This window comes from Gorilla gorilla, chromosome 11 (genome assembly GCF_029281585.2).
Source record: "Gorilla gorilla gorilla isolate KB3781 chromosome 11, NHGRI_mGorGor1-v2.1_pri, whole genome shotgun sequence".
In the NCBI taxonomy this organism is placed as follows: Eukaryota; Metazoa; Chordata; class Mammalia; order Primates; family Hominidae; genus Gorilla; species Gorilla gorilla.
The window spans coordinates 15,059,884-15,177,283 of NC_073235.2; the positions used below are offsets into that span (position 1 = coordinate 15,059,884).

The window sequence follows — 117,400 nt, forward strand, 5'->3', positions numbered from 1 at the left end:
TAACCCATCAATACCAGAGAGAAGAGGTATTGCTGGACATAGTCTTATCATCTCGGGGATAAGTACTGGAGGAGATGTGAAAGAGAGGGTGATGGGGCTTCTGAGGTAAGACATGGAAAATTTTGAAGATATTTGTGTCCCTTACGGACACTCACCAAATGGTGACCTAGGCAGAGGAGGATTTTAATAATAGGATGACCAGTTCTGTGGATGTCAATGAGTGGCTTTCCCCCAGCCATTCCTGTCATTATCCAATGGGCTCATGAGCCAAGTGGCTGTTATGGTTTAGATGTTTGTCTCCTCCAAATCTCATATTGAAATGTAATCCTCAGTGTTAGCGGTGGGGCCCAGTGAGAGGTGTTTGGATCATGGGGGCGAGTCCCTCATGAATGGTTTAGCACCATGCCCTTGATGATAAGTGTGTTCTCGCTCTGAGTTTACATGAGATCTGCTTGTTTAAAAGTATGTGGCACCTTCTCTTTTGTTCTCTTGCTCCCACTCTTGCTGTGTGATATGCCTGCTCCCACTTTGTCATCCGCCATGTGTAAAAGCTCCTGAGGCCTCACCAGAAGCAAGGAGATGCCGGCACCAGGCTTGTACAGCCTTCAGAACCATGAGCTAAGGAAACTTCTTTTCTTTGTAAATTACCCAGCCTCAGGTATTTCTTTATAGCAATGCAAGAATGCTGTAATACCATGGCCGTGATGGCAGGGATGAAGGCTATGCATGGGCTCAACAACATGGACATTCACTCACCAAGGCTGACCTGGCTATGGCCACTGCAGAGTGCCTACTCTACCAGCAGCAGGGACCAACACTGAGTCTCCTTATGGTACCATTCCCCAAATGATCAGCCAGCTACCTGGTGGTAGATTGGTTAATTTGGGCCACTTCCATCACGGAAGATGCAGCACTTTGTACTTACCAGAATAGACACAAAGAAGAGGAGATATGAAGACAGATGCAAAGATTGGAGTGATGCAGCCACACCCGGGAAGCCAAGGAATGTATTCTGCTGCCAGAAGCTGGAAGAAGCAGGGAACAGATTCTCCCTAGAGCATCTGCAGAGTGTGGCCATGCTGATACCTTGATTTTGACTTTTGGCCTCCAGAACTGTGAGAGAATAAATTTCTGTGATTTTAAACCACCAAATATGTGGTAATTTGTTATGGGAGTCCTAGGAAATGAATACAAAGTTTGTATTAGCTTCACAAGGCTGCTATAACAAATTGCCATAAACTTGGTGGCTAAAAGCAATTAAAATTTATTCCCTTATAGTTCTGGAGGCCAGAAGTTCAAAATCAAGGTGTCAGTGGGGGTCTGCCTCATCGAAAGGCTCTAGGGGAGGATCCTCCCTTGCCTCTTCCAGTTTCTGTTGCCTCCACATATTTCCGAGCTTGTGTTCACATCACTCCAGTCTCTGCCTCTGTTTTCACGTCTTCTTCTCTGCGTGTCTGTGTCTTCTCTTCTGTTCACCCTCTCTCTACCAATTAGCTCAGGATAAATGCCATCAGAAAAGGTATGGCTTTCAAGATCTAGTCACTGATAAAAAGAAATATAACTTTTGGAAGCCCTTTTGTATAAAGAAAAAGCACTCAACTTGAAGTTAAAAGGCATAGGTATGAGTCTTGACTCTATCCCCTGACATAGGATCAATCATTTAACTTCTCTGAGGCTTTGCCTCTTTATCTGAAAAGCCAAGAAAGAAGAGGGTTGTTAAAATCCACCGAAGATCAGATTCTATAAACAAAAACTCTTTGTTAAATTAACCATGACACAAATTATTCTATTGTCTTCCCCGAATCCCACAACCCCCTCCAACATTTACAATTCATCTTTAGATAGCAGATTATCCCTTAAAGTACCATTTTACTCTCTGAAAAAGTCCTAGAAATACTACCCTCTGTCAATGCAGCAGACCGCTACCTTGCAAGGAAAAGATGGTCTACTTACATAATTATCCTTAGTTATGTTTACAGCATTGAAGCAGGCAATATCTGACTTCCATTCCTGAGTGAAATCCAGACCACAGCCCAGGGAGGACCAAGCCATGGCATTCTGTTGCTCCCCACTGAACGTCCCACACCATAGGGTCTGGCTTTGGCTGGAAGAAGGGCAACCTCACCCAGTCCTCCAGAAAGTGCACACACCCAAGTGGATGCTACTGCCATTAAGGGGCATTTCCTTCAACTCCCACGTGGAAAAGGGGGCAAAGTGGACCCTAGTCCACTGTCACTCACACACATGTACAGATCCCAGGGTCCACACAGATACAGATCCCAGGGTCCACATCTATCACATATATGAACATTATCACACAGACCCCTGCAGACACATCTGTGAGGCATATGCATTCCCAAACACGCAGACAGACTCATGATAAATTTGTTCCTACCCAGCCGTGACTTCTAAATGCTTGGGGAAACCAAGACATAGTAGAAAGGAGTGTGCAATTATCATTTCCCATGATGCCGTTACTTAAGAACTCTTTGTGTCCGTCCTTCTAATGGCACCAATGCCTCCCATCAAGCCTTAAACCTCACCTAAATTATGTCATTGGGCTTTTTCATCCATAAATGAGCATACCAGGTGCCAAGGGAATCAATATGCCCTTTCACATGCCTTAGACCAGTGTCCAAAGAAAGATAAAATGTTATTCTATAAAAGCTTTCTCCCAGCATTTCTATTCCTTTACATTTTGTGCCATATACAACTATGGTTTTTTAATAATCTTATTTCTGACAGCTGTTTTTCTTCAGAACATCAACAGCTTCTTTCCTAAATTAGTTTTAGTATGAGTTCCATTTCTAATTAGCTCAAATTAAAGTCCTAGAGAGCAGCGAGGTAATATTTAAACCCTCAGGCTAAAATTTCGGAGTAGGTGCAGAATGTTGACTCTAAATGAGTTTTTCCTGTGACATAACACGCATGAAAGCAGGATTTCTTTCATGTGTGAAATGTCTTAAATCAGACTTACCCTTTGTGATTCTCTTTTAGCTTTAAATGTCATTTAAGAAAAAAAAAGAAAAGAAAATTAAGCATGACATTCCCCAATATCCTCTGCTCACTGTGTTATAATCCCTATCACTCCCCAAGTGAATTGGAGAGAGTGAAGACACAATGAACAGAAACTTCCCTGATGCTTCACAGAGGAAGTGTTCTCCAGGACCACACAGCCTCCACCATGTCCATCTATGAAGGGCTGTGGCAAGCCATATACACAAAGATGCCTGTTTCCTGTCTTCTCGGTTAAAAACAAAAACAAAACACTGGAAGGAACCCCAAAGCCAAGCTGCCATGGGTTGCAGAGTGCCAGCCCTTAAGTAGTGTTGTCCATGGGTAAACAGGCGACGGATAAGGGCAATTTCAAGAAATAACAAACTCAAGGCATGAATGTGGTTATCCAAACATCAAGGGACTCCTTCATTTGCATTTGGATAATTGTGCAGTTATATGATTTGTTACATGGAGACCAGATGGAAGTAAGAGAGCTCATCCTCAACTTCCTGTACCTCTGGAAGTCTTTACACACATGCTGGAGAGATAGATGAGAGTTCATTAGCATCAAACCACCATGGATTTCATAATCAATTCCTAATATCTGAATAAGTGCAGAAAAGTCACAGGCATCTAGAAGTGTGGCCCAAGTCCTGTTCTTCAATCGGCCCACCCATTTCTCAAGATTTCATTGAGAAGATCAAGAAATCTAATCTTCCTTGGATGCAAAATGGAGGTGGTGAAAATTGGAAGTACGTCCTTCCTGGTAATGAGGCAATTTCAGTACATAGGAAGTGCTCTGAAATCTTTAAGATATACAGTCTGACTCACTAGAACAAGAAAGGGCCCCACTTGTTGCCATTTTATGAGGTGACCACCCCAGCTGGATAAGAGCTACAAGTGTCCATTGGGTCTACCTGGGTGTGGGTCAAGAAAGCAGAGTTAAGTGCCCTCAGGTAAACTGAGATTTTGGTGCTCAATAGGAAAGAATGTAAGAATTGACTTTGCCACCTACTGCCTGGGTGACTTTGCGCAAGATCCCAAATCCCTATGTATCTCGATTTTGTTATCTAAAAGATCACGTGATGGAGGATGTAAGCAAGTAACACAGCCAAGACCCAGTTTACAGTGTCTAGTACCTAACAGACTCTTGACACGTTTCACTTGCCCTTGAGTCAATCTTTCCATGTCACTGAATATTCTTCCACAACACGATTTTAATGGATATAGTCATCCATTGTTTAAATGTACCATTATTGACCAATGTAAAAATGTTCTTTTACCTCAAATTTTTATATGTAAAACAAAAACATGTTTGAGGACTAAACCCACACTGTAGTATAAATTAAACTGGATGTAGGCCAGGCATGGTGAGTCACACCTGTAGTCCCAGCACTTTGGGAAACCAAGACAGGAGGATGGCTTGAAGCCAGGAGCTCAAGAGCAGCCTGGGCAACACAGCAAGACCTCATCTCTACAAAAAAAAATAAGAAAAATTAGCTGGCCATGGCGGCATGCGCCTGTAGTCCCAGCTTCTTGGGAAGCTGAGGTGGGAGGATCCACTGAGCCCAGGAGTTTAAGGCTGCAGTGAGCTTGCATAACGACTGCACTCCAGCCTGGATGACAGAATAAGAACGTGTTTCAAAAAAGAAAAAAGAAAAAAAAAACCTAAAAACTAAAAACTGGATGTAGTTTGCTAATAACTAAACAGCAAATTAATTGTAACATGCTTACATATCAACGATGTCTTTCTTCTTTAATCATAAACCTGCTCACTAAGAAGCTGCTGAAGTCCATGGTAGTGACAGGTACATGTCTGCATCCTTGTCCTGACCTGCATCTTCTTTGATTGTCCCCATCTGTGTCTCCGACTGGCACTGCCGAACCGGCTTGCTACCTGATCAATGTTGTACTGAACCGGACTGCTAACTGATCAATGTTGTTGAGCTCACTGCACAAAGCTGTTCTTACAAGGTAGATTTCTGCCTGGAATAGTCATACTTACACTGTTTATATTCCTTACTCCTGACCCATCCAACGCAGCACAAGTTCTATTTATTGCCATAGAAACACAGGTCATTTGGAAACACCTCCTTCATTTCTATGGAATGTTCAAACATTTCTGACATTTTGGACTCTGTTCTAGCCTCTTGTTAAATATATCCAGAAAAGAGACAAAGCTTTATAGGGGGGCTATATGCACACATATGCTATAGAATAAACTATCTAAATGCTTAAAAATACTTTCCATCTGGCACCGCACCTTAATAGGTAGACAGAAATTAAGTATGTGTATATTTATCTGTATAGATACGTATAAATATATATCCCCAAAACAAAAACTCATTCTCTTACTTATACATAGGTAGAATATAGGTGAATATACATATACATTTATAGGTAGAACAAAAAAACCCCTCAGCCTCTTTAGGGCCATGTGTTTTCTCTGAGTAATTGTCACAATTAATTAAAATACATGTGTATGCCTTTTTAGATAAATTCCATCAGACCAGTTTCTGTCTGGTTGGAAAATAATAACTGCCTATTTGCTAAGTGCCCCTGCCCCCATACTATGTTCCAGTGAACTAAAGACCTCTGGCAATCATAGATTTACAGCTCAGCAAGATTAAACAATTTATTGTTATTTATGACATCCAAGCTGGATCTTCTGTATTATATTCCACATTAGCATCTATCACTTTACATTTGGGAGATCCTGTCCAAAAAAAGATTATGCCTCCTAACCAAACATTCAGCAGGGCTGCAGGAACAGGCCCCCTGAACAAACATCCTGCCAAAGTACTTTAAAGCACCGTGAGCTCCCACAGCTGTGCATTTTCAGATGACTCAGCAGATTAGCGTGGAGTCTCTTAGCCTCTGCTTGGTCTGTTCCTTTCAGTAATCTCTCACATGGCCCAGTCCATTCGGTTTGAAAATCCTCATGAAATGAGCAGATTAAGATCTGGCTTCAGTAGAGGGCCATGGGGTGGGCATGGAGGGGAGAGGGTTTGCTCTTAACACAGCCTGAGCCTCAGAAAGGTTTCAGAACTGACTCAGCTCATGCTTAACAGGAAATAATGCACAGACCACACCAAAAAAGCCCTTTATGTTGTGTGAAAGTCTATGCCGGAGCAGCTGCTGCCACCTCATGTACTGTGATAGAGTGTGCATGTGTGTGTTTGTGTGTGCATGAGTGTGAGTACGCACACAAATGTGTGCTGGGAGGGGGAGGAGCTCACACCTTCAACAGTCGCCACCTCAGCCTTAGCTAGCAGCATGGAGAAATGCCAAAAGTCAAGAGGAAGCTGCACCAAAGCAACTGTGATCACCACATCAGCAGGCGCTTTCTGGTTAGTAAAGCTACTGGGACAAAAACACACACGATCTCGTCCTTCTTTTATTTTAATCAGAGCAAAATATTTTTATAATAATTGTGTTACATGAATAAATAATTCATAATGCTGTAACCCATGATCACATTCAATCCTCCCAACAACCCTAGAAGATATGTAGACAAGTATTATTACTTTCCCTATTTTTATAAATGAGGAAATAAACCCCAGGAGGCTACGCGACTTCCCCACGGTCATAGAAGTTGCAAACAGTAGTATCATGATTCAAATCCAAAGCTTCTCCTTTTGTCTTTATCATTTTAATTTTGAAGGTAATGCATATGCATGTATGATCTTTTAAATCCAGAGATGTATATGGAATAGATAGGAAAAGGGACTCTCCTTCCCCATTATACAGCCCCTCCACCCAAGCTATATCCACTGTTGACTAGAGTATGTCCTTTCAATCCTATTTTCTATGCCTACATTATATACAGAAAAGCAGGATTACGTTACACACAATATTCCAGTCATTGCTGTTTTTCACCAACAAGCTATCATTCACATCTTTTTCATACTATATATAAATTTATATCCTTTATTTTAGTGGTGTATATTGTGCAGTTGTGTCATAAATTATGTACCTGTTCTCTGTTGAACATATAGATTTTTTCTGAGCTTTTCCTTAGCAAAATGCTGCAGTGAGTACCCTTGTACGTAGATGTTTGTACATTTGTTCTAGAAAAATCTACAGTAAAGATTCTTAGATTAAGAGATTCCCAGGTTACTAGAAAACTACTCTATTAATTTAGATATATACTTCCAAATTGCCTGACCAAAAAGTTATGTCAATTTAACTTCTAAGAACAGTATACAAACATGACAATTTTCCATCACCTACACCAACTCTGGGTAATTTCATCTTTTTTACAAGTTGATGGATTGTTTTAATTTGTATTTCTCTGGTTATTAAGGTTGGCCACCTGTTCATGTGTTATTATTGATGATATTTGTATTGAATTGTTTGAATTTTCTTGATTTGGAAAACCTTTTTACATGTCATAGACATTAAATATTTGTTGTAAAACTCTCCTTCCAGTATTTTGTATGTGTTTGGTCAAGTAGAATAAACTCTTGTCCTCTGATTTCAGATTCCTTTCTCTTTCCATTAGAAATCCCTAAATGTAAAACTACATATTGATAGCTAAAAACCAGGATGTTTACTAGAGAAAAAGAATACAAAGGCAATAATTAAATATTATATTTATACAAAATACCTACTAGTACAAACTTAAAAAGAGAAAGTAAAAGTCAAATGCTTCTACGACTTCAGACTAAGAAAAAGAACTTTTGAGGTTGAATGTTCCTGAAATTTTTCTTTTCATACAACTACGGACATGACTTCAAAAGTTGATGTTACTAAAAATGTAAGATATGAAAGATATTTGAAGACTCAGAGAAGGTGGATTTTCATTTTAACAAGTCACATATATATTCTAGATATCCTCTTATTTGTAACTAAGAGAGTCAAATCAGATGAAAGAATCTAAAAATTTCCCTTTGACTGTGTTAAGTAGAAGTAGTAGAGGCATATTGACCAAATCTTGAGTGTTTGTAAATTGACTCTTAAGGCTATAGGCTGGCACAGGTCATTGAAGCCCTAGCTTTTTATCTTTAATTTTAAAATCCCCAAACAATTTATACTAATTTTTCTTGTCCATTATTTCCAAATAATCTTGTTTAAATGTTATTACAGTGCTTGCTCTTGTTACTGTTGTCTAACAGAAGGGTATCCGGGGCCTTAAAACTGAGAGGGTTAGGATTAATGATTCCAATACCTATGCTTGGACATCTCCAAAAGTGGGTTCCAACTTCTTGTCCTCAAGTCTGTATAGAAACTAGCAAACTTCCAGAGTTCACAAAAGGCTCAAAGAGAACAGATGTTTTATAGAAAATTCTTAGAGCAAGTTTCACGCATAATGTTGCTGACGTGTGTCTGCCTTTTCAATAAACATCACTATGCTTTATCACAAGATTTAATAAAGCAGCTTAGTTAAAAATGCCATCTGGGTCTCTGGACACATTAAACAAAGCTTAAAATAACCACCCCAGCAACTGGGAGGACCCAGCTGTTCTCATAATCTGTCCCACTCCTTTTACTTCCCCATAAAAAGAGTGAATGAAGACCACAGACTAAAAGCATCCAGAATGAACTGACACAAACAGGGAGATAGATGGAGCCAAGGGCTCCTGTAAGTTTGCTATTGCTCACATAATAGATTTGCTAATTCCACAACCTGGGGATGGTGATTCAGAAAGGGAAGCAGAAAGAGGGAAGAGAGAATCATAGAAGGGCTCATTCAAGTTTTCTAATGTATCACAAACCTGTCCTCCCTAATGTCTGGATCATAGCAGCCCATTCCATTCACCTATTCTGTAGTGAACTCCAGTAGAAAATACAAAGCCATCACCACCCAGTTCTTTCTCCCTTCTAGAGATGAGATATTAGCCACCCAATCCCAGATTCTCAGATCCATTCCAGGAAAGAAGCCCTAGGTATTGAAGCACAGCTTTCCCTCCCTCCCTTCTTTCTTCCACCCCAAGATTTGTTCCCCAGATAGTTCTAGTAAATGCAAAACCAAGTATATTCTCATTCTTTAGAGCAACCAGCTTTTCATGGCCAACTGGAATCAAATACAACCTGCACAAACATCTATCTGGAGGACACTCCCAAGGCTCCTACTGAGCCAGCCTTCTGCATACCACTGCATTTCAGCTTCCTAGTTCACAAGACACTGAGACATTCTTGAATTCTGCAAGGTGCACTGTGTGTTAATATCATTGCTGCTCATCATGTGGCCAATAAAGGGCATGACTAGTCAACAAATAAATTTTCTCTTGGCTAAAACTTGCAACAAAACTGTAAGCTGTTTACCAAGGGGCCCACTACAGGTTATATTCAATACATACAGTCAAATCATAATTATCTGAGATATATTCAGTTGACCATACACCTTTATATTTCAGTAAAAGGTCTTTACATTTCCCAGTGCTATCGATGTTACAAAGTGCTTTCATATGCAGTGCTTCATCTGATTTCCAGGATAATTAAATGATCCTGTCATACCTGATTTTTAGATGAGGAAACAAGTGGTTTCTGGGTATTTCAAGAGGCTAACGCATCTGCCCTCCAACTTGTATGTGAAAACCAAAAACAAAATTCCAAGGCCCCTCAACCATCTGAATGGACTTTGACTCTTTTGGTCAACATATGGCAGAGCTAGGAAAAGAAGGTGAGTCTTCCAGCTGCTGATACAGGGTTTTTTCTGCCATACTCCATTACCTCCAAGGCTAAAGTCAAAACAGGGTGTGGTTATCACATGAAAAAATCTGGTTTGGATTTCCCAAATGTGTATGTAGTATTTGGTGATTTACCTTAATTTAACCTACAGTTCTTTTGGGTTGTAACAGTCTGACTCCATTTTTGAAAACAAAACAAAATCGATTTTAAATGCTGAATTATAGATCTTTGCTGTCCAGTATGGTAGCTACTAACCACTTATGGTTATTTGCATTTCTATTTTAATTAAGTAAAATGCAAAATTCAGTTCTTCAGTTGCTCTAGCCACATTTCAAGTGTTACAGTAGTCACATATGGCTAGTGGCTGGGACAATGCAGATTATAGAACAGTTCCATCATCAAAGAAACTTCTATTGAACAGTGCTATTACATAATGTCATCTCCAGAGAAAGAAGACTTTAGAAAAAGTCAGAAACGGCCGGGCGCAGTGGCTCACACGTGTAATCTCAGCACTTTGGGAGGCCAAGGCAGGCAGATCCCTTGAGGTCAGGAGTTCAAGACCAGCCTGGCTGACATGGTGAAACCCCGTCTCTAGTAAAAATACAAAAAATTAGCTAGGCGTGGTGGTGCATGCCTGTAACCCCAGCTACTCAGGAGGCTGAGTTGGGAGAATCATTGGAACCCAGGAGGCAGAAGTTGTAGTGAGCCAAGATTGTGCCACTGCACTCTAGCCTGGGTGACAGAGCAAGACTCCATCTCAAAAAAAAAAAAAAAAAAAAAGAAAAAGAAAAAGTCAGAAATATCTTGAGGCAGGCATAGTGCTGTCATCTGTCCAATATTGAAGATGATTTAAGAATAAGAAAGAAGAAAAGAACAAAGAAGAGAAAAAGAAGTTGCCTTAGGTGTACCCACCCAGAAAAGGACAAAGGCATTCTTGTAGTCATTGTGTTGTATTTTAGCTCTTAAACTTTTTAAGAGATTAGAATAATTTGACACATAGAAGATCTAAACCACTGAAGAGGCTCTGAAGCAGATAAAAGTAGAAAGAAAATAAAAAACTAATTAGTTACAAACTAAGCTTAACCACAATTCATTTAAACGATACTATTTACTCTTTACATGATTGGTTTTTCTTTTGCTTTATAGTATGACATAGTTTATATCTTTAAAGGGGAATTAAAATATTTCTGGGAATTTTTAAATGTAAGTTCACATAGCCACATAAAAACTACAGAAACAGATAAAACCTATCTTCTCATTTATTCCCTAATCCATTCAAATTAAATATAAAAATTCAAGCAGCCACAGTGATATTCAAAAAAGCAAAAGTGAGACAAAACAAAATTCATTTGTCACCTGTGGAGGTAGTTAACTCACCTAATCTTCACTCCAAACACCAGTAATTTTTAAAAGACAGAAATAAACATATGTTCTGCCTTCCCAGAAGGAACTATGTTTCAGGGTAGCCAAATAACCCAGTTGTGAAGAAAATGGTCTGCTTATAGAAAAATGCCAGCTAAAACATGTCGATAGAATTAGAGAATTAGAAATTCACCATTTTGAAACCCCTAATGAAATAATCAACTCAAGCAAGGATCATTAATAAATGCTAAAACAATCAAGTAAATATTGATACAGAATATAACTGAATATACACATGGTACAAAGTTCACATCCCCACTTGGCTTGACCCAAGGGGGAATATAGCAGAGGAGATAGGCAGTGATCGCCCTAACCTTGCGGTCATCTCACCATCACTAATGATGGCATGTGAATACACATTATTGCCTATGAAATAGTCTTTAAAAAAAGAAGTTGAACCTGAATCTAACTAAACCTTGCAATGGGCTGAACGTGTATGCCTTCCCAAAATTAATATGTTGACATCCTAACCCCAAAGGTGCTGGTATTAAAAGGTGGGGCCTTTAGGGGGTCATTAGATCATAAGGACAGAGCCCTCATGACTGGAATTAGTGCCCTTATAAAAGAGGCCCCAGAGAGCTAGCTAGTCTCTCCCACTATGTGAGAGCCCAGCAAGAAGGCCAATCTATGAACCAGAAAGTTGGTCCTAACCAGATATCAAAACCGCATGCTCCTTGATCTTAAACTTGCTAGTCTCTAGAACTGTGAGAAATAAATTTCTGTTCTTTATAAGTCATCCAGTTTTTGGTATTTTGTTATACCAGGCCTAAAAGCCTTTAGAACTAACTTCCAGTTAACCAGGAAAAAACAGAGTGAAAAGTTAAATGACACCATAAAAAGCAACCAGAAAATTCCAGAAGGGGAAATATTCTACAGGACCACTGACTAGTTTTTCAACAAGTCAATTTCATTAAATAAATACATAAACAAAGAGTGAGGGTATTTTCCAGGTTAAAAAAGTCTTGAGCTAAATAATCAAATGCAATGTGTGTCCCTTGATTAGAAGAAACTAATTTGAACAAACCAGCCACAAAAGATATTTCAGGGAGACCAAGCTGGAAGGATCACTTGAGGCCGGGAGTTTGAGACCAGCCTGGGCAACGTAGTAAGACCTCCATCTCTACAAAAGCAATAAATTAGCTGGGCATGGTGGTGTGCACCTATAGTCCTAGCTACTCAGGAAGCTGAGGCAGGAAGATCACTTGAGCCCAGGAGTTTGAGGCTGCAATGAGCTATGATTGTTTCACTGCACTTCAGGCTGTGTGAAAGAGCAAGACTTTGTCTCAAAAAATAAAAGGACATTTCATAATAATTGAGGAAATCTGAATGTGGACTGGGTAATAAAAGATAAAAAAACTATTTTTTATTTTGTTTGAAAAGACGATTTTGTAACTATACAGGAAAATGTTCTTATTTTTTAGAAATCTGCACTAAAGAATTTAGGGGTAAAATATCATTTTCTTTAATATACTTTCAAACACAAGCAAAAAATAATCATGACACAAATATAGCAAAATGTTTACAATCTATATTCTATGTTTGCTTATGAGTGCCATTAATCTCATCTCTCTGCTTTTCTGAAAGTTTGAAAATTTCAAAGTTTTATAATAAATTTTTTTACATCCCATAATTTTATAATAAGTTTTTTAAAGTTTGAAGCAAATCAACAACTATAGCTTCAAAAATATCCAGACCCACAATAAACATTGAACAGGGTATATTTCTCCCATTTCCTAAAAAAGTTGGCCCAGGAAGGAGTATGAGAGCTGCCATAGCTCTCCCAAGGCTCATTATTCTCCATCACTCCATGGGAAATCCCAAAATAAATTTTTAAAAAAGTTGTTTAAATTTATAATGTTTTTGATTCTATAATAATTTTATAATAAAATAATTTTATAATGTTTTTGATTTTATATTTTTAATTTATAAAAATTTTTATACATGTTTATGTTTGAAATGTCTATTTCAAACTTTATGAGATATTAAAATATAAGTAATATAGTTCATCATTTTAGAAATGCCATGCTTTTCTTCTCCAGCAATTACGTAATCAAAGAGTAACTGTAGTTTTTCCTAGAACATTGCTTTGTAGGCTGGGCATGGTGGTTCATGACACTTTAGGAGGCCAAGGCAGGCAGATCTCTTGAGATCAGGAGTTTGAGACTAGACTGGGCAACACAGAGAAACCCTATGAGTAGTAAAAACACAAAAATCAGCTGTGCGTAGTGGCGTGCACCTATAGCCCCAGCTACTCAGGAGGCTGAGGTGGGAAGATCACCTGAATCTGGGGAGGTCAAGGCTACAGTTACAGTGAGCCAAGACTGTGCCATTGCACTCCAGCCTGGGCAACAAAGTGAGACCCCGTCTCAAAAAAAAAAATGAAATTTAATTTAAAAAAAGAAAATTGCTTTGTAAAATTAACTTTTTCCATCAAAACCAAGATTTTTCAGATATAGAGAATGCAGCCCACTGGTCAGATTTGTCAGTTCAAAGAGAATAAATTCTAGTTTCCTATTTTTCTAGCCTGCTTATGATTATCCAATAGGATATAAAAAAAGACCAAAGGCTTTGGGATCCAAGTTCAGTATTCCTGAGTCTAACTCAGGATGCCAAATCAGGAGACAAGCACATTCTCATCAATTTTCAATCATTCAAGACCAATTTTGCTTATAATTATCCAGTTCTTTTAGACCGTCTTTCTCCTGAAGCCAGCCTTATGGCTGTTCACTTCACTTTAGCATAAGCCCCCAAGAAGGTGAACAAAATGAGGAAAAGATTGGTTAAAGTTGGCTGTTTGAAATTCTGAAACATGTCCACCATTCCCTTCACCCATGCCCACCCCTCTTAGAAGTAGTACTTTCAGATTATTTAAGAGTCGATGCTTCTATGTGGATTTTGTCATCTGTCCTTTATAACAGCTAGTAGGTTTAATTTGACTCTATTTTAAGCATATATTGACCTATGCTAATTATCTGTTAAAATAAATTCCACTCTTAGAGTTAATAAAGTGTGTTTGTCATGGAAGACCCATTGAAGTAAGAAGCTGAGGAGCCCTTATGGTAAAGTGGGACAAGAAATAATAAGACATAATCATTTTCCCATGCAAATCAACAACCGTAGCTTCAAAAATATCCTGACCCACAACAAGTATTGGACAGGCCATGTTTCTCTCACTCCCTAAAAAATTGGCTCGGGAAGGAGTATGAGAGCTCCCATAGCTCTCCCAAGGCTCATTATTCTCCATCACTCCACAGGAACAGCCTGTCAGAGAAGAGTGAAAGACCATTTGTCAACCTCTCTTCAACTCCCTGATTCTAGCCAAACTTCATCAATCCCAAGTGAGGAGACAGAGAGAAACCAAACCCCATATATCCAGCATCATTGTCTACTGGAGTCAAAAATCACAATTCCACTACCCACCCCAACACCACTGGCCCTGTTTCTCCCAATTGCTTTTTATTGTGTTTTTTAAAAAATCCTCTTTCCCCATCCCTGCAACACCGAGAAGGAGGAATTATAGTAGATAAATATGAAGCATGGAGATCCTTTAAAAATGTTTTTAATAATAAATGAGAAAATGAAAAGGAGAGGGTTGGGAAGTAAGGAGGGAATTCAAATGCCAGGGAATTGTTCAGTTTCGCTTTTAAAGATGTTAACACTCATTTATACATCTGCAAGACACTCCCCTTAAAGAAAAGTTCTATGAGTGTGGGTCTGGTTGCATGAATAAGGATAAAATTACTTTTTTAGACGATGTTTCCCACATATAATTCGGAGACCCCTGAAATTAGGTATCCCTCTTGCAGATGTCCTTGAGATGCTGCTGGACCTGGGAAAGAGGAAACTGGGATATGGGTCTATGCCCAAAGGTGCTTCTAGTTATAGGACAGAGAGGAAAGGGGCAGAGGGAAAAAAACCCGAAGTCTGAGAATCTGGATTGCAGAAGACTACCGAGGTCGTGGGAGAAGGGAGAGAAAACAAGGATGAAAACCGAAAGGGGAAGAGGCATGAAATGTTGTCAAATGTCAAAAGGCATTTGGAGAGAAGTTGGGAATTGCATTAAGAAAACCACTGCAAATCTCATTTCAGACCATTTAGAGATATGCCCCCTGGGAACTGCGAGCTCAGGCTGTTTAGCATCAAACAAATGGATCCACTCCATCCCTACCCTAATTAAATAAATCATTCAGTAATTCCACTGGGTTAAAGAACCAAAATATTAAAAACCTTCAGGGCCTACTCTTGCCAAATATGTCAGGGATCGTGTGTGTGTGTGTGTGTGTGTGTGTGTGTGTGTGTGTGTGTGTGTGTGTGTGTGTGTTTGTGTGTGTGTGTTCTGAGACACCACTACTGTTAAATAGGCAGAGCTAAGACTTAGGGGACTGGCAGATTATTGCAAAAAGGGCACGGGGCAGAGGGACTATGTTGTGAGCCTGCGAAAGAAGTTTGTGTGGGGACTGTGGGCAGTGAACGCGTTGGGAACAATATGGAAAACTGGGAGCTGCCTTGGAATCCACAGGGCCGGGTAAGAGAATGTCCGAAAGAAAAATGAGCAGGTGCGGGATGTGCGCAGAGTCGGAGAAGAGTCCGGGGCGCCCGGAGTGGCTCCAGGAACGACGGAAACCCCTCAAGGCTTTTGGGGGCGGTAGGTACTAATAGAACCCAGTGTCCGGGGTGCGCCGGGGAGGCTGCGAGCGCGGCGGGAGTGGGGCGCTGGAGGGTGAGGACGCGGGAGCGAGGTAGCACAGCCGGCGCCGGGCAGGGGCCTCCCAGCTGGGCCCGGAGGCAGCAGGGGGACAAGGGCTAGGAGAGGGCATGGCGACAGCGCGGCGGGAAGCGAGGGGCATCCGGACACTCACCCCGTTGGCCGCGGCCATCTGCACCACGATCTCGATGGCCGTCCTGCTAAAGCACCTGCCGTCGCTGCCCACCACCATGGTGCAGCCCCGACGGTCGCGCAGGTCGATGGACGACAGCACGCTCTGGATAAAGTCGGGCAGGTAGCTGCGCTGGCCCTCGAAGAGGCCGGTGGGTCGCCGCAGACCCCCGCCGCCGGCCGGCCGCTGGTCCTCGTAGGGCGCGGTGGGCACTGTCAGCACCGGGATGGGGCTCCCCTCCGTGGCGCCTCCTGGCCGGTCCTGCTGCGGCTCCCGGGGCCGGAGGGAATCTGCAGCCTGCCGGGGGCCTCCACCAGCCTGGCTGCGCGCCGGGACTCCGCCTCGCGCCCGGGCCCCCTCTCCGGCAGGTCGGCGCCCTGCGCCCTGCGCCCGCCCGCCTGGGGACCGCCCGCCCCTCCTCTCCGCGCGGCCGCTCGCTGACTCCCTCGGCAGAGATTGCTTCTGCCTTCCTGTAAAGTTTTCTCCCGCCCACCTTCTCCGCGGCCAGACCGCCCGAGGTGCCCTCAGTTTCTCCCCAAGTTGGACTCACTTTCGGGGTGTCCCAAAAGCCTGATTCCAGGGCCTGCTAGCCCGACCCCGGTGATGCCTCCACCCGCGCCTGGCCCCAGCCTTCACCCGCGATCGCCGCCCTCCGGGGCTCACCCTCCGCCAGAAAACAGCCGGCGGGCGGCGAGACTTTGGGCAGAATCCGGGTTCCTCTCCGGCGCCCGGCCCGTCTCCCTGTCTCCCTGGGAGTGCGCAGCCTACACGCACCAGTTTCTCTTTAGAACAAGGACGGGGAGGGATTTGGGAGGGGGCTGAAACCTTTTGCCATCAGCCAACAGCCTCAGCCAAAAACAACCCTGGAAAGGCGAGCTAAGAATGGTTATCTCCTGCCAGCGCTGAAATCGGAGGCTGGGCGCTGCGTGTGGGGTGTGTGTGTGTGTGTGTAGCCTCCCACCCCGACCATTTGTTGAAGGGAATCACCACTGTCAGACTTCAATCCAACAGGACCCACTCGAGCCATCCACACTTTCCCCAGCCTCCTCCAAAACAGCACACTTTCCGGTATGGACAATTCTTTTTTTTTTTTTTTTCACTTGTTTGTTTGTTGTGGTGGTTGCAACAGCAGCAACACAGACGACACATATTTCCCTATTCTTCTCGCCCTTCTCACCCTCCCTACCCAGCTCCTGCCTTAGAAACAGGCTTGTCCTACACTGTATCTGTCCACACTGTCTGAACTCTTCCCTGAATTAATCGTTTTCAATAGGAGGGGGCTAAATCCCTTATTAATGCCCTACCAGGAGTGAATGAATAAAGCCAAGTGAAAGGAGAACTGGGTACCAGATACTGTGCTAGGTTCCTTTGTATGTATCCTTTCATTCTGCTGGAGCTAAAGATGTTCTGCCTCCTCTCCATAAAACGCACCCAAACTCCAAAACCAGGAAATTCTCCATAGAAAATAGGAGTGAAGAGAGAAAAGACTAACAGGATAAAACCCAAAGCAGGAAGAAAGTTCTGTCTCCCATTTCTCTCAAGGAATTTTTGGACCCACCAAGGCTACTGTCCTGAAATATCCTGCTGCTTCTCCTTCCCCAAATATTGTCCACTTCCTGAGAGTAAGGCTGACTTGCCGCAGGCTTATAAAGTGTTTGGTCACAGTAAGACAACTGTGAGTAATAACACACATTGTATACTGTTTTGCAATTGATAAAAGGCTTTGCATCTGTTTTTTCTTTGGTGGCTGAAGAAAAGAAGAATGGTATTCACGCAGTTCCCATTTTACAGATGAAAACAAGAGGACTTTTCCTGTGAAGTCAAGAAAGTGGTTACAATGGTACTTTCAGCCTGTCCGAATTATGTATTGCCCCTCCCCTTTTTATTAATAACGTTGAGGTGTGATCGGAAAACCACTGAAGCCATCAGTTGAAACCTGCTGGGACTTTTTAGCCATTCTCTTCAACATAAAGAATGGGAGTTTTTGGAGGGGGTGAGAGGAATGGGGAAATGTTGTCAAAGAGTGCAATGTTTTAGTTGAGACAGGAAGAATATATTTTGTTGAGATCTACAGCACAGCATGGTGACTGTAGTTAACAATGAAGTATTGTGTATTTCAAAATTGCTAAGACAATAAATTTCAAATGTTCTCACCACAAAAAAGATAGGTTTTGAGGTGATGAATCTATTAATTCTCTGGATTTAATTATTCCACAATGTATACATATATCATAACATCACATTATACCTCCGTAAATACATACAATTTTAATTTGTCAATTAACATTTTTTTAAAAGAATAGTGTGGCCAGTCAGGGAGGTAGTTTTTTTTTTTTCCTCTAGTCTCTACTCAGTCTCCAAGATCCCATTCCCCATAAAGTTCCTGTCACCCAGGTAGAGTGCAGTGGCACAATCATGGCTCACTGCACCCTCTCCCTCTTGGGCTCAAGCAATCCTCCCGCCTACAGGTACATGCCACCACGCCCAGCTAATTTTTGTAGTTTTTGTAGACATGGGGTTTCACCATGTTGCCTAGGCTGGTCTCGAACTCCTCAGCTCAATCAATCTGCCCACTTTGGCCTCCCACAGTGCTGGGATTACAGGTGGGAGCCACCAAGCCCAACCCATAAAGTTCCTAACTTTTTACCTCCCTGGGAGTGCACAGCCTACACACACCAGTTTCTCTTTAGAACATACTTAAGAGTCTTGGCTTAGCATCCAACAGACAGAACTTTAACACTTCTAGGGATCTGTGCACCTGTCTATGGTGTGGGGTTTTTAAGATCTCTTTCTAATGACACTTTATTTTGCAAAGCAGGACGGTTTCATTCCCAGAAGAGCAGGTATGGTAAATCCTTTGTTCCAGTAACGAAGACAATGATCCAAACCCTAAGCCTCAGAGAAGCCCAGAAACCCTCCAGGCCTCCATCTCTCTGCTCCTAGCAACTGCCTCTCTCTTGACATCAACATCATTCTCCCCTCTCACAGCCCAGCTCCTTCCACAGACCCAGGGATTAGGCACAAGCACCTCAGACTAGATTTTAGAGAATTACCATTCAAGAGGCAATCCTCTTCCCTTGGTTCCAATTTCAAGGTTCTCAAAGACTGGAACAGGGCTAGTTTGAGGCAATGTGCCCCACCGCATAGCCAGAAAGAACCTTACAGTGAAAAGGAAAACAATTCTTCCAAAGTAAGGGAGTGCTGATCCCCAGAGGGAGGACAGATGGGCAACCAAACAGTAACCGGGCCACCACGTGCTTCACACTCACTGATCAAGGATTTCTAAAACCACTTTTCTTTTCTCTGAATTTATATAGGACTTTGTATCACTCATAAAGGAATGTCTTATAGGCTGATAACACCTTTCTATTCATGCTTATACTTAACATTTAGGCTAGGATAATTTCCTAACCTCAGTGTCCTCACTATAAGATGGGAATTATTATAATCCCTACCTCATAAATTGTTGGGAGGATTAAAATACTTAGTAAAGTGCCTGACTAATAGAAAGGCATTCAATAAATGTCAGCTATTCATGGTGTCATCATCATTATATTTACCATTATTACTAATCTCCTGTATTGCAAGAATTACAGTTTATATTTTTGTAGACCATCACTGTAGCTAAAGGGTCTTTGGGCCATAGGTGATATTCCATAAAGGTTGGTTAAATTGATCTGTGGTTTTTGACTATGGAAACTCAGAACTCCCTCAAAATGTACAAAACAGATTCACCTGCTAAATAAATCTCTTCAAAGCTGACCCCAGGTTTAATTGAATTAATTCCAATGAATTTGTCACAATGATGGAGAAAGGAAACTTAGAGGGCTCCACAGTTGTTTGCTGGTAAAATGAGAAGTTTGGATTAGATCAATGTTTCCCAAAATATTTTCCTCAGAATGTTAGTGCCCCTTGAATCCTGCACAAAGCAAGAGTTTCATGACCAAGCAGCTTTTAAAACTCCTGTACACTCTACTCCCATTCTTCACAACGCACACTTTCATATTAAAAGTTCTGAGAGGTCCTCAACAGAAGACATCACTTAACTTTTTTTTTTTTTTAAGACAGATTCTCACTCTGTCACCCAGGCTGGAGTACAGTGGCCACCACTCCTGGCCTAAAAATTTTTTAACCTGGTGCTTCCCAATCTAAACTCACAGGGACCAGTTTTCTTAATGAAAGAGAATCAGACTAGCTTGTAACCATAGCTGGTGACACACCCCTGCCCCATTCCTTGTATGTCCTCAGTGGACTAGGTCAGGAATAAATAAATTTTCCTGATTCTCAAGGGCTGGTCACTCCTTTGCACTGAGCTCTAAGCTTCTCTGTAGCATGGGTCACAATGAATGGTAGCCCTGATAGCCTAGAGTAGCCTTTCAGCCTTCTCTGAGCCTCTAAAGACTGAGGATCCTTGGCATGAAATAGGAGCAACTGATATACCCTTGCTTCCCCTGGGGACTCTCTTGCTCTCAAAAAGGCATCAGCCATCATCTCCATCTAGAGAATATACTAGCTGACTCAGCTTGACCAGCCTGTCCCAAAATGAGAATCTGGGTAAAATAAGTATTGAAACACTTCATTCCTTGTAGATTCACAAAACACATTAGCATATTAAAGACTATGAAGTTCTGCAGGAAAAAAAACCTGTTTAACTTTAATCCAACATTGCCAAGTTTTATTTGACCATGGAAGATTTTTCCAAAACACTTACAAACAGATCAAGGACATTAATCTTCCATGAAACACTTTAGATCCCCAGGGTCCTCTCCAGCTACATCATTCTGTGATTTTCTTTTTTATTTATGACGCATTAAAAGATTAATCTCTAACAGACTTCCATTTAGAAATTCACCAGAATGTGCAAAGGCAGCAGGTAAAATTGCGGAAGGGTATTATAAAAATACCCTCCAGTGATTTTTAAAACTTAAACTGAAATATTTATATAACTATATATTTCAGTTTGTATATTATATATATGTATATACACACATATATATGTGTGTATATGTATTTGTGTATGTCTATCTATATCTATGTATATATGGCATTATATCCATTTTACAGATGCAGAAACTGAGCTTTAGAGGGGGTGAGCAATTGGTCCAAAGCCACACAGCACACAGGTAGTCATTGATAAAAGTAAAAACAAGAGTTGAAGCCTGAGGTGTAAGGACACAGTGACAAGTACACAAATGTTTACAAGTTACACATATGACACGTGCCTTTAACATGAATTTCTTGGACATTCATTTAGAGGCCTTACAATGAAGACATCAGAGTGGCAGCAAGTTCTGTTGGAATCAGGGGAGCATGTTCTTCTATAATCCCCTGGCTGACAGGAAAGCACACTGATTTGGCCCATGGTAGTTATACACTCCCATTGAGTCAGGGGCCACTTCTATGCACACAAGAGGTGCTAAAAATATGCTGTTGACTCATTGCCTCTAAGAGCAGAAGAAATGCCAAAAGTATAGGACAAGAGGCAGAAAAGCACACGGAAAAATGTCGTAGGGCAGTCCTCTAAGGAAGTGTTAGATCCCTTTGAAATCTGTCCAAACACTTTCTTGTGCTGGGGAAAGTCAATTACATATTTCAAGCAACCCCACATGTCATACGAGTATCTTGTACATGTTTGTGTACTCGTGTCTGTGAACTTATATCTCAGACTTCAACTTCTCGCTTCCCACCCTTATCAGTGACTGCCTGCATGGCCTTGGGCAAGTTGCTTTCCCTCTTCAAAGCTCAGTTTCTGCATCTATAAAGTGGACATAATGCTACCTACCTCATGGGGTTAGTGATCACATTTAAGGAGCTAATATGTGGAGATTGCTTACACAGTACCTGTCACATAATAAGGGTTTAATAAGTGTTTGATGTAGTTGTTTTGATTATTACTACTATTACTAAAATAATAATTACTACAGTAATAATGATTCTTATTCTCTATATTAGTATTATCTTTGAAAATGGGCATGGATTATATCTATGTAACACTTTTGGCACAATATCTAGCATTATATCACACACAAATTAGAGAATTCATGTTATTAAGGATGAAAAAATATTTTTACTGACCCTTAAATTCTTCGTAAGTAACTGCAAAAGAAGCCATTAACCCAACACATGAAATAAAAAAAAAATTCAGTTCCTCTGGAGTTTCTTTTTGGAGGTAGCCACAGGATACCTAAATTTTTTTTTCTTTTCAGAGAGACCGACGGGCTCACTAGGTTGACCAGGCTGGTCTTGAACTCCTGGCCTCAAGCCATCCTCCCACCTCAGCCTCCCAAAGTGCTGGGATTACATGTATGAGCCACCACATCCAGCCTACCTAAAATATTGAATGCTGTTAATAAATCTCCTGAGGCCAGCATAAGAAGGTGATGGGCAAAACTAATGCAGGTATGCTTTTCTGGCTTTTTCATGTATTGGGCCCAACTTTGAAAAGCACTTACTATTAATGGCTAACTTGCAAAATTTGTGATTTATTAAAAGCAGATTTTAATTGTTTTACCTAAAAATAATAGGCCTCTGATCTGCCAAAGATGGAGATTTAATTTCTAGGTGTTCCCCACAATACCTAGAAACATCAGTGTAATCGATTATTAAACACTTTAGAACTATTCTCATCAAAGTTCTTTATTATATAATACAGCAAAAGAAAAGTTTCTTTTCTAAAGGCTTCTCTATACTTTTTTTAATAGTTGAATTTCATTTCTGAAGGCTCCTAAAAAGAATAGAATTTAGATCTTTATTAAAGAGGAAATATATTTTCCATGTTTAATTTAAATTACATTCCATCAGTCATTTGCAATCTTAGCCTACACGGATTTTTTTTTTTTTTGGTAGTTTTTATGTTTGGGCTTTAGGAGGGGATTCCCAATAATCTCTATATAAATATTTTAACATTTCAATGTAAATTAGTTTTTTAAAGCTATTTTATCCATAAAAATAATGAATTTGCATGGCTGAGGGTGAAATAATCTGTTATCAGGACCCCTCAGTTTTGGGGATTGTGAGTAGATCCCATCTTCATGTTCCTCCAGCCCAGCCCAAGCCTGGCTCAGGTCCTCCTCCCCCATTTGTCAGAAACCACCATCCCCAGGGATTCTATGTGCCCTGCCTGACCAGTGTTCTCCATCAGAGTTTACCAATCTTTTGTTCATTCCCTCAGAGCACAGCTAAGCAAGAGTACACTAATTTGAAAATTAACTCAAGCAAATAGAGGAACAATATCCCCAACACATTGCATTTTAACATAGGGTTTCCTGGACACACTGTTTCAACCCAAGAGTTGGGCTAATAGTAGGAGTTCCATCTGCTAAAATACGGCTGTCAGCTTCAGAGGGAAATTCATGAACGTCTTCGTAGTTTGTTTTTACGTTTCACTTGGCACTGTTTCGAAAATTTCCTCTGAAGCCAAAAAATAAGTTATTTCCCAGCACACTGGTCACTTTTCATTTATCACTGGATTGATTTTTCTAACTTGCAGTAGGAGCTGAAATCGACCAGGGGGTTCTTATCCAACAGACAGCAGCAAAACTCTTTGTGTATCTGCATTCCTTTCAACAAGTGTGACTTCCTCAATGGCATCATTCGTGAGCGTAACACAGAGCTCAGCAATAACGTTTCTTCACTAACCCTACCAGGTATCCAACATAGGATGTTACTTCCTTTCACTGTTTTCCGACTCCTGGCAGATATTAATCATTGGGATTTGGGAACAAGGAAATAGAATTTCTGAGAATGCTTGGGAATTCCCAAATTCATATGATTTTCACAACACTTCACTTACAAGTTTTTGAAAAATAATAAATGACTATAATAACAAGCAAATAGTCTTTCTTTCTGTAACAGGATTACATGAAAAGTTTTAGTAGTCTTCTGTTTTAAAAAGATATGATAACAAATGATGATTTATTATTATTATGAGCCAACATATTGTAACAAGATTATAAAATCCAATAGCATTAATAGAGAAAACATTAAAAAGAAATGAATATTATCACAAAATAAATGCTAAAGAAAAGTCCTTTAAAGATTGAAAGGTAACACCACAAATACTTAATGCTTTAATCATTGTTTACATGACATTGTTAAACAAGGCATCAATCATCCCCTCCAATACCATTTAAATAACATAACATTCTGATCTCCTGGCAAGATGAACAGCACTAGAAAGAAGCAACTGTCAAAATTGCTGATTTAAGGGCATATTTTGTTTCTAAAACTTGGCATTTCTTAGAAAACCTCTCATAGGATTTGTAAAACATATACTATGCCTATGAACACATTAATATTTATTTGCAGAAATGGTTCACTGTTAGCAGTGGACAAGGCCATGAACACACACTTGTAACACAGCAACAGATACAAGAAAGTCTGACTGAGGCTCCTTTACTGCTCCTGTCCTGTTCACCTTAACTTTCATCTCCACATGTCAGGGCTTCCTCATCTTGCTTGACTTTAAGTCAGTGCATTTCTTCAAGCCAGTAAGTTCTCTATACTGACTATTAAGCTGTAATTCTCACAGGAAAATTAGAATGTTCCTTCCCATTTTCCTAATTTCTCAACTGATTTTTCTCAGAATTCAGAATCCATAAATATTGAAATGCCAGGAGAGAATTTCCAAATGGAAATGCTGTTCCATTCATCCATTTTCAGAAGAAACCGTAGGATAGTGTTATCCTTCTCTTCTCCAATTTTTTTTTTCCTGCAAACTTATGGTTATCACCTCTTTAAGTGCGTAGCTCACAATTTTGCCTCCCCTGCAAATGGTCCCAAAACAGTGAAGTGGGTCCTCTTTAGCTGTGTCTTTAGTACATAATCCTGCATTTCTGACCGTAGGCAGGGAGGGTGACCCAGGGAAGGATCCCTGACTCAATGGGATTTCTCTTGCTGTCTCTAGAATTTGAACACCGGAACCCAGACGTACAGAGGCTGGGAGCCATTGTGGTGTGCTATATTGATGACGGCAGCAGTGGGTGGTGTGGGGGCAGTTAATTGACAGCTACCTGTTGCTGACATCCCAGGAACTGCCTGAACCTCCTCTTTCCCAGTCATAAGATATCTAAGATTCTGCAGTATTCTTCATTAAATCCTAGCATGGTTTAAGCTAGCCAGAATTAGGTTCTGTTGCTTTCAATCAACAGAACCTTAGCTGATACATTGTTATTTCCTGGTCTTTGTTCCTTTAATTTTCCAGGAAAATAAGGGAAAATGGCTTACTGGTTTTAAAAAGAGACAAGGGATAACATACCATTTATGCAAAATTTAGAAGCACTCAAAGCAAACTCTGGAAAGTTCCTGAGACATATACAGGTAGGATTAGCATAAAACTTGAACAGTGTATCTAGATCATGGTTGCCATGGTTGACTTGACACAATGAACATCTGTATCAAGATCATATTTTCTTGGTGGGACAGAGAGAAGCACAAGGCGGGACTCACATTTACAGTAATCCTTGTTTTCCAGGGACCATACAACCCAGTTTGTCCAGAGTTGTTCATCTTAAGTTTGTTATCCCACCATAATTATAAATAGAACCTCCTTTTTCTCTCAAGAATATCCCACTTTGGATGATAATTTCTGTGACTACCCATTAAGAATATTTAATAACTATAGAAAACTGCTTCTCTATATTTTTTGTATGTTTGAAACATTTCATAACAAAAATATCTTTAAAGTTATCACCTACACAGAATATAGCTGCCAAATGCTCCTACTCTGCTATTCTAACCATGAATCCCTCTGGGGCCCCTTCCTCCTATGGCACTTGTGAGGATGAAATGAAATAAGCTCTATGAAGTGCCCAACAGTGACCAACACTGAATAAAATACAGCCACCATAGGTGGCCTTCCCTTATGTTCACCAAATTCCTGATAAGTTATTTGGTGATGTTTTAATCTTAATATTTTGTGTAGATATACATTCATCTGATTCAAAATGCAAAAGGTACAAAAGCGTATACAGTTAAAAGTTTCCCAACCCACTACCATTTATCTCCCTGGAGGCAACTGTTTCCAGATTTTTGAATATCCTTAAAGAATATCATATGTATGGAAAAGAAAGATTATATATTTATATGCATCTGTGTATGCATTTTCCTATGAGAGGCTCACAAAGTCTCCTTGAAGAGATATCATTATTACAAATACCCCTCAATTTACAATGGGGTTATATTCCAATAAACTTATGAAAATATTGTAAGCTGAAAATGCGTTTAATACACTTAACCTACTAAACATCATAGCTTAGCTCGGCCTACCTTAAACACTCACATTAACCTACAGTTAGGCAAAATCATCTAACAGAAAGCCCATTTTATAATAAAGTGGGCTTTGAATATCTCATGTAATATAATGAATACTGTACTGAAAGTGGAAAACAGAATGGTTGTATGGGTACTCAAAGTACAGCTTCTGCTGAATGTGTATTGCTTTCAAACTATCTTAAAGTTGAAAAATCATAAGTCAAAATATTGTAAGTCAGGGATTGTTTGTACTTCCACTTTACACGATGAAATTGAGCCTTGAAAAGATTAAGTGACTCGCCCAAGGTCACACTGGCAGTTAAATAGTGAAACTTGGATCCAAATTGTTCAGTCACTACATGTATTGTCTTGAAATTTGAAAAAGAGGAAGAGGAATTAAACTACTAAATTGAAGGAATATTTTAGGCATAGAAGAAGCAGATGCCTTCATGTCCAAGTGATTGTGAAAAGCCCACTTGCCCCAAAATATGTCTCCTGGTCATATGAAATTCCACCATTTCAGATTTTTACCTGGGGATTTAGAGTAATCTGCTGTTTTCCTAGAGCTCCCCTAAAATAGAAATAGAAAATTTTGGAAGGCTAAATATATGCTAACATTGGAAAACTCATTTTCTCCCCTTCGTAAGGCAAGGTACTGAACGAGGGGGCCCTACGGGCTGTGCAGGGACATCCTGGAGGCATGGGGAGAAGAAACTGAAAGGCAAGGTTGTATGGAACAAAGAATACCGATCTCAGGATTCTCTCTTGAACCTGCCCTAACTTTGTTCAAATAGGCTTAGCCACTGACCTGCTGTCAGAAGACCGCAGCCAATCTGACTTGTTTTCAACATAATGATGAATATTGATTTGGTCCCTTCATCCAATATTCTCAGCTGGATCTTTTTTTGACCAAGGATATACATTACTAGGCGAGTACAGGCAGTTAATTCTTCCACACGGGACTTTGGAGTTTCTGAGTTAACCAGAATCACCCACCTTAACATCTGCCAGTTTATACCCCAAGTCCTGACAAGTGCCCCCTACCTGCTATGCCTCATGTTTTCAATATAGCATAAAATCAGAAATGAAAGATGAAACATCATAGCCAATATCACAGAAATACAAAGGATCCTAAGAAACTGCTAGGTATAATTACACACTAACTAATTGGATCATCTAGAAGAAATGGATAAATTCCCAGACACATAAAACCTACCAAGATTGACTCATGAAGAAATTAAAAAATCTGAACAGACTAATAGCAAGCAAGGAGGTTGAATCAGTAAGAAAATGTCTCCTATCAATGAAAAACCCAAAACCAGATGGCTTCCCAGATTAATTCTACCAAATATTTTAAGAACTAATACCAGTCCTTCTCAAACTCTTCCAAAAAGCTGAAGTGGAGGGAATACTTCCAAACTCATCTTACAGGGCCAGCATTACCCTGATTCCAAAGCCAGACAAGAACACTACAAGAAAGGAAAATGACAGGCCAATATCCTTGATCTACATAGATGCAAAAATCCTCAACAAAATCCTAGCAAACCAAATTCAATAGCACATTGAAAGAATCATTCACCATGATCATGTCATGGTTCAACATAAGCAAATCAATACATATAATATACCATATTAGAAAAATAAAGGATAGAAACTATATGGCCATCTCAATAGATATAGAAAAAGCTTTTGACAAAATTCGAAACCATTTCATGGTGAAAAAAAAAAAACACCCAACAGATCACGTATTGAGGGACTGTATCCCAACAAAATAAAGGCCATATATGACAAACCCATAGCTAACACCATAATCAATGGTAAAAAGTTGAAACTTTTCCTCTACCATCAGGAACAAGACAAGGATGCCCACAGACACCACTTCTCAGGGTAATTAGGCAATAGAAAGAAATAAAAGGCATCCTAATAGGAAAGGAAGAAGTGAAATTGTCTCTACTGACAACATGATCTTGTTATATATAGAAAACCCTACAAACTTCACTAAAAAAAGGTTAGAACTCAACACAAAGAAGGGAACAATAGACACTGGGGGACTCCAAAGGTGGGAAGGAAGGATGGTGGGAGCAATGGTTGAAAAACTACCTATCGATTACTATGCTCACTGCTTGGGTGGTGGGATCATTAGAAGCCCAAACCTCAGCACCACGCAATATACCTGTGTAAGAAACCTGTACATCTACCCTCCTGACTCTAAAATGAAACATACAATATTTAAAAAACAAAAACAGATAAATAAAATTTGAAAACTGTTAGAACTGAACTGATAGGTGAAATCAGTAAAGTTGTAGGATACAAAATCAACATATAGAGCCTTGAACACAGCAACATCCAGCTGTCTGACATGAAAGTCTCAGGGGCAAGAAAACCTCTATATGAACTCAGAAACAATGAGCTAAGTTGTGTTTATGTCTGAAAGGATGTTAAGAACTTCATTCATGTTACATCAGAGCCAACAGAAAGAACCAACAGGAAACCTGTACCCAACAAACAGAAATGACAAGATGAAGGGAAAGCAGAGGTAAGGGCTTAACTTAGAAAGGGCAAGTGATTAGCTCAATATGCAATACAATGTTTGCTCCTGAGCCAAAAATTTGTACAATAATTTGGATATTACTTGCACAACCAGAAAAATCAGCCACTCATTAGGAAAATGTGTTTCTGTATAAGTCTTAGGACTCAGCTATCTATAATAACATGAAAAGACAATATTTTCATCCAAAATGAGTATTTTTGTTTGTCTTGGCTTGTTATTCTAATGTCAACACCCTCTAAATAAACTGTTGAAGTACATGATATAACCACCTCTTTCTCCGTCTTTCCCATTGCTCCCATAGGGTTTCAGTTGTGCAATTTCACCATTAGCAAAGCTTTTTGCTGAAATCTGGCTTTTCAAAGGGAGAGTATCCAGAAACAGAAGATGCTGATCTGGGAGGCTCTTCCTAATAGAACTGCTGCTTCAGTTTAGCTTGAAAAAGCCCACACCCATTTCCTAATGACAAACATCTGAACACCGGGTCTTCCCACGAGCAAGACCATGCTATGCCTCCTGCTTGCTCTGTTCTATAAGCAACCCACAGATTGCTCCCTGTGAAGAGGAGCCTGCCAGGGGAGCAGCATTCCACCACACCCTGATTTAGCAAGATATTTCCGTATCATTCCCCCAACCAGCTGGAAGTCCTCCACTGCTCTTGTGTAAAAATCTAACTCATCTCGCTGAATTTCCAAAAGTCTAATTCATTTCACCAAAAGTGTGACAGAAGGAAACCAAGTACACCATCTCTGTCTTACCAAACCAAAGCCATTGCATGTGCATTCTGGGGGAAAAAATGGTCCAAATATGTTATGGAGGGGGTGCCGGCCCAGTGTCATCCTCTTACTATTGCCATAGGATCTTGGCTGATGGCATCAGAGGAAAAACAAGTTTATCGATTACTTTCAACCATTAAGCTCACTCCTCCATGAAAAATAAGTCACAAGTCCAATGTCTCTTATTAAAATAAGCACTGCAAAATATAAAGGAGTCACAGTTTTAAAATGGGACACACGTTCTCTAAGCGGTGAACCACGTTAGAGGTGCACTGTTGACATTGTATAAAGTCCCCTGGAGCCAGGGTGAGGAAGCGCATCTGTTCTTTGGTGTTCTGGGATGAAGGAGAAAGGAAAATGTGCTGCCAGAAGTGAGTGGGAAGGAGCCCATGAGATAAAGGAAGTAAATCCATTTGCTGATTGCAATAATAATGGTAATACACGAAGCTATACATACATACATACATACATACATGCAAACTTTCACATTTTTTACAAAAAAGAACTTAAGGCTTCCACACATGTAATCAGCCCTTATGAACTCTCCTGATTAGCTGCAAGGAAAATCTTCCTTCCTCCTTTTTCCTGCACCATCCTGGGCCCCCTTTTGACTTTTTTTTTTTTTAACTTATAAACGATCAGCTCATATTCTGAAGTTTGTAGTCCCCTCCCGCCCCCTCTCTCTCTATACCGCCCATTTACATTGGCAGCTGTCGTGCTGCTGGGCATCCTCAAACCCACCAGTTTCCCTTTTATGTTTGAGCAGACAAACATGATCATGCACTAGGCATCACTGTGCCACTCAAAATGCTTTTTTGTTTTTTTTATTGCATCTGAGAGAAATCTCAAGGTTGCAAACCTGGAGTCAGAATTGTCTCCATGTGTCCCAGTGGGAAGAGTATCGTGTGAAGAAATAAGTTGATTCTACTAATCAAAAGGAATTTTTTTTGATATCAGGTCATCCTCCGAATGAATTTATATTACCGAGCGGAGGGTCACATGAAGAAAATGGTCAAACAGCACCACCTACAGCAAGAGCTGAGAAGTGCAGCGGAGCCGGGCTGAGTCAGGAAAGAAAAGCAAGCTGGGGCCTGGCTCAGCGCTCTCCCCTCTGCTCCTGTCTGCACGGAAAGATTAGGATGACCGTGGCAGGAAGCCTGTGCACCTAGTATGCATCACTTGAAGGGAACACACAGATTCCAGTAAACAGTTGGAAGGAAATGTTAATACCAGGCTCTGCTATACAATATGAAATGACTCCTAGATGAGACAAGCGACTTTCATCAAAGTTTCCTGATACCTGAAAAGACAGCCCAGGGGCTCCTGCACTACATCTGGTGTATGTAAATTAAGCGGGTTTTTTTCCCCTTTGTAATCAAGGCTCATACACAAACAAAATCACACTTTAGAAACGGCCTATTTCAACTTGTAACTAGCTTGCTTTCAGGGGCTCCAGGTCAAAAACAAATAGAGCACAAAGACGCTTTCTCCTTAGGGATCCTACACAAATTCACTCTGTCCGTTTCTTTCCCACATGGAGCAACAAAGCCATCCGACCTCTCCATCCACCCATCGGGTCCTTCCTGATTAAAGTGAGATAAATCACAGCCCTCTCTCTCCAGATGGCAGGCGACAAGAGGGGGATGCTTGCCTCAAGAAGTCCTCCCCATCCCTCTGCATTCATGCAAGCCCGAGCGGAGAGATGCAAGAAATTATGGATGCATTTTAATTCCCCAGACCCTGCAATTAAAAATGGAAACTTTTTGGCCACACGTATTGGCTCACGCCTGTAATCCAAGCACCTTCAGAGGCCGAGGTCGGCGGATCACCTGGGGTCAGGAGTTCGAGACCAGCCTGGCCAATATGGTGAAACCCTGTCTCTACTAAAAATACAAAAATTAGCTAGGAATGGTGGTGGGCGCCTGTAGTCCCAGCTACTCAGGAGGATGAGGCAGGAGAATCACTTGAACCCGGGAGGCAAAGTTTGCAGTGAGCCAAGATCGCACCACTGCACTCCACTCTGGGTGACAAAGCAAGACTTCATCTCAAAAAATGTTTTTAAAAAATGGAAGTGTTGTTCTTTCATTTGTAAATGTGTTTTGGTAAAAGAGGGGCAGTTTAAGCAACCCTTTTTATTGTCTACATTGTTAAAATTCATCAGACATGGACTCTTGACTCCGTTTTGCCTGGGCAGACCCAATTCAAGCATTTACAACAGCTATAACCTCCTCAAATCAAAAAGAGGAATCAGCATTATTGCTAAGTTCAAATAAGGTCTTGTTTTATTTCATTTTTATTTTTGAATGCAGCCATTCCTCCATGTGCTATCATCAGGTAAGATTGTCAGTCCTGATTAGGTAAAGGTATTATTACGAAATGCAATTCTTAAAAATTCAGTGTCTAACTACACTTTTAATAAGCCTTTCCCCCTCCCCTATGTATTCTCCCTTAGACACCCCTTCTCAAATTTAAAATCACAGAAACTAAAATATGATGCCTAAAGAGAGCCTAGCGACTGCCCAGTCCTCTAATTTGATGAGTGGGAGTACTGAAGCCCAGAGGAGGTCAAGTAATTTGTTCCCAATGTCTTAGATAAGAAGAAAATGACCAGCTGGGAAATCCCACTCACGTCAAGGCAGAGGCACAGGGCCACAGACTGTGGTTGAATTGTGCCACACTCCTACATCCTTCTTTAGGAATCACAGAACATTCCTGTGTTGAGTCGGAGTCACTGACTTCCTTTTCAGGCTGATTGAGTTCTGTCCTTACGGGCTGCGACAAGAAGTTTTGGTATTATGCTACACCAAGACCATTTATCTAGTTCAAGAAATGAGCACAGTCCTTAGAGTCCAGCAACTTTCCCCATGTCCAGTAAATGTAGCTTCTCCATTAGAAGCTGTCAGAATGGAGCCTTCTGGCTCATCTTGATTTTGATTTGTGCAAGAATGAATGGTTGTGCTAAGACAGCTTTCCTAGCTGATAGTGAGCAAAACTTTTTTCTCATAATCTACAAAAAAATTAAATTAGAACTTTTTTCTCATAATCTGTAAAAAAATATTAAATTAAATCTGGCTCATCTTGATTTTGATTTGTGCAAGAATGAATGGTTGTGCTAAGACAGCTTTCCTAGCTGATAGTGAGCAAAACTTTTTTCTCATAATCTATAAAAAAATATTAAATTAGAAGCACAGAGTTTATTTCATGACTTTTATCTTCCTGCAATTTTCTTGTGGGCATAAATGATTTGTTTTTATCCTGCCTGCCCCCCCCCAATCCCTTTTCCAAGAGACTAAAAGAGTATCTAGTGCAAAGTAGAGACTCAAATATTTTTTAATAAACAGTGATCCCAGCCACCCAGTGCATGTTGCCAAATGCCAACCCCATAAATGATCAAACACATCATCACATTCAGCCAATCAAAATCAAGTGCTACCTATTTTTTTAAGTTTTCATAGCCCTTGGGCATCTGCTTTCTCAGCATTTCCCAAACTTGAGTCATTCTCATCCTGCCTTCATAATTTTGCTCTGTCAATTACCTCTACTATTATTTATTTCATTTATTTTTAAATAGCCCCACTTTTGAAACTTAAATACATGCCTTTTAAAAGGAAGCTTTCTTACTACTATACATCAAAAGCCATTATTACTTGTTCTAAGTACTCATAACAACATGTTCACAACTATTAAAATTTAGTAATGTGCGTCCACATACTCTCTAAATTCATGGAGCATCTGCACACACTTTAAGAAACAATTCTGCATTACTCACTCAATTTTCTTGACATCCTTCTGAGGCAGGACAAACCTTGGGCCCAAAGAATTGAGGTAGGAGTCCAAGCAAGTTGCCAGCCACATAAAGGCAAACGTTGGCTCGGAAGTCAGGACTACCAGCCCCTAGGTTATGGTTCATGCTCTTTCCTCTGCTCTCCAGAACCTCCTATCTCCAAGTGTACTTAGCAGCCCAGATGCAGCAGCATCCCCTAGAGACTTGTTAAAAATGCGGAAGCTCAGGCTCCACCCCAGGCCTATGGAGACTGAATCTGCATTTTAACAAGGTCCAGGTAATTCACGTGCACATTAAGTTTGAAAAGGCCTGGTCTAGATCAGCGGTTCTCTAACTTAGCAGCACATTAGAACCATCTGTAGAGACTTTAAAAATACCAGTGCCTGGGCTTCACCTCCCAGAGAATCTGATTTAAGTGTCTGGGGTTTGCCCTGAGTCTAGGTATTTTTAAAAACTCCTCAGCTTATACAAAGCTGGCAGGGCCGGGCACAGTGGCTCATGCCTATAATCCCAGCACTTCGTGAGGCCAAAGTGGGCAGATTGCTTGAGTCCAGGAGTTTGAGACTAGCCTGGGCTAAAACCCCATCCCTACAAAAAAAAAAAAATACAAAAGGTAGTTGGGCATGGTGGTGGCACATACCTGTAGTCCCAGCTACTCAGGAGGCTGAGTCCTCGCTTGAACCCAGGAGGTCACGGTCTGGTCAACAGAGCAAGACCCTGTATCAAAACAAACAAACAAACAAAAAATGCTAGCAGCTTACCAGCTAGGGAGGCCTGTACAGCCAAGTTTTCCAAATGGGGCTACATTAGTTGTTCCAGAACTTTAGCTGCATCAAAACCACCTGGATGGCTTGTTCAGCTACAGAGGGTCTGGCCATGCCCCTAGAGTTTCCAGCTGAGGGTCTGGAATGAGGCCCGATGATTTGCATTTCTAACAATCTCCAGGCGATGCTGATGCTGTGGGTCCAGGGACCACATTTTGAGAATCTATGTTAAATGAACCGGACAAGATCAAAGCTCGAACTTATTCCAAGAACTTTTCAAGGCCCACCTGCAAGTTGTAGTGGAAGTAAGCATCTAAGGGTGCAAAAAAGTTTCACTGTAGACTAAGGCCTTTTACCTGAGCTCTCAAATGTTCACATTTCTCTTATCAACCTAAATAACAAACAGAGAGAGGCTCTCCACAAGAAAAAGATATTCGTTTGGAAACAGAGCCTTGCAATAGAAATAGGCAAGCCAGAGTAAACTATATGCATATTCACGGAGGTAAAGGAAGACAAAAGAAAAAATGAGGAAGATTATATGATCATTTGGAAATGATTATCCTTGGCTACAAAGATCAATAACAAAGGTGATGCCAGGCCCAGGTTGGACAGGCAGTTGTTGGGCAAATATCCTTCAGAAGCATTGTTGTGTGCGAAGTTGCAATGGGCTTTGTGCAAGATTGTGTTTTTTGCAGTCTTCTGTGATAAGTTTTTGTTATCAGGCATACAAGCCCAAGAATCCTTTTTTGCATGGCCTTCCCTGGCTCTATTTGTCAGGGTTTTGGTTAGGGTAGGGGTATTTTTAACACTCTCAATGTAAAAAATGCCATAAGGTAGGTACCCCAATTGCTTGTTTCGTCTTCATAAGATAACTTTTCCACCCGAACAAAGTCTACACATAAATTGTAAAAATACCCTGGCATGCAGTCCCTGGAAAAGTCTGGAGTCATTCTCGGGGTTCCCACCCAGGTGGGCAAGCGTAGCCACCACAGATAAACACAAAGTAGGGGCGCCCGCTGGGGTTTGGCTGCAGGCAGTGGCCCTGGTTCTGATATTTGGCTGAAAACACAGCTCCTCTTTGTCACCCTCAGGAAGCCATCCCAAACCGCTCGAGGAGTCCTTGAAGCCAATGTTACCACTAGGACAGCAAGTGTGCCTGAAAGCTATTTGCCTTTGCAGCAGATTCATTAAGCCAGAACAAAGAGAAGACTGATGACTAAAAGATTTCTCTCCTTTTAAAAATCATGCTCTTTAACTCATAGCACATTTTCATTGTCCATCTGGGCAAAGCCGCTGTCTCATTTTGCTTTTTCCCTCGTCTGTGATGCTCACACTCATCCTCCCTATTCCATCAGCAACCTCTCTAGTACGTTTGATATGTGTCCTTAAACTTTCTATCTTGGCCGGGGGCACGGTGGCTGTCATCTCAGCACTTTGGGAGATGGAGGTGGGTCTATCACTTGAGCCCAGGAGTTTGAGATCGGCCTGGGCAACATAGTAAGATTTCATCTTTACTAAAAATAAAAAACAAAAAAATTTAGCCAGGTATGGTGGCCTGTGCCTGTAATCCTAGCTACTCGGGAGGCTGAGGCGGGAGGATCACTTGGGCCTGGGAGGTCAACACTGCAGTAAGCTGAGATGGCACCACTGCACTTCAGGCTGGGCAACAGAGTGAGACCCTGTCACAAGAAAAAAAAGAAAAGAAAAAACAACTATCTCTGTAGAAATAGGCAAGGTTGTTTGATATGCAAATGTGGCTTTAAATTACATAATAACATTATATCAGTAAGCCCATTTTTTTCTTATAGTTGCACTCAACATCATGATTTTAAGACCTAGGCATGTTGCTTTATATTTTACCTCATGAGAAGTCACCTTTACACATCTGTTTCTCACACTGAAATCAACATGCTTTTGAGTCAGTATTTAGGACTGAGTGAGGCTGTTCGCTGGAGTTAATCTGACACCAGATGCATTTATCCCTCTTTAGGACTGTAACGAATTCCTTTCCACTCTGTTCCCCCATGCTCACTAGTTGGCATCACTGGTGTCATCTTTGAAAAAGAAAAACATCTCATCCCTTGGTTTCCTGACAACCACCCCCACCCCCTGCCTTGGCTCTTTTTCATGGAATTTGCACCAAACAGCACAGAGACAAACGTCTCTCTAACGTCTATGATTTATCCTTGCTTACACAAGATCACTCCAGCCTATTAAAAAGTATTTTTAAAAAATATGAAAAGTTACCCCAGTCTTGGATTACAGAGTTTCAGATAAAAATGAAAACATAGTAAAATTGCTTATCAGAGAGTTTCCTGTTCTTATTCGCCCTTACTCCTTTCACAGATGTGAGTCATAAATCCACAACCAAATCCTCCCTCCTTCGAGGTCAACTCCTACTAACACCCATGAGGAGGGAATTTGGCTCATATAATAACACTTAATTAAAACGTATAATGTCCACATGTACATGAGAGATAAAAAGAATGCTTCTTCGGGTATGTTTCCAGCCCAATCTTTCAAAATACGTGAAGTATTTCTTAACCTACTATACCCTATAAATGATAAATATAAGATACTAAGATTTAAAATACTTTCAATAACACTTTCCTAGGCCTCCAGATGAGCACTACATAAGTTTATAATAAAATATTTTAAATAGCTACCATGTATTATGTGTTTATAATGTGCCAGGCACTGGAGTAATGTGTTTTCACATTTTAATCCTCATAAGCCAAAGACATAGATTTTTTATCTTCGTTTTAAAGTTGAAAGACCTAAGGCTCAGAGATAAATTTTTTTAAAAATCTTTAATCCCTTTATACAAGATTAGTTCATTCTCACAAGCCAAAAATAAAAACCAAAACTCCCATATCTCCCCATATAAAAAAATACTCTTTAACTTCTTTCTCCCTCCAGAACCCCTCCTCCCTCTCCTTTCTATCTTCAGCCAACATCTGGAAGGTTCTGTCTACATTCACTCCTCCATGTTAACGCCTCCCTCTTCCTCTCCTTTCCTTGCAACCTGGTTGCCTCTCACAGCAGTGAAACAGAAAGCTGTTTCCTCAGCCCATAACCAACTGTAACTTTGAATCACTGTGCACCCTTGGCCGCGGCCGCCTCCTCCTTCAATTTAACTCCCTGCCTTGATCCGCCATCTCTGGCATGCTCTACTTACATTCACTCCTCCTCTTCATGTGTTTCTGGGCTGCTTTGCCAACTCTTCTTCCTCTGCTGCCCTCATACATCCAGGCAGAGGAGCACAGCTTCTGCCTTGGCCTCCTGCCTTAGTTCTAACTGGTGTCCCCCTGAGCATCTCAAGCCCCCAGACTGGAGCCTGTGTTCTGGGGTTAATTCCCTTCCCCACCTATGGAGGCTTAGCTCCTGCCCACCAGTGGGGTTATCACAAGTGCCCGCCTTTTCCTCACACTCTGCCTCTTACAGGGTTTCCGTAGGCTGGCCATTTGTGAGTTGTGTGACCCTGGACTTCAGTGTCCTCCCATAGAAAACAAGGAGCATGAACTAGATTTATCTCTAGTGTCCTTTCTAGGTGTTTCTTTCTTTCTTTATTTTTAAACAAGGTCTCACTCTGTCACCCAGGCTGGAGTGCAATGGCACTAACATGGCTCACTGCAGCCTCAACCTCCTGGGCTCAAATGATTCTCCTGCCTCAGCCTCCCAAGTAGCTGGGACCACCACTCCCAGCTAATTTTTTTATTCTTTGTAGAGATGGGGTTGCAATGTTTCCCAGGCTAGTCTCGAACTCCTGGGCTCCTAAGAATTTTAACATTTGAGTTTTCTTCCAACAAAGAGGTGGAGGAAAATATAACTTTATATAAACATGTATAAACCCTGCTTCCCACTTTAATTAAGCCATAAATTCCTGCGGCAGCTAGGGATGTGAAGAGGCAAGTGAGAAGAGGAAATGTGCATAAGAGTCTCAGCAGCTTGGAAGTAAACAGGGAGGACTGAAGTGACACTGTTGCTCCGAAGGTGGCTGTTCATTAGCCTCCTTCTGTCCTTAGACCCAGCTGGAGCATTGCATGCACTGGCTCCCAGGTTGCAGGGGATGTCAGCAGCTCCAGCTCATCCGATTGAAGGAGGCCATGTGGCTTTCCCTGGACTTTCTGCTTGAACAGTGAATCCCTGTAGGGCCTGGATCCATTGCCCTCTTCTCCTCCCACCCCACCCAAGCACTCTTCTTCATGAGTTTGCTTTCTCCTATCTTTTTTTCCTCCACTTTTCCTTCAAAAATTGTTGATTAAGCACCTGCTATGGGCCAGACATTTTTCTAGAGTAACACCTCAATGAGCAGACAGGTTCTTGTTCTCATAGATCTTCCATTTTAGAGAGAAAGCTGAATGATAAACAAATAATACAGCAGGTGGTGAGGGGTGCTATAAAGAAGGATGAGCAGGGTAAGTGGGTGAGAAAATGTGCTACTTTGTCCTCTAGAGGCCAGGGAAAGCCTCTCTGTTTAGGTGATATTTGACAGAGACTTGAAGACACTGAAGGAGTGAGCCATTTGGATCTCTAGGGAAAGAGCATTCTTCCCCAGACAGAGAACAGCAAGTGCAAAGGCCATGATGAAGAAGGGAGCTTGGCCAGAGTGAGGGACACAAACGGCAGCCTACGGTGCATGCACGCCTTAAGAGATGAGGTTCCTGGTGCCCTTTGACTGCCTAAGAGATCCCGTGCTCACAACACACAGCCCCAATCATCCTAAAATACATCTATGCTATAGAAACTTGTCCCAAAATATCCTTGCATAATGATTTACCTTCTGGTATCCCACCCATGAAAGCAGAAATTTCCTGCTTTCTCCTAATAATTACTAATAATTCTCCTAATAATTACTAATCTGTCTCCTCCCCCAAAATGTAAGGCCAAGAAGAGCAGGGACTTGGCCTATTCATTCACTGCTCTATGTTCGGCTCCTATTTCAGTGCTAAAAACCAAGTGGGCCCTCAATAAATATTTTTGTGAATTTATTTATTTATTTATTTTATTTTTTGAGATGGAATCTCTCTCTTCCACCCAGGCTGGAGTGCAGTGGTGCGATCTTGGCTCTCTACAACCTCCGTCTCCTGGGTTCAAGGAATTTCTGGCTAATTTTTGTATTTTTAGTAGAAACAGGGTTTCACCATGTTGGCCAGGCTGGTCTCGAAGTCCTGACCTCAAATGATCCATCCACCTTGGCCTCCCAAAATGCGGGGATTACAGGCGTGAGCCACCGCACTTGGCCAGCCCTCAATAAATATTTATTTTCTAGGTGAAATGGGGAATCTAACTATGCTACATGGTAATGAGGCAGCTGACTTTTTTGGAAGCAGAAGACCTAATTCTAGATGTGGTGACACAAAAGCAATAAAGGAAGGACCTCTATAAATCACTCGTGGAGCTGAGCCTCAGCTCTCAAAGTGTTGGATTACAACTAGGGATGGCAAAATCCTATTAAAGGCACAACAACTCACTCCCTCCCTTCCATGCCCACTAGACTCTCTAATGAAGCGTGGCTGTCTCTCTCTGGAAAAAACTACGGAATTCTTCCCACCCAGTGCTCCTAGCAGCCACAACCAAAGGGTCAGAGGTGACCCTTACAATGAACCCAATTTGCCATCCCTCAATTAGATGTTTAAGATTCCTTTCCACTTTAATATCCTGTGGTGCAAATCTAAGCAAGCCTGCTTGTTTGGCCACATGGAGGTACATGTTCCTGCAAAATCAACCCCAAAAAATCCTATTGCTCACAGGTAAGCAGGTAACCCCTGCTTCCATAGCAGAGGCAGTCACTAGTAGTACTTGCTTCAATTGGGACAAATATTTTTCACCCGGAAACTAATTCAAGGCTACCTTTTTCAGACTCCTTCGAAGGCTGCTAGAATTGGTCCCTTGAGTAAGCTGAGTGTTGTGGTGCCCCTCAGTTCCCATGCCATAGAAGCTCGAACCTCATTCATTAATACACTAGCCCTAAGGCTTGAAACCAGTCTGGCCTGGCTTGGAGCCTTTAGATCACTCTCTAGCTTCTGGCCAATAAGAATGAGCTTCTAGGCCAGGCATGGCGGCTCACGCCTGTAATCCCAGCACTTTGGGAGGCCGAGGCAAGTGGATCACTTGCATCCAGGAGTTCAAGACCAGTCTAGGCAACATAGTGAAACCCCATCTCTACAAAAAAATACAAAAAATTAACCAGGCGTGGTGGCACGGGCCTGTAGTCTCAACTATTCAGGAGGCTGAAGTGGGAGGATCGCTTGTGTGGGGAGGTCAAGGCTGCAATAAGCTGTGATGACACCACTGTACTCCAGCCTGCATGACAGACTAAGGCTGGAGTGCAGTCTCCAAAAACAAAACAAAACAAAACAAAACAAAACCAAAAACCTGCAGCCTGCGCCACTCCTACTGGTAGGCTTGCTCTAATAGCAGCACTTCAAGCAGGTGATAACACTATGAGGTTTATTTTTAATTGCTAGGTGTGGTGGTTGTATTTCCTCAGAGTAAAAATGCACTTCCTTCCTCCCTTTGAAGTGAGATGTGGACCTGTGATTTGATCTGGCCAAGAAAGTGTGACCGAAAATGACCTGGACACTTCCAATGGGAGCTTTAAAAGCCAGTGCACAATTTATCACTGATCCTTTTTCTGCTTCAGTCATCGTAGAAGCCCAGGTCAGGATGGAACTCCCACCAGCCTGGATTGCTGATTAAGGATGCTCCATGTTAGAGCAAAAATATAAGTTGTTTTAAACCACAGACATTTGGAGGTGGTTTCTTATTGCAACATAACTAGTCTCTATTGACTGATACTCCATGGTGTAAGATTACTCATGGGATTTTTCTAGCTCAGAGTTTCTCAATTTTGGTAGGATTGACGTTTGGGGTTAGTTATGGCTTTCTTGCGGGGACCATCCTGTGCATTGCAGGATGTTAAGTGGCCTCCCTAGCCTTTACCCACTAGACACCAGCAGCACACCATCCCAAGTTGTGACCATCAAAATTCCCTCAACAGTATGATTCCACTTATTTGAGGTACCTAGAGTAGTCAAAATCATGGAGACAGAAAGTCAAATGATGGTTGTCAGGGGCTGGGAGAAGAGGGAATTGGTGAGTTAGTGTTTAATGGGTACAGAGTTACAGTTTTGCAAAATGAAAAGAGTTCTATGGATGGATGGTGGTGATGGTTGCACATCAGTGTGAAGGTGCTTAGTGCCACTGAACTATACACATGAAAATGGTTCAAATGGCTAATTTTATGTTATGTGCTTTGCCACAATTTTTGAAAATGGAAAAAAAAATGTCTCCAGACATTGCCAATGTCCCCTGGAAAGCAAAATCGCCCCTGGTTGAGAACTAGTGTTCTAGCGGTAGTGCAACACATTCAATTGTAAAATATGTGTAAAAACGTGGGCTTAGGGCTCAGGCCTGCTTTTTGCCATTGAGGGTTAGAATCTCATCTCTCCTAAAATATTTTTTATCCACTCAGATTTTAGGCCAGGATCAACAGGACAATTGAACGGTTTGATCTAGAAAAAGCCCCTGTCTATGGACCCCAAACTGGTGTGATATGAATACACTCTGTAAAAACTCTTACACTGTTTTAAGCTTTACATCTGATAAACAGAGCACAGTAGAGACTCCACTTGGGATAATTTTTCCTGAAACCTACTTGTTTTTCAAGCTGTTTCTGCAGCTAAGGTGCCTGGTCTTAAAATGTGTTGAAGCAAAAGAATGGGAAGAGCCAAGGGACACATCAGGGAGTTTCCAAATGACAGAACTGCAAACCTGCAGGGCAGTCCTCTGCTGAGGAAGAGGTAGCTTACACTCTGAATGCATCTTGAGGAGTATTCTCCATACCTGAGGAATAAATTAAGGCCTAAATGGTGATTGGCTCTGCTCTTGACCAATTGAATTCCATGCTCGGAGTGAGGCAGCAGAGGGCTTCTTACACCCACCTCCACCACCATCACCCTGCCTAAGTCGTCTCAGAGAATCCTCTTTCTATCTCAGTATTGGGCCTACATTCTTATGCTTCAGCCCTTTTCCATAATGACCCCTCCAGATTGCCACACCCTAGAACCACTACAGAGGGTGGTGTTACTGCTGTATGGACACTTCATCTCAAAGTGAGGGGCCAGCTCACATGATTTGCAGGGTTCCTTTCCCTGGCCTTCTAAAACATTCTCCAGGTTGAGGCTGAAACTGCTCCCCCAAAGCCCCATAATAGGCATGAACAGATTATCCTCCTCTTCTTGGTTCTCATGGCTAGAATCCTTAACTAATCCTCTCCCCACAAAGTAGGGTTGATTTCACAAGCTGTTGTTTCAGCTGCTTGTTCTGCCATCTGCTCTTGATTTGCTTGGTGAACACCTCCAGCGTGCTTGGAGCCGCACTGTCACGCTTCGCCCCAATCAGCTTCTGGCCCCCCACACTCAAACACATCTGCATCGGCACACCCCTCCCACGCCCCAGTTCTGCCCACAGTGGATCCATCCATCTGTGCTCCAGGCCCCAGCCCCTTGGGAGCTTGCGCTATCAGTTACTTGCACTTAGTTCAGAATCTTTAGCCACTCCATGTCCATGGTTATTTCATTTATTCAATGTAGTAACATGTTTAAACCTCTCCCGTCCTGGAAAAAAAAAGTCCTACATATAACCCTATCTCCCTCTTTAGCTTAAAGTCATCTGTAATCTTCCTTGCCATTTATTTACTCCATGTCCCAGGTTGAACAGTATCCACACACCCCCAAAAATTCATGTTCTCCCTAGGAATCTTAGAATGTGACTTTATTTGGAAATAGGGTTGTTGCAGATGTAATTAGTTAGGAGTGGACCCTTAATCTACTATGACTGGTGTCGGTGTCCTTAGAAGAAGAATAGAGGGAATGCAGAGGCACACGCAGAGAGGAGGCCATGTGATGATGGGGGCGGAAACTGGGGTGATGCATCTACAAGCCAAGGAATGTCAGGGCTTGCAGGAAACCCCAGAAGCGAATGGAAAGGCATGGAGCAGATTCTTCCTAGCATCTTCAGAGAGAGCATGGTGCTGCCAACACCTCGTTTTGAACTTCTAGCTTCCAAAACTGTGAGAGAAAAAATTTCTGTTGTTTTAACAAGACACCCAGTTTCTGGTATTTTGTGACAGCAGACCTAGAAACTGAATATACCCTTTAAACCACCACCGTTTTCCTTTTGGTTCCAAGATTCTTTTGTGTATGACCTGCGAGAGCCAAATCCAGTCTTTATTTGGCCTCTCTGGAGCAAGTGCAACTCATTTATTCCTTATTGATGCTTCTCCCCCACATCCTTCTTGGCCTCCTTCATTGCTTCCTAATCTCACAGCCAGCTACCGCATACTGGAGTCCCTGGGTTCATCACCACCTTTTCCCACTCTGTTCATGCTCCACTGCAATCTCATCCAAATACCAGCTCTCCTCCCACCCCCATGCTGATGATTCCCCAAGCCCTCTGGCCTAAGCCTCTCTCCTGAGATCTACTTTGAGTTCCCCACTGCCTCCTGGACATTTCCACCTAGAACTTGTACAAGCACTTCAAAAACTACATGGCTAAAATGGAAGTCATGGTCTAGAAGCCTCCTTCCCAAATAAACCTGCTTTTCCTCCTGTAACCTGCATGTCAATGAGAGGCTTCACGTTCACACAGGGGCATAAGCCAGACACCTGGCATCTTCTTGGACTTCTCCTCTGCACCCTTGGCCGTGGTCACTGAAGCCAAAGGACTCTGCCCATAAGGGTTTGGGGAATGTATCCTCTGCATCCCTGCTGCAGCTGCCTCAGCTCAGCCTCTTACCACCTCTTGTGGCTAGCGGAGACCTCCACTACACTAGAATTTCACGCTGCTCTGGGAGCACTTTCTTATACCACCTTGTTTTAAGCCATTCCCCTGCTTCGAATGCTTCAGGGTTTCCTGGTCACCTGCAGGATGATGTCCTTAGCATTTCTCCACTTGGAATAACAATGCCTTGTAGCATCTGGCTTTCAGGAGTTTAGAGTGGAGGGGCTCTGCATTCAACTCCAGGACCTACCACATACTTGGTGCGTGGCCCTGGGCAACATACTTACTCTCTCTGTGCCTCAGATTCCTCACCTGAAAATGGGGATAATAATAGTACCTACCTCATAGGGTTGTTGTAAAGATTAAATGAGCGAATATGTTCAGAGTACCCGGAACTGTGTCCAGCCTGTCGTAAGTGGGCACTAAATATTAACTGCTGTTGCTGTTAAGTATTACCTTTCCCCACTCATTTCTGTACAGCTTCCCATGTGTGTTGTTTTCCAGCCGATCAGAACACTCTTCCATCTTAGAAGAAAAAAAAAAAGCCCCACCTGTGTTCCCCTGGCTCTTGGCCTTGACACACACTGTCTGGAATACCTTTCCCACCACCTCTCCTCCCATGCTCCCTATGAACATACTTCGACTCATCTTTTGTAACCTAAGTGCCCTCCCCTGCAGTCAAGCATGCTCTTCACTGAGCCTTCGTAAGGCCCTTGTGCTCACCTCTATTGCAGCACAGATCACACTGCATTATAAAGGACCATCTCCTGTCTCTCAGTCCATCTTTCAGAGTTTGCTGTATTGATCTTGGTGATGTCAGCACGTGGCACTCAGCTAGACAAAGAAAGCAGGCTCAATAAAGGCTGGTAGAATTAAGTAAAGAATTGTATAAAGGCATTAAATAGAGATGGGGTACAAATATGTCCCAGGCTGCCTGGGATAGTCCTGGTTTAGGCCATGGTCCTGATATAATTACTAACAACACCCTCTTTCACTGTCAAAAATATCTCCTTTGGACAATACATTATAAGGTCACTCTAGGTATTAGAGCTGTGATTCTCACCCTATCAGGCCCAATTTTCTCTTTGCTTAACAGCTATTTCAGAATACCCTATGCACTATCTTTAAATGGGATTGATAGGCAATAGAAACTGCCAATAACAGAATTTCAAAAAAACCAATGTAATACCCTAAATAGAATGCTAAATGGAAAATGAAGGAGATTTTTTAAAAAGTGGCTTAAACTAAAATTATGTGTGCAGTATTTTGATGTGTAAATGCTTAGGTCTTACACTTCTGGCCAAGATGGAGTAACAGAGACCAAAATTACTTTCTGACCTAAAACAACAAAAATACTGGACAAAATATATGAAACTATGGCCCTCAAGCAACAAAGGGAATCAATCACTGGAATCAAGCATCAAAAGGCAGTGATCGTCAACAAATGAGAAACAAATGAGGCTAGCCCCACAATTGACCTCCCAAACACTTTAGAAAACTTTCCAGGCCACAGCACAGGAAGAAAGAATGCAGATGGAGCTCAGAGATCTTCCTGAGTTGAGAGGACAGAACTGTGAGTCTGGGAAGGCCAATGTGGCTAGAATTCATAGGGCAGAATATTGAGGAGGAGAGGGCTGTACAGAGACAGAGCTCTGGAAATCTGAAGATAATACTTACCCTCCTTGACTGTTTAACAGAATAGTGATCAGAGTATGCAGGTATGAAAATCGCCTGAGAGGCTGGACCCGGTGGCTCGCACCTGCAATCCCAGCACTTTGGGAGGCTGAGGTGGGTGGATCACAAGGTCAGGAGATAGAGACCATCCTGGCAAACATGGTGAAACCCCATCTCTACTAAAAATACAAAAATTAGCTGGGTGTGGTGACACACGCCTCTAGTCCCAGCTACTCAGGAGGCTGAGGCAGGAGAATCTCTTGAACCTGGGAGGCAGTGGTTGCAGTCACCCGAGATCCAGCAAAGCATGGGCAACAGAGCAAGACTCAGTCTCAAAAAAAAAAAAGAAAGAAAAAAGAAAAGTGCATGAGAATGGAAAAAGAATCATCCACAAAGAGAGCCAGCCCCTCTTCCCCCCTGGCTCTTAGGACCCCGATCACAAGGTGGGGAGGCACCTCGCGAGGCGGAGACTGAGAGCCAGCTCCTCTTCCCCCGCTGGCTCTTAGGACCCCCATCGCAGGAAAGGGAGGCACCCCCCGCGAGGCGGGGACTCAGAGCCAGCCCCTCTTCCCCCACTGGCTCTTAGGACCCCCATCGCAGTGGGGGTAGTCACCCCCCTGAGGTGGGGACTGAGAGCCAGCCCCTCTTCCCCCACTGGCTCTGAGGATCCTCCGTGGACTCACAGCCTCTTTACCATATTGTGAGTAATATCATCTCCCCCTCTGGAGATTACGAACTCTTTCACAGACGGGTGTACACCCGTCTGTATTGGGAGTAATATCATCCTCTTCATCCCTGAATATGAAGAACAGTATCACAGGGGTGTTTCTACTCCCTGCGATATCGCCTGTCATATCCTCCTCTCCCACGTTGCAATTAGAAGAAATATCAGTGGGGGCGTGTCCACCTGTAGGGAAAAGAAAGAGAGATCAGACTGTCACTGTGTCCATGTCGAAAGGAAAGACATAAGAGACTCCATTTTGAAAAAGACCTGTCCTTTAAACAATTGCTTTGCTGAGATGTTCTTAATTTGTAGCTTTGCCCTAGCCGCTTGGCCCCAGCCACTTTGACTCAACCTGGAGCTCACAAAAACATGTGTTGTATAAAATCAAAGTTTAAGGGATGTAGGGCTGTGCAGGACGTGCCTTGTTAACAAAATGGTTACCAGCAGTATACTTGGTAAAAGTCATCGCCATTCTCTAGTCTCAATAAACCGGGGACACAATGCACTGTGGAAAGCCGCAGGGACCTCTGCCCTTGAAAGCAGGGTATTGTCCAAGCTTTCTCCCCATGTGGTAGTCTGAAATATAGCCTCATGGGATGAGAAAGACCTGACTGTCCCCCAGCCTGACACCCATGATGGGTCTGTGCTGAGGTGGATTAGTAAAAGAGGAAAGCCTCTTGCAGCTGAGATGGAGGAAGGCCACTATCTCCTGCTTGCCCCTGGGAACTGAATGTCTCGGTGTAAAACCCGATTGTACATTCGTTCAACTCTGAGATAGGAGAAAAGCTGCCCTGTGGGCAGGAGGCGAGACATGTTTGCAGTAACACTGCCTTGTTCTTCTTTACTCCACTGAGATGTTTGGGTGGAGAGAAACAAATCTGGCTTATGTGCACGTCCAGTCATAGTACCTTCCCTTGAACCTAATTATGACATAGATTCTTTTGCTCACATGTCTTCTGCTGACTCTCTCCTTATCATCACCCTGCTCTCCTACTACATTCCTTTCTGCTAAAATAATGAAAATCATAATCAATAAAAACTGAGGGAACTCAGAGGCTGGTGTCGGTGCAGGTCCTTGGTGTGCTGAGCGCCGGTCCCCTGGACCCACTGTTGTATCTTTACACTTTGTCTCTGTGTCTTATTTCTTTCCTCAGTCTCTCATCCCACCCAACTAGAAATACTCACAGGTGTGGAGGGGCAGTCCACCACTTCATCCACCTTCTGTCATATTGAAAGTAACATCATCTTCTTCCCTCCAGGATCGTGGGAATAATATCCCTGGGGGGTTTCCACTTTCTGCCATGTATGTAGTCATATCACCCCCTCCGCCGTGGAATATTATTAAGGACCATCTCACACGGGGGTGCATACTTCCTCCGATATTGGGAGTGACATCAACCTCACGGTCTCTGAATATGAGGAAGAAAATCACAGGGCGGTTGTACACCTCGTGCTCTACGATGCGGAGTCATATCTGTCTGTTATGGGGAGTAATATCATCCTCTCCCTTTCAGGATACTAATAACAATTTAACAGGCTGGGTGAACACAGCCTGCAATGCTGAAATTATTATCATCCTCTCCCCCTCTTCCTCCCCTGGCTCTTAGGATGCCCATCTCAGGGGAGCGAGCCACCCCCCACGAGGCGGGGACTGAGCCAGCCCCTGTTCCCCCCCTGGCTCTTAGGATCCGTATCGCGAGGGGGGGAGGCACCCCCCGCGCGGCGGGGACTGAGAGCCAACCCCTCTTCCCCCCATGGCTCTTAGAACCCCCATCGCTGTGGGGGGGAGGCACCCCCTGCGCGGCGGGGACTGGGAGCCAACCCCTCTTCCCTGCCTGGCTCTTAGGACCCCCACCGCAGGGTAGCAAGGCACCCCTCGCGAGGCAGAGACTGAGAGTCAGCCCTTCTTCCCCCCCTGGCTCTTGGGACCCCCATCGCAGGGGGGGAGGCACCCCCCGCGAGGCGGGGACTGAGAGCCAACCCCTCTTCCCCCCATGGCTCTTAGGACCCCCATCGCTGTGGAGGGGAGGCACCCCCCGCGCAGCGGGGACTGGGAGCCAACCCCTCTTCCCTGCCTGGCTCTTAGGACCCCCATCGCAGGGTAGCAAGGCACCCCTCGCGAGGCAGGGACTGAGAGTCAGCCCTTCTTCCCCCCCAGCTCTTAGGATCCCCATCACAGGGGGGGAGGCACCCCCCTCGTGGCGGGGACTGAGAGCCAGCCCCTCTTCCCTCCATTTCTCTTAGGACCCCCATCGCATGGGGGGAGGCACCCCCCGCGAGGCGGGGACTGAGAGCCAGCCCTTCTTCCCCGCCCAACTCTGAGGATCCCCATCACACGGGGGAGGCACACCCCGCGAGGCGGAGACTGAGAGCCAGTCCCTCTTCCCCCCCGGCTTATGACTCCCATCGAGGATTCTAAGATCCTTAGGACCGACCTGGAGGGCTGTGGGTATTAGGTGTCCAAGAAGAAAACTCAGATCTGCTGACGACCGCAGGTACCTTACTTGGGATTTACTATTCGACAGGTGTCCGAAAGCAGCCCGGGATCCCAAAGAAAGCAGGTCATTTGCAATCTACCGGAGCCTAAGGGCAGAAGGCTGGTGAGAGAATTCCTAGGAGCTGTGGGGTTTTGTAGACTGCGGAGCCCAAACTTTGCAGTATTAGCCACGCCTTTCTATGACGTCACAAAGGGGGGCGGGGACCGGGAACATTTGGAATGGGGATTCCAACAACAGCAAGTCTTTCATGACTTAAAGGAAAAACTTCTGAAAGCCCCAGCCCAGGGGCTACCCGATCTCACAAAGACTTTTCCATTGTATGCGTCAGAGAAAAGATGGCAGCTGGACTTTAAACCCAAACTGTGGGGCCTTGGCTGAGGCCGGTGGCCTACCTCTCTAAACAGCTAGACAGAGATTCGAAAGGATGGCCCCCATGTTTGAGGGCCTTGGCAGCAACTGCCCTGCTAGAACCAGATGCAAATAAGCTTACTCTTGGGCAAAACCAGAACAGAAAGGCCCCCCCATGCTGTGGTGACTGAGAGCCAGCCCCTCTTCCCCCCCTGGCTCTTAGGACCCCCATCTCAAGGGTGCGAGGCACCCCTGGTGAGGCGAGGACAGAGAGCCAGCCCCACTTCCCCCCCTTGCTCTTAGGACCCCCATCGCAGCGGGGGGAAGGACCACCCATGAGGCAGGGACAGAGAGCCAGCCCCTCTTCCTCCCCTGGCTATTAGGAACCCCATCGCAGCAGGGAGAGGCACCCCCCACGAGGCGGTGACTGAGACCCAGCCCCTCTTCCCTCCCTGGCTCTTGGGACCCCCATCCCGGGGGGGGAGACACCCCCCGCGAGACAGGGACTGAGAGCCAGCTCCTTTCCCCGCCTGGCTCTTAGGACCCCCATCGCAGGGGGAGGAGGCACCCCCCACGAGGCGGGGACTGAGAGGCAGCCCCTCTTCCCCCGTGGCTCTTGGGACCCCCATCGCAGAGGGGGGAGGCATCCCTCGCGAGTCAGGGAATAAGAGCCAGGCCCTCCTCCCCCACTAGCTCTTAGGACCCCCATCGCCGGGACCCCCCTTGATGCGGGGTGTAAGAGCCAGCCCCTCTTCCCCCCCTGGCTCTTAGGACCCCCATCGCAAGGGGGTGAGACACCCCCCACGATGCGGGGAGTGCGTGCCAGCCCCTCTTCCCTCACTGGTTTTTAGGATCCAAGGTGGACTCACAGCCTGTTTACGGTATTCGGAGTGATATCATCTCCCCCTCTGGAAATTATAAACTATTTCACAGATGGGGGTACACCCTCGGTGTGCAGAGGGTGTACAGCCGTCTGTTTTGGGAGTAATATCATCGTCTTCCTCCCTGAATATTAAGAACAGTATCATAGCTGTGTTTCTACTGCAGGTGTGATTGGGCGTCACATCCTCCTCTCCCACGTGGAAATTAGAACCGATATGAGTGGGGGTGTGCACACCTTCTGTGATATTTAAAGTGACATCATCCTCTTCCCTCCAGGATCATGAGAACAATATCCCTGGGGAGGTACACTTTCTGCGATATTGGGAGTAATATCTCCCCCTCCGCCTTGGAATATTATTAAGGACCATCTCACACGGGGGTGTACACTTCCTGCCATATTGGGAGTAATATCGACCTCTCGGCCTCTGAATATTAGGAACAATATCACAGGGTGGGTGTACACCTCCTGCTCTGTTATGGGGAGTAATATCTATCTATTACGGGGAGTAATATCATCCTCTCCCTTTCAGGATGTTAATAACAATATCACAGGTTGGGTGATCACAGCCTGCGATACTGGAATTATTATCATCCTCTCCCCCTCGGGATACCAGGAACAATATCACAGAAGAGGTGTACACTCCCTGCGATTTTGTAAGTAATATCCTACGCTTCTTCCATGAATATTAGGAGCAATATCACCGGGTGGCTGTACATTCATTGCTATGTTGGGAGTCATGTCATACTCTACTCCCTGGATATTAGGATCAGTGTCACAGGGTGAGTGTACACCTACTGAGATATTAAAACTAATATCATGCTCTCCATCCCTGGATATTAGGAACAATATCACGGGTAGGTGTACCCCCCTGCGGTATTAGGAGAAATAATACGATTAATTATTAAGCATCAATCTTAATAATATTATTAATTGTTAAACATCAGTCTTAATAATTATCAATGGTAATATTAATTAATAGTATAATGTTATTAATCATTGATTATTTTAAATGTATGATTATGCATGATTAAAATTATCTGTATTAATGTCATTTTTCAATAATATTAGTTATTAATCTTAATATTAATTATTGTTTTATTACCAACATCACTTATGACTGATTTATGTAACACTGATTAATAATATCATTATTTTATTATTAATAGTGATATTGTTATTATTAATAGTAATTGCTAATATTTTTAATCCGTATTAACTTTTACTATCTCTATTGCAATTATTAATATCGATGATTACTATTAATTATTAATATATTTATTAATATTAATAATTAATATAACTGTTCCCGATATCTGTGGGGGAGAGGATATTACTCCCGATGTCGCTGAAAGTGTACACCCCTCTATGATGTTTCTCCTAATTGCCAAGGCGTAGAGGATGACATTATTGAAAATATCGCTGTGGGTGTACCTCCGTTCAGTCATCTTGTTCCTAATGTCCTGGGTGGGAGCGGATGATATGACTCCCAATATCGCAGGGGGCGTAGACCTCCCCTGTGATACTGTCCCTAACGTCCAAAGGTGGAGAGGATGATATTTCTTCCAATTTCGCAGGGGGTGTACACCACCCCTATGATATTGATCCTAATATCCAGGGGGCGAGAGGATGATCTTAGTCTCACTATTGCAGGAGGTGTACACTCCCTAGGGATATTGTTCCTAATATTCAGGGACGGAGAGGAAGATCTCACTCCCAATATAGCAGGGAGTGGACACCCCTTCTGTGACATTGTTCCTAATAGCCAGCGGGGCAGAGGAAGAAATTACCCCCAATATCGCAGGGGGTGTGCGCCCCCTTGTGACATTGTTCCTTATATCCTGGGAGGGAGAGGATGATACTGGTGGCAATGTCGCAGCGGCTGTACGCACCCACTGTGATATTGTTTCTTATATTCAGGGGGAGAGGGTGATATGACTCCCAATATCGCAGGGCTTGTGCACACCTCCTGCGACATTGTTCCTAATAACCCAAAGGGGAGAGTCAAATATTACTGTCAATATCACAGGGGGTGTACACCTCTTTGGTAATATTGTTCTTAATATCCATGATGGGAGAGGATGATATTACTCCCAATACCGCAAGAAGTGTACAGCCGCCTGTGATATAGTTCCTAATATCTAGGTGGAGAGAGGATGATATTACTGCCCATATCGCATGAGCTGTAAAACCCCTTCCATATTTTGCCTACAATCCCGAGGGGAGAGGACGATACTACTCCCAATATCGAAGAAGGTGTACACCCCCCTGGGACATTATTGCCAATATCCACGTTGGGAGACGATGACATTACGCCCAATATCGCAGGGGATGTACACCCACCCCGGGATATGGTTCCTTATATAGAGAGGGGGAGGGGATGATATTACTCCCAATATCGCAGGGGCTGTACACCCCTCCTGTGATATTGTTCTTAATATCCTAGGAAAGAAAGGATGATACTACACGCAATATCTCAGGGGGTGTACACCCACCTCCTTCAGATATTGTTCTGAATGTACTCCACCTCACCCGACCAGGGATATTGTTCCTTATATCCAGGGGAAGAGAGGCTAACATTATGCCCAATATCGCAGGGGGTGTACACACCCTCTGTGATGTTGTTCCTAGTATCCAAAGGTAGAGACGATGATATTACTGGCCATATCGCAGGGGGTGTACACCCCTCTTGTGATACTGTTCTTAATATTTAGGGAGGGAGACAATGATAGTACTGTCCATATTGCTGGAGTCACAGCAGCCCCGTGACGTTGTTTTTAATATTCAGTTTGGGAGAGGATGATAATAATTTCAATATAACAGGGGACACCCCCCCCGTGATGTTGTCCCTAATGTCCAAGGGAAGAAAAATGATATGACTCACAATATGTCAAGGGGTGTACATCCCCTGTATAATATTCTTCCTAATATCCAGGGGGGATTAGAATGATATTACTCCCAATATCACAGGGGGTGTACGCGACCCCTTTTATATTGTTTCTAATATCTAGGGAGGGAGAGGATGATATTACTCCCAATATTGTAGGGGTGTACACCCCTCCCGTGACATTGTTTTTAATATTTAGGTAGGGAGTGGATGATATTACTCTCAATATCTCAGAGGGTTTACACTCTTCCTGGGATATGGTTTCTAATATTAAGTGGGAGAGAGGATGATATTATTCCCAGTATCGCAGGGGGTGTACATGTCCTGTTATTTTGTTCCTAATATCCAGGTTGGGAGAGGATGATATTACTGCCTATATTGTAGAAGTTGTACACCCCATCAGTGATATTATTCCTCATATTCAGGGGAAAAGAGAATGACATTACTCCCAATAGAGCAGGAGGTGTACACACCCCTTTGATATTGTTCCTAATACGCAGTGGAGGAGACGATGATATTACTGGCCATATCGCGAGGGGTGTACACCTCCTCTGTGATATTGTTTTTCATATCCAGGGGTTAGAGGATGACGTTACTCCCATGATCGTAGTGGCTGTACACCAATTCTGTGGTATTGTTCTTAATATCCAGGGAGGGAGAGGATGATATTACTGTCACTATCGCAAGGGGTAGACACTCCTTCTTTGATATGGTTCCTAATATCCAGGGGGGAGAGTATGATATTAATCCCAAAATCGCTATGGGTATACACCCCTTTTTGATATTGTTCCTAATACGCCGGGGGAGAGTCTATGATATTACTGCCCATATCACAGGGTGTGTACACCAGAACTGCTATATTGTTTCTTATTTCCAGCAATGAAGAAGTTGATATTACTCCCAAAATGGAATGGGCTGTAAACCCCCTATAAGATATTGTTCCTAATATCCAGGGGGAAAAGGATGATATTACTTTCAATGTTGCAGCAGGTGTATAATCTGCCTGTTATATTGTTCCTAATATCTGGGGTGGGGGCGGCGGGGTGAGAACGATATTACTCGCAATATCTCAGAGGGTGTACACTGCCCTTGTGATATTGTTCTAAATATCCACTGGGGTAGAAAATCATATTACTCCCAATATCGCAGGTGGTGTAAATGCCCCCCGATATTTTTTCTAATATCCAGGTGAGGTAGGATGATATTACTCCCAATATCACAAGCGGTGTACACACCTTCTTTGATATTTTTCCTACTATTTACTTGTGGAGAGGATGATATTACTCCCAGTATCAAAAGAAGTGTACAAGCCCCCTGTGATATTGTTCCTAATATCCAGGCCAAAAGCGGATGATATTACCCCCAATATCGCAGGGGGTTGGCTGTACACTCCGCCTGTGATATTATTTCTAATATCCAGCGGAAGAGAGAATAATATTACTCCCAATATCGCAGGGGCTGTACACACCTTGTGATATCGTTCCTAATATCAATGAGGGGAGGAGATGATATTACCACAAATATCAGAAAAGGTGTACACCTTTCCTGTGATATTGTTCCTAATCTCCATTTTGGGAGAGGATGATATTACTCACAATATCGCAGGGGTTTTACACTTCCCCTGTGATATTGTTCCTAATATCCAAGTTGGGAGAGGATGATCTTACTCCCAATATCGCTGGGGGTATACACACCTTCTGTGATATTGTTCCTAACATTCACAGGGGAAGAGATTAATATTACTCCCAATATCCCAGGGGGTACACGTCCCCACTGTTATATTGTACCTAATATCAAGGGGTGGAGAAAATGATATTACTCCCAATAGCGCCGTGTGTATACAGCCCTCCTGTGATATTGTTCCTAATATCCAGGGGCTGAAGATAGATATTACTCCCAATATCCAGGGGATAGAAGTTGATATTAAACCGAATATCACAGTGGGTGTACACAACTCCTGTCATATTGTTCCAAATATCCAGGCAGAGAGAGGATAATATTACTCAAAGCATTTCTGGGGGTGTACACAGCCCTCTGTGATATTGTTTCTAATATACAGAAAGGGAGAGGATGATATTACTCTCAATAAACAGAAGGGTACAATTCCCATGTGATGTTGTTCTGAATATCTAGGGTGAGAGAGGATGATATTACTCCCAACATTGCAGAAGTTGTAAACACCTTCTGTGATATTGTTCCTAATATCCGGGGAGAAAGAAGATGATATGACTTTCAATATCGCAGGGGGTGTGCACCCCCCTCCCTGTGATATTGTTCCTAATATCCGGGGGAAAGAGGATGATGTTACTCCCAGGATCGCAGGGGGGTGTACACCCCCCTGTGATATTGTTTCTAACATCCAGAGGGGGAGAAGTTGATATTACTTCAAACATCGCCGGGGGTGTACACCCCACCTGTGATATTGTACTTAATATTTAGCGGGAGAGAGGGGGGTGATATTACCAACAACGTAGGGGAAAGTCAACCCCTCTCCCCCGCTGGATATTACGAGCCATATGACAGGGAGGTGTCCACCCCCCACCATATGGAGAGTAATATCACCCTGCTCTCCCCCCACCTCCAGCTTCTTTCTGCTAAGGTCCCCTTGCCCCTCCAGGTGGCTTTCTTGGGCAGGGCATAAAAGAAATTACGTGGTTTTCTTGCTCAGATTTGTTCGCAAGTCCAAGAGAAATACTCAGGGACTCTTGCAAAAATCCAGTGTTACAGCAGCTAAGTCAGCCAGCTAGCCGTGCCCTACAGTTGAGATGGCATGTCATGATTCCCCTCTCTTTTACCTGCTGACTCCTCCTCAGCCTTCAGGACCCTGCTTAGGTGCCTCTTCCTCCAGGTTGTCCGCTCCCGTCCCCACCCTTCCTTACCTGCTCTCCTAATACCATGGGCTGATCCAGCGCAGCATTTGTCACACATCTTACAGCTGTCTGCCTCCAGTCTGTATCCGGACTCCACAACCTGAAGGTAACGGCTGCATCTGCCTTGATCATCATTGTATCCCTTGCTCCTACAACAGCACCTAACACAGAGTAATTCCTCAGTCAACATTTTCTGGATGGGTGAACAAAAAATAAATCTACACATCAAGTGAAAATTAGGCTGAGCAGAAATGAAGCAAGTGACAAAGTACAAGAGAAGGTTATATCTGTTATTCTAGGCATGCTAATTCTAATTTTAGAATTGCTGTGGTTATTTCATGTTACTCTGCCAGGCTTCAGTGTTAGGCAAGGGCAATTCTCTGTGTAAGCAGGGATAGCTTTCCTGAAAGGTCCTGTTGGTCCTGGGAAGTGATGGTACATGTGACTCATCCCTCAAACCAGAAGGCTAAGCTAAACTAGCAGGAGAGCTGCAGCAGGAAACTTCTGGCAGGAAAGAAACAGCATGCTCTGTGTACCACCCGTGTGTGACCGGAAATAAAGGATGCCCACCATGTGAAGACTGACCAGGACGCAGAGAGAAGGACGTCAGGCAAGATCCCGCCCGTGCTTCGGGACACATCATGTCTATTAGCATCATTAAGTACTAGCTGACACGCATAGAGCATTGAGTATGTGCCAGGCACTGTGCTAAGCACTTCACATTCACTACTTCATGGAATCCCCACCATGGCCCTATAAGGCGAAACTTATAAATATCACCATTAGATAGATGGGGAAATTGAGGCTTGGAGAGGTTAAGTTGTTTGCCTGAGGTCACAAAGCTGGTAAGCAGCAGAGCTGGAATCCAAACCAACAGAAATTCCATCTAGATACCCAACTCCTCACTGCCATCTATCCTTGGAAACTAGACTAGTCTCCAAGGAAACATGAATCTACATTTTCTTTCAACTAATAAGAGCTCTTTCCTTACGGTAATTATTTAAATAGTTTTAATAAAAATTTAAAATCTATTTCAAGATTAAAGTTTCAAAGCCATCAAACATCAAATATATATGAAAATACATTTGTATACATTATAAACAGATATATGACATGACATGAAGTGCTGGATCCAGTGCATCAGAAAATACACGCAAATATAAAATACCTGACAGCATTATGTAAAGCATCAGCTGCTTGCCAAATCGGCATTAAATACTTAAGCCCTGTGACCTGTTGCTTAAAGTATTACAAATCCAGCCTTATCTAAAAATCTCTATTTGTCCTAGGAAACTAACACTTTTTAAAAACAATAATTTGGTAATTTTAATAATATTTAGATCTATCTAAACTTAAAGCCTATATATTTACCACCCTTTTACATGCTTACCAGTATTACAGACACAATAAATTTTATCAGGTATTTTTGATAATGTGCTAGGAATTGTTTGAAATATAAAGAGGAATAAGATTTCGTTTTCACCATCTCAGAGATTCCAGATAGTGGTGGACACAGAAACCCGTGAAAATAACTGCAGGATGAAATAGACGAAATTATAGAAGCCCTATGTACCATGGAAAAATGGACATGGACATGGAAATTTTATTTCATATGCATACTCGTTAAAGAAAGAAGAAGCCTTAAAAAGTTAGCTACCTTTGGTTTTTATTACTTATGTCTTACACTCAAGTGAACTTTTTTCTGTCTAATCTAATATCATTCAAATCCTGAGTCCTTTTAAGTAAGTTATCCTAAAATGAATTTTCATGAACACAGAATTTGTGCTATTACTCTATCTGCACCTCATGGATATTACCACATTTTAGATTTTATGTTTTAAAACACAAAACAATATAAAACCTAAAGTTTTAACATAAAATGTCTTTGGATCTTCAACTAAAATACTAAAGATATAAAAAACTTTATTCTCCTCAAGATAAAACTAGATTTAAAATTGTCAATGAAATAGTTGATTGATCATTTATATTTCTATAAATATATGGAAAATAATCTATTTTTAATTGTAAGACATTACAATTTTAGATTGTATTTGCATTTAGGAAAATTTCACATAATCTTTACCAGATCCATGCTTACTCTGATAAAAATTTGTTTTTTCAATAGTTGATTCTTGAAAATATCTTGACTAATCCTTCTCCCTCTACAAACAATATTATTATTTGCCAATATTCAAAAGTCTGAATAAACGACCTTATCCCTGGGAATATCTTGCCAAAAAACTATTACCTGCAGCTACAAAGTCCAGAATGTCAACTTCTTCAGAACAAACAGTTCAGTTTCTCCCATAAAAAATGCAAGGGAAACAAAAAAAGAGGATTGAGGAAATCTAAAAGAGATATAATAGCCCATATCAACCAAACACAATACGTAACCCTTATTAGCATTCTAATTCAAACCAACCAACTAAACAAAAAGTTTTTAGACAATTGAAGATATTTAAATATTGCCTGGATAAACCGATGCTATTAATGGATTATTTAGGTGTGATAATGGTATTGTGGTTACATTGATGGGAATCTTCTTTTTTATAAATGGGGTCTTGCTATGTTGCTCAGGGTGGTCTTGAACTCCTGGCCTAAAGTGATCCTCCAACCTCTGCCTCCCAAAGAGCTGGGATTACAGGGAGGAGCCACTGCACCCAGTCTCATTGATGGAATTATTATCTTTTAGAGAAATATTCAAAAATACAATACAATGATAGACTATCTGGGATTTGATTCAAAATAATTCAGTGGGGAGGGGACTGTCAGCAGTTAAAGAAGACACAAGGTTGGCCCAGAGGAGAAGTACATACAGGTTAATTATACTAATCTCTTTATAAACATTGTTTGAAATATTACATAATGTATCCTATACATCTGATACCTTGAGTAACACAATAATAGTCCCCTTAATTTTAGGAACTACTGGTCATAAATATGCCCTTACATATAGACATCTCCTCTATACATAGCAAAATCACATTATTTGACAAAAAGGAAATCTCTTAGGCTACGTTTAATCTTATTGTTCTCTTTGCCTGGATTTGGGAATAGAAACTGCTTCACTGGCTAAGTAAATCATAACTGTCCCAAAATATTCTTAATTACTGATTTCAATAAACATATCCCTTCGTTCTAAGAACAATTAAGAAAATGAAGTTTATGTTCAGGTAAACCTGACAATGTTAAGGTAGTTGAGTAACAGGGAAGTAATGATTAACTGAATTTCATACTGGATTCTCAAATCCTTTTTCTTTTTCTACTCTAATGTTTCCTTTGGATGGGGCGAATTCTAGTATTGTTAGCGATCACCTATGTAACTTTTTTGCAGGTGGAGTATATGGAATCAATGAATGCTTAAAACCAATTAAAAATAATTTCAGTGATTACATGAAAACACAGCTAGAAAAACTAAAGTATTTTTGTAGAAATTACGAGAAGGTTACATTAACAATCAGAATAAGGTTACTATTTAGACTGTAATCAGGTGTCAATGTGGAAACAAATTTCTGAGCGTTTTTCCGGAAGGCTGGGGAGGAATGAGAATCATGACTCTCCACACTTCCAATAAAACGTGGTGAAGGACTGGTGCAAACTCTCAGAAGCCACCATTTGCTAAATCTCTCCGCCAGCCTTGTCAGTCCTTACCGCCGTTTGATTCCATTATTTTTCTCGTGGTTTCTGCTGTTTCTCTCAATTGTCTAACGACCGTTATTAAGTAAAAATGAATGAAACGGGGCCGTGTGATCTAGGCAGCCTGGAGATGAGATTTTGGAATCATAAGCTACATTCCAATGGATAAACAGATTTTATGCATTTTGGATACTCAATGTACACAGAATCGGCACTGTAGAATGTGACTGCCCTGCCAGAAGGCATCTGCTCGGGACTTGCTGGCAACCGACAGTCACCTCTGCTTGCAACCCTCGGCCAGCCGCCGGGGACCCCTAGTCCACCGGTTCCTGGACGTTCTCTCTACTCTCAGCGGCCACCGCCTCCACTCCCACCCCGATAGTCCCGAACCTGCCGGCCCGAGGGTTCGCAGAGGGCCAGTGGTTGCGACAGCCCCGCGTCCCGGCCCCCTCGTCTCTTGGACCTTCCCCCCGGGCCAGCGCAGCCCAGCTTCCTGGGCAAGTTTCACGCTACCAGGATCCAGTGCGGGGCGACGAAGTGGAGAGCTGTAGCCAGACTCCGAAGAGAAATTCCGGGTTCGCGGGGCGGCGCGGAGCCCGGAGCTGCCCACCTCCGCCGCCTTGGGAAGGCGGCTGGGATTAGAAGGTGGCTTCGGGCCGGCAGGGAGTCCGGGGGAGGGATTCCCGGTACCGCCGGCACCGACGTCGAGGGGTGCCTGGGTTCTTGGGAACCACGAGAGGAAAAAGAACGAAAATCACACCAGGGAGGAAGGACGCGCAGAACCCCCCCCTGTGAAGCAGGTGCTCTGGTCGGGCGTGAGCCGGAGCGCGGTCTGGGGGAGTCTGGCGGCGCCGTTGCCCGCACTCGGCAGAGGCTGGTAAGAAACGCACAGCCCAGGGCGTGGGGCGGGGAACTGACCGCGCGACAAGAACACGCACAGCCCAGGGCGTGGGGCGGGGAACTCACCGCGCGACAAGAACACGCACAGCCCAGGGCGTGGGGCGGGGAACTGACCTCGCGAGTCTTTCGGGGCGTCTGGGTCTCGGCGAGAGAAAAGCGCTTCCTGGCACCGGGGGCGGTGGCACAGAGGCCAGGAGGAAGAAATCCGGGCCCTGGCCCAGGTCAGGCTTCCACCCCTGCGACCCGCCAGAGGCCCAGGCAGGAAAGGTGGCGTGCGCGAGTGGAGTTAGTGGTTCAGAAAGCAAACCTGGCTGGGTGCTACTGCCTGAGGGTCGTCGGGCGAGTTTCTTCATTTCCCCGAGTTCCTTATTTCTAGTCTGGAAAACGGAGAATTCCATAGTGTCTTCTTCAGTGAGTGCTGGGAGTGCTGAAGGAGGATCCGGTGCCTGGCAGACCAGGAGCAGGGGGGAAACAGTTGGCCGATACTGTTACTATTATCAGCGTTATTAGCGGGCAGGACAGTGTGGAGGGGGGCGGGGGTAAGGGGCCTCCCCGCGCCTCCCAGCCCTTCGCGCTCGGCTCCAGCTCTTTGGCTTCCTTCCCTGGGCAGCTCTAGGCTTAGCTCTCAGCCATTTCTCAAGAAGACGATCCCGAGGGTCGAAGACCACCCTTGACCCTTGACCATGGACTCTTCATGTAACTTGGAAGAGCCGTGATTTTAAAACCCAGCCTCAGGGTTACGGAAGCCCGAGATCTGGGAGGCGTCCGGGACCTCCCTTCCAGAACCGCAGGGACCCGGCCTGGGATCCAGAGTGTGGCCTCTCGCTCTGTGCAGTCAGGAAGGCGGCCAGGTCTGGTCACCGCGCCAAGCACTATGCACCTCTGGGACGCGTCGTTGCGGGGGGGTGGGGGGGGTGGGGCGCCTCCACGACGCCTGGTCTGCCCGGCAAGTTCTTGGTGTCGTTGGTGGGTTCATAGCTGCGACACGTAAACGTCCGTTCCGCGAGCCGGGCAAGGCAACCCCTGCGGGTCGCACCCGAAGGCCGGACCTCTCCAAGCCGCCTGGGTGCTTCCAAACAGGTGGACCCGAAGCTCCTGTTTGATCGGAGAATAACGTTTAATTTACTCCGCCACTGAATTGATGGTTTAAATATTCATCTTTGGCTATGGTTTAACATTAGGCAAAAATTAGGAGCTTGGAGGCGGTTCCGGGAAGGGGTCTGACACTCAGTCACCCATGTTCGTAGCTGTGTTGGTCTGCCCTCGGGCAAGAGAAGGAAGATAATTGGGAGGGTGCCAAGAAAGCCTAGAGAAAGTCCCTTCTGGGTTCAGCGGCCGGCTGTAGCCGCTCTCCCAGGACGTTTGTTGACAGTAAATGAATGAAGGTCGGCCTGGAGACGTTTTCGCACAACGGACAGAGGGGAGTTGGAACGTAAACCAGGGAGAACCTGGCATGAAATAGGACCCCTCTATTCTCAGTTTGTTTCCAAACTCTTAGACTGCCCCAGCCCTGCCGGATTTGCTAAAAGTGGTCTATTTTGGACGCTGGTGGTGCTATGGGGCTGACGGCTACCTGTGCAAAGAAGAGGGAAGAATTGGAAGCTGGGGTCTGGGCAGCTACCAAAGGTGGGGCTTGGGAACTTTTCAGAAGGTCCTCAGAACCGCAGGAGCCAAGAGGAAATCTCCCGTAGGGGATCTCAGGTAGGGCATGCCAAGAAATTCCAAGAGACGGGATGGAGAAGAGAAGCCGGAGAAAAATCGGCCAATTAGACTACTGTAAAAATGTGTGTCTCCATGTTTGTCCTCCCTCCTGAAATAAGAAATTCATAGCTGGGGGTGGGGAGTAGATGGGGGCTGGGGGAAAAACTTTCTCACATTCACAGAGCAGCTTCCCTCATAGCGGCACGGAATCAGGAACCCCACTCAGGACAGGGGAAAACGGCCAAGTTCCTAGAAATTTGTTTTCTTTGTGGGGAGCAATTCATGATGGGCGTTCTTGTCTGGTTTCCCCCCACTCCGTCCCCTGACGCCGAGTAACACTTAAACCTTTCTAGTTGCAAAGTCTTTTCAGAGTTTTTTTTTTTTAAGAAATAAGTTTTGAAAATTCTAGTGCTTAAAATATATATATATATATATATATATATATATATATATATATATTTATAGCCTTTTATTTTCCCTGAGTACATGTTGGCCACTACATTCCAAATTGATCTCAAATGGTTTTCCAGCTTGTTGGGGGGTGATGAAAAATAAATGGAGAATATATTTACATGCCCTCCTATTCTTTTCTTTTAGAAGTCTCATAAATAGTAAATTTCCTATTTTAAAAGCCAGGACATTTTCAACCTCAAATATTTGGAATTTTTAAAGGCCATATTAAAATGGATTACTTCTGCTATCTATAATAAATATGAATTGTGAAAATAAATTGTTTGAGGGAAAATAATGTAGGTTTTAAAAAGTTCCATTTAGAAAGGGAAGAATGAGACGTAATAGAAAATAAACGATGTAGTGTAGTGACTTAGCATTTTATTTCGTCTATATAACTAGGCTTAATTTTAACACCTTAATTTTAACATTAAAGATGGCACGTCAGACACACAGATAAGAAATCAATGTTCTGAAATTAATATCCTACTTACATTAAACATCCCTATCAGGAAGACACAGAGAGTAGAAGCATTTTGCACTAGACTTAGGAATAACACTTCCAGTTCCAAGGAAGTGAAGAAGGGGGAACATGTTTGGCATCGGAGGCTGTGTTTTTGTTTGCTTGCTTGTTTTTCTTTTAATGCCAGAACAAAATACCCCACTCACGTTCATAGTACCCCAGGAAATGTGCAAATCGGGAAAGCCATAGAAGCCACAACCGAAGGCAAGAAAAGATGACTTGACGCCCTGAGAAGGTTACGTTCAGGTGGTTTTTAGAGGAACGTAATCCAGCTGTTTCTTTCTAACCATTTTGCAGCGAACAGAAGTTCGTGTTTGCTCTCCAGCGGGATTCAGATGCACACGCCCAGTATGGGCCGCTCAAGGTGGAGTGAGCAGCTGCGGGTCGCTCCCCACTCCCACCTGGCTCTAGGAGGGCCCTGCGGAGTTGGCCAGGGAACTGGGCGTGGGCGATACTAAAAAAACTGGTGAGGTCCCCTCTCTGCCCAAAGGGGCAGCCAGCGATGTCAGCCTAGAGCCCTCTGCCACTGCCTGATACCTCAGCAGCGCCGACGCGGCCGACAAGTGCCCGCCCAGCACCGCGCCCTTGGTGGGAGCGCAGCCGTTGGCGCAGTCCTCTTCCTGATGCTGCCGCTATTGCTGCAAAATTGTCCGAGCAGCGGCGGCAGCGGACACTTGCAGCAAAGGGGCAGCGGTTTGGGGATGCAACAGGCTTGATGGTCGCTGGAGCAGGTGGCAGTAGCTCCACGCGGTCGGGGACAAACTGCGCAGCCCCTGTACCCGCTCCCCTGACCCCTTGCATAATACTCTCAATGCTGAAAGAGATGCATCCGCCTCCCGGTGGCGACGCCAGACCCTTGCCCTCCTCCCAAGGCTGAGGACCAAGTGAGGGCTGCAGCACGGGAAGGGTGCCGGGGTCGCCAGGTCCGCGCCTTCTGCTTTCTTCGGTGCCCCGGCATAGACGGGGACCGAGAGCAGTAGGTAGCGAAGAGGATGCGGGTGCAGCAAAGCGTAAGGACGTCTCCCAGGGGCGGTGTTGGGGTAGGCGCCCGGGACTGGCTGCGGCGGGGCAGGGGCCCCAAGCAGAGGGCCTGGGCGGGGGTTGTGCGGGGCGGCGTGTGCCGCAGGTAGAGGGAAGGGGTGGGGCAGGTGGGCTCCCGGGGTCAGTTGGTGGCGCTTGAAACGCTTCCTGCGCCGGAGAAAGCTGCCATTGTCGAACATGTCCTGGGAGGCGGGGTCCAGGCTCCAGTAGTTGCCCTTGCCTGGGTGGCCCGGCTCGCGGGGGATCTTAACGAAGCAGTCGTTCAGCGAGAGGTTGTGGCGGATGCTGTTCTGCCAGGCGGGGAACTTGCGGCGGTAGTAGGGGAAGCGGCCACTAATGAAGGCGCAGATGCCGCTGAGCGTGAGGCGCTTGTGCGGGTTTTGCAGGATGGCCATGGTAATGAGCGCGATGTACGAGTAGGGGGGCTTTGCCGGCTGCCGGGCATCTTCAGAGGCCGCCGCAGACCTTGGCAGTGCCCTGAACTTGGTGCCAAACTCTGAGGGGTCGCTCGGGCCGCCGCCGCCCTCGATGTGCTCTCGGGGAAGCGCAACCCCGCCCCACCGGGCCACCTGCAGCCCCGGCTGGAGCGACTGCTCTAGGAACTGCTGGCTCGCCTCCTCCTCCTCGTCTTCCACCTCGTCTTCATCTTCCTCCTCTCCCAGGACATCAATTTTATCGTCTTCCCCATCGGAGTCCCGGAGGCTGCGCTGCGGTGTGGAGCGAAGCCGCTCAGCTCTTGGCAAGTTCATGGAGGAGCAGGTGCTTTAGGCTCAGGGGATGTGGCGGCCGATCACCTGGCCTGGGGCGGGCTGAGCTGGAAGCCTGGGATGAATGTTGCAAGAAGCAGGAACGCTAGTGGTTACCCTTTGGGATGTTTTCGTCTGCTTGTTTCTACTCCTTTGCAACAACGTCCGGCAAAGATGCCTTTGCCTTTTATAAAAGCTTCTTCAAGACCATGTGTGGTGGACTCCCCCCTTTATAACCCTTCTTCCCGTACCTCGGAGCGGTGCCACTTCCTCCTAACGTCCAGGGATGATGGTCTTCTGGGCAAACACCCGTCCGGAGAAAAGCCCAGCCCCCTCCTCCTCGCACCCACCTGCCACCAAGGAAGATGCTCTACTCATCCGGTGCAGCCAGACAGTTGGCAAGCCTTTGCACGGGTTCTGTTAAGGCGCATTTAAACCCGCGCAAATAAAAGCGAGGTAGGAAAGTATGATACTCAACATTCTATGACCACCTCGACATGCAGCCTTCCCTCCTGGAGAAAAGAAATGGTGGGGCAGGAGGCTGAAATGTACACGGTTGTTTGTAAAGGAATGTATAACCGTAAAAGTATGTTTTTGTGTTTCACAGCTGGTAATCACCCATTTTCATTGGTAGAGTCTGTCCTTACCCAGAATGGTGAGCTGAATTATACTTAAGGTTCTGACAATATTCCCAGGCTTCAGGGGGGTGTTGCTTTGCTCCTTCTACCTTCCTTCCCACCTCCCCAAGATGCTCTCCCTGACCCAAATTTTCAGAAAAGGTTCAAATGTCCCAGCACTAAATTGTGTAAGTTTATTCAGGGAAGGCAGGAGAGCTCACACGGAGTCCTCTGTCCCCTTGTAGCAATGGTTCTCCAATTTCTTTGAATATTTAACCACAGAAATACATTTTATATCACAATCTTACACATACAGACATAATACATAACTAAGATGGCTTTCACGAAACAATATACTTACACTATAGTGATCACTGATATTTCCTTTTAAAAAAAAAAAGGCCATAACCAACTAAATTGATTTCACACATACCAGTATGGGCCCAGTTTGAAAAATCCTGTTCTTACAAAGTGGCCCCACATACAAGAAATGCACCCACTCTATAAGGGCTTCTCTCTCTCCCTTTCCTCCTTCCTTTCTTCATCCTTTATAACCAATTCATTTTTAGAGACAGGGTCTATGTTGCGCAGGCTGGCTTTGAATTCCTGGGCTCCAGTCATCCTCCTGCCTCAGCCTCCTGAGTAGGTGGGACTACAGGCGTGCCACTATGCCTGGCTCTGGCTCTTCATTTTTTTCCTTTTTTTTTTTTTTTTTTTTTTGAGACGGAGTCGCTCTGTCGCCCAGGCTGGAGTGCAGTGACACAATCTAGGACCACTGCAAGCTCCGCCTCCCGGGTTCACGTCATTCTCCTGCCTCAGCCCTCAGCCTCCTGAGTAGTTGGGACTACAGGCGCCCGCCACCACGCCCAGCTAATTTGGTTGATTATTTATTTATCTGGGACGGAGTCTCGCTCTGTCGCCCAGGCTGGAGTGCAGTGGGGCGATCTCAGCTCACTGCAAGCTCCGCCTCCTGGGTTCACGCCATTCTCCTGCCTCAGCCTCCCAAGTAGATGGGACTACAGGCGCTCGGCACCACGCCTGGCTAATTTTTTGTATTTTTAGTAGAGACGGGGTTTCACCGTGTTAGCCAGGATGGTCTCGATGTCCTGACCTCATGGTCCGCTTGCCTCAGTCTCCCAAAGTGCTGGGATTACCGGCGTGAGCCGCCGTGCCCGGCCTCTTCATTCTTTCAGAAATGTCAACATTAAGTGCTTTTACTGTAATAAAACTTGGGACTTCAATGAGGCAAGAAGGGGCTGCAGTGTTGCCTTTAAATCAGTGGGTCCTCATTCACTATCTGCACTGGGGAGGGGCAATATGACAGCACAACTGTTCATCTCACTCGCTCCACATCTTTAGAAGTAACATGATTTTTAGATTGGCTTCATGAAAATTAGCTCAGAGACTAAAGTAGCACTACAGAGGAATAAAAAAATATTTGTTATATAAATAAGGATCTTATTAAAATACTAAGTAAGATACTATGCCACAGTATATATTCATAATTTAAAACCCACCTACTTGGGAAAACTTTGAGGTGCCATCTAATAAAAATGCAGCATGAAAGAATATTATGCCCTTGATAGTCACATAGTGTCTATAATTATGACAATGAATGTTCAGTGAGAAATCAAACGCCAACTGCAAGGGCAAAATATAATTAAAAAAATAGCTTAAAGTAGCTAGTGCCTTCAGGATAAAATCTGGAAAAGAGCTTTCTTGCTGATCTTTTTTTGAAACTTTGCTGCTCCTGAAGTTTTTACCCTTTAAGGCTCCTCAGTTTATATGAAGCTTGGAGGACAAATAACAGACAGGTTTGAGCCTAACAGATTTGTTTGAATCCCAAATTTACCAATGACTGCTTGTGTGACCTACTAAACTAAGCTCCAGGAGGGCCAGGCCAGGTGCCTTATTCAACCACAAAATCCCAGACGCCTCCTCCCCAGCGCCCCCGGCATGTGAGGCACATTTCCTCCATCAGCATAGGAATCGGATGACCTGGGAAAGGGAGTATTGTTAGTTTTCCTAGCGCCAGCTTCAATAGGGATTGGGGTTATTTAAAAATACAGGAGAAAAATAAGGAGGCGCTCAAAAACAAAACACAAAACCGACATCGATGGGGGTATGTCAAAGGGGGGAACAGGAGATAACTGAAAGAGTTCCCAATGGTCAAAGCTGGGATCATTTGAGCAACAAAATAAAGTAGTATTAAATTGTAACCCAAAGTATAAAATATTCATGTGTCCACACTGATAAACATAAATGATCGAACTAATAAAGCGAAAGGGACAACTGTCCCTTGCAGAAGAATTTCAATTAATTATGTAGACCACTCCCAAGATAGTACACTACAACTCCCCATTCCTTTAGTGTGGGCTGTGCATAGTGATTTCCTTCCAAAGAGCACAGTATGAAATGGGGGAAAAGAGTAACTTTACAATGGAGAAACCTGACAAACACTCCTTCAGCCAGGTGATCAGGTCGTCAACATCAACATCAATAACAGTCATAACCTTTTATTTCATGTCATAAAATGGTGACACTTGTGTTAAAAAAATTTAATAACAATGTAATCATTATATCTCTGCAATCAGCTGAAGTTCTAAGAAAAAATGACAATGTTGAAAGTTGTATCATCATTATTATAAACTTTCATGTTCAGTACATGTAAACTCCAAAGCCAATATCAAAAGATATTTTTGTGAAATACCATTCTTTAAAAAAAAGGATATTATATATAATTGTATGAATGTTAAATGTTTTACAGTACTGATTTGCTACATTTTATGTATGCTGTAAAACAAATACCATTTTAAAGTATATTGGAATTCGTAACTAAAGTAATAAATAAATGCTTGAAATATACCCAGTAGAAACTTATTTTCATTATTCAATCCTTTTGATAAGAAATGCCTCTAGTGTTACGTACAAACTTGATTTTCTTTGAAATGTGTTGAAGACAAACATGTCTTAATAGCCTTTACATTATGTAATAATGTAATACAAATAATAATTTATTATTAGTAATAATGTGAAATTATTTACAGTACCCTAACCCTAACCCTAACCATAACCATAACCCCTAATCCTAAACCTAACCCTAACCCCAACCCCTAACCCCTAACCCTACCCCTAACCCCTGACCCTGACCCTAACCCTAACCCCTAACCATGACTCTGACCCTGACCCTAACCCTAACCCTAACCCTAACCCTCACCCCTCACCCTCACCCTCACCCTAACCCCTAACCCTGACCCGACCATGACCCTGACCCTAAAACCCTGACCCTGACCGTGACTGTAACCCTAACCCCTAACCCCAACCCCTAACCCTAACCCTGACCCTGACCCCTAACCCTAAACCGTAACCGTAACCCCAACCCTAACCCTAATGCTAAAACCCTATCCCTAGCCCTAACTCCTAACGCCAAACCCGAATCATAACCCTAAACACAACCACAACCCTAACCATAACCCTAAACACAACCTCAACCCCAGCCCCAAGCCTAACCCTAACCCTAACTCCTACCCTTAGCCTTTCTTACCTTTTACATGTGTCCAGATTCTCCAGTAGAAGCAGGGACCCTTGGCAGGTGTGCACCACTGCATCTGGCACAGGACTCTGTATCAGTCCCCAAACAGGCACCTGAATGCTCAGAGTGCCAGCCATGCAGTGGAAGCCCAGGGTGTTTTCTCACCTCCAGAACAAGGGCCCAGCACCTGCATCAGGCTAATCAAGACTACAACGAACTAGGGCACCAAAGGTCTTCATAAGACCAAGGCCATGTTGTGCCTCCTGTCACAGAGCGAGACGCAGCAGCCTTCCAAGTCAGGGGCCCTTCCCCGATGACACTCCAAGCTCAAAGCACTGGACTGTCACATAGTGAGGCTGCACACAGTATTCTGTTTACATCTCCACCTAGGCCACTGGGAGAAAGGGTGATAGAGGGACACTCGTGTTGCCCTGTGGTATACATGCTCTGGTTTATACGACTGTAAGCCATTTACAGGAAACTCAAGCCAAAACACTACTTGTTTCCAACTTTTTGTTTGCAGAGGATTTACAATTTACACTCCAAAACAAGATAGCCACAGAGCATACTACTTCTCCTCTGAAGTCGCTCTGAGGGCCTCCGCATCAGTCCTAGAATTGGAAGATTGGTGGACAAGAACTGGGATGTTGATGGCGCACTGAATATTTGCTGGACACCAACCTCCTGTTACCTAACCTTACAGAGGGCCCAGATCTCACCTGCCCAAATCAGACATTTTAACACACACAGCTCTCAACAGCAGGACTTACAGACACAAAACTCTGAGGTAAAGGATTGTCTCAACTTCTTGGTGTCTCAACGAACTAAAACACTGCCTAGCGCAGGTGCACCATCAACCTGATTCACTAAATACACCTCTGTATCTTTTATTCATCTTTGATTGTGGCAATGATATAATCAACATAAAAATGTTTTATAGATTGGACTAAAGACCTTTGAGGTCTCTTCACAGGATCCCATCTGGCGGACCCCCAAATCTGCCAACACAGAGGTCATCCGTAAACACGTGCAGGACAGAGGCCAGACAAAACCATCTCTCTCAGCCTCAAAGTGGCCTGGCAGTCACATGTGGGGTCTGGCCTGTATGAGGAAGTCAGGCTTTCGGCTCCAGGCACCCTACTGCACCGCAAAACCAAGTTCTGCCTAACAAACAAAAAACAGCCTGCTCCCTCTCCCTAATATCCCAGGTGGTAACCTAAGAGCATTATCTGCTAGACACCCCTCCTCCTCCACCCTCCATGTCCAAGCTATCACCAAGGTCCTAGCAATCTTACCTCCTAAATGTCTCCCAAATCCACTTCTCTCCCTTCACTGTCCAGGCCACCAGCATGACTTCTGCATGTGTGTAGCAGCCTCCGCGCAGGACGTGAAGATGCAAATCTAGTCGTAGGCTCTCTGAAAGGAAAATCTGGGGGCCCCAAAATTACTAAGCTAAAGGAAAAGTCAAGCTGGGAACTGCTCAGGACAAACCTGCCTCCCTTTCTATTCCAAGTCACCTATCTCCTCACTAAGATACGTGCATATCTGATTCCCTGCTTTGGAGAGGCTAATCAGAAACTCAAAACAATGCAACCTTTGTCTCTCACCTACCTGTGACCTTGGAAGCCCCCTCCCTGCTTCCAGTTGTCCCCAACTTTCTGGATGGAAGCAACGTACTTCTTACATATATTGATTGATGTCTCATGTCTCCCTAAAACCAAGCTGTGCCCTGACCACCTTAGGCACATGTCGTCAAGACCTCCTGAGGCTGTGTCACGGGTGCACGTCTTTCTAAATTACCTGAAACCATCTCAGATAGGGTTCACAGATCCCTTTCCCGAACCCTCCCAGGAGCCCCTCGTGGGCGCCCAGGTCCTGCGTGCTGTGGTGGCCCAGGCTCACCTGGAGCAACTCGACTCTTCGTTACAGCCTCGTGAACCTTTCAGTTCCTAAAGCTGTCTAGCCTGTGAAAGGAAAATGAATCTGGGGGCCCCAAAATCACTAAGCTAAAGGGAAAAAAGCTGGGAACTGCTTAGGGCAAACCTGCCTCCCCTTCTATTCAAAGTCACCCCTCTGCTCACTGAGATAGGTTAATATGTGATAGCCTCCTTTGCGGAGGCTATTCAGAAACCCAAAAGAATACAACAGTTTGTCTCTCACCTACCTGTGACCTGGAAGCCCCCTCCCTGCTTCGAGTTGTCCCGCCTTTCCCGAGGGAACCAACGTTCATCTTACATATATTGATGTCTCCTGTCTCCCTAACATGTATAAAAGCAAGCTGTGTCCCGACCACCTTTGGCACATGTCAAGACCTCCTGAGGCTGTGTCACGGGCGTGCGTCCTCAACCTTGGCAAAATAAACTTTCTAAATTGACTGAGACCGTCTCACATATTCGAGGTTCACAAGCCCATGCATGGGGACGTCCCCTGGGGTAGCGCCCCTCCTCCACTGAGCTCACTCGCTTCCTCCTTGTGTGTTTTCTTCAGAAGAAATTTCACAGCTACTTGGTCCACCCCTGTCTGCCCCACAGGAACCTCTTCTCCACAGGCACATGGGCGGCGCACCTGCTGGGCTGTGTGGAGAGGACCGGCTTCCTCTCCTAATTCCTGCTCAGTTAATAACGAATGTCGACAAGTCGAGAAAATTGCTCAAATTTACCCCAGCAAAGAATTAAAAACTGGTGAAAGCTTGACCTGCGCCCCCCACCCCTGACGTGCTCACCGCTCCACTCCCTCTAGGCGGGCGGCACCGGCTGAAGCCTCAGTACCACACCCACAGCCAGGAGCCCCAGTCCCGCACTCGGCCGCATGCGCACTCCCTGCGGCCCTCCCGCCAGGCGCCGCGCTGGGCAGCCAGCGCCCCGGCGGGGTCCTTCAGGCCATTGGCCGGGCAGCCTCCCTCGGGGTCCTTGCGCGGTTGCCTAGCAGCTGCGAGGACGCGGGCCGAGCCGGAAGTGGAGTGCGCTGCGGCGCGAGCTGGGCCGGCGGGCGTGGTTCGACAGCGCGCAGAGTCCAGACGGGCGGCAGGGCCCGAGGGGCCGACCCGCAGCGTCCCTGGTCTCTCCAGCCCTCACTCGGAACCGCACGTGAGGGCAAATCCGCCCCGGTGGCTGGCTTAGCACGCGGGGACAGCCCCTCCGAGGCCTCCCTGGCGGTGTGGGCGAGAGGGCGTCCGGGTCGGGGGAAGCACGGAAAGGTGGCTTCGCGAGGCTGTTGTGGGGGGCGGGACGGGCAGCCTGGCGATGCCTGGACATGGTTGGTGGCCAAAAACATTTATCGAAAGATAGCTTACCCACTTAGATGGCGAGGATACCGACAAGCAAGTCTTCGCCCGTAAGCAGTGGCTCACGCCTATAGTCCAGGGATGCCGAGGAGGGAGGATCGCTTGAGTCCAGGAGTTGGAGGCTGCAGTGAGCCGTGATCGCGCCACTGCACTCCAGCCTGGGCGACAGAGTGAGACCCTATCTCTAAACAAAAGAAAGAACGTCTTCAAGCATGGAGCCATGAAGCTGGATTTGGCTTTCTGTCGCTCTCTCTACAGGGTACAGGTGAAAGGGGGCAGACCCCTCATCATGCTTTCCAGGCATCTGCCACTTCCCAGGAATTGTCTCCCTGGATAAACAAGGCGAAGTCCCTGGCTGTGCAGAAGCAGTAGCTGTGTGGTGGCACAGTCAGGAAAACTCGGGGGCCCTGTTGGTATTTTCTACCCCTGACCCGTGTGCATACTTCTGTCGTAGCTCTCACCACAGTAGACTCTGCTATCATTGTGTCTTCCATCCTCTGAACCCTGTGCAAGGTCTGCTCATGGTGAATGCCCAGTAAGGCTCACCTATTGCTGCTATCTCGTCATCATATCATTTCTGTGTGCCCCCCTAGCTAAGAGTCTGGACTGTGGTTACATTCTCAGGAATGTTTACAAAGTCATATTTAGGTGTGAGGAGAGTAAAACAGAGCTAGACATAATGCTGCACACAGCCTTTGGCACTGGATGCCTGGCGAATGTCTTGTGCAAATGGGTAACGTGAGGAGCAGCATTTGGGGTGCGCAGGACTTAACTATTTGTGTATAACATATTATTGATGCCTGTGTGTCATACTCTGCTACTCCAAGGCTAGTAGTCAATTGCATACCATATCTCAGTCTGGCACTGAGGGAAGCAGTCTGGATGGAGGTACAGCTGGAGATTTGGTTGAGGGGACTTATCTCTGACAACAGCCTCTTGTTGATCTTCCCAGACAGTGACAATACCCTCCCCTCCCTTGGGCTGGACCCCTCTCTACAGCTAGGAGCCAATGGCAGAAGACAAAACCAAACCGAGTGAGTTGGACCAAGGGAAGTATGATGCTGATGACAACGTGAAGATCATCTGCCTGGGAGACAGCGCAGTGGGCAAATCCAAGTATGTTGGGAGATTAGGGAATAAATACCAGCCCCAGAGAGGGTCTGGGTCATTTAAAAAGTCCTCCAGAGGCAGAGGAGCATGGCTTCTTGGGACTGGTGAAGGAGCAGTCTTGGCTGGAGCCCAGATGTTCATGGGGGAACGAGGGGAATCACGTGAGCCGTTGTGTGTGTTGGGTGGAGGGGGCAGGTCATAAGGACTGAGGAATTTGAATGTTTCCTCTGAGCCCTGAGAGAATGTGTGGAGCAACTGAGGACATTGTATGTGGTTTGTGGGCTGAGGGATGGCAAGGGCGGGGAGTGGGAATGGAAAGACAAAAGTGACTATGCCACCGTGACAGATTGGGTAAAGGTGGTAAAGATGCTTTCTTGGAGGGACTCTCTGAAATAGAGAAAACTGGGTAGAACTGACGATTGACTATAATCATTGTGAAGACTGGCTTCTTCTTGTAATGAATTTCGGTGCCTACATGCCACCCGGAGAGGTGAAGGGAGGCTCTGCCGTGCTGCCAGCTTGTCTCCATGAGACTTCCTAGTTCTCACGCCTAGGACAGCTGAGGGCACTTGTCCATTTCTGCCTTCATAGCATGACGGTGTACTTGCCCCTGCCCAGAGAAGTGGTTACGTTTATCTCCCAAGTACTCCAGGCCCACCTTGGTTTCTACCTTCATTTTTATAATCAAGTCCTTTGACTCAGGTAGCTGTGAATAATTCTCTGGGGGCTTTGCTGGTTTTTAGGCCATCTCCATGACTTTGAATTCTCTCTCTCTCTCTCTTTCTCTCTCTCTCTTCCCCACCACACAATCACACACTGCAGCTCTGGTTTAGTTTTTTTTTTTTTTTTTTTTTGAGACGGAGTCTCGCTCTGTCACCCAGGCTGGAGTGCAGTGATGTGATCTCGGCTCACTGCAAGCTCCGCCTCCCGGGTTCACGCCATTCTCCTTCCACAGCCTTGCGAGTAGCTAGGACTACAGGCGCCTGCCACCACACCCAGCTAATTTTATTTTTGTATTTTTAGTAGAGACGGGGCTTCACCTTGTTAGCCAGGATGGTCTTGATCTCCTGACCTCGTGATCCGCCCACCTCAGCCTCCGAAAGTGCTGGGATTATAGGCATGAGCCACCGCGCCCGGCCTCTGGTTTAGTATTTTATAGTTACTTTGACCATCCTCAACAGCACGCCTGTACAGTAAAAGTGAGGGTAGGTGTTGTAGTTTGGGAAGGTTACCCAATAAATAACACCCCCTTTATCCCCACTCAAGTTTAAAACAACAAAGAATAGAAATGGCAGGCAGGTGTAGAGCAAATTGCCACTTTAATAACAAACAACTTTCGGAGAATGTATCTTGGTATACCCAGCTCCCAAGTTCAATGCTAGTCTCTTTATATGCCTCATTTCGAACAGTAACAAAAAATAAGAATCCAAGTAGTTAACTTGACGTCAAAGATTACCATAACATTGGCCTCCACAGACACAACAATTAGAAAACAAGCCAGTCTTCATCCACTAGCAGTATCTCAGGCAAAATGTTGTCCCAGATACAATGGAAACAGTGCATCTGAGGGAAGGTGAGTGCATGAGAACACTGTGGTTCAGTTTTGATTGGACTCAAGAATTACTGCCAATTTTCAGTGTCTCTAACCTATGAATCTAAACTCAGTTGGGCTAAAACACCCATTAAGAGGTTAACACATCCAGGCTGTGGTGAGCTATGATTGCGCCACTGCACTCTAGCCTAGTGACAGAGCAAGACCCTGTCTCAAAAAAAAAAAAAAAAAGTTAACACTTGTGTTCATCATATCTGAAGGGCGTCAGTTGTACACGGCCTCATTTCTAGATAGCAATGTTGTGGCAGTGCGGCCTTCTTGCAGAGTTCAGAAATTTACAACAGTAGCAGCCCCAGTCACCAGGCTTTCTTTAAGGTGCCTTTTTTTTTTTTCCTCATGCAGCATGTTCATGCTTCTTGATTCCACTCAGGGCTCTGTTGGTGGGCTCTGATGACAGCTCCCCTACCCCCTGTGAACAGGTGTCCTCAGACCTGGGCACTGCCTGCTGTGGAAGGCTTTTCCTTTGCTCCTGCACATGCCACCTTCCTGAGCTGCCATTACAGGCGTGAGCCACTGCACCAGACCAGATTTCTTTTGACCCCAGGTGATCATACTGCTTAATAACAAGACATGGTGTTTTTTTGTTTTTTTGTTTTTTTTTTTGAGACAGAGTCTTGCTCTGTCACCCAGGCTGGAGTATAGTGGGGCAATCTCTGCTCACTGCAACCTCCGCCTCCCAGGTTCAAGCAATTCTCATGCTCAGCCTCCTGAGTAGCTGGGATTACAGGCATGCGCCACCATGCCTAGCTAATTTTTTTGTATTTTTAGCAGAGGTTTTGCCATGTTGGCCAGGTTGGTCTGGAATTCCTAACCTCAAGTGATCTGTCTGCCTTGGCCTCCCAAAGTGCTGGGATTACAGGTGTGAGCCACCGCACCCGGCCAACAAGACGTGGCTTTCTGATTCCATCTTTAAGAGTAGTTAGGTCCAGATGTGTTGTCTTTTTTCTTTGATAGCTGTCTAACTTGGCCTTTAGGGTCTTCCATTCCCGTTAATGATTGCCTATCATCGTTGTACAAAGAGGGCAAAGGCACACCCCCCCCCCACCCAAAACTAAGGCCACATGGTGTGAGTACAGACTAGGGTGATGGGGGAAACTTACAAGCAGAAAAGTCACACCATGTGACTCCCTGGGTCCCAAGCTCTCATTATCCTGAGGGAGTTGTGCTTAGGCCACCAGTGACCAGTGCCTACTCTAAATATTTTTGGGAAAAGAAGACAGGGAACATCTGTGTATGTGACAGTGACAGAGGCAGCTCCCTAGAGCCTCCGGAGGTAGGCCTGCTCTGTTTTTGAGCTCAGGCCTGCCGAGCTGGTTCTCTGCTAAGCTGCAGAATGTTGGGAGGGAATGAGTCTCTGGGGCCTCTTTTTCTCTCCTTCATCCTGTCTTCCAGAGGCAACTTTTCCTTACGAAAATCCCTCTGTGCCTGTGTTTTTATTCTTTCACTGCTTCTGCTTGGATGAGGCAAGTTTATGGATCTCTCCTCTTCCTCCTGCACTTTCTGAGCATGTGCCCTCTCAAGACAGGGTTCTGAGCTTGAGTCTTTTTCATTTACCATCTTAACCTCTGGCCGCGGTAATTTCTTTGTGTAATTTTCTACGTGATCTAAGAAGATGATGTGTTTTCTTTATAGTAAGGGTGCTGTTTCTTTATAGTTATAAATAAAATCTATCCTCCTTTTACAATTCAAGCTGCAGTTTAAATATCAGAAGTATAAAATCATGGTTAGAGTGTATTACACTGACAGACAGGCAAGCAGTGACCCTTCAAAACGTGAGGGAAAAAAGGTTGCAATGTCAAGAGAGTGGTCAGGGAAGGCCTAGTTGTAAAGGTAACATTGGGTCAAAGACTTGAAAAAAGCAAGGAGTAAGCCTTGCAGATATCTGGCAGGAGCATTTCAACAACAAAAGGAGGAAATGGCCAGTGGCTGGAACAGAGGGAGAGAAAAGAAATGGGAGAGTTTGAACTGAAAGAAATGGGGAACCACTGGATGGTTTTGCAGAGAGGAGTGACCAAGTCTGCCTAATTTTTTCACAGGATAACTGACCACATTCAGAATTGATAGTCCTCTCAATAACCAATAGATCAAGCAGATTCTCCTGTCTCAGCCTCCTGAGTAGCTGGGATTACAGGCGTGTGTCACCACACCTGGCTAATTTTTTGTATCTTTAGTGGAGACAAGGGCTTCACCATGTTGGCCAGGCTGCTCTTGGCCTCCCAAAGTGCTGGGATTACAGGCGTGAGCCACCGCGCCCGACCGGGAAATGGCTTTTGAACGGAAGGCGCAGCTTTGGCCTGGCCTCTGTTTCCCTTTGCACAACATAAGGGTAATTGTATGTGCAGAACTGTGCTCTGGTGGAAATAACAGATTTGAGAGCTTCACATGGGCTGGTGTGTGTACTCATAGTGACATGAGCTGTTTTGTTATGACGGGTTAGTAATGCTGATACCCAGCTTCCAGACTTGACCCGGAAGCTGTGTGGCTGTGGAGTGAAAGGGGGAAGGGAAGCCACAGGTGGCTTCCAGGTTGTCAGCCTTAGGGTGCAAAAGTTTGGGACAAGGGAGAGATGGAGACGCCATCTGACCACCTTGCCTGTTCTGCTTACAGAGTCATGGAGAGATTTCTCATGGATGGCTTGTATCCTTCAAGGTTTGAAGTACCCCTTGTTCCTGTGGGTCTTCCCACGCTCATGTATCAGTGTCCCACTGCCCACCCCTTTATACCAGCAGCCCAGGAAGGAGGATTGGGTAAGTGAATGCACAGGTTTTGTTCCGCGCTTGTTTCTTGCCGATTGACCCACATGGCATTGCACAATCAGTGCTGTATATTTTGGACCTTACTCATATTTGGATTGTTTTATATTAAGAGGGCAGTAGAATGGCAAACAGCAAATGGTTTGGATCTAATGCCTGGATTCAAACCCCACCTCCTCCTCCTCAGTAGCTTCTGATACTGGCCAAGTCATTTAACCTCTCTAACCTCAAAGCTTGGGCCCCCTACTATTGAAAAAATCTCTGATATGAATGAACTTTGTAAAATAGGAGCTGCCAGCCCCACCTTTCTCCCATGAATTGTTATATTGCATAGGTTTGGAGTGAGTTCCTCCCCGCAACTGGGAGATTTTTAAACAGCTTCCCAAGTGGATCCACTGAGAACCACAGGTGAGAGGAGCCCCTGGAGCCTGCTGCTGCCTGTCCTAGGCTCGGCACCCCAAGGCTCAGTTGCCTTAAGATCTGAGTATGTGTTACTCCACCTTCTACCAAGTGCTCCTGCACACCCAGCCCACCTGCGTCATTTGGCTCTGCTTTTTACACTGTCCGGCTTCTTGCAGCCTCGGAAGGTGTTAATCCCCAGAGTTTAACCCTTTTTCTCAGGGTTTCAAACATAGGCAGACTCCAAATTGATTGACAGCTTGTCAACTGTATGGCTTGTGGGAGCTTTTGTCCCTGGAATGGTCATGTTGCTACCTAGGGTTAGGGTTTCCTTTCTAGCCTGTGAAAGCTCCATCCATGATTGAGTTGGGGTATCCACATTTGCATTTTCCAACTGCATGATGCCTTGTATGACACTTGTCTGTAAAATCCTGTTCTATGTTTTACCTCAGACTTCGATGGCCAGGACACACTCCCATCTCCTCCCACCCCTCACCCTTCCATGGAGCTTGTACCAGTGGTATGTGAAGCTGATCCTCTGTCTGCAACATTCATTTGATTTAAAATCTCAATAACTCCAAAGAGAAGAGGAGGGAGAGGATCCATTTCATCAAACCAAACACCCCTGCTCCCCACTCCTTCCTTACCTCCCCTTTTATTGATTTTGGTCCTTAACCTGAGTGCAGTCAGCCACAGCAGCTGTCCACGTACGCCCTGACCCTGTACAAGCACACAGCCACGGTAGATGGCAAGACCATCCTTGTGGGTAAGTGGCACAGGGCCAAGACATGCTGACCCTCAGGAAAGAGGAAATGGGAGACGAGGGGAGGTGAGGGAAGGTTCATAAGGAGAGAGTCCACAGGGAGAAAATGAGACCCCAGGCAGGGACAAGGGGTGCTAGAGAGAACCCAGAGAGCCAGGAGCCAGGAGGCCATGGAGGGTGGAAGGAGGCATGCAGGGGCCAAGTCCCAGCCCTCTGACCTGGCGTCCAGGCCAGCACCTGTGCAGGACAGGGTTCAGGAAAGGAGAAGTCAGGGGGCTGTACCCACCTCAGGGAAGAAGAACATAAGAGGCCTTCGATGAGGCAGTAGTTTTCCTAGCTTCAGGGGTTCTTACTCAGCCAGTTTGAAAAAATAAATGTGGTCAGAACATTATCTCCCACATCGGGCTGCGACCTTCCATCGGGTCGTAATCTTCTCCTTGGCCGGGCACACAGCCTGCCTGACTCTGTCTACCATCTGTGGTCAGCGCACGTGAGAAGTTGGAATAGTTTGGAACTTAGAGGACCCTGCGTGTCACGTGGGAAACGGGGAACTATCTTCTCCCTCCTTGGGCTTCCAGTGTGTTGTCCTTCCTCCTGGCCCCTGACCCACTGTCTTCCCATACACACAGGTGAACACACACCTCTCACATCACACTCAGGTACACTGTGTCTTGAAGACACACGTGTGGGGCAGTATGGTCTCTGTTTCTCCCTGTGCTCCCCATGTACACTCACACATATGCTGTGGTTTGTGCCGCATGTGTGTTGTATCTTAGTGACTTGCACAGAAATGCACCGGGCATGTCGGTCTGTCTGTGTTCACACTGCAGACTTTTGGGACACGGCAGGCCAGGAGCGGTTCCAGAGCATGCCTGCCTCCTACTACCACAAGGCCCACGCCTGCATCATGGTACGAGACGGTGGGGAGGTGGACAGAGGCACTGGGCAAGTCTGGCCTGAGGGGTGAGGGGCCTAGCAGCCCTGGGCCCTTGTAACCAAGTCTGGGTGTTGTGGGAGGGGGGCTTAGGGTCACCCGGGGATGTTTCAAACCACACCTGCTCCCCAGAGCTTCTTAGTGAGAAGGTGCCAGGTGAGCTCTCTGTAGGCGGGGATGGGTGGAGAAAAGGTGGAACAGCAAGCTCAGGGCTTCAACATCAGGTGTAGCATCCAAGAGGCAAACATATGCCTGAAACAGGGCCACAGTCCCTCTGATGGACCTAACCTGTCAGACAAGCTCCCAAGGCCTCCCTCCACTGTTGCCTGCTGCTTTTCCCCAGGGGGTACGTGCTGGGACTGAGTAGACGCTGCGGGTCCCAGAGAACCTTCTCTCTCAGGCCAGCCCCTTGCCTCCCCCCGAGCCTCCCATTTTGTTGCCTAGGACGCAATCCTCACGGTTCCACCCTGGTGACCGGGGTGTGGTGAAGCAGTCACTCCAAGAGAAAAATGCAGCCGAGGAAAGGGCTAAGAAAGGAAAAAGGAGCTCTGTAAACCTGTGTCCTATAGAAGTTCCTACCCGTGAATTCCCTGGCTTGGTTCTCAGGCCACCACTTTTAAATGCTGAAAAGGAGCATGTTTTTCTTTTGGGTCACTTAAAAAACATTTTCATGGCTGGGCACGGTGGCTCATGCCTGTAATCCCAGCACTTTGGGAGGCCAAGATGGGTGGATCACCTGAGGTCAGCAGTTTGAGACCAGCCTGGCCAACATGGTGAAATCCCGTCTCTACTAAAAATACAAAAAATTAGCTGGGCGTGGTGGCGGGTGCCTGTAATCCCAGCTACTTGGGAGGCTGAGGCAGGAGAATCACTTGAACCCGGGAGGCAGAGGTTGCAGTGAGCCGAGATCACACCACTGCACTCCAGCCTGGGCAACAAGAGCAAAACTCCATCTAAAAAAAACCCACATTTTCATGAATATCGGCCATCAACAATGCAGAAAGTAATAGACTAGTCTTCTGAATTATTAACCCTAGCAATTGTCACCAAGTGAAAACCTCGGTCACTAAAACTTCTTGGAATAGCATTCAAGGTCTTGCTTTAACACAAAACCCCAAAACTTGGCGGTACAAAACAACCATTTTCTGATGGATCGCGAATCCATGTCTGAAGTCTCAGCTAAGAAGACTCCAAGGCTGGGTTTCAGGCTGGAACTGCCTGGGGCATCTCCCCACACACACACTGGTACTTGGCTGGACCACCAGCAGGTTCTACTCCCCGTGTTTCTTCGCAGTTTGTCAGTTGGGCTGATTTGGGTTTGCTCACAGAGTATCAGCCAAGATCCCGAGATCAAGTATCCAGAGAGAGCCCGGTGGGACTTATATTTCCTTTTATGGCCTAGCCCTGGAATATGTGGCATCTCTCTGTCCATAGTCACAGAGGGAAGAAACAGATGGCATCTCTCAGTGGGGAACCAGAGTCACATGGTTAAAAGAACACATGGGATGGACAGGTTGCCACCATTGTTGGCATATATTAATAAAGTCTGCCATGGCACCCCATAGCATTTAGACACCCACCTTTCTAGCCCTACCTCCCACTTAGTGATTGTCTGTAAATATGCACGGCCTTACCTTGGCACTGAGAGAGATGCATGGCTGAGTAGGTGTCATCTCATCTGTAAGAAGCAATAGCAGAGGGGATGCAGAAGGAGCTGCTCTGTTCTGCTCATTGTCACCTGCTCCTCTGCACACCTTCCTTCATGCTCTTCCCTCGGCCTCTCCCCAGCTCACACCCCTTTATTTGAAACTCTGCTCATTTTTCAGGCCCTGCTTCAATGCCACCACCTCCATGCAGCCTCCTCTGATGTTTGTCATTAGCATAGCTCTTTCGTGTGTGCTCCTGCACCACTGATCCCTTCCACAACATGGACTGTCTGTGATGCACGTGTGCAGGATGCTGGGAGTGCCCGGGTGGAAAGACACACGTGCTGCCCCCAGGAGCTGACTGACTGGTAGGCACAGTACAGATACCAGTGGTGAGGACAGTGAGGATTCTTCCCTTCTGACCCTTTGCAGATGGTAAAGGAAGGAACTCATCACCTAATTCCCCTGACTGCCCCTTGAGAACAAAATCCCTTGAAAAATTCCAAAAGCTTTAACTCTGATAACTGTTAAGGTACTAAGCAAGAGGATGATGGGGCAAGGCAAATGGGGGCAGTGTAGTGCAGAAGTCTGACCCTCAAGAGCAGAAGAGCTTGCTCCTAGCCAGTTTGGTTTCAGGCCTACAGTGGCATTTGGTATTTTGAGCTCACCTCTCTTTTTCTCTTGGAGTGACTGCTTCCTGCATCTGATGCATCTCCGTGGGCTCCCCGCAGACCCTCTTCTGAAGGCCTGGGGTGTCTCTCCTGCCACCATGCCTGTGTCTGCAGGTGCCTGCCACCAGCCCCAGTCTGCTGCACGGGCCCTGGCGAGTAGAAAGCACTTGCCTTCTGACCACACGGGGAGCTGAGGGTCAGAGACGGAACCAGGGCTCGACCCTCCACCTTGAAACCTTGAGATGGGGATGCTCCTCATTCTAGCCAGCTCCTCCTCAGCTCTCAAAACAAGGAACGGATGCTCAGGAAACCAGACCTGGACAAAAGGCATCTGAGCCTGGTGTGAGGCAGATTCCAGAAGTTTAGTTACAGACATCCTTTATAAGGAGTCTTCATCGGGAATTCAAGACAACCTGGTGATTCATTGAAATTGGCCTGTGAAAGAGAATCCACATAGACTTCCTGCCACCTCTTGAGATGTGACAGTTGCTGATCCTCCCGCCACCACACAGGGCGAGCCCCTAGCCCTGAGCTTGAACCATGTTGCTTGCACAAATAGCTGGGTGATTTAGAAGTGAGGTGAGCTGTGCCAGCAGTTACAGGGTGGTGGTTGTCTGTAACTTTAATCCACTGACTGTTGTACTAGGGCAGTTTGGGCTAGACACTTTGGAGGAGCTCCTGTGAAGGGCATGAAGGCTCACTGTAGCAGCAGCTCAGTTGTCTTTCAGAGTTCTGCCCTTAGAGCTGGTTTGCAGTGCTCATCCTTCTTGCTGATATTTTAAAATAGGTAGAAACAGGCTGGGCATGGTGACTCATGCCTTTAATCCCAGTACTTTGGGAGGCCTAGGCGGGAAGATCACCTGAGGTCAGGAGTTCGAGACCAGCCTGACCAACATGTTGAAACCCCGTCTCTACTAGAAATACAAAAATTAGCCAGGCGTGGTGGTGCACACCTGTAATCCAGCTACTCGGGAGGCTGAGACAGGAGAATCGTTTGAAGACAGGAGAATCGTTTGAACCCAGGAGGTGGAGGTTGCAGTGGCAGTGAGCCAAGATACTGCCACTGCACTGTAGCCTGGGCAACAGAGCAAGACTCCATCTCAAAATAAATAAATAAATAAAAATAAAATAGGTAAAAACAAATTATAAAATAATACAATTATGAACTGCAAATAATAAAACATAAAAATTACTTTAAAAAAATTTAAAGAGGCCGGGCACAGTCGCTTATGCCTGTAATCCCAGAAATTTGGGAGGCCGAGGCAGGAGGATCACTTGAGCCCGGGAGTTCAAGACCAGCCTGGTTAATATAATGAGAGCTTATCTCTACAAAAAATAAACAAAATTAGCCAGGCATGGTGGCATGTGCCTGTAGTTCCAGCTACTCAGGAGGCTGAGGTAGGAGGATCACCGGACCCCAGGGGGTCGAGGAGCAGTAAGCCAAGATTGTGCCACTGCACTCCAGCCTGGCTGACAGAGTAAGACCCTATCTCAAAAAACAAAAAGCAGAAAGAACAAAGAAGTAAACAAAAGCTTAAAAGTAAATCAGCCAGGTGCAGTAGCTCATGCCTGTAATCCCAGTACTTTGGGAGGCCTAGGCAGGCAGATCACTGCAGGTCAAGAGTTTGACAGCAGCCTGGCCAACATGATGAAACCCCGTCTCTACTAAAACGACAAAAATTAGCCAGGCGTGGTGGTGCGCACCTGTAATCCCAGCTACTCCAGAGGCTGAGACGAGAATCGCTTGAACCTAGGAAGTGGAGGTTGCAGTGGCAGTGAGCCAAGATAGCGCCACTGCACTCCAGCCTGGGCAACAGAGCAAGACTCCATATATGGAGATCCCTTGAGATCAAGAGTTCGAGACCAGCCTGGCCAACATGGCGAAACCCTGTCTCTACTAAAAATATAAAAATTAGCCAGGCATGGTGGCGCACACCTGTAGTCCCAGTTACTGAGGAGGCCGAGACAAGAGAATCACTTGAACACAGAAGGCAAAGGTTGCAGTGAGCTGAGATTATGCCACCACACTCCAGCCTGGGTAACAGAGTGAGACTCCGTCTAAAAAAAAAAAAAAAAAAAATCAAGGGCAGTTGTGGTGGCTAACACCTGTAACCCCAGCACCTTTAGAGGCCCAGGTGGGAGGATCCCTTGAGGCCAAGAGTTTGAGATGAGCCTGGGTAACATAGGGAGAGCCTGCCTCTACAAAAAAAATAATAAAAAAATAAAAATTAATGCATGCATGCTACTTGGGAGGCTGAGGTAGGAGGATTCCTTGAGCCCAGGAGTTTTGAGGTTACAGTGAGCTGTGATTGAGCCACTGCATTCTAGCCTGGGTGACAGTGAAACCCTGTCTCTAAAAAGTAAATAAATAAATAAAAGTAAATAGTAACTGAAGTAAAACTCTAGAAACATTTACGGTTACTACAGAGGAATTTTAAAACAGTTTAAGCAATAAATACAAGAGTAGACTAAAAAACACAAAAGTTTTTACAATTTCTAACAGACTGTATCAATTGGCAAATTGATTCCATTTATGATTGTTAAAATAGGTGAATAAGATTAGATGACAAGATAACAAAAAAGGAATACGTTATTTATTTGTTTATTTCAGACAGAGTTTTGCTCTTGTTGCCCAGGCTGGAGTGCAGTGACATGATCTGGGCTCGCTGCAACCTCCGTCTCCCTAGTTCAAGCAATTCTCCTGCCTCAGCCTCCCAAGTAGCTGAGATTACAGGCATGCGCCACCACGCCCAGCTAATTTTTTGCATTTTTAGTAGAGACGGAATTTCACCATGTTGGCCAGGCTGGTCTCAAACTCCTGACCTCAGGTGATTGACCCGCCTCAACCTCCCAAAGTGCTGGGCTTACAGGTGTGAGCCACTGCACTGGGCCAAGAATAAGATTTTTAAAAACATGTTCGCATCTGGAGGCTCCAGGGGGCTTCCCTGAGAAATGGCAGCCTCTGTGGTCAGAGAGGCTGCAATTCAGAGCGTTCACACAAACAGCACCATGTGCTCATGCTTACCTGCTTGGGTGTGTGAGTCACCTGGAGATGGGGTGCAGAAACATTGACATACCTGAGCTATCTTTCTTCCTCTGCCCTTTGCAGGTGTTTGATGTACAGAGGAAGGTCACCTATAGGAACCTGAGCACCTGGTATACAGAGCTTCGGGAGTTCAGGCCAGAGATCCCATGCATCGTGGTGGCCAATAAAATTGATGGTGGGGCCATCCCTGCACCTGGGTGTTAGCAATTCACTGGGGACCTGCCCTCATACATTTCCTCCTCCATTCCCCGGGCAGGCAGCCTTCAGTGATTGGTTCTCCCTCCCACGATAAGATACAACCCTTGGTTGCTTGCATTCTTCCCACCTTATAAAGAAGCCAGCTAAGCCGACCTGCCCTCTTTCCAAGGCACAGATCCCTATTAACTGAGCTCTTTCTAGGACATGTTTCCCAATCATCCCTGCCTATCCCACTTTCTGGAATGGAGGCCTCCAGTGGCCCCCGCTCCAAACCTTCTTCCCCTCCCTTGACAGACAGACCAATGTCCTACCTTCTCTCTACAGCAGACATAAACGTGACCCAAAAAAGCTTCAGTTTTGCCAAGAAGTTCTCCCTGCCCCTGTATTTCGTCTCGGCTGCTGATGGTACCAATGTTGTGAAGGTATGGTTGACTGCAGAGGTAGCTAGCAAGGTCAGGGCGCTAGGTGGTAAAGGGAAGCTGTGAAGAGAAGGGCTTACTGCAGGTGTGATGGAGAGAACCAGGACAGTACATGGGCATGGGTGGCAGGGAGGGGAGGAGCTGATGGGCCTGGACTTGATGAGGCAGAAGTCCATTGACCATACATAGGTCAGGGTGACGGGGAGAGGCAAATGGAGGGGTAAGGTTGCTGATTTTAGGAATGGAGTATTGTGTAGTCTCACAGTGGGGCCAGTGGGGTGGACTGGGCAGAGTCCAAGGCACTCTCATCCACCATCTCTACCTCACCCCCAGCTCTTCAATGATGCAATTCGATTAGCTGTGTCTTACAAACAGAACTCCCAGGACTTCATGGATGAGATTTTTCAGGAGCTCGAGGTAGGTCAGGTCCACATTTCGGGTGGGATGGAAGAAACGGCTCCTCTTCAGGGAGAGGGACTACAACCCAGTAGAGTGGCTCTTGCCTAAGTTTGCCCCACTAAATGTATCAGAGCTGCGGTTGAGCAAATGCAGGGCCAGGGCTCACCTGCGACCTTGTTCACAGAACTTCAACTTGGAGCAGGAAGAGGAGGACGTGCCAGACCAGGAACAGAGCAGCAGCATCGAGACCCCATCAGAGGAGGCGGCCTCTCCCCACAGCTGAGGGGCTGGGGCTAGGGGTGGGTGGAGCCCTTTTAAAATACCCTTCCCTTCAACAGCTCTCCAGCTCTGAATGGAGAAACTCTCTAGGCCATCCCCTCTTGTACCTCCTGCAACCCACCCATCCTATTAGCCTCCCACATTCAAGGCCCGTGATACAGGGATGAGGTCAGCCCAGCAAACTCTGGACTGGTGGAAGAATTCCCCACCAGATCTCCTTGAAGCAGAATTAGGGATCAGCATCATTAACACCTTCCCCACCCCCTCCCCCCAGGCAGACAGTGAAGAGAATCAGAAAACATGATTATGTGTCACTTTAATACAGGAAATTTAGGTGTTTTTTGGTGTTTTTGTTTTTGTTTTTGTTTTCTTTCCAAAGCTCACCTCGGGGACAATTCCTTGTGCTTCTGCTGAGGTAATGATTACCCCCCCACCCACAGCTGAGTCTGTGAGGCCCCATCCTTTCCCTACGTTTTCTCCCATCTTTTTTCCTCTTCAGTCTCCCAATCATCCGGTTTGTTTGTTTCTTTGTTCGTTCTGAGACGGAGTCTCGCTCTGTCGCCAGGCTGGAGTGCAGTGGCGCAGTCTCGGCTCGCTGCAACCTCTGACTCCCTGGTTCAAACGATTCTCCTGCCTCAGCCTCCCGAGTGGCTGGCATCACCACGCTCAGCTAATTTTTGTATTTTTAGTAGAGACGGGGTTTCACCATGTTGCCCAGGATGGTCTCGATCTCCTCACCTCGTGATCCGCCCGCCTCGGCCTCCCAAAGTGCTGGGATTACAGGCATGAGCCACCGCGCCCGGCCCCAATCATCTGTTTTTAAACAAACGTTTTTGAGCAGATAGCTATTCCTTCCAGATTTCTGTGTACCGACTCTGTTTCAGGAGCTCTTCTAGGTAAAGCTGAGATCACAGGAACAGCAGGTGACAGGCCTAGCTATAGTTAGGAATACACAAGCGGTAAAATGGAGTCCTTACAGCCATACCACAAGGTACATCCATTTGGACTACAAGAAGAGCTTCCTTTAAAGTTCCTATTTCAGCATAAAGAGGCTGTCCTTTTTTTTTGAGGAATGGTTTGGACCTTGTGCCTCCTGTGGGAGGCTGAGGACTGCAAGAGGAGAGCTAGCAGATATGCCTGTTCACCCCTCTCTGGTACTTGTGGCTTGCTAGTATGTTTTTATGATAATCTCGGGCATTGTTTGCATTGTGTTTATTAATAGGGTTTTGTTTTTATTGTTTCCTTTTTTACAGTAAAGGCTGAATTACATAAACATTGAGTAAATGTATGTGCTTTGTGGCTCTGAAGTGTGTTCGGAGCAAAAAGACAAAAGAATCTGCAAATCATCACCCTTATCCATGAGGGGTAGCTGCCTTGACCTGTTGCAGGGTAGCCCTTGTTTACTCTCAATTCACTATATTGGAGGCCATTTCAGTGGATTTTAGTGTTTTCAAAAGAATTCAATTACCTATTAATTTGGGAGCTCAAGAACAAGCACATTTCCGCTTTAAATCAGCAATACTTAGATGTTCAACGTAAGATGTTTGACCTGACCAGGGGTTCCCAGGAACGTATACCCTGATGAGGTAGAACTTAAAAAAATGTAGTTACTGTAAATAACTACTAAGTATTTAAAAAAAATACAACAGCCTTACTGAGATAGAATTTGCAGACTATAAAGTTCACCATCGTGTTGGTTTTATGGGCCTATTCTGTATCCGGTTCCTTAGAAGCTGACCCTGAGAAGGCCATGGTTCAAATGATTTAATTAGGGTCATTCTCAGAAGAGTGAGGGGGGCAGGAGACAAGAAGCTCAGCAAGGTTGTGGTCTCAGCTGGAGGCCGGCTTCACCACCCCACCCCGTCCCAGGGAAGCTCTGGAGGGCAAATTGCCCTCCAGAGTTAGTCCTACCTCAAGACCAGGGGCCTTTTGTGCCCTTAAGCCAAGGGTGTGAGGTGGAAGGGGGCCTTCTGTTTCAGTAAGGTCAGTTCTCTGGGGAAAAGGGCAACTGTGCACTTCCAACTCAAAGCAATTGGAGGATGAATGTTTAGGCAGGGTGCCAGCAACATCCACAAGCCACCCATGTGTACATTGCTCAGATCCACCTGCTTCTTAAAGTTCATTCCATCCAGGTAGAGCTGCTCCATGTTTCTAACTGGTCACCAGTCCTGGGGGAATGTACAAGAGAAGGGTCAATGGGAAAGGACAAACCATAGCCCCTGCTATTGTAGTTGGACCCCATGCAGAGACGGATACTTGTCTCATCCTCTGGCTAGCACTTTCGCTGGTCTAGGTTGTTTGCCTGGTGGGTTGATCCTGCTCTTCTTGCCTAATGGGGTCTGAGCCCCTGCTTACTATGCCTTTATGAGGCAGTGGTTGTTAACACTTACATAGTTATATCTAAACATGCAAGTACCAAGAGACAGCATGAATCATCTGAGTACCAAATAGATTGCTCCTTCCTATTATTATCTGGCAACATCCTTTCTTCCTAATGACGATTACAGGCAATCACCTCTTTCCAGAATGCTAACTCTGCTTGCCAGTTACAAGCGCATGGACTGTCTAGGAAGCAGCCATAGCTTTGTGTTTAGTGAAACTCTTACTGTATCACTTGGTGGAAATGCCTCCCCCACTCCCCACACTGCCACTCACAGAGTCCAAGACTTCAGCTCACAGAGCCTAAAGCTGTAGACACAAACACAGATTCCCCAAGTGTGTCACTGAGAGTGCTAGCGAGCGGGGCGCTCCTATGTCCACTCCTTGGTTACTAGACATGTTGGGGACATAAAACCATATAATGAATATTAAGTTGTATATCACATCATGAAGGACCCCATCCTTACAGGGTATCATATCCAAGATCGACATCTCTGCTATCCACAAAGATAGGAAAGACTCAGAAGTGGAGTGACATCAGGAAAATGGCAGAGTAGACAGCTCCAAACTCCTGTCCCTCTACAGAAACATGGAGAAAAAGCAGCAGAAACTTTGCCAGAACTCTGGAAAAAGTAAAAGACTTATATCAATCAGGAAAGCACTGAAATGAGGAAAGGGCAACTTCAAAGTGACAGAAAAGTGCTGTGGCATTTTCACTTGCCCTTGCCCCACCCCTTCATCAGCTTGATGGTGATCTTGAAGATAGTAGTCCACTTTCCCAATTTAGGACCCAGGTCCCAGGTTCCAGGGGGAGCAAGGCAGACCTTATTCACAAATGACTTTGTTTGTCTATTCTAACCGGTCAGAAACGATCTGAAAGACTAAAATGAGGCATTTGTCTGTTTTGCCCAAGTCTGAATCCACTCAAGGTAGAAAAGGGGCAGGCATTGCTTGAAAACATTCTGAGATGACCAAAAAACCCACAGCTCCCTGGGACAAAAAGTTGTGGTTCAGACATACAATATATTACATAAAGCCTGGGAGGAAAATCTGGGAGAGTTTCTTTGGGAAATCAGGACATTCAAAAAATACTTGTGTTTATTGGGGATTTCAAATGTCATGCACATACCCAGGGCAGGTCACGCATTCAGGAAAGATCTGAGAAGACTCTAAGGTTTTTCCTTTGGAAGATCTCTAGGTCCAGGGTTATCAAGAAGTGAAGGCTAAGACAGAGTTGTTAATATCCTGGTTAGGTGTTGAAGGAATGCCCCAGCACAAAGCCAATCTGCAAAGATTGAAAGAGATGCTTAAAAAAATTTTTTTTTTCAACCACGGATGAATACATAAAGAAAATGTGGCATATACGTACAATGCAACATCATTCAGCCTTTTTTAAAAAGGAAATCCTGGCCTGGCGCAGTGGCTCACGCCTGTAATCCCAGCACTTTGGGAGGCTGAGGCCGGCGGATCACAAGGTCAGGAGATCGAGACCATCCTGGCTACGGTGAAACCCCGTCTCTACTAAAAATACAAAAAAAAAAAAAATTAGCCAGGCGTGGTGGCGGGCACCTGTAGTCCCAGCTACTTGGGAGGCTGAGGCAGGAGAATGGCATGAACCCAGAAGGCAGAGCTTGCAGTGAGCCTAGATCATGCCACTGCACTCCAGCCTGGGCAACAGAGTGAGACTCGGTCTCAAAAAAAATTAAAATAAAATAAAATAAAAAGGAAATCCTTCCATTTGCGGCAAATATACTAAGTTAAAGAAGCTGGACACAGTAGGACAAATACTACATGATCTCACTTACATAAGGAATCTAAAATATTCAAACTGAGAAGCAGAGAGTAGAATGATGGTTGCCAAGGGCTAGGGGGAGGAGGAAATAAGCAGGCATTGCTCATTGGGTGCAAAGCTTCAGCTATGCCAGAGGGATAAGTCCTAGAGACCTCCCGTACAGCATAGTGACTATAGTTAGCAACACTGTATTACATACTTAAAGATTTACTGGAAATAGATCTTATGTTAAGTGTCCTTATCACAAAACATAAGAATTAGAAATGAAGAGAGAGGGAGCAAACTTTTTGAAGTGATGAATATGTTTACGGCATTCATTGTGGTGACGTTTTTATGGGTATATACTTATTTCAAACTCATCAAGTTGTATACCTTAAATATGTATATCGATAAAATGGTTTTAAAAATACATGAAGCAAATGCACATTTCTCCAAAGAAAATATACAAATGGCCGATAAGTACATGAAAAGATGCTCAACATCATTAGTCATGAGAGAAATGCAAATCAAACCCAGAATGAGATGCCAGTTACTGATAATGAAAAAGATAATAGCAAGTGTTAATGAGGCTGTGGAGAAATCGGAACCCTTATACACTGCTGAGGAGGAAGTAAAATAGTGCAGGCACTTTGGAAAACAGTTTGGCAGTCCTGGAATGGTGAAACATCGAGTTAACCCTATGATCCTGCAAATCTACTCCTAGGTATACACTCAAGAGAAATGAGAACATGCGCTCACAGAAAAGCTTGTATATGAGTGGTTATAGCAGCACTATCCATAATAACCAGAAAGCTGGAAATAATCCAAATATCCATAAAATGTGGTATATCCACATGATGAAATATTACTCAAAAATACAAACAAATGAAGTGCTAATACGTGCTACAACCTAGATGAAACTGAAAAAAAAGTATGTTGAATGAAAGATGCCACGTATAAAGCACCACAGGTTGTGCGATTTCATTAATATGAAATGTCCAGAATAGGCAAATCTACAGAGACAGAAAGATTCCTGAACAGAAAGATTACAGACAAAAATAACAGATTAGTGGTTGTTTAGGGTGGGGGGTTGCCGGTGAAGTTGGGAAGGAATTTGGTGGGGGCCAGGAAGCTAAGGGTACAGATTTTCAAGTAACGAGAATACTTTAAAATTAATTGTGGGTGGGAGCAGTGGCTCACGCCTGTAATCTCAGCACTTTGGAGGCCAAGGCGGGCAGATCACTTGAGGCCAGGAATTCAAGACCAGCATGGCCGACATGGCAAAACCCCGTCTTTACTAAAAACACTAAAATTAGCTGGGTGTGGCGGCACATGACTGTAGTCCCAGTTACTAGGGAGGCTGAGATGAAAGGATCGCTTAAGCCCAAGAGTTCAAGGCTGCAGTGAGCTATGATTGCACCACTACACTCCAGCTGGGATGACAGAATGAGACTCTGCCTCTAAATAAAATAAATACATAAATAAATAAGAGAAGTCCAGCAGCATATTAAAAGGATACAACACACGACTAAAGTGGAGTTTATCCCAGGAGTGCAGTGTCAGTTAAACATTTAAAAATTATTTAATGGGGCCGGGCGCGGTGTCTCACGCCTGTAATCCCAGCACTTTGGGAGGCCGAGGCGGGCGGATCACGAGGTCAGGAGATCGAGACCATCCTGGCTAACACAGTGAAACCCCGTCTCTACTAAAAAATACAAAAAAAATTAGCCAGGCGTGGTGGCGGCCACCTGTAGTCCCAGCTACTCGGGAGGCTGAGGCAGGAGAATGGCGTGAACCCGGGAGGTGGAGCTTGCAGTGAGCTGAGATCGCACCACTGCACTCCAGCCTGGGCGACAGAGTGAGAATCTGTCTCAAAAAAAAAAAAAAAAAATTTAATGGGCCTGGGCACGGTGGCTCATGCCTGCAATCCCAGCACTTTGGGAGGCTGAAGCGGGTGGATCACCTGAGATCAAGAACTCGAGACCAGCCTGGCCAACATGGTGAAACCCCGTCTCTACTAAAAATACAAAAAATTAGCCAGGCGTGGTGGCGGGCGCCTGTAGTCCCAGCTACTCGGGAGGCTGAAGCAGGAGAATCGCTTGAACCCACGAGGGGGAGGTTGCAGTGAGCTGAGATCACACGCCACTGCACTCTAGCCTGAGCCACAGTGCAAGATTCTGTCTCAAAAAAAAAAAAAAAAGTATTGGAAGCAAGAAAAGGATAAACTAAATCTTGTGGTACTGGATAAGAGGTGAAAGTATTATTGTGAAATCTCATTTAGCTTTATATATATATAAAATCGATAGATACAAAAACAATAATAGATACATGTGTGTACATGGGTTAGTATACAACATATATTACCTAACTGTCTCATCCAGCTTTGAGGGCTTAGAAGTAATACATCTCAGTATTGACAAGCACACCCAGTGTCCAGATCTTAGTTTCTAAAAAAACACTTTCCAGTGAAAAAACCAGATTACTTTAGAGAAATGGTGGATTCCAGGGTTGAAGCAGGGGAAATGCAAAATGAGCCTGTAGCATCTTATTATATCAGAAAGTAAAGATGTGCTCAACAAATGAAATGAAGCCGGGAATGAATTTTTAATCCGCTTAGCCCCTACCTTTTCTTACCATCCAAGCAGCAGTGAGAGTTTTGTACATGCACTGCCCTTGGGGTAGGGGTGACATTGAAACAACAATGAAAACAATCCTGGCTTATTAGCCATTAAGACGATTTTTTTTTTTTTTTTTTTTTTTTTTTTTGAGACAGAGTCTTGCTCTGTCGCCCAGGCTGGAGTGCAGTGGCGCCATCTCGGCTCACTGCAAGCTCCGCCTCCCGGGTTCACGCCATTCTCCTGCCTCAGCCTCCGGAGTAGCTGAGACTACAGGCACCCGCCACCATGCCCAGCTAATTTTCTGTATTTTTAGTAGAAATGAGGTTTCACCGTGTTAGCCAGGATGGTCTCGATCTCACGACCTTGTGATCCACCCTCCTTGGCCTCCCAAAGTGCTGGGATTACAGGTGTGAGCCACCGCGCCTGGCCAAGATGACTTTTTAAGTCTATGGCAGAGCCCATAGTCTTGAAAGCCATGGTTTTTATTGTGAAGAGCCAGGTGTCTGAAACAGAAAAGGGTTTTCTAAATCCCAACACCTTGGCGGGTTTTTTTTGAGATGAAGTTTCGCTCTTGTTACCCCGGCTGGAATGCAGTGGCGCGATCTTGGCTCACTGCAACCTTCACCTCCCGGGTTCAAGTGATTCTCCTGCCTCAGCCTCCCGAGTAGCTGGGACGACAGGCATCCACCACCACACCCTGCTAATGTTTTATATTTTTAGTAGAGATTGGGTTTCACCATGTTGGCCAGGCTGGTCTCAAACTCCTGACCTCAGGTGATCCACCTGCCTCGGCCTCCCAAAGTGCTGGGTAAATTACAGGAATGAGCAACTGCACCCAGCCGACACCTGGGCTTTAAATAACAAATGCTTAAAAGTCTGCAGGGACTCAAAACCCAATGGGAAAGAAGCAATACCCAAGCAATACCCTTCCAGCCCCAAAGCAGATGAGTTGAAGGAGGTGGTAAGACATGGAAGGTTTGAAGGGATCACAGGAGTTGGAGCCTGGGGGTTTCTTTAAGACTTGGACTTATGGGTACAGGATGTGTTTGCAAAAATGAAAAACAAAAAAACCCCAAACAGAAACAGAGTGATCCTATTAGGTTTATGGGAATTCCAGAACAAAAAAGGTTTTGCATGGCATCCAAGATGTAGCTAGGAGACTACAATCCGTCTGGGTAATAGAATAGGACAGCAACGGTTGGCAGAGGGGACCCTAAGATCAGCCTCCCAGGAACACAGGGACCCCCAAGAGCTGTGGACATCATCAGACAGGGGACAGAGCATGGCAGGCTAGGGGGCTGGACAGAGGCCAGGGCAGAGCCATGGGTATCGGCAGCTGGAATAGAGGCTGTCACTCCAGGCCAGAAGGGGATGGCCACGTGTCAAGTGAGGCCAGTGAGAACAAGGACAGCTGGGATGAGACTCTCTTCCCTGAGGGACAGGAGAAGTGACAAACCTGTCAGAAACTTAACAGCACGCCCTCAGAGAAGGAAATAAGAGCTAAAGGAAGAATCCTCAAATTATTGACTTTTTGTTGTTGTTACCCAAAAAAGGCTGCGTTTTAGACTCATATGACTGAATTGCCTTGAATTAAGAAGCCTCATTATCCATTATCAAGAAAAAAAGAGATTGAGATGCACCACTTTTGGAAAGCTGGAAGTATAGGTCACATGCAGAGATCAAGTCCTACTGGGTCTTGTCCTGCTGGCAAAACCTTGCTGCTCACTGCTGCCATTTAATGGGGTCTACCTGTTGCTTCTGGGATAAATGGTATCTCTAGTGTGCCTAAGTATGTAGGGAGAGGTGTCTGGGCCTCTCTGACCATGGAGTCAGTAAGGACAATTTGTTCTAGGTCACACGTGGGGCCCTCCGTGAGCCTGGTCTGGTACGGAAGAAATTCCCCCTACTGTTCTGGAACTCATCTGGTGTCAAGTGTGTCAGGTAGTGTAGGATGGGCAAGAGATCTTCTGGGAGCCAGGGGAGAGAGAGACAGCTTGGTTATGGACAGAGCTCTAGAGCGACAGCTACACCCGTCTTGAATGGAGAGGTACCTGCCGGACACTCCAGGAAGCCTGAAATACAGGGATGCCTATGACCCACAGAAAGCCACACCAACCACCTGTCCCCTTCCCAGTCTACACAGCAAATGTCAAGTAATTCGGATGGAGAGGGTAGATCAGGTTCTCACTCTCTCCCATCAAAATTTAGCTGCCTTATGTCCCAACTCCCTACGGTATTCCTACCTAAAAAAAAGGAGGGGCAGCTAAGGCATTAATTGTTAGTAATGGCTTAATGGAAAGTCTTTAGCAAATCCATTTGCATTTTAATAGAGGTCTTTTAGGCCTCGGTAGAGAAGTTAGTAATGGGGGATTTGGGGCTTTTAGAGAAATAAATTAGGGCACCCCTGACATTTACCGCAGGGTCCTTTTCCTTGCTGGTTCCCTAAAGCTACGCTACCAAACACTTCCAGAAGTCTATTGTCGCCTGTGGCTTGACAGTCCTGGTAGAGGTTCCCTATTTTGACTGTGGCAGGCCCCTCCCAAGAGCAACTGAGCTCAGCACAGTTCTTTTCCCCTCGTTCCACCATCCCTCCAGTGACGGGGCACTGAGACTGATGCAGAGGAGAAAGGCAAGGAGAGAAATGATTTGCATCTTAGACTGGTGCAAATTCACACTTTGTGGAAAATTAACAGGTTCCTCACAAGACACCCTCCCCAGCCACCATGAGACCAGATGCTCCTTAGCCTCCCCAGGGTGAGTCGAATGCGATCGCATGAATATTGATATCCGAAACTCCCTAGGCCTAAGCATCCATTTGCCCAGTCAAGAATTTCAGTTCTCACAGTTTTTCTCCTCTGCTCCACATTTTCCTGGGAATCACCAGGATGTGTCTTACATGCGCCAACAGTGAGCCTGGGCTGCCTCTCACCCTGAGTCTGTGTTGCTGTGGAGGCACCACTCTGCAGCCTTGTTCCTCTCTGCAAGCAGGCTGCTACCCACACTGGCTTGGACCTCTGCCCCAGTCAAGGGGGCAGAGCTATGACACTAGTCTCAGAGTTTCAACAATGCCTGTTGGAAAGGAAAACCCACCTATTTATTGTATCCTTTCTAACTCACTTAGGAAGGATGCACAACATCTTAAATATTATGGGGTTTTGGGATCCAGTATAACAAAACTTTCAGGCCACACAAAGGTTTTTCCCATAGTTTGTTTCATGGTAGGTATCAGGATGCTACTCTTGGAACTGAAGATTAGAACATGCCATCCCAAAATATGCCATTTTCAGGTGAAGACAATTAAGAAACAGCCAATGCAGGAAGGGCTCTCTGCCCTCCTCCTTTCTGCCTAAAAGCAGTGTATAAATTTTCTGTGAGAAATTTGTCTTTCCAATACTAGGAAGAAGAAAACATTCTTATCACTGGAGATAAGAAGTCAACTCTGACATGAGTCTGCACAAATAAACCTTATGGAAATAACCCTTATTGTCCATTCATTTCTCCCATATATTTCCTAGGTTTTTCCCCCTCAATTTGCCACCCCTAGAAGCCCAAATGCCTTTTCTTTGTCTAGTCACTTCCCCACAATTTATTGCCCTTTGTTATGATGGTACCGTAAGCCCCCAAATCTCGCCACTTCCTTGAGGTTTTCACTTTTTTTTCTATGAAGGCCCCCTTCCTGTGCCACATACAAATATAAATGTCAAATAAAATTTAAATGATTTTCCATTATTAATCTGTCTTTTGTCAGCTTAATTCATAGGTCTCAGTCACAACATTAAGAGGGCAGAGAAAAAGTTGTGTCCTCCCTCACTATTATCAAGCCCTACTAAAGAATATGGCCTACCATGCAGGATTCCTTCTTCCTAGGACCCACTGACTCTCTTTTAATCTCATCTTCCATTCAGACTTCCCTCCCAGGCATTGTGGAGTTTCATCTGCAAGCTACTCTCTACACAGTATTTCTGAAAAGGATGGCTTCATTCTTACAAAGTGATGTCAGACTTCTAGAGTGAATTTATTTTGGAGGTGTTCGTCAAGACCAAATGCTGCCAGGGAGCCCCCCTAGAGCTCAGACTCATGTCCTCACGCAGGCATTGGAATTGGATTTGTTGTCAATGGCGTTTTACAAAACTCTGATTTTGTTTTTGTTTTTGTTTTTTTGAGACAGAGTCTTGCTCTGTCGCCCAGACTGGAGTGCAGTGGTGCGATCTCGGCTCACTGTAACCTCCAACTCCTGGGTTCAAGCGATTTTCCTGCCTCAGCTGGGACTACAGCACACGCCACCATGCCTGGCTAATTTTTTGTATTTTTAGTAGAGACGGGGTTTTACCGTGTTAGCAAAGATGGTCTCGATCTCCTGACCTCGTGATCCACCCGGCTTGGCCTCCCAAAGTGCTGGGATTACAGGTGTGAGCCACCGCGCCCGGCCCGCAAAGCTCTTTCTTAATAAAAGCTGAGACTGGTCTCAGAGAATGCAACAGCAAGAAGAGAAAAATTCATCCCCGGTTCAAGGACAACACAGGCAGGGATCAAGGTGGAAAGAGATGGTTGTTGGAGAGAATGTCATAGAGACCCATGTTTAACTCATTCATGTCCTCAAGTTGAACAGTGCTTTGTTGTTGGGGGCCGAATGCCTCAGGTCTCCAGGATGTGCAGTTCAGATGCCCAACACTTTCCAGACGGTAGATTAACAGTCTCTGCTTAAATATTGAGGCTGGTGGTTCTGTTACTGAGAGCTGTACACTTAAGAGCCTCCAACACATGCTTGTGGGTGTCCCACAATAAAACACTTGCTGCAATATTCAACCCCAGACTTGGCTTGAAGAGGAAGATCCCTTCTGATGGTGAGGAGGAGGATGCCGAACCATCCAAGGTCAAGGTGGAGACCCTGCATAAGCTGTGCTAGTCAATACAGGCAGGACTCCTTGCACCTCAGATAATTATCTGATTGGGACTCCATAGGCCATAAGTTTAAAGAAGGTACTGCTCAAACCCAAGTGGATCATTTCTTGGGCAAAACTTAAAGACTCAATGAAGTGAAAACACCTATCATTTTGCTCTGGTGATGGGAAAGAGGATATCTCCTGTTAGCATACAGCAATGGTATACCTAGCAATTCAGATACTAGTTTGTCTGGGAGCAGTCAGGAAACACGAACAGGAAGCAGAAGAGTCACCCCATTCCCTTGAATAAATGAGCTCTGATGACCCTGGAGGATGGAGCTCTAAATGAAAAAAATGGAACAATCAGACTCGGTGCCAGAGGTCAGCAGTGAGACAGATGGTGAGGCCAGGTAAAGTCACATGCAGCACCCAACAACCTCTCTCATTCCTAATAAAAAGATAGTAAGGGCTCCTTTGACTCTCAGCTTATAAAGATTAGCCTACATCTGGCAGGCTCTCCAGAGGTGAGATTCTGGGACTCTGAGTCTGGAAAAAACATTACTGGAAACTAGGATCAGGGAAGAAGCTGTCCCCTCTCGTCATCCTCAGCCTTCATTCATGCTGCCACTGTAGAGCAGTCATATAGACTCTGAGCATGACATCCTCAGTGTTAGACAGAGCTTGTCTGGGGTCACAGCATGGTGAGAAAAGGAGCCAGAACTGGATAGAGAGGCGCTGGAGAGGACAGAGGGAGAGATGTTGGTTAACACTCAGTAAGGAGGGCTGCCCAATCCATACTTGAGCATGCAAAGCCTGGCATCACCTCATATATAGAAATATGACCCTGGGGACAGAGTTCTGAGACACAGCAGAGCAAAAAACCATGTCGTCTTTACTCCAAGAAGAAAAGTTTAAGTGAAGTTGGAAGAGACTTTTGCAGGTACTGTGAAGAACACACTAGGGAGAAAGAGAAATAAACATTCTCTGCACTCTCTTGGAGGCTTTATTCTTCCAGATGCTTAGATTGCAAGTAATAATAACCCAGACTACATTAACAGGAAAAAGAATAATGTATTAGCTCATAGAACTGAAAGCACAGGAATAAGTGCCTGTTTCAGGCAAAATTAGATCCAAGGCCTCCAACAATGTTTTCTGGAAATTGTTGCTCTGATTCTGCTTTCCTCTTGATGTGATTTGGATGTGTGCCACTGCCCAAAGCTCATTTTGAATTATAATCTCCAATGTTAGCAGTAGGGCCTGGTGGGAAGTGATTTAAATCATGGGGGCAAATTTCTCATGAATTGTTCGGCACAGTCCCCTTGGTGCTGTCCTCAAAATAGTGAGCAAGTTCTCGAGAGATCTGGCCATTTAAAAGTGTATGAAACCGAGACAGCCAAGTGTAAAGGGGTCCCCAGAGAAACTCCAAATGGCCTGCGCACTGGGAGGGGTGCACACTGGGGTGGAGCCTCGGGAAGTTGGTGCTGTTTGCAGCCGGAAGGAGCCTGACCCCTCCTCTTCCTGGGCGGAACGTGGGATTCAGTCTGCGAGGCGGGAAGCACACTAGCAGGGTTCTGGCTTTGTAGAAGGTCCCTGTTGGGGTTTTTTTCCCTTTTGCCCAATAATTTCCATTTATTCTCACCCTTCAAAGTGTCTGCAAGCCTGATCTCTCATGGCCATGTGACAAGAACCCAGCTCTTAGCTGAACTAAGGGAAAAGTCCTACAACAAAACCTCCCTCCCCACTCTCTATCTCTCTTCCTCCTGCTCCAACTATGAGAGAAGCCTGCTCTCCTTTCACCTTCCCCCATGATTGTGCAGCCTGAAGAACCATGAGCCAATTAAACCTCTTTTCTTATAAATTATCCAGTCTTAGGTATTTATTTATAGCAATGTGAGAATGAACTAATAGACTTCTCTATTAAGCTTCATTTTCAGGCAGGCTCCCTCACCCCTTCTGGAGACCATCAGCTACTCTAGGCTTACAGTCTACAGTTTAACAATCCCAGGGAAAAAAACAAGACCCTTTTTCAATATTTCCAGCAAAAGTCCAGGCATTGATACCAATTAGTACAGCTTGGTCCTGTGCCCATCACTGGTTGGGCCAATTAGTGTGCCTAGAAGGACATGTGGTCTGATACATTAAGCTCACATCATGACCTTGCCTCTGACACCTGTAGGAGGGATGAGAGCTCCTCTTTATAGGACTGAATTGAGAGTGGGAGGGCTTAGCTCTCCAGAAGAAAACAGGTGCACTGTTCCTCAAAGAAGGAGTGTTGGGAAGGTGAAACAAGTGTTCACTCACCCAGTGGCCTAGGAAGCCACTTCTGCCATAAAATTGCAATACGGGTAAATGCTGGCGCTCTGAACACAGGCAGGGGTGGGCTTGAGTCCTTATGACTTATTAGTATGAGCTCAGTGAATGATTTCACTCCTCTAGGCCTCAGGTTTCTCACTGTAAAGTGAGAATACTGCCTTCTTTGTGGGTATACTGGGAGAGTGAAATGAAACAATATTAAATATTCATTCAAAGCTAAAACTAATAGTACCTTTTCCCAACCTCCCCTAGCAGCTTCAGCTTAGATTAAACTGAAAGTAGATTTTGTCTGCTTTCTTCATAACTATTTCCCTATTCTTTATAGAAAGTAGGCATCCTTGTATACTGTTGCCATAGTGTCAACATTTGTTGAATAAATGAATGAATGATGACAAAATTAATACATTTCTGGAGAATTCCTACTTTCCAAATATCAGCTCCCAAGCCCTAGCAAACAGAATGAATTATCCCCTCCTCTGTGTCTGCTGGTATTTTTAATTAACTCCTCTTCCAGCTCTTATCAGCCAGAATGTGAACCAGGACTGTGTGTGACTCAACTCAAGCTCCTACTGCCTAGCACCCAGCCCAGTTTATGTTGCTGAATAAAAAAGATCAGCTAGTCCAAACGCCTCACTTTGCAGATGTTCTAATAGAGCCCCAGAGAGGTTAATTTGCCAGAAGCCCCACAGCTTACCGAGTGATCCATGACTTCTAGTCTATTCTTTTTTCTACTTCATACTCAGGACTCTGTTTTTTTCATGCTGCCATGAGCAATGCACACTGCCAGGAATAAAGCGAAGTTCTTGGTCCTCTAGAAAGGAAGGGGCATCATTATGAAAAGTCATCATCCTTAAAGAGTGGCATCAAGTACCAAATGCAAGTGTAAGGGTCATTCACTTGCTTCATACCACATATAAACACATTTTTAGTTTCAACATTTTTGTTTTTATTTTTGTTTTTGCAACCTTTGCTTCTTTCCAATAACTCAGGCAAGGCTCAGCCATTCCTACCCATCCTCCCCACACATGCATACCCAATTCCCAACTATGGTTGGAGGAGGCCAACAGGCCTTATTCGGGCTGGAGACTGAATGCTAAGCCCACAGCAGTGGGTTGTTAACCTCCTCACACTATGCCATCCCTTTTTCTGTCTGAAGGAAGAGGTCCCAGCAGGTACTAAGCTAGCATCTCCCCTTCCCTGACTGCTCCTAAACCCAGTTTCCCAAAATCCACGTACCGTGCCCAGTTAAATTCTATTCAAACAGAATCCACCAGAAACACATTCAAGATTATTTATGCTATTTTCCTTACTGGAGACTATGAAAAGACATTTCTCTTATTCATTTACTAATTCGACAAACATTTTAGCAGATACCTGTACTATGTGCCAGGCACTGAGCGTACGAGAACAAATAAATGAATCATGAAGAATGTATGCAGGGCTAAGGCAACTATGTAATCCCTTAATAGTTTTTGTATCAGAATCCCCAAAGCAGAACTTTCTCATTCACCAACCTCTCCCTGCACCCCTCCCCCCACAAACACCAATATTTAACTCAAAGAGCATGTCGTTAATAGCTTTTTAATTAAGAGGAAAGTTTCTTTCAAGGTAAGCTGAATCTTTTGGCTGCAAAAAGGTGTTCTTCTTATAAAAATAAAAAAAACAGCAGGTAGGTCTCTCATATTGATAGAAAGAAGGTTGATGGTGATGTATTCACTGCTTCCTTAATACCAGGAGGAAGGGCTGAATCTAAACTCAAAGTACGTGGAATGTTTTGATGTGAGAAGAAAGCAAAACATGTAAGACTCCATCAAAAATCCCGTTTGGAGGAGCTCAGAGGAGCAAGACATTTCTCCAAGACTCAGGTGCACAGCTAATATATCTGAATGAATTAACTCGGCTATGCATATTTTTCTTCCTCTCTTATTCCTAATGAATTCATTCATTTTGAAAATTTAATGACCCTAACTTAGTAGTGTTAAGCCAGGCTTCTAGAATGTTCCCTAGTATTCCAAAGCTCCTTCCTTGCTAATTGTAAAAAAGTTTCCTTTTCAATTTATAAAAAGAGACATCTTGGCTTCTCATTTGTGCAAATATGTCATTTTCGAGTGAGGAAACTGAGACCCAGAGCACACAGCTAAGTAGCTCTAGATCCAAGACCCAAGCCTCTTAACTACAAATTGAGAATTACACTTAAAGAAGTCCATTCGATAACTGTATTCCTTGAAATTTACATAATAGTCTACCAATTATTAAGGGTCTATTACGTACTAGGTACTTTACATATTTTTTTCTTTTAAGCCTCAAGTAAAACCTCCAAGATAGGGGTCACTAATGGATGCTGTTGAAGTGTTTAAATAATACCATTATATAGCACTTAGGGTGTACTGAATACTTCCTACATATTATCTCCAATTTTCACAAAAACCCTGCAAAGTATCATCAACCTTGTTTTATAGATACAAGACCTGGGTCTCGGAGGGATAAAGCAACTTGCGAAGCTCACGCAGCTAGGACATGAGTAGGGCTGCATCCAGATCTCAAAGCCTGTGTGCTACCCCTGAAATGCTGCCCATGTAGGCAGCCATAGACCTATCTCAGCCCAAATAAATAGCATCAAAGACTCTTTCTCTCAGCGGGCCTATTGTACACCATAGAAACACTCCCCAGCATGAGGTAGCTAACTAGAGTGATGGTGCAACTGATAAGGTAGGTGACACTTCCAGGCAGGGCCGAGCTCTCAGCATAGTAGTGCCATGTAAGGGGACCTTGCATTATGGTTCTATCTGGGCCTTGGCTTGTCAGAGCCTGGAATTTCGCCTTAACATTTCATTTAGGGGTGGCCGGTATCCTTAAATTTTGTTTAATTTTAGCTGTATCACAAAACAACTATCATATAATGATTATAACGATGATGATGCTGATAACTACCATTTATTGAGTCCTATGTCACATGATGTGCTTTATGTACTTTGTCTCTAATTACTATGGAGATTGACTTACCCACCTAAAATGAAGCCCATTTCTCTTTCAGGACACATCCCCCTGTTGAATTGTGGTGTTTAAGAGATTTTTTTTCAGAACTGTTGCAGACAGAGGTGAGTTCCTATCTCCTTCTGCAATTACCTGCTGAATATCCTTGAGTGAGAGGTCATTGCCATAAAAATAACTTGCCAAAAGTTAATTTTCCTTATGCATAAGTCGTTGTTTTAGTCTGTTCAAGCTGCTATAACAAAATGCCATAGGCAGAAATTAATTACTCATGGTCCTAGAGGCTGGAAGTGCAAAGTCAAGACACTGGCAGATTTGGAGTCTGGTGAGGGTCTGCTTCCTGGATCATAGATGGCTGTCTTTTTCTGTGTTTTCACATGGTAAAAGGGGTGAGGAATCTCTCTGGGGTCTCTTTTATAAGGCCACTTGCTCTTTTAAATAAGGGTCCCACGTTGTTGCCAAGTGTACAAAAATAGCAGAAAAGCTAAAATCAAAATGTTGGACTAAGATTAGATGCAGGAAAAGATGTAGACAGGATGTAAAAAAAACAAGTATGTAGAGTCATGAATGGCTCAAAGTCAGACACAACAGCGTCACAAATAACAGTCTAAACACTGGTCATCTCTGAGATGTCTTCCACAGATTAATCTCACCGATTGCATACAGATGCTTCCATTTTATCTTAACATTTCGAGGTGATTCATTTTATTCTGAGGACTTACGTGCCATTCATTTTCTTCCACAGCTGCACCAACATACACACACATGCTCAAACATTAGTCTCAACCAAAAATTATATACACAAACAGACTGAAGCTGGGGATGCAGTCAGTCAGCCAGAAGTTGTTTGGTAAATTATCTATTCATTTGGAAGAAAAACAAAGTTAGATCCCTATCTCAAGCTACTGAATGAACAAAATTAAAACTCCAAAATGTAAACATTAAAAAAAACTATAAACATACCAGAGATGATACTTCAAGTTAGAGCAGCCTAAAAAGGTGGACAAATCCTCTCCCCGCCAAAACAAATACAAAAGTATAAAGTTGTTTTGCTCACTTCAGCAGCACGTGAACTAAAATTGGAATGATACAGAGAAGATTAGCATGGCCCCTGCACAAGGATGACACGCAAATTCATGAAGCATTTCATTTTTAAAAAAGTATAAAATTGTTTAAACAAGCGTTTTAGGACTGGAAATCAACCAAAAGCAAATAATAAACTAAAAAGGGTCTATTCATGAAATCTACCCAAATGTCACATAAGAACAGCAAGAGTCTGAACTTACTGATTATTTCCTTCTATCATCTCACATCTATAGACATAGATAGATGAGTAGAAATTATCCTTTCTGCAGCCAGGCGAGGTGGTTCACACCTGTAATCCCTGCACTTTGGGAGGCCGAGGCAGGTGGATCACCTGAGGTCAGGAGTTCGAGACCAGCCTGGCCAACAATGATGAAACCCCACCTCTACTAAAAATACAAAAATTAGTCGGGCATGATGGCGGGTGCCTGTAATCCCAGCTACTTGGGAGGCTGAGGCAGGAGAATCACTTGAACACAAGAGGCAGAGGTTGCAGTGAGCCAAGATAGTGCCACTGCATTGTGGGCGACAAGAGCAAAACTCTACCTCAAAAAAAAGAAAGAAAGAAAGAAAGAAAAATTATCCTTTCTGAAGAACACAGAAAAAAAAGGCTGGAGAAAAATGATCAGAGCCTCAGAGACCTCTGGGACAACATCAAGCACACAAACATACATATAATAAGAGTCCTGAAGGGGAGGAGAGCAGAAAAAAGGTTAAAAAAAATTTTTTTGAAGAAATAATGCCCTGAAAACCTCCCAACTATGCTGAAAAACATTAATCAGCAGGTTCAAGAAGCCCCACAAACCTAGGTAAGAAAAATACAAAGAGATTTGCACATCATAGTTAAATTGCTAAAAGCCAAAGACAATTTAAAAATCTTGAATGCAGTAAGAGAAAAATAACTCCCATGTACAGAAGAACAACAACATATTTAACAGCTGAGTTTCCATCAGAATCAATAGAAGCCAAAAGGCAGTAGAACAACATATTCAAAAGACTCAAAGAAAACAGTGTCAACCAATATGTCCAGCAAAATCCAGCATATAAACAGAACCAAAGACAAAAACCACATGATTATCTCAATAAATGCAGAAAAGGCCTTTGACAAAATTCAACAGCACTTCATGCTAAAAACGCTCAATAAATTAGGTATTGATGGGACGTATCTCAAAATAATAAGAGCTATCTATGACAAACCCACAGCCAATATCATACTGAATGGGTAAAAACTGGAAGCATTCCCTTTGAAAACTGGCACAAGACAGGGATGCCCTCTCTCACCACTCCTAGTCAACATAGTTCTGGCCAGGGCAATCAGGCAGGAGAAAGAAATAAAAGGTATTCAATTAGGAAAAGAGGAAGTCAAATTGTCCCTGTTTGCAGATGACATGATTGTATATCTAGAAAACCCCATCGTCTCAACCCAAAATCTCCTTAAGCTGATAAGCAACTTCAGCAAAGTCTCAGGATACAAAATCAATGTGCAAAAATCACAAGCATTCTTATACACCAATAACAGACAAACAGAGAGCCAAATCATGAGTGAACTCCCATTCACAATTGCTTCAAAGAAAATAAAATACCTAGGAATCCAACTTACAAGGGATGTGAAGGACCTCTTCAAGAAGAACTACAAACCACTGCTCAATGAAATAAAAGAGGATACAAACAAATGGAAGAACATTCCATGCTCATGGATAGGAAGAATCAACATTATGAAAATGGTCATACTGCCCAAGGTAATTTATAGATTCAATGCCATCCCCATCAAGCTGCCAATGATTTTCTTCACAGACTTGGAAAAAACTACTTTAAATTTTATATGGAACCAAAAAAGAGCCTGCATTGCCAAGTCAATCCTAAGCCAGAAGAACAAAGCTGGATGCATCCCACTACCTGACTTCAAACTACACTACAAGGCTACAGTAACCAAAACAGCATGGTACTGGTACCAAAACAGAGATATAAACCAATGGAACAGAACAGAGCCCTCAGAAATAATACCACACATCTACAACTATCTGATCTTTGACAAACCTGACAAAAACAAGAAATGGGAAAAGGATTCCCTATTCAACAAATAGTGCTGGGAAAACTGGCTAGCCATATGTAGAAAGCTGAAACTGGATCCCTTCCTTACACCTTATACAAAAATTAATTCAAGATGGATTAAAGACTTAAATGTTAGACCTAAAACCATAAAAACCCTAGTAGAAAACCTAGGCAGTACCATTCAGGACATAGGCATAGGCAAGGACTACATGCCTAAAACACCAAAAGCAATGGCAACAAAAGCCACAATTGACAAATAGGATCTAATTAAACTAAAGAGCTTCTGCACAGCAAAAGAAACTACCATCAGAGTGAACAGGCAACCTACAGAATGGGAGAAAATTTTTACAATCTACCCATCTGACAAAGTGCTAATATCCAGAATCTACAAAGAACTCAAACAAATTTACAAGAAAAAAAAACCCCATCAACAAGTCAGCAAAGGATATGAACAGACACTTCTGAAAAGAAGACATTTATGCAGCCAACAGACACATGAAAAAATGCTCATCATCACTGGCCATCAGAGAAATGCAAATCAAAACCACAATGAGATACCATCTCACACCAGTTAGAATGGCGATCATTAAAAAGTCAGGAAACAACAGGTGCTGGAGAGGATGTGGAGAAATAGGAACACTTCTACACTGTTGGTGGGAATGTAAACTAGTTCAACCATTGTGGAAGTCGGTGTGGCGATTGCTCAGGGATCTAGAACTAGAAAAACCATTTGACCCAGCCATCCCATTACTGGGTATATACCCAAAGGACTATAAATCATGCTGCTATAAAGACACATGCACACGTATGTTTATTGTGGCACTATTCATAATAGCAAAGACTTAGAACCAACCCAAATGTCCAACAATGATAGACTGGATGAAGAAAATGTGGCACATATACACCATGGAATACTATGCAGCCATAAAAAAGGATGAGTTCATGTCCTTTGTAGGGATATGGATGAAGCTGGAAACCATCATTCTCAGCAAACTATCGCAAGGACAAAAAACCAAACACCGCATGTTCTCACTCATAGGTGGGAATTGAACAATGAGAACACATGGACACAGGAAGGGGAACATCACACACTGGGGCCTGTTGTGGGGTGGGGGGAGGGGGGAGGGATAGCATTGGGAGATATACCTAATGTTAAATGACGAGTTAATGGGTGCAGCACACCAACATGGCACATGTATATATATGTAACAAACCTGCATGTTGTGCACATGTACCCTATAACTTAAAGTATAATAAAAAAAATATATATATATATAAAGAAGCTAAAATAAATTCATTCAAAGATATACAAAAACAGGCCGGGCACAGCAGCTCACGCCTGTTATCCCAGCATTTTGGGAGGCCGAGGCGGATGGGTCACTTCAGCTCAGGAGTTTGAGATCAGCCTGGCCAACATGGTGAAACCCCATCTCTACAAAAAATACAAAAATTAGCTGGGCGTGGTGGCAGTCACCTATAGTCCCAGCTACTCTGCAGACTGAGGCACAAGAATCACTTCAACTCCGGAGGTGGAGGTTGCAGTGAGCCAAGATCGTGCCACTGCACTCCAGCCTGGGTGACAGAGCGAGATTCTGCTCAAAAGAAAGATGAACAAAAACAGAATCTGTAGCTAGCAGAACTGTCCCATGAGAAATACTAAAGGAAGACTTTCAGGTTGAAAGAAAATGGTACCAGAAAATGAATCCGCAGAAAGAAATGAAGAGCAATGGAAATGATAAATATGTGGGTTAGCATAAAGGGCTGTATGAACAGGTTTTTTTCTCTTTTTTTTATATGAGTTTGTTTTAAATGTTCTGTTTAAATATATATTTACAGATTATGTAAGTTCATATGATATATATATATACATTTGTTAATATAAAATAGTTTAAAATGTTTAAATATTATATGACTGCATAAGGCAATCACTCTATCACTGTTCTGTCGGATTTATGGCATATATAAGTATAATAAATATAGCATTAATGGCTCAAAGAATGGGGAAATGGAGCTATATTAGAACAAAGTTGTTATATTTTTCAAAATTCCCAGCATTAAGCTAAAGTAGATTGTGATAAGATATGTATTATAATCCCTAGAGTAACCACAAAGAAAATTAAATTTCAAAATAGTTAATAAAATAACCTAGGACTTAAAATGTCTCACACTTAAAAAAAAAAAAAAAGGATGTGTTTAACACAAGAGAAGGCAGCAAAATAGGATGGGGGGAAAAAAGACATGGGACATACAAAAACAAATAGTAAAATGGCAGATGTAAATCCAAAGATATCAACAATTAAATTAAATGTAATAGATTAAACACTCCAATCAAAAGGCAGTCATTATCAACATGTACGAAAAAGCATGGTCCAATACAGTTGTGTGCTACACCATGACATTTCAGTCAATGACAGGTCGCATATAGGACGGTGGTCCCATAGGATTATAAAGAAGCTGAAAAATTTCTGTTGCCTCGTGATGTCATATCTGTGGTAACGCTGCAGCACAAAGCATTACTCATGAGTCTCTGGTGAAGCTGGTGTAAACAAATCTACTACCAGTCATATAAAAGTATAGCCCACATAATTATAGTTGCAGTCTCTAATGCTTGATAAAGATAATAAATGACTACGCTACTGGTTTATGTATACACCGTACTATACCTTTTTTTGTTGCTATTTTAGAGTGTACACCTACTTATTTTTTTTAACTGTAGAGCAGCCTCAGGCAGGTCCTTCAGGAGATATTCCCAAAGAAATTATTGCTGTCATAGGAAGTGACAGCTCCGTCCATGTTACTGACCCTGAAGACCTTCCAGTGGGACAAGATGTGGAGGTGGGAAACAGTGATATTGATGATCCTGACCCTCCCTGTAGAGCCCTAGACTAATGTGTGTGTTTGTCTCTTCGTTTTTAACAAAGAAGTTTGAAAAGTAGGAAAAAAAATTACAAATTTTAAAAATAAAAATTGAATAAGGCTATAAAGAAAGAAAATACTTTTGTACAGCTGTACAATATATGCTTTAAGCTAAGTGTTATTGCAAAAAAGTCAAAAAGTTAAAATATTAAAAAGGATAAAAGCCAAGCTTGGTGGCTCATGCCTGTAATCCCTGCACTTTGGGAGGCCGAGGTGGGCAGATCACAAGGTCAGGAGATTGAGATTATCCTGGCCAACATGGTGAAACCCTATCTCTACTAAAAATACAAAAATTAGCTGGGAGTGGCGCCACTTGCCTGTAATTCCAGCTACTCAGGAGGCTGAGGCAGGAGAATCGCTTGAACCCAGGAGGCAGAGGCTGCAGTGAGCCAAGATCACACCACTGCACTCCAGCTTGGCAACAGAGCTAGACTCTGCCTCAAAAAAATAAAAGGGTATAAATTTAAAAAGTTGTAGTATGTAATGTTATTTTATTATCGAAGAAAGAAAACCATTTTTAATAAATTAAGTGTAGCCTAAGTGTACAGTGTGTATAAAGTCTGCAGTAGGGTACAGTAATGTCCTAGGCATTCACATTCAATTACCATTCACTCACTGACTCACCCAAAGCAACTTTAGTCCTACAAGCTCCATTCATGGGAAGTGCTCTATACAGGTGTTACATTTTTTATCTTTTATATCATATTTTTACTCTATCTCTTCTATCTTTAGAAATGTTTATATACACAAATAGTCATGATTATGTTACAATTTCCTGCAGTGTTGAGTACAGTAACATGCCGTACAGGTTTGTAGCCTAGGATCACTAGGTTATACCCTATAGTCTAGGTGTGTAGCAGGCTATACCATCTAGGTTTCTGGAAAGGTACATTTCTCAAAACATCCCTGTCGTTAATTGACACATGACTACATAAGCTGTCTTCAAGAAAAGCACTTTTAATTCAGACAAAAGTAGTTACAAAGTAAAAGAATGGGGAAAATATAGCTGGCTCATGCCTGTAATCCCAGCACTTTGGGAGGACCAGGTGGGCGAATCGCTTGAAGTCAGGAGTTCGAGACCAGCCTGGCCAACATGGTGAAACCCCATCTCTACTAAAAATACAAAAATTAGCTGGGCCTGGTGGTGCACACTTGTAATCTCAGCTACTCAAGAGGCAGGAGGCTGAGGCAAGAGAATCGCTTGAACGTGGGAGGCGGAGGTTGCAGTGAGCTGAGATTGCACCAGTGCACTCCAGCCTGGGTGACAGAGAGAGACTCTGTCTCAAAAAAAAAAAAAAAAAAAAGAATGGAGAAAATATATGTAAATCATACAAAATGTTACCATAAGGGAGTTGAAGTACTTATGTTAATATCAGAAAAAAAATAGAATTTAAATCAAGAAATATTGGTAGGGATAAATAGCAACAATATTTCATAATGATAAAAGTATCAAAACATCAGAAACATAAAACAATTATAAAGACATAGGCATTGAATAACACATACATGCAGCAAACACTGACAGAATGGAAAGGAGAAATGGACAATTTAGTAATTGTAATTAGAAATTTTAAGTCCCTTCTCTAAGTAACTGATAGAATGGCTAGGCATAAAATGAATAAGGATATATAAATCTTGCACAACTGTCAACCAACTTTACCCAGCTAACATATAGAATGCTCCCACCCAACAGCAGGGTATACAGTCCTTTCACATCCACATGGAACATTTTCCAGGATAGAGCCTTTGCTGGATCACGAAACTAGTCTTAATAAACTTAAAAGGATTGAAGTCATCTGAAGTATGTCCTCCAACCCTGATGGAACTAAATTGAAAATTAACGACAGAAAGAAATTTGGTAAACCCTCAAACATTTGAAAAACATACTTCTAAATAACCATGGAGGCCAGGAGCGGTGGCTCATGCCTGTAATTCCAACAATTTGGGAGGCTGAGGAGGGTAGATTACCTGAGGTGAGGAGTTCGAGACCAGCCTGGCCAACATGGCGAAACCCCATATCTACTAAAAATACAAAAATTAGCCAGCATGGTGGCACGCACCTGTAGTCGCAGCTACTCAGGAACCTGAGGCAGGAGAATTACTTGAACTGGGAGGCAGAGGTTGCAGTGAGCTGAGACTGAGCCACTGCACTCCAGTCTGGAAGACAGCATGAGACTCCGTCTGTGAAACCCCGTATCTACTAAAAATACAAAAATTATCTGGCATGGTGGCACACGCCTGTAGTCACAGCTACTCAGGAGGCTGAGGCAGGAGAATCACTTGAACCTGGGAAGTGGATGCTGCAGTGAGCCGAGGTCGTGCCATTGCACTCCTGTCTGGCCAATAAGAGCAAAACACCACCCCTCCCCCAAAATAAAATAATAAATAAATAAATAATTTAATAACCATGGGTCAAAGAAAAAAAATCATAAGGTTAATTAGAAAACATTTCAAACTGAATGAAAACAAAACCACTGAAATCTCTGAGGGTAGCTAATGCAAGGCCTAAAAGAAAGTTTATAGATTTAAATGCTTAAATTAGAAGGAAGAAAGATCTATAATCCATAATCTAATCTTTCACTTCAAAAGGTAGAAAAAGAAGGGCAAATTAAACCCAAAGTAAATTGAAGGAAACAATAGCGATCAAAATACAAATCAATAAAATAAAAACAGTAAGGAAGAAAGTCAAAAGCTGATTATTTGAAAAGAGAAATACAGTTGATAAAATTTTCTCTAGACTGACAAAGAAAAAAAGAAATAAGACATAAATTATGAAAATCAGGAATGAAAAGGGAATGTAGCTACTGACCCTACAGAAAGGATTTTAAGAGAATACTATGAACAGCTTTATGCCAGCAAATTACACAACATAGATGAAATGTATAAATTCCTAGAAAGACAAAAATTACCAAAACTGACTCAATCAGAAATTTAAAATCTGAGGAGACTGATAACAAATAAGAAATTGAATTAGTAACTTAAAATCTTCCCACAAAAAAAAACTCTAGGCCCAGATGACTTTACTGGTCAATTGTATCCAATATTTAAGGAAGCAATCTTGCCAATCCTATACAAACTCTTCAGAAAATCTGTGTATTTGTTTATGAGGGCTGCCATCACAAAGTACTGCACTATGTGGCTTAAACTATGGAAATTTACTGTCTCACAGTTCTAGAGGCTACAAGTCCAAGACCAAGGTGTTGGTAGGTTGGTTCCTTCCAAGGACTGTGAGGGAAGGGTCTGTTCCAGGCCTCTTTCACTGGCTTGCAGAGTCATCTTCCGCCTGTCTTCACATTCTCTCCCCTCTGTCTGTGTCTGTGTCCAAATTTCCGCTTCTTACAAGGACACCAGTCGTATTGGATTGGGACCCACCCTAAAGACCTCATTTTAACTTGATTACCTCTATAGAAACCTCATCTCCAAATAAGAGCACATTCTGAGGCACTGGCACTTAGCATTTTAACGTATACATTTGGGAAGGAGGGCACAGTTCAACCGATACCAATAGGTGAGGAGGAAATATTTCCTAACTCATTCGATGAGGCCAGTATCATTACCCAGATACCAACACAATACAAAGATATCAGAAGTAGGAAAAACTATCAACTAAAATCTCTCATAAAAATAGATGCAAAAACTCTTTAAAAATAATACTAGCAAACTGAATACATAAACATATATTTTTAAGTACCCACCATGACAAAGTGGGAATTACCCCGGGAAAGTAAGGTTAGATTAACATCTTAAAATATATTAATATTACATACCGTATTAATAGAATAAAGAATAAAAATCGCATGATTATCTCAATAGATATAGGAAAATCATTTGACAAAATCCATGATAAAATAAAAAGAACTTTCCACAAAGTAGAAAAAAGCAGAACTTCTTCAACCTTATAAAGAGCTTTTCTCAAGAAACCTGTATCTATGTGATATTTGATGGTGAAAGACTGAGATCAGAAACAAGACAAGCATGTCCATTCTTAACACTTCTATTGAAAATTTTACTGAAAGTTATAGCCAGGGATAGACTGGAAAAAAATAATAAAAGGCATCCAGACTGGGAAAAAAGAAATAAAACTGTCCTTCATCACAGAAGATGTGTGTAGAAAATCTGATGGAATCTATTTTTAAAAACCTGCTAGAACTAATGAGTAAGTTTAGGAAGGTTGCAGGATATAAAACCAATATAAAAAATCAATTGTATTTTATATGCTAGCAATGAACAATCTAAAATGATATTAAGGAAAAAAATTGCACTCACAATACAATAAAAAATAATAAAACACTTGGGAAAATATCAACAAAAGAAGTGTAAGACTCATACACTGAGAATTTCGAAACAATGTTTTGTGAAGATCTAAATAAATGGAGAAATATGTTATGTTCCTGGGTCATAAAACTCAGTATTGTTCAGATGGCAATTCTACCCAAATTTACCTACAAATTCAAATGCAATCCCTACCAAAACTCCAGTTAGGATTTTGTAGAAATTAGCAAGTTGATTCCAAAATATATATTAAGATGCAAAGGATGTAGACTAGCCAATGTAAGTTTGAAAAAAACCCCACAATTCATATTACTTCATTTCAAAATTCACTGTAAAACTAGAGTAATCAACTCAGGGCGGTATTGGCATACAGACAGACATGTTGGTCAATGGAACAGAATAGAGAGTACAAAAATAAACCTTTACATTTATGGACAATTGATTTTTGACAATGGTGCAAAGGCAATCCCTGTAGAAAAGACAGCTTTTTTTCAACAGATAATGTTTATTGATATGGTTTGGCTGTGTCCCCACACAGATTTCATCTTGAATTATAGTTTTCATAATCCCCATGTGTCATGGGCGGGACCCGGTGGGAGGTAACTGAATCATGGGGGCAGTTACCCTCATGCTGTTCTCATGATAGTGAGTGAGTTCTCATGAGATCTGGTGGTTTTATAAGGGCCTTTCCCCTTTTTGCTTGACACTTCTCCTTGCTGCCACCACGTGAAGAAGGATGTGTTTGCTTCCCTTTCTACCAGATTGCAAGTTTCCTGAGGCCTCCCCAGCCATGCTGAACTGAGTCAATTAAACCTCTTTCCATTATAAATTACCTAATCTTTGGTATGTCTTTATTAGCAGCATAAGAATGGACTAATATAGAATTGAATTGATATACAATAAATGACTTTAGACCTTTATCTCACATCATACACAAAATTATTATTTTTTGCCTTTTTAATTTGTATTTTTATTTAATATTTTTTATTTCAATAGCTTTTGGGGTACAAGTGGTTTTTGGTTGCATGGATGAATTGTATAGTGATGAAGTCTGAGATTTTAATGCAAGCGCCACCTGAGTAATATACGTTGTACCAAATATGTAGCTTTTTGTCACTTGCCCTCCCTCCTACCCTCCCCCTTCTGAGTCTCCATAGTCCATTATATCACTCTGTATGCCTTTGCATACCCATAGCTTAGCTCCCACTGGTGAGAACATGCAATATTTGGCTTTCTATTCCTGAGTTATTTCACTTAGAATTATGGCCGCCGGCTCCATCAAAGTTGCTGCAGAAAACATTATTTTATTCTTGCTTATGGCTGAGTCGTATTCATGGTATATATATACCTTATTTTCCTTATCCACTTATTGGTTGATGAGCACTTAGGTTAGTTCCTTATCTTTGCAGTTGTGAATTGTGCTGCAGTGAATATATGCATGCAGGTGTCTTTTTTATAATGATTTTTTTTCCTTTGGGTAGATACTCAGAAATGGGATTGTTGGATCGAATGGTAGCTCTACTTTTAATTTTTAAAGAAATCTCCATACTGTTTTCTATAGAGGTTGTACTAATTTACATTCCCACCAGCAGATATACACAAAAATTAATTTAAATGGACCATAAGCTTCAATGTAAGAACTAAAACTATAAAACTTCTTTAAAAGATAGAAGAAAAATCTTTGTGGCCTTGAATTAGGTAAAAAAAAGATTTTTAGATTTGACATCAAAAATATGATTCATAAAAGAAAATATTGATAAATTATACTTCAACAAAATTTAAAACTTTTCTTCTTCAAAAGACAGCATTAAGAAAGTAAACAGATAAACTATACACCTGGAGAAAATATTTGCAAATGATTTATTTGATCAAGGATTTATATACAGATAATGCAAATAATTTAAACAGCTCAATAGTTAGAAGCTAATTAAAAATGTGTAAAGGATTTTAGTAGACATGTCACCTAAGAAGATATATAAATGGCTAATAAACACATGAAAAATGTTCCAAATAATTAATCATTAGGGAAATGCAACTAAAACCAGAATAACGTACATTCAGTTCATACCCACTAAAATGCCTATAATTAAGAGATTGACAATACCAAGTATTGACAAGTATGTGTTGGTAAGATTTTAAAATGACATAGTCATTTGGAAAATAGTTTGGAAGTGTGTTAAAAAGTTAAACCTGTACTTAACAAACGATCCATCAATTTCACTCCTAAGTATCTATGAAGAGAATTGAAGGCTTATGTCTACCTAAAAACGTACATGGGGGTGTTTGAAGCCACATTATTCATAATAAGTAAAAACTGAAAATAATTCAAATATCCATTAACTGGTGCATAGATAAAGTAAAATATCCATTAACTGGTGCATAGTAGATCTGTACAATGGAATCCCTAGCAGCAGCGAACCAAGGCTTCAAAGTTCCCTAGCGGTTTCTTTGCCCTCACTGCTGCATGCCACAAAAAGACCATGCTATGGAAAGACCAACGTCTCCAAGCATAGCTGTAGATGACTTTGCTTTCACTTCTGGTTACAACTGAACTTACTCATTCTTTGTCTTCTAAAGAAGCCATTCATTTCTTAAGAACTTTTCTGGTGTTTGGTTCCAGAATTTGTCTTTTAGATGACAATTTTTTTTCTTCAGAGTTAGACAAAGACTCCATGGCATTTTATTATATTTATGGTGTATTTTTATTATAGTTATAAAATCAGTTTTTTTTCTTTTTAATGGAGTTTTTTTCAAGTTTGATTTTTTCTTTTTTCTTTTCTTTTTTTTTGTGTGTGTGTTTGTTTGTTTGTTGAGACAGGGTTTCACTCTGTCACCTAGGCTGGAGTGCAGTGGCACGACCTCAGCTCACTGCAACCTCCACCTCCTGGGTTCAAGCCATTCTCCTACCTTAGCCTCCAGAGTAGCTGGGACTAAAGGTAGGCACCACTATGCCTGGCTAATTTTTGTATTTTTTTGTAGAGACAGGGTTTCACCATGTTGGTCAGGCTGGTCTCGAACCCCTGACCTCAAGTGATCCACCCACCTTGGCCTTCCAAAATGCTGGGATTACAGGCGTGAGCTACTATGCCCAGCCCCGAATTTGATTTTGTTATACCAACATTATCTTCTCCCCCTCCCACAGTTCCCCAATCACTTCTCTACACACTCTGGTCTGGCACAGTTTCAAATTTGTGGAGTTGATGTCTGGGGCTCCTACTGGAAGGAGGATAAAAACAGAAGGAATTTGGCACGGGGCTCCTCCATCTTCCACACATGCGGCATTTGTTCTCAGAATGTCACCTCCCTCACAGTGCATGTCAGAATGGCATGCCAGCATGGGCCTCTGGTCTAGCACACAGAAAGGGTGAAAAGTACACATGGTGACCATTGTCAGTTTGCAGATTTCCTGCCTCCCACTCACATGTCTGAGACCAGTTTTGCTACTGTTGCACCGCTAACCACAGAAGCCAGAAAGGGAAACTACTTTCTTTCTTTTTTTTCTTTTTCTTTTTTTTTTTTTTTTTTTGAGATGGAGTCTCACTTTGTCGCCAGGCTGGAGTGCAGTGGCACGATCTCGGCTCACCGCAACCTCCAACTCCCTGGTTCAAGCTATTCTCCTGCCTCAGCCTCCCAAGTAGCTGGGATTACAGGCATGCACCACCACACCCAGCTAATTTGTGTATTTTTAGTAGACAGGATTTCACCATGTTGGCCAGGCTGGTCTTGATCTCCTGACTGTGTGATC

The 117,400-nt window shown here is 43.9% G+C and overlaps 3 protein-coding genes, 1 long non-coding RNA gene and 1 other non-coding gene across 34 annotated transcripts; 2 read left to right on the plus strand and 3 right to left on the minus strand.

The window, feature by feature from the left end:
• Window positions 1-15,704: 15,704 nt before the first annotated feature.
• On the minus strand, window positions 15,705-27,031 carry LOC129531989 (uncharacterized). The gene is made up of 3 exons (XM_055379839.1): window positions 26,989-27,031; window positions 17,488-17,676; window positions 15,705-16,219 (listed from the first exon to the last, which is right to left on the minus strand). Exons 1-3 carry the CDS (start codon window positions 27,029-27,031, stop codon window positions 15,705-15,707), a joined length of 747 nt encoding a protein of 248 aa, XP_055235814.1.
• A 15,640-nt stretch (window positions 27,032-42,671) lies between these two features.
• Window positions 42,672-49,536, minus strand: LOC129531996 (uncharacterized). 2 transcript variants are annotated; one of them, XR_008677548.2, is made up of 6 exons: window positions 48,672-49,530; window positions 47,422-47,645; window positions 45,516-46,419; window positions 44,562-44,672; window positions 44,295-44,363; window positions 42,672-43,126 (listed from the first exon to the last, which is right to left on the minus strand). It is a non-coding gene; the product is annotated as an uncharacterized lncRNA (long non-coding RNA). The 2 variants fall into 2 exon arrangements; XR_008677547.2 differs by having other exon boundaries at window positions 44,562-46,419; window positions 48,672-49,536.
• Window positions 49,537-54,682: 5,146 nt separating this feature from the next.
• On the minus strand, window positions 54,683-71,667 carry FOXD4L1 (forkhead box D4 like 1). 4 transcript variants are annotated; one of them, XR_010129520.1, is made up of 2 exons: window positions 71,431-71,667; window positions 54,683-55,880 (listed from the first exon to the last, which is right to left on the minus strand). XR_010129520.1 is itself a non-coding variant. In XM_055379897.2 (2 exons), exon 2 carries the CDS (start codon window positions 64,717-64,719, stop codon window positions 63,562-63,564), a length of 1,158 nt encoding a protein of 385 aa, XP_055235872.2. In that variant the 5' UTR covers window positions 64,720-66,749; window positions 71,431-71,667; the 3' UTR covers window positions 62,705-63,561. The 4 variants fall into 4 exon arrangements, 1 of the variants encoding a protein (XP_055235872.2); XR_010129518.1 differs by having other exon boundaries at window positions 70,161-71,667; XR_010129519.1 differs by lacking the exon at window positions 71,431-71,667 and adding an exon at window positions 57,968-58,392.
• Window positions 71,668-71,769: 102 nt separating this feature from the next.
• On the plus strand, window positions 71,770-87,650 carry RABL2A (RAB, member of RAS oncogene family like 2A). Of its 26 annotated transcripts, none has more exons than XM_055379909.2 (10): window positions 71,785-71,951; window positions 72,407-72,490; window positions 73,101-73,264; window positions 77,478-77,507; window positions 78,709-78,788; window positions 79,616-79,695; window positions 85,146-85,257; window positions 85,605-85,702; window positions 86,033-86,116; window positions 86,283-87,650. In XM_055379909.2, the coding sequence occupies exons 3-10, from the start codon at window positions 73,158-73,160 to the stop codon at window positions 86,379-86,381; spliced, it is 690 nt and encodes a 229-aa protein (XP_055235884.1). In that variant the 5' UTR covers window positions 71,785-71,951; window positions 72,407-72,490; window positions 73,101-73,157; the 3' UTR covers window positions 86,382-87,650. The 26 variants fall into 26 exon arrangements, with proteins under 26 accessions (XP_055235881.1, XP_055235894.1, XP_055235884.1 ...); XM_055379900.1 differs by having other exon boundaries at window positions 71,792-72,198; window positions 72,407-72,561; XM_055379903.1 differs by having other exon boundaries at window positions 71,792-71,951; window positions 72,166-72,413.
• A 16,731-nt stretch (window positions 87,651-104,381) lies between these two features.
• LOC129532249 (U6 spliceosomal RNA) lies at window positions 104,382-104,488 on the plus strand. The gene has a single exon (XR_008677904.1). It is a non-coding gene; the product is annotated as a U6 spliceosomal RNA (small nuclear RNA).
• Window positions 104,489-117,400: the final 12,912 nt, after the last annotated feature.

Coding starts and splice junctions, on each gene's coding strand:
- LOC129531989 (XM_055379839.1), bottom strand. CDS start 27,031: ATGTTGAAAACAAGTCAGATTGGCTGCGGTCTTCTGACAGCAG. Junction 17,677..26,988: donor CTGCGGTCTTCTGACAGCAG/GTCAGTGGCTAA, acceptor TCTTTTCTTCAG/CCACCAAAGAAAAAACAGAT. Junction 16,220..17,487: donor ATTTCAGGACAGTAGCCTTG/GTGGGTCCAAAA, acceptor GGCAGGCTGCAG/ATTCCCTCCGGCCCCGGGAG.
- FOXD4L1 (XM_055379897.2), bottom strand. CDS start 64,719: ATGAACTTGCCAAGAGCTGAGCGGCTTCGCTCCACACCGCAGCGCAGC.
- RABL2A (XM_055379906.2), top strand. CDS start 73,158: ATGGCAGAAGACAAAACCAAACCGAGTGAGTTGGACCAAGGGAAGTAT. Junction 73,265..77,477: donor AGCGCAGTGGGCAAATCCAA/GTATGTTGGGAG, acceptor TTCTGCTTACAG/AGTCATGGAGAGATTTCTCA. Junction 78,789..79,615: donor TGGCAAGACCATCCTTGTGG/GTAAGTGGCACA, acceptor TTCACACTGCAG/ACTTTTGGGACACGGCAGGC.